At 63.2% G+C, this 138630-nt stretch overlaps 1 protein-coding gene across 7 annotated transcripts; it reads right to left on the bottom strand.

Moving 5' to 3' along the window:
* Positions 1–19011: 19011 nt before the first annotated feature.
* Positions 19012–116872, bottom strand: Shisal1 (shisa like 1). Of its 7 annotated transcripts, none has more exons than XM_076855468.2 (5): positions 116848–116872; positions 53966–54064; positions 51099–51312; positions 42709–43026; positions 19012–20298 (listed from the first exon to the last, which is right to left on the bottom strand). In XM_076855468.2, coding segments are annotated over exons 2-5 (600 nt in total). In that variant the 5' UTR covers positions 54033–54064; positions 116848–116872; the 3' UTR covers positions 19012–20297. The 7 variants fall into 7 exon arrangements, with proteins under 7 accessions (XP_076711583.2, XP_076711585.2, XP_076711579.2 ...); XM_076855470.2 differs by lacking the exon at positions 116848–116872 and adding an exon at positions 75932–76206; XM_076855464.2 differs by lacking the exon at positions 116848–116872 and adding an exon at positions 75652–75782.
* Between the last annotated feature and the right edge of the window lie 21758 nt (positions 116873–138630).

Genomic DNA, 138630 nt, shown 5'->3' with positions numbered 1-138630 from the left:
GGAAGAAATTGTTTTCTTTGTGTTCCAAATGTTGTGGTAACTTGAGTCATTTCTTAGCTTTCTCCACGCCACCCTGAATCGCTGAAATGAGTGATTTAAAGTATCAACTTTCTTTTTTGGTGCTGAGGTCTGAGCCCAGGGACACTTTGTCACTGAGCTACACGCCCACCCCTTTTTATTGAATCAAGGTTCCCTAGACTACTGAGGCTGGCCTCCAACTTGTGATCCTCCTGCCTCAGCCTCCCAAGCTGCAGGGATTACAGGTGTGTGCCACCGCACCAGGCAAGATTAAAGCTCTTTCTGGCCCGAGGTGGCTGAGGATGGTCACCTGAGGCTTGCCTTCCTGCTGAAGTGCTGTGGGCTGGGGGGCATGACCACACACCCAGGTGGAGGCCTTACCGGGCTGGTCCAGCAGAAGCTGACAGTGACTGAGGTACTGTCCCCCTCCTTTCTCTTGAGAGGCCTGTGGTCATGGGATTCAGGGTGGACCTCATCTTGGTCACATTTGCAAACACCCTGTAGCCCAATCAGGTCACATTCATGTCGTGTTCCTTACGACTACAACACTCAGGGCCACTCCAGGGGAACGGGGCTGCACAAAGTGACCCCACAGAGACGGAGAAATACCTTCTTCTTTGGGTCCCGTGCCGGCTGCTCTGACCCTAGGGGTCCATGGGAAGAGAGAGAGCGAGAGAGAGAGAGAGCGAGAGAGCGAGAGCGAGCACTGCTGACCCCTTTTATTGGGGAGAAGCCATTCAAACGAGGCCGGGGGTCAGGTTTCAGGGGGCTGAGTCTAGCTTCGTGATGTCCGCTGTCAGCAGGTGGACTGACATCTAGGAAGGCCACACCCAAGGGCACAGTAAGAGAAGGGGACACACCAGGGGGTTTCCATGGATAACTCTATCCCAGGGCAAGGGGTGGGGTGACAGCAGAACAGGTGACGTGGCTCAGCCCCAGGGCGATACACCTACATCTGAAGACACTCCCTCAACTTCCTGAACCAGGACAATGTCCAGGTCACTGTGAAACGTAGTGACCAGTCGAAGCCTCCTGCTTCAGGATGGAAGGCGTGGGTCATCCAGAGTGGGTCCCCACAGTTCCTAGCTTCTGGAAGTTGGGGCCTGGGCGTATCTTTGGGGACACTGCAGCCCACGGCAGCCTCGGCAGAGGCCAGGGAAGCCCAGGAGTTCCCTTCTGCTGGTCTCCACGGGCTGCCTCGGGGCAGCACAGGGAGGTGCAAGGGGCCTGGGGCAGGACTGGGCCAGGGTGGGGCCAGGAGCTGTCTGGACTTGGTGCAGGAGGAGCCGTGCCCAGAGAAGCAAGCCTGGTGAGCTGGGGACCTTGGAGGCCACAGGCGGGACGGCCAGCCCTGCGTCCCACTCTGGCCCTTCTCTGAGGGTCTCCATGGCCCCAGGAGCCTCCTCGAGGCACCTGCCCAGTGTGAGCAGTGACCCACCTGCTCGGTGGCCTCCGTGAGCACGGCTCCTCTTGTCACCCAGTACCCAGCTGTCGGGCTCCTGGTCCCCGACAGGGGAGCCCTGTCACTCTCCCCACCCCCTGCCTTCTCGGCAGCGGCCTCGGTCTCCCCCCTGCTCTTGGCCTCTGGTGGCTTCCTGCAGCCTCTCCCCGGGGTGAGGCCCTGCGGGTCCCGGCCACGGCCCCCGTGTGCAGCCGGCCCCGGCACAGCGTAGGAGCTCAGGACAGGAGCTGGTCAGGGCCAGCACTTCCCGCCGTTTGGAACCATCCAGCAACGGGAGGGCCTGGCAGCAGCGAGTCCCGTCCCTGCTGGTATTTAAGAGGCCCCTGGGGGCACTCACGGTGGGCATCGAGGGACAAGGGCAGGCAGACGCTCAGGGCAACACAGACCCTTCCCAGGGACTCTGACCGTCCAGCCCACCCTGTCCTGCCATCTCCAGGTGACCCTGGCCCCTCCCTCGGCCCCGTGGCTACAGATCTGGAAAACGGGAGGGGGCCGCATCCATTTGTCTGCGCCGCCCACATGGAACGGCTGCAGGAGGAGAGACCAATATTTATTCATTATCATATTCAGAAATTAGACTGGGGAGCCACAAATAGACACTTCCAACCAGAGCCCGTCTGTCCCTCCTCTCGGGCTCCTGCCGCGGATTCCGTGTGCGTGTCACGTCTTGCCGCCTCCCGCGCTGGGGACCGCTTGAGTATTTGCCAGGCGCTTGGTTATTTTCTGAGTCGATTAACGAAGGCGGGCGGCCTGGCCCTGGCCGCCGCCGGGGTTCTTTTAAAAGCAGGCGCTGTGCCGGCGGCCGTCTGCAAGAGGAGCCCTGCTCTGGGGTGCACCATGGGGGCGGAGGCAGGTGCCAGCAGCCACAGGACACCCCACAGGGCCGGGGCTTCACCTGGGCCTGGGCTGCCCGAGTGCTCCTCCCGTGGCCAGCGGCGTCTGGACAGGACCGGGGCTGGTGACTCCTCGCCATCTACAGGAGGGACCGCGCCCGCGTCCAGCTGTGCTGACCACCTCACTAGGGTCTCGTGCCCACGTCTGTCTCCCCTGCCCTGCGTCCCCTCTGGATGTCTCCTTGCGAGAGCAAAGCAGCCGCTTCTCAGCACACAGATGCCCGGACACTGCGCGCCAAGGGTCAGCAGGTCCCACCCAGCACCGGCCTGCCAGCTGCATCTGCCACCGCTCTTGGGCCCCTCCCTTCCTTGCCGCCCTCTCTGCCAGGCCCCTGCACGTCCTGGTTTCCCCGCTGCCTGTCCCCTGGGCCTTCCCCGCCCTCCTGCCGCTCCTCTGTCTCCTTGACCGTGAACACGCCGGACAGCCCCAGCTCCGTTCCCAGAGTGGCTCCTCGGACTCACAGCCCACGCCTGACCCTTGGCTTTAAATGCCACTGAGGTGCAGGGGACACCCTTGGCGGGCCTCAGCCTGGACCTTGGGCCTCACCTGCAGCACCTTTTCAACCACCTCTGGGACGTTCCACCTGGTGTCCGAGCCACCGCAACTCGTCACAGCGGCCTCCCCCTCGCCTCCGGCCTCTCGTCTTGTGGGGCAGCCCCGACTGTCCAGCTGCTCAGGGGCGTGTTCCCCGGGCACCTCTTCTTCTCACCCCACACCCAGCCTGTCGGGAAATTGGCCCCATCCCCAACCTGCCCCCGGAGCTGACCGCTCTCCCCACCCCTTGCTCCCCGCCTGGTGCCCTGCAGCCTGTCCCCACAGCAGCTGGAGGGACCCACTGCTCTCCTCAAAACCTGGCTGAGGCTCCTGCTCTGCACCTGAAATCGAAGCCAGATCATTTCAGGGGTCTACAGAGCCCCAGGCCAGCGGACGGACTCCCTGTGTCTTCTCTAGAATCACCCCCTGCTGCCCCCCGCCCTCCCACCCCTGCTGAGCCACTGACCTTTCCTCCATTCCTCCCACCCGCGAGGCCCACTCCTGCCCCAGGACCTTGCACTAGCCTCTGCTTCTGTGCCTCCTCCCACACACTCACTGGCTCACACCTTCCCTTTAAACTTTGTGACCCCTCATCAGCACCTTACTGTCTTCTCCTCCGAGTGCCCAGGGCCTGCCGACGTCCTGCTGTGTCCAGTTATACACGAGGTATACTGTTGTCGCCGTCTCCTCCTGTTAGGCTGCAAGCTCCTTCAGGGGTATATATTGGGTGCTCAATAAATACTGTTGACTGAATGCATGCGTGTTAAGAGCACCGTGCCCAGGTGGCATGTGGTAAGTTTCGGCACCTCTAGTTACCATGGGCGTGGGAGCCACCGAGGGGAGACGCCTTCATGCTTCTTGCAGATTGTGGATCTCCCGGAGCCTCAGCATTGGCCCCTGCTGCAGGGGGATGGGGCTAGTCCACCCCTGCGGTCAGTATGAGGGCTGGTGGGGCAGTACCGGTGCCTGCTGGGGAACTGGGCATGGCTGCATTGTGTCACACCCACCTTTGCTGTGGCCCTGGGCATCCCTGACTGGGTGGAAACGCTACCCGGAAATGGCTGATCAGCTGCAGAGCAGAAGGGCTCCCAAGGGCTCCGTGGTTGTGAGCCCCTTCCTCTGCCTGGGGGACGGTCCCCCCTCCTGTCTATCAGCCCCTTTGAGGCTGTGACATTATGTCCCACAGACAGCTCAGTCAGCCTGGGCAAGGTCACAGGTCGGCCTCCTGGGGTTGTCCCTGAAGGTTTGGTTGGGACCTTACCCTGGAAGAAGTAAAGATTGAGGGCAAGGGACTGAGGGGGACCAGGCAATGGACATGGGATGGAGGACAGCCAGTGTCTGGAGTGTGGACGGGTGGATGTGTAGACGGTGGGTGGGTGGATGTGTAGATGGTGGGTGGGTGGGTGGATGCGTAGACGGTGGGTGGGTGGGTGGGTGGATGGATGGACGGATGGAATGATGGAAGGATGGGTGTGTAGATGGGTGGGTGGATGTGTGGGTGGGTGGCTGGACAGATGGATGGACGGATGGATGAACAGATGGCAGGGAGTAGGTGGGGTGTGGGCAAGGGCAGGCAGGCTGCTTTGGCTGATCAAGCGATACAGGAAGTGAGTTACAGGCCGACTGTCTGGGCGGGTCCCTGTGACTGAGGGTTTGGGGACTTCACGCTCTCTCTGGGCCTTCCCACAGGTGGACGAGAGGCTCACTGAGGTCCCCTCCAGCTCTGGGTCTCAAGGGGCCCGGGTCTGTGTGTTGGGGCCAGGTCGGGCCACAATGTTGCCACCGAGTGCAATGTCACAATATGCTCTTGGTACTTCCTCTTCAAAAGCTGAAGTTTATTTCCCTCCCCTTGAATCCAAGCTGGACCTGTGCTGGTTCTGACCAACAGAATGTGGCCAAATGACCCAGCTCCAGCCTTCGCCTCTTGGAATAGACACAGGATGGGGGACAGCCAGTGTCTGGAGTGAGGACGGATGGATGTGTCGACGATGGGTGGGTGGATGGATGGATGGATAGATCGACAGATGGAAGGATGGATGGATGGCTTCATGGTGTGAGGAAGCTCAAGCAGCAATGTGGAGTCCCCCTGGCAGCCCCAGGGGAGCCGGGCTCTCGGAGGGAGGACTGTCAAACCCTCAGTCATCCCAGCGTCCAGGCAAAGCCACGTGAAGCATCAAAACCAGCCACTCACCCCACAGAACGGTCATGGTAAGTGTTACTAACTGTGTCCGTCTGTTTGGTGCTGGTGTAGCAGAGCACTATATGCCACCACGGAATACACCATACTCTGTAATTTATCATGAATAGAGATTTATTTTTCACCCTTCTGGGGACTGGAGGTCCGGTATCCAGACCAGCATCTGGCAGAGCCTTCTTTCTACTTCAGCACATGGTGGGAAGCCGAGGGCAGAGACCAAACTCACTCCCAGGAGCCTTAATCTGTGCCCAAGGGTGCTGTCCTCGTGACCTACACACCTCCCTCTAGGCCCCACCCCCTCAGTGTCCAGCTGGGACTGAGCTTCCGACTTGCGAACGCTGGGGTGCACTCACACCAAAGCAGCCGTCTGAGTCTTAGGTGGTGTGTGACACAGTAATCGACAACCTACACAACTGTCCAACTGAGAACTTGGCTCACAATGCATTCTAATGACATGGACAAATACATACATTACACATAAATGCCCAAATGTGTTAACATATGCACAATTCGTCTCCCTGGCAGACTCCCTGGTTCTGTTTTCCTGTTTTCCTTGGCTCCCTCTTCTCCTTCCCACTCAGCTCACCCTGTGGCCCCCACCAAGCTGATCTGTTCTTCTGAACCCTGCAGGACCGTGTGTTAATGTCCATAGACACACACAGAGGTGTCACTGGGGGCTGCCACTGTGTCACAAAAACGTGACCCGCAGACCACCGGCATCGTGCATCTCTCATTTGGCGATTCTTTGTGAAAATCCCTCTAAATCCCTGCAGAGTCCAATTCATTCCTTTAAATAGTCGCATGAAATTCTGCAGCCGGCTCTTCCTCATCAGCCGACTCTCCCTGGGGGCTGCTGCCGCCAGCGCATAGCTCGTGAGTCGGTGGTTAATTTTTCAGTAATTTTTTGAGTCAGTTGTTAAATACAGGCAGTGAGAAGATTAATTATATGAACTTCCAATTAAATGCATTATATTAAAAACCAAGGTGATGAATGTTGAGAATAGTTTGTTGGCCTCGCTGAGTGTCAACGTGCTGGGGGTGGGGCTGTCACTGCAGAGTCGGGCGCTCTGGTGCCTGACGCGTCTCCTCCCAGGGCTGCGCGGGGCGGGCGCACAGGTAGTTGTGGGTTGGCCACGGTGAAGCGCCCTCGCCAGGGGACGTGGCAAATGCTGTGCGTCAGGCCTTGACCTGCTGCCCTGTTGATTCTCTGGACCTGAGGAGGCTGGGGGAAATGTGAGCGCTGGTGGACCTCGGCCCACGTGGCCTCTGTGGAGACTGCATTGAGACGGTGCTGAGGACGCACCAGAATGTCCCACCAGGATTTGAAAACTCCTCCCACTCAGAAGGAGTCGCTCCTGAGCCGGGAGCAAGAGTGGTGTCCGTCGTCTCCTTGTTTCACTTTTATTTTAGCAACAAAAACTAAAATGTCGGTGGATTTCCTGGTGGGACCTGCGTTCCACGTTAGCGCACGGCCACAGCCGCAGGTTGGCTGTGGGTCTAAGACTCTGGCAAAAAGCAAGCAAAGCCACCTGTGAGAGTGGACGGACCACACGAGTGTCATCGCAAAGAGCATTGCGTCTTATTATTTATAAAGTCACTGCCACTCACCCCTTAATAAATGTTACAGTAAAGTATACACACTCACACTCACACACACACACACACACTCACACACACACACACACCCCTATTTTCTGGGGAGAAAATTGTGTGTTACCTACTGACTCGTCCTGGCGCTGGCCCTGCCCGTGGCTTTCACTCACATATTATTATAACTTTGCTCCCCTCCCAACACGGGACCCCACCATGCTGGCCCAAGGGGACGTGGACCTCTAATTTTAATGGATATTTTCAGATTGCATTCAGCGGGGTGGTGGCAGCACATGGCTGCTGACAGGGGCCCCACAGAGCTGCCCTGGCCATCCTGACAGGTGCTCGGTGGCTGGGTCACTTCCACTTGCTCCCTCCCCGCCTGCTCGGTGGTCTGCTGCCCGCTCACAGGGTCATTGCCTTCAGCTTGGGCCTGTGAGCTGCTCCTCTGCGTCCTCTTTGCCGCCTACTGCGTTGCTTGTCCCTTGTCTGTCCTCCTGTGACTCCACATAGTAACATGCAAGCCCTGCACATGGCCCTGCGTTCCCATCTCTATCTCCTCGTGTCCTTTGTGTCACACAGACATCAGTTCTCGTATAGCCCGAGGGTTGTCATTTCCTCCCAGCTGCAGCGTGTCAGGTCTGGGCTGGGGACATTTCCCTGTGTCCACAGGTCTGGATGCTCTAGCCTTTCTCGTTGGGATTTCTAATTGTTTAATACTTTAAGCTTATTACTTCTATTTGGCAAAAACAGGGGTCAGTTTTATTTTCTCCTGGGTGGACATGCCCTTGCCATCTGTTGGAATGTGTGGTCTGGGGGCCGGGCCGGGGCTCAGAGGTAGAGCGCTCTCCTGGCATGCACAAGGCACTGGGTTCCATCCTCAGCACCACGGAAACGTGAAATAACGACATGGTGTCCACCTAAAACTTAAGAAAAATCTTTTTTAAAAAATGTTGTAGTCTGGTTTAAAAAAACGTGCGTTGGTCAGTAATTTCCCACGGTAGCTGGGTTGGTGGCCCACGCCTGTAACGCCAGTGGCTCAGGAGTGTGAAGCAGCGGGATCGTGGTTCAAGGTCAGCCTCAGCAACTTAGTGAGGCTTAAGGAACTTAGTGAGACCCTGACTCAAAATAAAATAAAATAGAATAAAGGCTGGGGATGTGGCTCAGTGGTTAAGCACTCCTAGGTCCAATTCCTGGTACCAGAATAATAATAACAACAACAAAGGTAATAATAACAACTGTTATTATCATTTACATGTCCCACTGTATTAAAATACGATCTTCACATAGATCCACACTCGTCTCTCTATTCCAGTCCATTCCTATGTAACCGTCTATTGAACTGAGCATACTGTTTTCTAGTGTGTTTGAATTTGGGGTATTTGGGGAAGGTGCTGTGTGCCCCCTTCCTGGGCTAAGCTGATTTAGATATAATTTAGGTGTGAGGCGTCCCCCAAAAGCTCATGCAGGGGACAATGTGAGCGAGTTTCGAGGTGGAGTGATGGGTTCCCAGGGCCTTATCAATAGCGTGCCCAGGCACTCGCGTGGACGGCGGGGGGTGGCTGTGGGCGTGGCATTGGCTGGAGGAGCGGGTCACCAAGGCTGCCCTTGGGGCTCATGCTTTGGCCCTGGTGAGCGCAGCTCTGGTCATTGCCTCCTCCACGCTCTGCCTCACCTGGGCCCAGCCACAGGGTGGGCCGCCTAGGGACCGAGGCCCCTGAACCGTGAGCCAGATGGACTGTCCCCTCTGATTGTTCTGGTCAGGTCCTCCGCTCACAGCGTGACAAGGCTGGACACCTTCTCTCTCTCTGTTCCTGTTTCGAAGTCCTCCCCACAGGGGCTCCATGTTGAGATGGGAACACGACATGGAAGCAGCCCATCCCTGAGTCACCTTGTGGAGGCCACCTTGCTTGGAACATCACCCAATTCTATCATCTTTGCATGAACCACTCCAGGGTTCAAGGGAGCGTCCCGCCTCAGCCTCCCTGGAGCTGGGACTGCAGGCACGCGCCACCGCACCCAGCTAACCCTGGTTCCCACCGGGGCATCGCCAAGCCGCCCTCACTGCGCCGTATCAAGAAGCTGAACCACAGGGCGCGGACTCAGCGGCTGGTGGGGGGCTGAGACGTGGCCACCGAGGCCTGAACTCAGCCCCCTGCATCAGGGGGCCTCTGTGCGGATCTGTAGCCCGGAACCCAGAGCGCCTGGCAGCCTTGGGAAGCCGCTAAGCACCCAAGGCCAGCCCCCCGGCCCTGAAACTCCCTGAGCCCCGGGAGGCGAATGCAAAGGAGCCAGAGCCTGGGCTGAAGTGCGGCTCTGACTCTGCACTTCCCACAGCCTGGGTCCCCCTTCCCAGGGGCCAGCGTGGAGGGTCACGGCCGTGTCCATCAGGGAGGTCGCAGGGGGGGATGGGGAGACAGCCAGGAGCAGGCAGCCCAGTGACCCAGGACTCCTCCCAGGGGAGATCCATCAGTGACCTCCCCACCCGGAACCCAGAGGGTTCTCCTGGCTCCTGAGGCTCCCTCCTGAAGACTGCGTGGACGGAGGCAGACCGTCTGTCCCTCGTCCCTGAGGACTCTCCAAACCAAGAGGAGGCAGGGGCAGCCCTGAGGGGGACTGTGCAGAGGCTCTGAGACCCTAGAACTCTGCTCGTGGGAGTCAGACTGACTCTCAAGGGGAGAGTGTGGAGCAGACGTGGGAATGGTGGCCAGCGGGGCGTGGGGGGAGGCTGTGCCTCTTCTTCCTGAGAGTTAGGTGGGGCCACCTGATTCGTTCTAACAGATGGCATGTGGGCAGATGTGCTGCAGGACTTCCAGCTAGCGCTGAGGAGCGGCTTCCCTTGTACCGTCTCCCCCTGTGGTGACCACGGAGGGTGCTTGGTGATGTGCCAGTGGGTGTTGCTCCCCACGATGCACGGAATAGGCTTCTCACCAACCCACGGTAGACTTTGCAACACAATTTCCTTGAAAACTTAATAAGCTTGTGATTTGTTTCCAGAAAGTTCTGCAGGCCCTCAGTCCACCCACCCTTTTTATTTTGCCATACACATTCGCCTGTTTGCACCCAAGCCTTGTGCCTCCCTTTTCCTTGAGGACACACACACACAGATTTTTTTCTTAGCCACTGGGCTTCATTTGCATCTGACTATTTTGGGTTCCTACCTACACAGGCGTAGACCGGGAGGTGACAGCTCAGTTCTGCCTTTCAGTCCTGCAGCGGCTCCGGGTCTTCGCCGTGCTGCGGTCGGGGTCCTCCTGCCGACGCAGCACAGGTGAAGGTGGTGTCGCGGGCTTGCTTCTGGCGGAGGGAGCCTTGTCAGGTCCGGGCTCCTAAATGAGGCCCTCAAATACCCTCGGCGTTCCTCGGGGTCCCTCTGCCTTGCCCAGCAGCCTACGTCGGGTGGCGGCGTCTCTCCCTCCGTGCTCGCCTGGATCCGGAGACTCGGGATTGTCTTAGTGGGAAATACTTGGTCACAAATTTAACTTATTTCATGTTCATAAGAATCTTCGAAATCCTCTTTTCCCAGGATCAGTTTTGACAATTTGTGGTTTTAAGGAAATTATCTCGTTTTTCAATTTCCACGTTTTAGATACAGTCCCCTGCCTTCCCCGCGCCCCACAGTCCTGTTCCAGCTGCGCTGACCGCCGCCTCGGACTGCGGAGTTCACAGGCCGCAGGGATCCGCTCCTCCCAGTCTGGAGGCTGCGGCCCAAGGTCAAGGTGCAGCAGGCTCAGTGGCCAGCGGCCCGTGGGGGCTGCCTCTGCCTCCAAGGTGGCGCGGGGTGCTGCGTCCTCCGGGGGGACGGTGTTCATGTAGGGAGAGGAGCAGGGGGGCAAAGGACAAGGGCTGAGTCCCCAGGTGACAGAAGAGAGGGAGGGACGGGGCCCGGCTGGCTCACGCCTGCTCTCATGAGGTCGCCGATCCCATTCAGGAGGCCTGCTCCCCCATGACTGGTCCCCTCCTGTGTCCCCTCGGCACACTGTGTACTGGGACTTGGGTTCCAAGGTGGGAGCCCCGAGCCTGGTCTCTCTTGGGTTGGCTGGAGGTGGAGACGCTCTTCTTTTAACTTCTGACACTGGACACTTTTTAAAGTCGGCTTTTAGTTGTAGCTGGACTCAGCACCTCTGTTTTTTTATTTTTACGTGGCACCAAGGACAAGCCTCACACGTGCCCGGGAGCGCTCTGCCGCCGCCGCCCAGCCCCGAGACCAGGGGCTTTGTGTCTCTGTTTCCATCTTCATGAGTTTTGGAGGGTCTATGGGCCGTATTAATCCCCCTCGCTCACCTCCTTGGGTGTGCGTTCGTCATTGTTCTCTCCCGCCCGCGGAGTGCTGTGTGTTCCGCGTCTATTTTTAATCTGCGAGAGGCAGGGCTTGCTCATTAGCTCGCAGTCAGTTCCACTGTGTCACTCTGGGGAGGACCCATGTCCGTACCCACACTCCCCCACCCCGGCGCAGGCCCTGTCCCTCTCCAGGCCTCCGAGTCCCTGGTCACGGCTGTCCCCTCTAGCCCCAGGAACCACATCACGGGAGCCCTCGTCTGCATGGTCTCCTTAGGCTCAAACGTTTCCTCATTTCCATTATGATCCCTTCTTGGACTTCAGCTATTTATATTTCTTATATTCCAAGCCAGCGGGAGTTTTCTTGTGGCATCTATTTTATTCTTCGTAGATTTCTATCTCATGGTCAAATAATGTCCTGTCAAGTTTTGTCTTTCATGAATAACACATAGTTCTTCTTAAAATATGTATTCTTCTCCTTCACCTCCTTCTTCTTTAGTACCAGGGGTAGAACCCAGAGGTGCTGGACCACGGAGCCACATCCCCAGCCCTTTTCATTTTCTATTGTTGCTGAGCCTGGCCTTGAACTTGCGATCCTCCTGCCTCGGCCTCCAGAGTCACTGGGATTACCCCACCCACCCCGCTTACCTTCATTCTTGGAATATGTCTTTGCGGGGTTTAGGATTTCAGGTTGACAGCTACCTCCTCACGACAGATGCGCCACATCCTCCCTGTGTGCGCTGCGTCCAGGGCAGTGGGTGGGCCGTCCAACGGTGCTCCCCTGGAGGCCGTCCACAGCCCCTTCCCCTTTCTGGATGCTTTACTACTTTCTCTTTGCTTCTGCCTCAGCTTGGTGGGACTTGTTGCACCTGTGGCTTGATGTCTTTCATGCGTTGTGGAAACTTCTAGGCCTTTTCAGGTCTTCAGGGTCACGTCCGGTTCCCCTCACCGCTGTCCTGGTACGACGGTCACCCTCAGGTCTGCCTCTCCTCTGCCTGGTGCTCTGTGGTGTTTCCCAACGCTTTCTCTCCCTGTTCTGCATTCGGATCGTGATCTCTTCTTGGACCTTAGGCTATTTATACTTCTCATATTCCAAACCAGTCGTGGTTTAATTGTATTTCAATTACGTTCTTCAGACATGTCTTCAGGTTCATTGATTCCCCCTTCAACTGTTTCTAATCTACTTTTAAAAGTGACACCTCTTCCCTTTGTGGTAATTGAATATCACATGCAGCTGTGAGCAGCAATGCAGCGGCATCTCCTTGTTCTGTTTCCCTGTGAAAACACCCTGCAAAATTACATTGCAAGACAATTAAGGCACAGAATATTTCTCATTACTGAAGAAATCACCCATTTCCCTTTGAATTGTCGACTTGATTGGATTAAGAGACTGTGGATTAAGAGGATTGTGGGTGTGTCTGTGGGGGTGTGTCTAGGAAGGATTGGCATGTGGGACAGCCAACTGGAATGGAGACCCTCCCCAGGCGTGGGCAGCACCACCCAATAGGATGATGCCTTGGGTGGGATAAAGGCTGGAAGAACGGGGAGCGCAGAAGCAAGCTGGAGTCTTCTTGAGCCGGTTCTTGGATGCTGCTGCGATCCTCTGAGGATTTCGGATTCTCCCTTCGTCACTCTTCCAAAGCAGACTGTGACAGTATTCTCCAGAAGACTTCGGTCTCAGACTGGGGTAGCACCACTGATCCCTCTTATCCTGGGGCTTCAGCCTCTTGCACGGTGCAGCTACTGGGTTCTTCCAGCTCTCCACCTGCGGACAGCCATGGTGGACTGTCCAACTTCTGGTCACATGAGCCAACCTAACAAATCCCTTTTATAATTATACTCCTGTGGATTCTGTTCCTCTAGAGAACCTGACTGATACAGAGTCCGATCCACGTTCCTCCTGCTCCACCCCTCCTCAGCCCTGACAGTCATTAATATGCCAGTCGTTTGTAATATTGCATCGTTTCAGGCATGGTATATAAATGAATCACAGTGTGTAATCTTGGGGGTTGACTTTTTCACTGAGCGTGATTCTCAGATGGTTGCATGTACCAATAGTTCATTTTTATTGCTGCATACTATTCCCTTGTGTGGATGTAGCCCCTAGTTTTATTAGTCACTTACCTGTAGAAGGGCATCTGGGTTATTTCCAGTATAGGGTGCTTTTGGAATAAAGCTCCTGTGAGCAGTCATGCAGGTTTTTGTATGATACTAGTTTTAATTTGTCTGTGGTAAATGCCTAGGAGTGTTATTTCTGGGTTAAATGGTAGTTGCACATTCTGTTTCTAAAGAAAATGTGAAATCATTTTCTGTAGTGGCTAGACCATTTTACATTCCCACCAGCAATATATGTGTAATCCAATTTCTCTGAATTCTTAGCATTTATTATCATATCTTAAAATTTCTGCTGCTCCGTTAGGTGGGCTTCGACACTGTGGTTTTAATTTGGACTTGCCCAGTGGGCATGATGTTAAGTAGATTTCAAGTGCTTATCTGTGGTCTGTCTTTACAAAAGAAGTGTCAGGCATCCGCTCTGAAAGACACCGCTGAGAGACATGAAGCAAAGCCCAAATACCTGGAAGGATACCCGTGTTCATGGACGGGAAGGCAGTGGGCAGAGGGAACGTCCTCCCCAGGTTGGTCGGCGATTCAACAGCATCGCTACCCTACCAAAAGCCCCGCTGGTTCTTTGCAGAAATTGACAAGTTAATCCTAAAATCCACGTAGACATGCACGGGGCCCAGAGTACCAAGACCATCTAGAAAAAGAACAAATCTAGAGGATTCATAGGAGATCCTGCCGTGCGCGCCGAGGATGGTCCACCCGTTCACGGTGAAGTCCTGGCCTTTCCTGCCCCTCCTGCTCCCACTGGCTAGCGCTTCTGGCCCTGCCCTGATAAGAGGGCGAGGGTGACGTCCTGGCCTGGCATCTGGTGCTCTCTGTAGTTTTTAAGGACTGTCTCTTGGAGCCGCTGGTGGACAGCCGCGTTGCCGTCGGCGTGTCTCCCCTGAGTTGCCTGCGAGGGTCCTTGGCCCATTTTGAATCCGGTGGTTCAGGTCCTTTCTGTGGAGTTGGGGGTTCTGTGTGTTCTGAGCCGGGTCCCCTCTCCGCTGTGCGCTTTCGCAGTGTGGCTTCCGCTCCGTGCCCGTCTGCCGTTCTGCTGACGGTGTAACGGAGCTCAGCTTATTGAGTTCTCCTTTCAGGGTCACATCCGACCTATCTCTGAGGTCCTCAGCAGCCCACGTCCACCAGGGGTGTGCTGCGTCCCCCGGGAGCCTGGCGGCTTGGTGCTTCTGTTGAGGCCTCTGCCCACCTGGAGATACCTTCGTGCCGGGCGTGGGGTCTGCCTGGGTCCCTGCTCTTTGCTGTGGGCTGTCCCCTGCTGCAGACGCTCTTCCTCTCTGCCCTGTGCCGCCTGCTCCGGGCGCTGGGCTCTGGCCAGCGGATCCCCCGCTCTCGCCCAGGCCCTGCTGGCGGTGCTCTGCTGTGACTCCCATAGAGGAGACTTTGGTTCTTCTCTTTCTTCATTTCCCAGTTTCTAATGGCTTCTTTAAGGACTTCCCACACCTTTGACCGTGGCTCTCTGTTTTCCGACATGGTTTTCTGTACCTTGTGCATCTCGAGCAGGAAGACTTGGTGGCTTGCCCCACGGGGGCCGCAGACCCCTGTCACCCACGTGTCTCCCTCACTGATGCCCTGGCGGCCTGCTGGGCGGACTGTGGTGACAAACTGTGGACATTTCCGGAGGCCTCGATGGTCAGGCCTCTCTGGAGGGGGATAGCGTTTGCGGTGCCCGCTGCCCGGGTGCTGGCAACCTGACGGAGTTCCAGGCCTCTGGTCCCCAGAGGGCTGCCAGGGCCTGTGCGCCCTAACTCTCATGCAGCCTTCGGGGTCCCGCCCACTGGCCGCGCTGGACACCTGCTCCCAGGCTGGAAATCTGTGTACCGTGTCCTCTCCCAGAATCAGCAGAGACCCCGGGAGAAGCAGCCCAGGAGCAGCTCATGTCCCTCTGTCCCTTGCCTTCAGGTAGGGTTAGGGACACTCCGTCCAGTGGCCCCTGCTGCTCTCCTGGGGGGCAGCTGCCCTGTCCAGTCGTGGGTGGATGTTCACTGGTGGGACCCCTCCTGCGGGTGAGTGCTGGAGATGGTTGGCCCCACAGGGGACGGTGAGGGACAGTTCTTCAGGTAGGAAGCACCAGTGCCAGGGAGAGGGGTCCCAGGGAGAGGGGTCCTAGGGAGAGGGGGTCCCAGGGAGAGGGGGTGCCGGGGGTCCCAGGAAGGAGGGGTGCCAGGGAGAGGTGGGTCTCAGGGAAGACGGAGTGTCAGGGGGAGGGGGTGCCAGGGAGGGGGTGCCAGGGAGACGGGGTCCCAGAGAGGGGGTGCTAGGAAGGAGGGGTGCCAAGGAGAGGTGGGTCTCAGGGAAGACGGAGTGTCAGGGAGAGGGGGTGCCAGGGAAAGGGGGGTGTCAGGGAGAGGGGTGCCAGGGAAGGGGTGCCAGGGAAAGGGGGGTGTCAGGGAGAGGGGTGCCAGGGAAGGGATCCCAGGGAGAGGGGGTGCCAGGGAGATGGGGTCCCAGGGAGGGGGTGCCATGGAGGGGGTGCCAGGGAGACGGGGTGCCAGGGAGATGGGGTCCCAGGGAGGGGGTGCCAGGGAGGAGGTGCCAGGGAGACGGGGTCCCAGGGAGAGGGGGTCCCATGGAGGGGGTCCCAGGGAGAGGGGTGCTGCAGAGGGCGGTAGCAGTGGGTCGGCCGGCCATGGACGGGTTGCTTTCCTGGGTGGGTTGAAGAAATGATCGCAGCCGGATCTCTTGGCCTGGTCAGTATGGGGTGGCCCCTGGCCCCTGCTTTCTGCAGGACGGCAGGACACGTGTCCTTGGGGAGCCGTGCGGGGCTGTGCTGCAGGCTGTCTCCCTCACTCGGGGAGCCCCTGTCGGGTCCACTTGCCTCAGCAGTGACAGTGGGGAGGGACAAGGACAGTGACAGGCCACCTTAGGTCCTCAGACCAAGGGGCAGCCAGGGTCTCAGGGAATCCAACGCCACCGTAAGGTCACCAGGTGACCAAGCCTGGCCCCCTTTCCACGCCCGAAGCCCCCTGCGCAGAGACGGGTCCCGTGATGTCTCCCTGCCCCCTGCCCTCCGCCCTCGCGGTCAAGTTCCGTCACTTAGGTGGACACCCAGCCTGAGGCCCCCAAGCCAAGCCCCCTACTAGGTCCTCACTCTTGATAGCAGGGGCCAGAATCGACTCTGTCCCCAGGATGGGGGCCACTGGGGAGGGACCCGACCTGTTTCAGGAGCTCAGTATTCACTGCGGAAGGCGTGTGAGTGTGTGCATGTGTGTGTGTGTGTGTGTATGAGTGTGTGTGCCTGTGCGTGTGTATACGAGTGCACGCATGTGTGAGTGTGTGTGTATACGTGTGCACACGTGTGAGTGTGCGTGTGTATACGTGTGCACATGTGTGTGCGTGTGTGTGCGTGTGTGCACATGTGTGTGCGTGTGTGTGTATGTGTGTGCACATGGGAGTGCCGTGTCCTGGTCTGGGCTCTGCCAGGGGCTGGGCATGAGAAGACCCTCAGGCTCACAGAGGAAGCTTGCTGTGTCCCAGGAAGTGCTCCGGGCAAGACCAGTGCTCCTCCCCCCGCCCTCCTCCCCCCGCCCTCCTCCCCCCGCCCCCCTCCCCCCGCCCTCCTCCCTCTGCCCTCCTTCCCCTGCCCTCCTCCCCCTACCCTCCCCCCCCCCTGCCCTCTCGCCGTCCTTCTCTGCTCTGGCCCTAAAGCTGGGGTCAGGGGGAGGCGGCTGCTGAGGGGCAGGACCCCGAGGTCCCAGAGAGCAGACTCAAGTTCCTTGGGGAGGGTAGGGAGGTCGGGGGGCAGGACCTGGTCCTGCACTTGGGAGCGGCCCTGCCCTGGCCAGAGAGGGTCCAGAGTGACCCATGGGCACCCCTAAGGGAGGCACAAGGCTCCCGGGGCTCCCAGCCCGTGGGACGCCCAGTCAGGTGTAGGTGGCCTCTGTGTGCCAAGGCTGGGGTCAGGGCTGATGGTTCAGAGCCGTCTTCTGGGTCAGGTTCAGGACTGCACCCCGGGAGGGCCTGGCTGGGTCTGTGTTCTGGGAGGCCCAGAGCGGGTGACTCTTCAGGAAAGGGTCTCCTTGGCTGCGATTCTGGAGGCTGGGGCCTCGGGAGCGTGCCACCGGCATCTGGGGGGGACTTGTGGTGACAGAGCAAGTGGCCGGCTGGGGTTCCACTTCCTCTGAAGTCCCTAATGCCAGCCCAGGGCCTGCCCTCCACATGTCCTCCCGTCACCTCCCAAGGGCCCCACCAGCAGATGTCAAATGACCTCACCGTGTGAACCTGGGGTGAAGTGTCTGACGTGGACCTGGGCGTGTGCATTCAGACCACGGCAGAGGTCCCCGCACAGGGCGCCAGCTGCTCATGTGGATTAACCAGGGCCACTGACCACGTGGCCATCCACGGCAATCATCCCTGACCTGCCCTCGCATGCTCCGTCCACTGAAGGCCTGGGCCTGCTGCGGCCTGTGTTCTGCCCTGACCTGAGCCTGGCCGCTCTACCTGCCCTGACCCAGAGACCCCTGAGGTCTGCAGGGTGGATGGACTCGTGTGACTGGTCCCCATTCCTCTCCGTCTCTTGGTGGAGGCCCTGGCCCTAGTCCTCTGACCCGCCCACGGAGGGTGAGTGGCCAGCCACACGGGTGTGGGCTCCGAGAGCACCTGGAAGCCTAACAGCAAAGTTGGGCTCCGGTGCAGCCGGCGCGACTCTGCTGTTCTAGGGCAGCACTGCGGTCAGGGAGAGGAAAGCACAGGGTGCTGGGTGCCCAGCAGGGTCTTGTGGCATCGGGTTGGTGTGACTAGGAATGCCACGGGACTTCGGTTTCTGGGCTCTCAGCTCTTGGAACCCCACTCCTGCTCCATGAGGTCAGAGTTCACAGGACAAAGAGGACCTTCCTGTCCCTCCTGCAGCCACGTGCCCCGGAGTTTCCTGCTGTGTGGAGTGGACCCGGCCCCTCAGCCTCATGCCCCATCCCCCCGACCTCCCACCACCTTGAACGGTTCCCAGGTGGGCACCGTTTAGAGGCCCAGGCACGTGGCCAGCGCTCTGTGGACGTCTGTGGAGTAGGTGGGTGACCGCCCGCCTGAGCTGGGCTTTCCCAGGACGGTCCTGGTCCCTTCGGCTGCTCGACGTGGGCATTCGAGTTTCAGGCCGCCAGCCTGGGTTGTGCGTGTCCACCCGAGCGCCACTGCACACACCCATGTGGCGGGCGGGCTGGGGCCTGGGTGGCGCCTGACTTGCAGGCCTTCAGGTGGGCTTCCTGCGGGGGGACGCCCACTCTCGGCCCCTGACCGTCTGATGGTGCCTGGGGGCCAGGAAGACCCTGGCACTGGGCAGGTGTGTCCACCGCCTCTCCTGGCCTCCCTGGGTGGGGTGCCTGGCGGAGGCCGCTGTCCCTCCCCTTCGACAGGACGAGCCCACACCCACCAAGGGCCGCTCGGCCCCCTTGGGCTTGGGAGCTGCAGATTCGCTCCCACAGGCTCTTCCTTGGTGGGGACCCATCGGCCAGGTTGAAAAATTAAAATGAGCCTCCAAAACGTCTCCGCCTGCCGCTCTGGACGCCTCGTCCCTGCGTATGACGTGAGCGCCGGGGAAGGGTCCGGTGGGCAGGGGGAGGAGGGTCGACGGGGTGGTCACAGGGCCCTCGGGTGCCCGGGGCGGGGGTAGCGTCTGGCTGGGCTGGAGCCGGAGCCGCCTGCTGCCCAGGAGGACCAGCCTCGGCTCCCACGCCCCTTGAACTCCCAGAGGTCTGTCACGGGGTCCAGGCTGAGAGGCCCCAGCTGCCCAGCTCCACAGAGCCCCATCCCTTGTCCCTTGGACGGACGGACTCCTCGGCAGGCCCCCACCACCTCGGCCGCCCTCCTGCTTGCTAGCCCGGCACTGCCAGCCTCCAGCGGGCAGGGGCCTGGGGAGCTGCTCGCTGCTGAGCAGGACGGTGCGGGGCGCCGTGGGGCCGACGAAATGAGGCGGCGGGCGCAGGAGGGACACACGTTTATTGAGCAGGGCCACCGAGCTGAGAGCTGTGGGAGAGTTTGGCCTAACACTGTGGAGGGAGCACGTCTACACTGCAGCCCGCCCTGGGGACCGACGGGATCGTCCCCCGGGTTGTTCTTCCCTGTGTGCCCGGGGCAGCAGCAGGGCAGGGGGTGGTGAGGGTGAGCTCTATGGGCAAATGTTACAGGTTTACATGGAAAGTGGATGGATTTCTAGAACCTTCTAGAACCTTCCGCTCTGGTTTTCCATTGGCCTTGTCACCCTGTCTGGCAAAGATCAACGAGTCTCTCAGACACCAGGCCTGACTCACCTCTCATCCCATCACTGCCCGGCACAGGGTCCAGCACAGGGCAGGCGCTTAACCTGGACGTGCTGAGCAACTGAGACCCTGGGCGGCCGTGGGGGAGCTGAGCGATGGCTCTCCACCGGGGAGGCGCCCGGGGCCCTGGGCTGTGGAGCACTTTGGGTCTCTGCACCCGAGGGCTGACCTCCTGCTGGCCACGTGGCCCCGGTAGCCTGCCCACTCGAGCTGCTCCTGTGTGTGGCAGTGGGTGGCCTCCACACGGCCAGCGGGGGCGTGCTCCTGCCATTCCGTGGTGGGGACGGGTCCCTAAGAACCACCTGCTGGCACTGTCCAGACCCCAGGGCCCCTGAGGCACATGGCCAGCTCCAGCTGGCCCCCTGCTGCTGACTGCAGCCAGAAGCCTGGGCCCTAGGCAAGGACACTAGCAGGACCCCCGCCACGTGGTGACCTGTGCCCATCAGAGGACTTGCGGGGGACCGCAGTAAAAACGAACAGGCACACACACCCTGAATCACACGCGCACACACTCACGCTCACACCCCACTCTGACACCACAGGCCCCGGCCACCACAGGAGGGGGCAGAGGTGAGGGAGGCCTCGCTGCGTGGACCCCGGGTGGGACCCACCGGCTGGAACTCCTCTGGCTCAAGTCGGCCAGGGTCACTCTGTGTTTGTCACCCGAGTCCACAACGAGTCACCCTCGGAAGCCACCAGCCCAAAGGAGAACTATTGCTTGCGGACGGGTGGCTCAGGACCCCTCCCCTGCACCCCCGGCCCCCAGCCCTGAGTTTTCTCCTAATGCTAGAAGTCCGTGGAGGGGGGTTTCGGGCACAGACGGCGTCTCCTCCTCTGCCGCTGCCTCCGCCTGGCCTCCTCTTGGCGTCTCTGTCCGAGTTGTCCTTGGAGGCTGCACCGGGTGCTTCGGGTGTGGCCTCCCCCATCCTGAGGCACGGCGAAAAGGTTTTCTGAGGAAACAGAAGGAAACAAAATATCATCTAGAGTCTCTTCCATGGGAGCTTGCTGGGGTCATTTGTCTGGGGTCTCAGGGACAGAAAAGGCCAGCTTGTGTCCTCTGGACTTGGTGAATCATGTGACTATGATTCTGGGAGCAAGACAAAAACATGTGCTGTCCCTGTGGCTCTGGACGGCGCTTGTGCCCTAGCCCATGCCATAAGAGAAGAAAAATGCAGATACAGGATTGGAACAGAAGCAGGATCGCAGTGAACTGAAGACCAGCCCCTAGAAACTCTAACAGGACTAACAGGACGTCTGTCAGAACGGCGGAGCAGGTGTGAAGGGTGAGTCCCATCTGCGAGACGCCAGGTCGACGTAAGACTCCACAGTGTCATCCACCGCGGCAGTCACCAGGTCACCCTGGGCCGTCTTGTCTGGGCACAGTCTCGATTAACACAGGTTGTGCTTTCAAAATTTTTAATATCGTTCCTCCGCGGCCCTCAAAACTGCTGTGGTTGGGTGACAAATTTCCCAGTCCCCCTTGCCATCACAATCTGGAAATATTAGAAACATACAGATGCCATCTGAAGATGACAAAGCCCATTATGTATCTCAGAGTCACTCCACTGAACATGCCCACGTCATACAAAGTCATGGAGGGGACGCGCAGGTGCCCCTGAAACGCCTGGATGGCTGGAGACCAGCGGGCAGGGGCAGGAGCGTGGAGACCGCCTGCGGGGACACGTTCAGCTTTGACAGGGAGAGTCGTCGCGGGCAACACAACGAGAAGCAGAAGACCACCCACCTGTGGAGGAGCCACGATCCCACCTCTGCCCACGGAAGAGCAGCCGCGGTCGCCCGTCTCTCCTTGGCAGATGAGGTGGTCATGCGGCAGCCCACGCCCTGTAGCGGAAGTCCGCCGGGCTACAGAGGACCACGGTGATTGCAGGCTTCACTTATCGCCATATCGCCAGGGGTTAGCTGGTACGCAGTAGGGACTTAATCCATATTTGTTGAATGAGTGAATGTGCCAAGAATTTAAAGCCCCGATAAACCATCTTGTGATCATGAAATCAACAAAAAACCTGTTGCATATATTTAAGATCATAATTCCCCCGAGCCCTTCTTAAATACCCTACCAGAGGACACTTAGGCAAACCGAGGGGCAATGGGGTCACTCTTGAGAAGAGCCCTGGCAATGAGCACAGAGTCCCTTTAACTTGAGGGCCACGTCTGAAAGAAATCCAGGGGGTTATCACAGAGGAGACGAAAAGAAAGCAAAGAACTGACGTGACACGTGGGACGTGGGACGGACGGAGGTGGGACGGGCCGATACCGACAACTGCGACTCACTCATTCATAGTCTGATCACTCAGAGACCGAGGTGCCGACCGAGGCATCAAGGTGAACAGAAAGAGATCAACTAAAACAAACTGCTGGGAGAAAAAGGGAGGGAAAGCAGAGAATCGTGGATCCTGACCTTCTCCCTAACAGGGATGAGTCCTGCACAAGGAAAACCGGATCTTAAGTCCACGGTGTCACGTTGGGATCACGAAGGTGGCCACGGACTGGAAAACACAGCTTTCCAAATTATCAGAAGGCTTATATACAAAAAGTAAAACAGAGAAAACAGGACATGTGGGGAGATCGGCACCCACACAAGTTATCAAAGCAGGAAGACCCAGCGCGTCCGCCCCGCCAGTGGACGTCAACGAGCCACACACACTGGCTAAAGAGAGGACCCTCAGACTGGACACACAAGGTGCCCGGGACAGAGCGACTCAGAGAGGTCGGGACTCAGGGCCACGGAACCGTGTGGTTAAAAATGACCAAATGCTAAAACTTATGTCACATGAATTGTGTCCCATTTTAAAAGGGAGGACGGGCAGAAACATAACAAACGGATGCAGCCCAGGAAACCAGGGGCTCTGGCTTTGGGATGAGGGAAGCTGAAGGTGGGCAAGAAAGAGCAAAGAGAGAAACCAAGGCTCTGTGAGCGGATCCAGGATGAAGGTCGTCAGGAAGAACTGGCGGCCGTGACGGAGTTCTTGAGTCACAGCCAGGACCGCTGGAGATGGAGGAAGAAAGGGCAGAGTGTGCTGCAGCCTGTGTCTTCACTCACCTCCTCAGCCCACTACAGACGAAGGGGCAGAAACCAGTAAGAATATGGGAAGCCAATGACTGTGTGTGTGTGTGTGTGTGTGTGTCTGGGGGTGGGTGTGTGTAGAAGACAATGTAATATTTATAAAAATGCTTTTGAAAATGCACACACAAAAAGGGACTATCAGGCCCAAATTTTCAAAAGTAAAAACAGAATGACATTCTCTATTACAGTATAATAGAATTTGAGAATACTAACCACAAACACACACACACACACACACACACAAACAAACTTTAGCATCAAGAAGTATGTAAACTCTTTCAAACAGCTGTTGAATCAAAGGGAGCAAAATAAATAAATAAATAAAAATTGCGAAATATTTAGACAATAACAAACTTTTCTTTTTTTTTTAAAGAGAGAGTGTGAGAGAGAGAGGAAGGGAGAGAGAGAGAGAACTTTTTAATATTTATTTTTTTTTAGTCATCAGCGGACACAACATCTTTGTTTGTATGTGGTGCTGAGGATCGAACCTGGGCCACACACATGCCAGGCGAGCGCGCTACCGCTTGAGCCACATCCCCAGCCCCACAATTAAACTTTTCAAAACAAAAATTTAAAAACCGTTTTTAGGAATAAAAAAAAAAAAATTCAGAACCTGATGATGCAGCCAAAGCAATGCTCAGAGGAAAATTCATAGTCTTAAAAAATAATGATTTTTATTAATACACAAGAATGCATGAATTAATCATCCATTTCAAAGAGCCAGAAAAGGAAGACAAAATAAACCCAATATAGATATAAGAAAGCAATAAATAAATTAAAACTGAAATGGAGTTAAAAACAGAAAAGGAAAAAAAGGGAACTAATAAATCCAGCTGCTGGTTCTTTGGCAAACAATGAATCATGTTAACTCTTAATAAATCCAATGATAGAGGCTAGGAGGGGAGACACATGTTGGAAGGACCGTCTGTACCTTCGCTTTCCCGCTCCACTTCCCACTCTACCGTAACCTCTTCAAAAGGCTCCAACTACTCCACAGAATTTGCCCTTGTCAAGGTCACCAACAACCTCCATGCTGCTAAAGCCAGTGGTCAAGTCTCAGTCCGCTCCACCCGTCCTCTCAGACCAGTGACTCCAGTGGTCCATCTCATGTCCTGGAGGCTCAGCCTCTCTCCTGGCCCCTCCCCTATTCCCTGCCTGGTCTGCCAGTCCCTCTGCTGGTCCTGCCCCACCTCCCAGCAGCCTCTTCCCCGTCCATCTCTACTCATCCTGAGATGTCACCTCCTCCCACGGCTGTGAGTGCCATCTGCAGACGCTGTCCGGCCTCCAACTCCACCCAAACTCCATGTCACAGCCGCATCGTCTACACCAGCTGGACATTTAAGAGACCTCTCAAACTCGGTATTCCCCAAATTAAAGTTCCCGTCTTCCTCCCTGTACGAGCCCTCCCCACAGATGTCCCGGCCTCCATAGCACAACGCCACCTGCCATCTGCTCACCTTGTGGTCCCGGGGTCCCCTCTGCCCCCCCCCCCCCATCTAATGATCCACCAGCAAATCCCCCGTGCTGCCTGCGGGTCTGGTCACATGGCGCCCCGTCCCACCCCACCCAGAGGGAGCGAACGGCCTCCCTCCCGCTGCCCTCTCAGCCCTGCTGCCCGCCTCTGCTCCCTCCACTCCAGCTGTGTGGTCCACTTTGTGTGACCCTCGATGGGCTGCCAGGCGCCACGTGTGGGACCAAACGTCCTTCTGGGTGTGTCGGTGAGGCTTTTGAACGGCACTCTGAGGACCGCAAGGGCCTCCCCCTGTGGATGGGCCTCCTCGGGGGAGGCCTGGTCACAACAACCCGGGCGGAGAGTCTGCTCTTGTCCCCAGGCCATGCTGGAGCTGGGACACGGGACATGTGCCTGCAGGCTTGGACGGGGACACACACCCTCAACACCGGGTCCCAGTTCTGGGCTCCAGCTGGAACCAGACCATCGGCCCCTCTGTCCTCTGCTCGCAGCTGGCTGGGCTGGGGCTCTTGGCCCCCGTGACGCTGCGAGCCATTCCCCACAGAATCTCCTGGTGGACACTCCCCACTGCTGCTCCCTGGAGAACCCCGAGCCCCAGACCAGCCCCCTCCTGCCGGCCCCGCCAGGCAAACCGTGGCACCCCTCCGCCTGCTAGCCTGGACCCAGCCCAGCGCCAGCCTCTCCCAGGCGGCCACCCCAGCTCCCCCCACAGGGCAGGGCGCGGACGGCCAAGGTCTCCGTGGAAGGGCGCTTCTCACTGGTTTTGCTGCACCAGTGTCCCCAGGTCGAGGGGGAAGCCACAAAGAGGAGCAGAACAGGGGTCCAGGGAGCTCAGGGGACGACCCTTCACCCTTGAGCTGGATCCAAGGACCTTCGCGAAGTGGACGCATCTCCCAGGAAAGAGAAATCACCCGGGACCCGGGAGGGAGAGTCTGCGACCAAGAAGAGACGCTGGCAGGTGGGCGAGATCCAGAGTCTCAGCAAGAGACGCCATCGGAGCCCGTGAGGGAGGCCTGGGGCAGCAGGGCGCCAGGGCACCAGGACCGGGCGGGGCACACGGTGTCCCCACCCGGGAGCAGATGGCCGCAGCAGCAGAAGCTTCGGGGTGTTCTCTTTGGCAGGAAACCCGTGCGCAGGACTGGGACCGTGCCCACGCCCTCCACCCCAGGATGGCGCCCTCCTCCCGCGGACTGGCTCATGGGCAAGCACCTGGGCAGATGCAGAGACGGGAACGGCCCCAGCAGCTGCCCGTGACCCACCCTGTCCCCTGCCCGGGGCACCGGTGTCCTCTGCTCCCTTCCAGGGCTTGCCGTAGAGATGTGTGGCATCTCTACGCTGAGACCTCTCCTTTGGGTCTTGATTCTCCCACGGCCCCCGGAGGTCCCCTCAGTGGACCCCTGCGCTTCCCCTGAACCCTCCCCTCTCAGCCTCCCCGCCACTCGGCCTCCCAGTCTCCTGGCCCAGGGCGCTGACCGCTGCTCCCCTCCCTTCTTCATGGCCAGGTCCGATCCTTCGCCAATCTCCTCGGCTCTATTTCAAAACAGACCAGAACCTAGCCACTCTGGCCATCGCTCCTGTGGCCAGGCCACCACCCTCCCCTGCCTGGATTGTGCAGAGACTCTCAACCGAGTTCGCCGCTCTCACCTCCCCACAGTTGATCCTCAGCACAGAAACGCAGGAGGAAGCACAGTAGGACAGCTTGATCCCCGGCCACCTAACCTTCAGAACAAATATTTATTGTCTCTTTTGCTCAGAATCCTCTAACGGCCTTGGTGCCTCTCCTGGCTGCGTTCCCACCTGGTCTCCTGTTATGCCCCTCGTCACACCTCTGCAGCCACACGGGCCACCTTGGGGGTCCCCAGCATCTCCGGTGCCTTTGCCACAGGACCTTTGCATCTGCTGGACTGCTGTCTAGATGGCCCCCGGGCCTCCATGCAGGGCTCACTGTCTCAGCACTCAGGTCTTGGTGCAGTTGGATCCTCAGGGCAGGGCTTCTGGGGCTGAGTTTTCTGTGTCATCCAAGCCTTGAGAACTCGCAGTGGGGGCAGGGGGTGCCAGGGAAGCATGTCCCTCCTCCGTCCCCCACCCATGTAATGTAGCCTGAGATTCACACTTTCAAAAGTACTTACTGAGCACCCACTTGGTGCTGGACGCTGCTCTGAGCTCTCCATAGAGATCACTCATTTAATCCTCAGCAGAGCTCACGAGGTAAGTCCTGTTGCACAGAGGAGGAAACCGAGGCCCAGAGAGGCTCAGCACGGTGCTCTAGCTCACACAGCACACGGCTGAGCGCAGGCAGCCTGTCTACCCCAGGCCTGGACTTGGCCTGTCCTGTGTGATCTGAACGCTGCCGGCAGGAGCAGTGGGGGAAGGAGCCCCTCAGGTCCCAGCCGTGGTGTAACCCGTGCCCTGTCACCTTGTCACAGACGAGCCACAGAAACGCAAGATGCTGGTGATCATGGAAACCGCGGGGAGGGGAGGCAGGAAACCCTGCGCTTTCGGCTCCATTTTCCTGAAAACCTAAAGCTGTGCCCAAAGCAGTCGGTCACTAAATGACACGCAGTTCCTAAGACGGTGCACTGTCCCCCAACAGCCATCACATCAGCCCCAGTGAGGACCTGATTCGAAAGGTGGGCACGCAAGTGACGTAGGGGACCCGCCACCCAGACGTGACGCGGGGTGACAGGCAGCCTGAGGCAGCAGGTGGCCCAGCCAGCGTTTGAAAGGAGATGTGCTGGACCTGGCTGTGCCCAGGGGCCCCGAACCCGGGCCGTGCAGCGTGACCACGGTTCAGCCGTGACTCTGCTGAGGGTCAGGAGGACCCGGGGGCCATGCGCGGGTCCCTTTCAACAAGGACGTGGGCTTCCAGGGGTGTCCACGTCCGCGGGGCCCTGGAACCAGGCCCTGGAGGTCACTGCGGCCATGTGACATCAGAGAGCTGCGGAGACCCCGGGAGACCCCACCAGGGAGGGGGCAGGAGGGGGCGTGGAGAGTGGGGTGACCGGTGTGGTGGCTCAGGACCCTGTGACGTCCCATCGTGGCCACTGACGCGGGAGCCGTGGACCAGGAGAGTGGGACCAGCCCAGCCTTCCAGATCTGGGGCGTGAAAAGCCACCAAGCCTGGGGACTGGGCCGCGGTGCGGCAGTCTGCTGGACACAAATCACTCAAGCAGGGACAAACTTTATTTCCCAACTCCCACAGCACTCCACACACGCTCCCCGGGAACTCTCCCCAACGCCACCCACGCGGCTCCTCCAGGAGCACACCACACCAACCGGAACTCCCTCTCCCCGGGCTGCGCCACTCACTCTCGGAACCCGCAAGAACTCAACGGGAACTGGGCGGCCAAGGCAGCGAGAGCAGCCCTGTTACTGGACAGTGAAGGTCTAATACACAATTGAGTCAATCCAGCAGCATCTTATTGGCTCGCCTCTCAACAGGGGCCACTCCGACTGGTTGTGGCTCTCAACACCGCGGGTCTGGAGAACCGCATGACATCCCGCAGGGGGTGGGCGGGGGGACGCCAGGAGGAGGTCAGGGCCCGCCCCCACCCGGCCTGGTTCTCAGGTGGAAGCTGGGAATCAGGTAACCCTGGGGGGATCAGCCAGAGAGGCTCAGGGAAGCCTGGGGACAGCAGGTCCAGCAGGGCATCCTGCTCCGGGGACCTGCCCACGGCATCGTGTGTGGCAGGGAGGGAGGGGGGCCGAGACGGGTCCGTGAACAGAAGCAGAGGTGACAAAACGGAGGAGATGACTCGGGGTTCTGCCGACCTCTGGGGTGGGCCTCCGCGTCAGGATTCTAGCTTAGGCGCCCGACCTGAGAACCCCCACCTCTGCCTCTCAGGCACGTGGGCGGGAAAGGGAAGGGGACGAAGGTGGTGCCCACAGCGCTGGAGAGGGCCTGGCCTGGGAGGGGCAAGGACAGGGAGCCCCAGGGACTGAGGGCGGTGGAAGAGAGAGGCTTGTCAGGGAGCCAGGTCTGTCGGGCCTCAGCCTGGTCCCCCCTGGGGGCTGGGGACGGGGCCTCAGCCTGGACTCCTCGCCCGCCCAGCATGAGCACCTCCCTCCGGCTCAGCTGGCGGCCGTGGTGGAGACGAGGCTCCTCCCGGGGGAGGCCGCGTCCCCCACTCCTCTGAGCCTCTTCCTGGCTGCCCTGCCGCTGGGCCTCAGCCCCCAGCCTTCCTCGGGGACCTCCCGGGAGGGCACCAGCTGCCGCAGTTAGTCATGCCCGAGAGGCACACGCGCTCTGGACCTCGGAGCGCCAGTTGGAGAGGGTGGGGGCTCTGGGCAGCCGGGCCTCGGTGGCTTTGGCCTGGCTCTCGTGCTGCGTGGGGCCCTGGGCTACTTTCTTACCATTTATGCTTTTTATCCACATTTTTACGCATATTATTTTGAACCAAATGAAATATTTCAAAATCAGCAACATTAGAAAAATCTCACTCTACCCAGGTTCCCTCGAGGCGGTTTTAGCACTCGGCGGGGCCTCAGGACCTCTTCCCAGGTACCTCCACTATGACCTCCGCTCCGACGGCCCCTCTGCAGGAAGCCCCAGTTCTCGCCACGCTGCCCGCTTTACCTCCCACACACCCCCAGGACCCACTCGCCAAGCGCCCCCTGGCACAGCCGACTCCCACAGGCCTGGGCACACGGAGTGGTGGTGACACTGGCCTCAAAGTCGGGGTCTGCTCAGATCCCAGTCCTGCGTTTCACAGGCTGGTGACCCTGGGCAAGTGCCTGACTCTCAGGGGCTCGGGCACCCGCCTGATAGGACTTTAGGACCCCCTTCCTGCGGGCAGCGGGACTCATGCCACTGTGGACGGCCCTCTGCTGGGAACAGCTGTGGCTGGCCCACCTGGATGTGGCCTGGCCGTTAGCCCATCCGCTCTGGGGACGCGGTCAGCACACCGCCTTCCGGAGGGAATCCTTGGCTGAGGCCAGTTTTTGTTCTGTTTCCATGGCGACCCGTCCCAGCCGTGCAGCACCCATGGGAGCAGGGAACGTCCCCAAGCGAGAGTGACTGTCGGCTTCTGTGACCGAGAGCCCCCGACCCTGCTGTGGGGCTGCCTGTCCTCTTGGACACGTTGGTGGTCACACGCCCCTCACTGTCAACCAGCCCCGTGGAGACCAGGTGCTGGCCACCGACAGGTCCCCTGCAGAACTGGCTGCTGTGATGTCCTCTCCATCCAGGCCTGGGCTGGGTGCTGGGGTCCTGGAGCCGAGTCACGCCCTGCCCTTGAGAGCTGAGCTGGAGCCACACCAGGACCCCACAGCAGGAGTGGCATGTTCCAGGGTCTGGGCTCCCGAGGGTCCCACAGGTCCTGGCCTGGGAGGAGGTCAGGGGCAGTCTCCAGGGTGCTGACCCCGAGCAGAGTTAGCTAGGAGTGCACCAGGAGGAGGGAGCATCCTGGTCAGGGCCACGTGGAGGGTCACAGTGGTGGCTGTGGGTGGCCCGAGACATTCCTGGCAGGGGGCATCTGGAGAGGGGCTGGGCCCTCAACTGCCGGGCACCTGCTGGACCTGGGGCCTTGGGAGCCGAGGAGGGAGACCGTCGCTGGTTCTAGCAGAGGCTGGGAGTTCGGCCACTGTGCTGGGCCTTTCTTCTGAGCCGGGCACTGTTCTGAGCCTTGTCCCCATGGCACAGCCTGACCTAGTGTCCTCAGCCACCCTGAGAGCTGGGGACCATGATCCGCACAGCTTGGGGACCCTGGGGCTCAGAGAGGCTGCGTAGCTTGTCCAGGGTCACACTTGGAGTGAGTGGCAGAGCCAGGATCCAGTCTGTGCCGCTGAGTACCGGGCCACACGGCCACCTGGCTGGGGACCAGCAGGCCTAGCGGGCAGCAGGCAGGCAGTCCTGTGAGGCGGAGCCTGGCATTGGGAAGAGGAGGCGCGCAGCTGGCAGGCCGTGGGCTGGCGTCTGCAGCATCCCTGGGAGGAGAAGCCAAGCACCTGGCAATTTGAATCATAATGAAAGCTCTGGGTCTGGGGAGCCTGCAACAATGGGCGCTGAGGCAGGGGAGTGCCGCCCAGCATGAGTGACTGCCAGGTGAGCTGCAGACAACCGTCCCTCTTTCCCTCCCTCCCGACACAAGATGACAGCAGCTCCCACACTTAGCCCTGACAGTAGCGGTGCGGGCCAGGCGCTCCCTGCACATGTGCCAGGAACTCTTGAGCAACTCCCAGATGGGGACAGCTGTGTTCTGCAAAGGGAGCAGGCAGCGGGCGCCGGGGCGCTGAGAACTGACGGGAGGCCCGGCAATCCCCAGGGTGCGACCTGTGGGACTGTCCTTGGAGGCGGCGGAGGTGGTGCTGCCTGTGAGGTGGCCCAAGGGCAGAGAGGAGCCTGAGGCCCCCAGAGCCACCCCTGTGCGCCCACGGGAGAGGCCAAGACTACGCTGCCCACAGTGAGCGCCCGGGGGGACGCGGCAGGAGCTCTCCCGTGACTCGAGTGGGACCCAGACGGCTCAGCCTGGGCCTCTTTGTGAAAGTGATTGGCAGGAAGTCCTGAGGCAGAATCCGCGCCTGTCCTGTCACCCTAGGGACATGCCCAGGTGCCATCACAACACCAGTGTTCTCCCTGTCCCCAATCCCCAGAAGCTGTGCCTGTCCCTTTACAGATCAAAATGGGCTCTGCGGCTGGGGTGACACTCAGGGTCTCCAGATGGGGGTTGCTGGGGTCATGTGGCTGGGCCACAGGAGGGAGGCAGGGTCAGAGTCAAGGAGAGGTGGCCGTGGCAGCAGCTGGGCAGAGGGTGGCTGCTGAGGGGGCTGAGGCCTTGGCACCTCCCAGAGCTGGGAAAGGCAGGGCAGAGGGATCCAGCCGGGGTCTCCAGAGGAAGCCCTGGCGCAGGGCAGGAAGCTAACCATGTGCTGCTTTAGGCCACTGGGTTTGTGGCACCTTGTTATGACACACCTGTGCTGTCCCAAGAGCCATGCACCCGGGGCTCTGCTGGCAACCTGAGCAGCTGTTCATGTGGTCCCAGAGAGCAAAGGACCCGCAAGTCGTCAGGGGACAGGATGCACACTCTGTGGAGCGTCCACACAATGGAAGGCCACACTGCAGTCAACAAGGACAAAGCATGGTGTGACTGTCAGGTCGGTTTGCGGTGGCTGAGGGAACAAAGCACCAGGCAACCCGCAGGCGCAAAAGAACAACCAACCAGGCGCCCACAGACAAGCAGTGATGACCACCTGTCAATCAGCGGGGTCTCTCACCAACCTTGGAAGGACATGGAGCTCAGCAAGATCCCCAACCAACCTCAGGAGGACAAGGGACCCTACAACCTCCCTTTCCTGTCCCAAGCCCTCCCTTCCTGCCCTAAGCCTGATGAAAGTCCAAGTCCAGCTGGGCCTGGGTGCAGGGTCTCGCCCGGAGCCAGTCTCAATATAGCCTCCTTCAGCAGCTTTCAATCTGCCTCCTTTTGGTCACCGGTGACGGACCTTATGGTGACAGGCCAGGCCCTGAGGCCATACCATCCCGATCCACTCGGCTAAGCTCAAGAACGGGCCAAAGTAACTCAGGGGCTGGGGGTCAGGAGCGTCGCGGTGCCAGGAAGCCTGGGTGTTGGGAAGTTTGGTAGCTGAAGTTCATCAACTGTGCCAGTGTGACATTCTGTGGGGCCATGACCCTCGAAGCCGCTATGGCCAACGATGCCTTTCACAGCCCAGGTGCCCTCTGCGATGCCCACGGTGACACTGCCTAAGGATGCCATCTCGGAACACCTCCAGCCGCCCAGCTGATAGGGGTGCGGCACCCTCGGGGAGGCAGCCCGGTGTCCCTGCTCTGCACCTTCTGAAGCAGGTGACTGCAGCTCTGGAGGAGGACACTGCGGCGCAGGTGCGCGCTCCTCCCTGGGCACAAAGCAACCCCAGTTGCCGCGCGCAGTTCTGCCCGTTTACGGTCGTGGGCACCGGCACCTCTTATCCGAGTGGCACCGCAGGCCGGGAGCAGGTGCGATGGCCCCTTTCCCAGGTGGGAAGCCCGAGGTCCACTGGGAGCCGCTGGCTGCCCAGCCGGCCCAGGCTCCGGAGCCCCTCCCACCCGGCTCCACCCACCTCAGGGGTGAGCCCTGATTGGAGGAGCCCTTTACTGTGCCCCACCCCCTGGCACAGTGAATGGCCCAGAGATGGGGGCGTGGTCCCTGGGAGCCAATCAGGACCAGCAAGGCATGTCTGGGCCTGCGTTTGAGCCAACCAGGGCTCTGATACCTGTTGTCCCTGGAGCAGGTGGAGGCTGACTGTGGCCCGCCTTGTCGCTCCTTGTGAACTTGGCACACAGCTGACACTCGTTCAGCCTCTGCGCTTACCTAACTAGGTGTCACCTTTCTCCCGCAGCCTCAGTGGACTGTTCTGCTGGGGGCGCGGTGGGGAGGTTACAAAGGACAGTGCATGGAATAGCACCTTGGTTGGTGGCCACGCCTGTAGTCCCAGCTGCTTGGGAGGCTGAGGCGGGAGGATCCCGAGTTCAAAGCCAGCCTCAGCAACTTAGGGACGCCCTAAGTAGCTCAATGAGCCCCTGTCCCTGAATAAAATACAAAGGGGGGAGGTGGGTGGGTCTGGAGATGTGGCTCAGTGGTCAAGGGCCTCTGGGTTCAATCCCTGATACCCCCTGGGGGAAAGGGGAAGGAATTTCAAAAGGGGTTATTTTATTTTGCCTGTAGCCCTACAGGCTGACGGGTCCTGTAGCTGGCTAGAGCGCGAGGGGCAGAGTGAGGGAAGGTGGGGAAAGCCACTGGCTGTTTGACTGGGGCGTGTCACGTGATCCTCCGGAACCTCAGTTTCCACGTCCATAAAAAGGCAAGAAGAACCGGGCGGGGTGGTGCAGCCTGCGATCCCCGCAGCTGGGAGGCTGAGGCCGGAGGATGGCGAGTTCAAAGTCAGCCTCGACAAAAGTGAGGCGCAGAGCAGCTCAGGGAGACCCTGTCTCTAAATAAAATACAAAACAGGGCTGGGACGTGGCTCAGTGACCGAGTGCCCCTGAGCTCAGTCCCTGGTACCAAAAGCAAAAAAAAAAAAAAAGGCAAGAAGAACAGTTGTCCTGAGAGATCTTGTGCAGTGTCCCCAGCTGCCCCTGGTCCCCCAGCCACCCCTGCTGGGTCTCCCGCAGAGCGCGGCTGTGGCATGCTGTCCTGTGGGGCGCACAGCACTCGGGAGAACTTAACGCCAAGCCTCCCCTTCTTTCCCTCAGAAGCCCACTCTGTCCCGGAAAGTGCAGAAGTCAGGCGGAGGGGGAGGGCGCGGGCTGGGACGGTGTCCAGGTACCCGTGGAGCTCGCTGCCGGCTCCGTGCTGTGGGGACATGGGGACTGCAGGCAGGACTGTCAGCAGTCCCTGCCCCTCCCAGAGCACCCGTCTTGAGCCTTCTGGACCTGACACCCTCCTGCTTTGCCTCCCACTGGGGGGGGGCTCCTCCAGGCCCCTCCTGTCCTGCTCTCTCTCCTACAGTCCTGGGGCCTCCAACCCAGGATCCTGTGCTCTGCTGATCCCCAGTGCCATGCCCGCCCCACGTGCCCTCTGGCTCAGTCCTTGGGTGCCCCACTTCTTGCCCATCCCCACCAACCCACCGGTCAGGCCCATGGGCACCCCTTCCTACTTCCTGCCCCTCTGCTACCCCTTCCTCCCAGGCTGCAGACATGGAGCCTATTTGGTGGCCTCCAGCTCCCTTCCCTCCCTCCCTTGTGCTACCTCGACTTCCCTTCTGAGGCACAGGGCCCTGCTCTCTGCCCCAGGGCCTTTGCACCTGCTGCCCTCGGTTCCTGGAATGTCTCCACTTCCACCTTGGCCTCCTCCCATCTGCGAGATTCATTCCTTTCCATCCTGCAAATCTGAGTCCCAGAGAAGAAGGGCCAGGGCTGGGGATGCTGAGCGGAGGGCCTGTCCTTGCCTGCAGGCCACTGGGAGCCCCCGAAGGGCCTACAGCCAGGGCTTGTGCAGACGCAGGGCGGAGGCTGCCGCCGCTCTGGGACTGGGCCACAGGAGCTGGGCTGGCCTGGGAGCGGCCGTTGCTGGTGCCCGGCCAGCAGCCTCCTCCATCTCCTCACCCCTGACTTCTGGGAACAGCCACATCCTGAGGTTAATTTTTAATGCTGTCTGTAAATATTTGATGCCCTTGCTCTGACGGAGGCCTGCACTCCGCATTAAATGCCACGGACTGACGGCTCCGGAGGCCTCCTCCGGCGGCAGCCTCTGTCCACACCCCACCTCCTGCGCTTCCTGCCCTGGAATTCTCAGAGCAGTCTGCATCCATTCTTGTCCCCAGTCAGGGTTCCATTAGCAGATGCAGGGTCAGAGAGCCATCGGCCTCCGCCATCTCACACAGGGAACGAGGCTGGGGGGACAGGGCCCAAGGTGACCAGCGAGCCCAGGGCAGGGAGCCGAGGGAGGGGCCCGGATGCCTGTCCAGGACTCTGCAGGACGCAGCCCCTGTTCCCCCCGGGCCAGCAAGACAGACCCACGGCTCAGCTGGGCAGAGTGGGCGGCAGGGAGGCCAGGAGGAGGTGCCCCTGGCACAGTTCTGAGGGGCTGGCGGGGCGAACTGGTGGAGTGCCGGGCCTGCGGGGCGCGCCCCGGCCATGGGATCTGACCTGGGGTGTGTCCCTGCCCTGGCCCAGAGCCCAGCAGGGCGTGGAGGTGCCCGCCGCTCTGGGCCGCGCCTCGTCCTGTCCTCTCAGCTCTGGCCGCGGCCCTGGCACCTCCAGTCTGTGCTCCTGGGGCTGGCGGCCACCCCCCGCTCCCCCTGCTGCTTGGCACCCGAGCAGGGCAGGGCGCGACCAGGTCAAACCCAAGCCCGTGAGTGAGCCCATGGCACCCAGACCCCACGCGCCCACGCCCACCGCCCGCGCACACGCACCCGCCTCACTTGCTCCTCTCCCCTGGAACCACAGCCAGGGAGAGGCCATCTCCCAGGTAGGGTAGTGTCCCCGCCCTCCTGGGGACACACCTGACCTCCAGGCACCTCTCAGCCCTGCTGGCCTGTGCCCGGTCCTGGCCACTCGGGATGCACCGCTGCCCCTGAACCTCTCTGTGCCCAGAGTCCCAGCACGGTCAGTGCTGTACACCCACCACGCTGTGCCTCAGCCCTGAGCACTGTCCTTCCTGGCCAGTGGTGACTCTGGTCACTGCAGTCACACCCGGAGTCCTTGGCATGTTCTCTCCCCTGCCCCCAGGTCCAGCCCTCCACCATCTCTGTCCACCTCCAGAACAGGGCCTTGTCACCAGGCCTCTCATCTCGGTGGCCTCCCTCAGCCTCCCTGCCTCCACCCACCATGGTCAGCTCTGCCCATGGGCTTGGGGCTCTCCCCAGACCCCCCGCTGCTCCACATTTTCCTTGAACCAGTCTGGACAGCATCACTTAGTGGAGTCCCATGTCCCCCTCCCTGTGCCATTGCTGAGAGGCACCATGATTGACGGATGGCTTGGGAAGACGCAAGCCCCGTACAGCTCTCCACTCCGCGCACACGGATGGGACACATCTGGAGTTGGGCCCTAGCAACTAGGATGAGCCGCGGTGCTGGGAGGACTCAGGTCCTTCCTGGGACGGGGGCGCTGGGCAGACACCCCCTGAGGTCCCTCTGCTCCGGTGGCTATAGGAACTCGGGGGCCACGTTTATGGGAGCAGCCGGTCAGCGCGGGTCCAGAACGGGGCTGGAGGCTCAGAGGCAGCAGCACTGGGCAGCAGGACGGCCCAGCCCACAGGGGACCTGGAAGCCAGGCTGCCCAAGGGGCTGAGGCCGTGGGACGCCCCGCCCCTGAGACCCCAGGGATGCGTCTCCGGGGTCCCTGGCCTGGGGTGGCCGTGGGGAAGGAGAGCTGGAGCAGATGGAAACCCCGGGACCCCTGCGGCTGCCCCTCCTGGCTCTGCCCAGGTGGCCACCAGCGCCCAGCAGTGGCTGCTTCTGTCCTGAATCCCAGACATCTGAGGCCAGCCTCGCCGGGGATACGAAGGTCCCGCAGTAACCAAGCAACAGAACTCTGGGTACCCCCTCGGTTGGACCCAGGCCCTCAGCACCCTTCAACAGAGAGGGCGTGGGGCTGTGCCCGGCAGGCGCCCCATTCCCCAAGGGGTGGAGGGAGACGGGGAGTGGGGTGGGCTCGGGGTCCTGCCTAGAGAGGTGCTGCACCAAGTCCTCTCCGAGTCCCTGGAGCCCCTGCAGGCGGAGAGTGTTTGGTCGCTGCAGAGGTTGCACACTGCAGCTCAGAGTGGTCAACAGCCCGCCCAAGGTCACACAGCTGGGCTCTGCACAACCTGGCGTGCCGTCCCAGGAGACCACGAGCTTTGTCCTCTCACCCCGGCCACAGCACCCAGCGCCCCGCAAGCCCTGGTCTGGAAGCAGCCTGGAGTCAAGTCCCCCAGCACCCTCCAGGGAGCCTTGGAAAGGACCGGAAGACCAGGGTGAGGAGCGGCGCCCTCAGGTCGCGGAGCTGGCTTCCTTGCCCTGCCCGGAGCGAGGGCCCAGGCTGGGAGACGTCTGCTGTGCCAACAGCCTCCGTTCTTGGAAGCAAATATTCTAGCAGCCAGGGCCAGAGTCTCAATGGAGGAGGAGCCGCCCTTCCTGAGCCGCGCTGATGGAGACGCCCCGTGTCCCTCGCCCGCGGCGGATCTGGACGGGGCCTATTAACAGCCCAGGGGCCAAGTTGGTTTTGGGGACGGTCATAGCCGCCCCTCCCGGGCCGCGCTCCTCTCTCTTTAAGGTGATTCCTCGTTCTCTACCTTACGCTCCCCGCAGCCCGCAGCCCGAGCGGGTGACAAGGACTTCCTGTCTAATTGACACAAGGGGACGCCCTCTCTGCTCCTGAGGGCTAGTGACCCGCAGCTTCACGGGACATTTAGGGTCTGCTGATGACTCACCTGCTCACCGCAGTCCCTGGGCGTTTTAATTAAGGTGCCAGCCGGAGGGTGGGGCAGTGGGTCCCCTGCCTGCCCAGGTGCAGGACCTCCGGGGACGGGGCTTGTCGGGCACTGACCCCCTGGGAGCTGAGCTCCTAGGGGCCTGTCCCCACTCTCCTGAGGTCCCCCAAGACGGGCAAGCAGGGACTTCCCCAAGGTCATAAAAAGGGACATGAAGGCTCAGAGATGGCCTTGGGCAGCAGGAAATTGGGGCCATTGAAGGGGCTGAGGCCACAGAAGGCTCCTGTCCCTCTGAGACCCCAGGAAGGTGTCTTTGAGGGTCCTTGTGCCTGAACTGCCCAAAGCTGTGGTCCCCCCACTGAGCTGTGCTGGCCTCAGAGACCTGGGAGCTCTGGGGAAACCAGGGACAGACGGGGCAGGCGCAGGGCCCCTCTGGTGACCCTGGACGCGCGTCCTGCGTGGTCTGCGAGCCTCCCTCGGTCTGTCGGCCCTGGCCACACGCACGGATCCTTCCAGGCAGAGTCCGAGGGGCAGGGCGGCTTCTCCACGCACCCCTGGGCGGGTCCCGGGGCAGGGGCTCTGCGTCCTTCTTCCTGTCCCCAGCACCTGTGGCTCTCTGGTGACCTCCACGACGTGTTGGGACACCCACCCCTCAGCACCGTGTGGGAGACGCGGAAGGGACGGTGCAAGAGAGCTGGCAAAGAGGTGCTCCTGGGACAGGGGGGGACGGACGCCTCCTGTCCCCTGCTCTGTCCAGGAAGGCCCAGGGGCTGGGAGGAGTCAGGGATGGACCCAGAACAGGTGTCCCGCACTTGTCGGTGGGTGTCCCCAGGAACAGGCCGCGGTTCTCTTTCAAGTGCACCCAGGGACGTTGGGTCACCACAGTGAGGCCCACAGACCGCTGGGCAGGCGAGGTGGCGCGGGTGGCCACGTGCCGGCCCGGGACCCTGGCAGCCCGGGGCCGGCTGGCCAGGGCTCCGCAGCCTGTTCTCAGGGTCGACGCGCCCCAGGAAACCGGAGTGCAAAGCGGCCCGCGACCCAGGCCCCTGCTGCCAGTGTCCGCGGGTAAATACGGCCACGGTGCTGCCGCTCAGGAAGGGAGGGACACGCAGCCCTGCAGACGTGACAGAGGCCCACGTCCCCAAGACCACCGAGACCGTGAACCCAGCAGAATAATTAGGAAGCCATGTCCCCAGTGTTGGCCACCCTGGCGTCTGTTAGAGCTGAATTAATCACACGCTTATGTAATTTCACTTTTATCGCGGCCACGTTTGACGACGGCTCCCCAAACCCTGCAATCCAAGGGTCAGCCCTTGCAAGGGACAGCGGGCGGTCGGGTACGTAGGAAGGACCCCGAGTTCTCGGGACGCGGCTAGGGCAGGTCTGCGGTTCCTAAACAGGCGACTTGATTTAAAGTCAATTAAAAATGGATTAAGTAAACAGTTCCGGGGAGGCGCGTCTCCAGGCGCCAGGACGAGGATTTGGGAAATAAACGCTGCTTTATGGAAATGACTGCGATTAGCGACTGTCCTGGGGGCGCCGTAAAATAAATGGGAGGCTCCAGGAGAGGGAGCGGAATTAATTAACCACTGAAGGGAAGGTGCTCACCCACCAGCGTCCCAGGGAGCCGGCCCAGAGGGCGCAGGGACCAGCTGCCACCACGCCACCTCCACGAGGCGGGCACTGGTGGGCAGGGCCATTAAACGGCCACCCCCCACACGTCCTTGCTGGAACTTGATCGCAGGAAACGATTCCAGAGGCACACACCAGGCAAAGCCGTCCTCGCTGGCTCCCGCCCCCCAGGCTGCTGTCCCCGAGCCCCGCCACCGGTACTTGTCATAGCAAAACAGAAGTCAAACAAAACCTCCACCGAGCCTCTTAGCCCCGCTCGGCGGCAGGGAAACCGCTCAATCAATGCTGCCCACGGGCCTCGTCGCTGCTGAAGCGATATTTAGAGAGATTAAGTGAATCCACAGGACCACGGCCGGCGGGACAGACGCTCGCCGAGAAAACCGAGACGCAGAATCGCAGGCGCACGGTGGTCAGCGACCGGGGAGGGCAGGGCACCCGCGGTGGCCGTGGCTGTGGCCACGTGTGGACTCGGGAGCTGGGCTTCTCCTCATTCTGACTCTAAAGAGGGTCAACCCCCGTGGTGAGGATGGTCCGTGTCCTCTGCAGACTGGCCGCACCCTGGACCCTACTCTGAGCCTCAGGATCCTCCTGCAGGTGAACCTGTCGGTGCCTGTTTTACAGACGGGAGCACTGAGGCTCGGGGACGTCCAGCGGGGTGCCCGGGCTCCCCGTGGACCAGGATCTGGGGCAGGAGCTGGCCGCTCTGCTCGAGGGTGGCCAGGAGCAAAACTGGTGTGAAATAAGCCCGGGAGTGGCCCGGCTCACTGCCGTGCCCGGGGGTCCTCGGGCGGGTGCCTTGCCCAGGAAGGAAGCAGGTGACCAGATGGCCATCGGCTGGCGCCTCGGCCAAGGCTCTGAGGGCCAGGAAGGACCTTCCCCGCGGGGCCAGGGAAGGGAGAGGCCCCAAAGGAGCGGAGCCCACCCTGCGGCCGGCCCGGCACCTCCTCCCCCGCCTGGTGGCTGGCGGCCCTCAAGTGGCTGGGCCAGGGGGCGCCAGGCTGTTTCAGTGGCCGTGGACCTGAGCAGAGAGGGCTGGACATGCCAACGCCTGGGAACAGACGTCCTGTCCCCTGGGGACACTTGGGTCCTGCCCCAGGGTGAGTGAGCCCCGGCGGGAATCCAGTCCCCCTGACCCCGCAGGTGGCTAAGCCGTTCGCTTGGCCTCCGTTTCTCCTCCATAAAACGGAGCTCAGGGGTCCAGCCACAGAGCTGCCCGGGCGACTCTTCACCGTCCTGCGCGCCAGGCCGGGCAGAAGGCACTCGCCCACTCTGCACCTGGTTCCTGGGTGTCCACCCTGTGCCAGGTGCTGCCCTGGTGTGGGGGGCTCCACTGACCTGGGACACACCCATCCCCACAGACCAAAGCCAACAGGGAGGCGGCATCAGGCTGCAGCAAACCCAACCAAGGATCAGGGCAGGGTAAGGGATGGCGAGAGGGGGCGGGGGCTGCGGCTCTGCAGACCCAGGACGGGACGCCTCTGGCAGGTGACTCCGAGCAGGCACCAGGTGGGAAGGAGGCAGTGAGTCCTACAGGCATCTGGGAGGGGAGCTGTTCGGGAAGGGGCGGGACAGGTGCAAAGGTCCTGGGGCAGAGCGGAAACCACACAGCAGGGCCTCTGGCTGCAGAGCTGGGGAGAGAGCGTCCGGGGGGCCCCACTGCTCAGGGGAGGCTGGTGGGTCTGCAGGAGGTGGAGGGTCCTGGGGGAAGCCAGGGGACAGAGGTGGCACCAGGCCCCCAAGTCCTGCAGGGCCAGGGCCATGAGCCCACCCTGCAGAGGACCCGGCTCCCGGGGCCCCTCTGTTTCGCCCTTGCTGTCCCCACGACGGGCAGCACTGGCCTGTCCAGGAGCCTGTTCTGGATGCGGGGAGCTGGCCCAGACCCAGTGCATAGGAGACTGCAAACCCAACAGGACCCCGGGACCTGAGCACTCCCTGGAGTTGAGATGCGCAGGCCACCCCCTTCCCGGCCACATGGGGCCTTTCCCCGGGCTCCAAGTGACCCGGGGGCCTGGGGGCTGGCAGCGTCCACTCCTCCAGCCACAGCCGACCTGCGCCTCCCGCCTGGGCTCCTGGGTGACGGGTGCCCGGGGAGGCTTTAGGGTGAATAGGAGCTAAGGCGTGACTGGCCCAGCTCTGATGGGGAGGCGGGACGTGGGGCTGGAGTGGGGGGTGTTTCCGGCTGGGTGAGGTGGGAGGAAGCTCTGGGGGAGTGGGCAGGGGCCGGGGCACAGGGCTCGGGCCAGGCGTGGCCCTGGGAGACCTGGGCTCAAGCCCACGATTTACTGTGTGTCCCTGGGCAAGCCACTCACCCTCTCTGGGCCTGCAGCCTGTGTTGGCTCATCTGTGGAAGCCCCGCTGAGCTCCCTCCCGGGGTGGGTTACCAGGGAAACCTGATGGGTGCCTCGAAGCCAGGCGCTGAGCAGGCATTTAGAGGGGAATGAACGGGAGGGCCAGGGCAGGCGGGCAGGGCAGGCGGGCAGGGCAGGTGGGCAGGGGCCGAGCGGCCAGGCTAGGAGCTCAGGCCCTCTGGCGGGACGTGGAGGCTGGAAGGGGGGTGGGGACCAGCGTTGGGGCCTGGATGCTGCGGGTGCCCACCCTGTGGCTGCAGCTGGTGGTCCTGCCCGGGGGCCAGGCCCAGTCAGCGCCACGCAGCGGGGGCCGGCAGCTGGTGCTATTGAGGGTCCACAGGGCGGTGCCCTCCTCGGGTGAGACTGGACGTGCCCCCTCGGGCACTGCAGGCCTCTCGGGCGGGCAGCCCGGCTCTGATGCCAGATGCCACCTACGTCGGTCACACCTGGCCCTGGCAGGCCCCAGAGGCAGGAGCCGTCCTGACGCACGTGTGCCCAGGGGCTGGGGAGGGCCACTGGCCAACGTCCAGCCCCAGCTGCAGGAAACGCGGCTTCACCCCAGACCGCCCTGCTCTCCAGGCGCCAGGTGCCCCCTGGTCAGGACGTCCCCGTCGCCAGCAGACGCTCACCCTCCTGCTCTGCGGTTGTGTCCCTGCTCCCCTGGGGTGGGGACCTGCCCTCTGTCCTCCATCACCTGGTGCCACAGGAGACCCGCCCAGGGACCCACGGGGTCAGCTCCGCCTGCCTCCTCCAGGAAGGACGGAGGTGCTCCCTCTGTCCCTGAGCACCGCAGCTTAGCGCCTCGTGTTAATCATCTGCGTCATTCACTAGGGACGGTGGCTACCTGGAGTGACCAGTGATCATGGACCAGCTTGGCTGCACCTCCCGGGAGGCACCCCAGAGGTGAGCTGCACACCTACTACGTGCCAGTGTTTAACTCAACCCTCAGGACGACCCTGGGGAGGGCTGGGGCTCTACCCTTGACCCCTTCCCCAGAATTGGGAGGTCAACAAGGGCCAGGCGTCCACCTGGTCACGGGGCTGGGAGTGGCGCTGGGCCCTGGGCTGCCTGCAAGGCCTTCACCCCGAGGGAGCTGCTGGTGGGGGGGGGGCAGCAGGAAGCTCTGGGCGCCGTGGTGGGCGGGGAAGCTGTGCCCCAGCTCTGGTGCCCAGGCTGAGCTCGGCCGCCCTGGCTTGGGCTCCACAGCCAGGCACCCGACTGGGCACTGCCATCCTCACAGTGGGCTCAGGATCCCAGGGCCTGGGACAACCTGTGCACTGCCCAGGGCCAGGCCTAGGTCTGCCCGCCCCACGGCATGGAACCAGGCAGGAACGGGAGCTGGCCTAATGTGGACGGGCCTGTGGGCAGGGCTCTGCTGGGGCAGCTGTCCCGAAGGGCTGACCCCTCCAAGGCCCTTCCCACCCCATCTTCCTCTCTTCCCTGAAGGCACCGTGGGACACCTGCCGAGTCACCTCCCGCCCTGTGTGACTCCAGGCACCGACAGGAACCAGTCGATTCCCTGTTTCCTGACCTCAGGCTGAAAGTCTCCCACACCCTGAAGCCCCTCTGTCCCCACTGACCGGTCACTGACAGTGGGACACCCAGCACCTTTCCTGCTTTGCCTCTGCAGCCAGGAACCTCAGGTAACGTGCAGCGGCAGCGGCTCCCACACCAGCGCCCAGCGCGTCGGCTTGTGGGCTTTGTTCCCAAGCTGCGCTGCCACCTCTCTCTTACCTGTGGTACCAGGATGGGACCCACGGGCACTCGGCCACGGAGCCACCCAGCCCTGTTCCGCGTTTTACGCAGAGACAGGGTCTCCCTCAGCTGCCCAGGGCCTCACTAGATTGCTGAGGCTGGCCTTGAGCTCGCGGTCCTCCTGCCTCAGCCTCCCGAGCTGCAGGGACTACAACCAGAGACCCAGCGCAGCAGTGAGGATCCAGAGAAGGTGCTCAGTCGGCCAGCACTGGCCGCGGTCACTCACCAGGCAGACGAGCTCTGGAAGGACATCAGTGGTGGGCTGTGGGCATCTTCCCGCAGCGTGTGCACAGCCTGGGGGGCCGGCGGCTGAGAGCCTGGGGGAGGCTGGGGCTGCGGGGCCGGTGGCCCTGGCCGGGGGGTGCGGGCAGGGTCCCCCCAGCGCCTGGGGTCCTGTTTCATCCAGCGGCCCTGCAGGCCCCACCGCGCCAGGTAGACCTTGCAGACGTCGTAGTTCATGGCCGAGTAGTAGAGCAGGTCCAGCAGCAGCAGCAGCAGCACGAGGAAGCCGTAGATCCACACCCCCAGCAGGGCCGTGTAGTTGCTGGGGAGAGACAGACGGACGGACGTGAGGCGGACAGCCCTGCCCAGGCGGCTGGCACCGAGGGCACGGGCCAGGGCTGTGCGGGAGCTCCCAGAGGGCACCAGGCTCGGCCCTGCCACCCGCCCCGCTGCCTCCTCCCCCCCCCACCCCCCCTGTCCTGGGCCTGCCCTGGAGGACCCAGGCCCTCACGCAGGCTCCGCCCACCCCGCCGCCTCCCTCGGGCCTCCCTGTAGCTGGGCGGCCATTGCCCGTCCCTCCTGGCCTCACCCTGCACACACCTCCTGACTCATCCCTGGGCAGCTGAGGAGCCTGGGGACACCGGGGGTCACCTCACCCCCAACATGTCATTCAGGGCCTCGGCTCGGGGATCTCCACGATGGCCTGAAGTCACGGTGGCCCCCGTCCCACCGTCCCCTGCCTTTCTGTCCCTTCCTGGGAGCCTTTCACTCTGGCTGTGTGGTGGGGGTCCCCCCACTGCTCCTTATTCATCCACCAACATCCCCCGCCCCCACTGCGCACCCAGGCCTGCACCCTCCTCTGGCAGAGGTGACGGAACTCCCGGAGGGCCTTGTGACCCAGGTGCAGCCCAGCACCCCCCGTGGCCAGCGCTGGTCCCTGAGGAGCGCGGTCTGCCTGCCGCCCACGCAGGGCCTTTGCACAGGCTGCGCTTCTGCTGCTCAGCTCTCCACCTGCCTTCTCCTTCCTCCCGTCAGCCCCTGTGGGAGGCCACTAGCCCCAGGAAGTCTCCAGGTGCGCGTCCTCCTTTGGTCACCGCTCCATTCCCCCCACCCCTCCCTGAGGCTGGGGGCTGGTCCCCAAGGGTCGGCCGTGTCCTGGGCCCTGGTGCCACAGAGCCACGAGCAGTGCTCGAGGGCCTGCAGCTGTTGGAGGAACCGGGTCATTAGTCCCTCAAAGCCACCCACAGCTGCTGCCTGTGTGGCATCTGCTCGGTGGCTGTGCCAGCAGCACCAAGGAGGAGGGCTAACGTGCACCCACGAGTAGAGTCAGGCCCAGCTGTTGCTCCCCAGTCCCCAAACGAGGCCCCTAGGGCACTGGGACCCCGAGACCCCACCTGAGCGGGGCACCTGGTGCTGTAGCCAGGGACCTGGTTCTCACTCCTCCCCTGCCCGGCTTTGCTGTGTTTCCTGAGAGAACCGCCGCCTGTCTCTGGGCCTGGAGGAGAGGCCACAGACTCCAGTCTCAGCTTTCAGGAGCTGGATCTCTCCAGACCTGGAGCGGCCCTAGCTTCGGCGCCTCTGCAGGAAGAGGGGCCGCTCCTCCGGACTCCGGGCCTCCCAGGGCTGGGCCAGCAGTGCTCCCCGCTCTTGGCCACTCAGTCCTTGGACCAAGGACTCCGCTGGGTGCCGGGTGACAGGGAGGCGGCTGTGTGCCGACAGGTGTGTGGACCCCCAGGGCCGACGCTCCAGGCTTGGTGCCCGCTGGGGGGCGGGGGAGGCAGCAGGTCGCGGTGGCCAGGTCCCCACCACGGCCACCACAGAGGGGACACTGGCTTTCTCTGGAGGCCTCTGGTCAGAATTCCTGCTGGGAAGGGCGGAATGTGGGGCAGCGAGGTGGCCAGCAGACGGGGAGGCGGCCTGGCTGTCCCCGACGTCCTCTCTCCCGCAGCCCCAGAGTGGCTTCTCAGGGTTCCCACGGCAGCCGCGGGGCCGAGGGGAGTGGCGGGGAGGGGGCAGCTGTCTGCGGTCGGCCGTGTCCAGCAGAAGGAAGCCCCCGCACCGAGCATCGCCTGAGCCCCGACCACCCAGTCCGGAGCGCAGCACCCGGTTCCGGGAGCAAAGGGCAGCAGGTGCGTGGACTCCTGCCCAGGCTGGGCCTCGCTGCCCGCCTGCCTGGACTGTGCCCACCTCCCGTGCGCCCGGCTCAGCCGCCGCCCCCTCCAGGCAGCCTGCCGTGACGCTCCCAGAGTGCACTGCGGGCTTCGCTGTCCTGCAGAACTGTCCGCCCTGGGACACGGGGAGGCCCTGAGGGCAGCACTGGGTCCCGCGGGTCTCTGCCCAGCGGTGAGCACAGGCTGCTGACAATCTCACTCATGGCCAAGTGGCCTCCACGCCGACGTCCTCCTGGCGCTTGCTGACCCCGAGCAGCCACCTTAGGCGCCGTGAAGGGCCCGGGCCTTGCGCTTCTGAGTCCTTAGACGGCGCCGTGTGCCCACGTGCCAGGAGGGACGACCCCGCTGACCGACGAGGAAAGACGCCAGAGAGACACGGGAGCTGCTCTCCCTGGGCTTGGGCCCTGGGGCTCTCCGGCCTCTGCCCGCTGTGCCCACTGGTCCTGGCCCAGCCTCTGCCAGAAACCGAGGGCTTGTTCCGCTTCTCCCTCCTCCGAGAGCTCCTGGCCGAGGGTCACCATCATCGCACTCCGTGGCCAGTGGCTGGTGTTGGCATCCACCCGCTGCCCACCCGGCCCCTCCCTGCTGGTGCCGCCAGCACCGGGTCCCCTCCGCTGCCTGGGGGTGGCAGGCTGGGCCACCAGGCCACAGACCGGTTCCCGGGCAGCTCCTGCCCCTGTCCTGCCCTGGTGGTCGGTCAGCTGGGAGGAGTCAGGCCTGGTATGATTTTAAAAATTCAATTAAAAATACGTGAGCTGGAGACTAATTCCATCCGGATGTCGGTCTTCGTCGTGTGCGAGGAACGGCCCAGGGTCAGGAGCAGAGGCTGTGCTCGGGGCAGACGCGAGGCCAGCAGAGCCAGGGACAGCGGCAGCTGGGAGCGCTGGGCAGTCACTGAGTCATGGAGGAGTCCCCTGTCTCCTGGGACCAGAGCAGCTGTGCTCAGGCCGCAAGCAAGCCCTGCCCGGCTCCAGGGCACAGGAGAGTCCTGCTGGGCCTGTCTGGGGGACGCGGAGGTCAGGGCACCCGGGTTCAAATCCTGGTTCTGCAAATTCTCCCTGTGGAACTCGGGGAGCTGAGCAGCTGCAGAGCTGAGCAGAGTGAAAGGGGGTCACTCTGCTGCCTGCTCTGTGGTGAAGCCCTGGGGCTCAAGGAATAGCTCAAGGCCTGGAAAGAGAAAGGCCCCACTAAGCGCTGGCTCCTTCAAGGAAGGCCCAGAGGGAGCGCTGGAGAGGCCTAGGCCCAGAGAGGCAAAGGGCTTTGCTCAAAGCCACACAGCAGTCCGTGGCAGGGCCTGGCTTCGGGCCCAGGAAGCCCAGGGAGGCAGGCTGTTCCTGTCACAGTGTCCCTGCCACTCCCTGGGGGGCATCTCAGAGGGGCACCCATGCCCCTCTGAAAACAGGCTTGGTCATGTGACAAGCTGGGCCGGGCACAGTCCTGGTGCCAGAGGGGTGATTTCACAGCTTCCTGTCCAGGACTCAGGCCCACCCAGGGCCACCACCAGGGCTGGGCCGCGGGGTGGCGGGGATCGCGGGGGTCCATGCAGCAGGGCAGGTGCCACGGCCCAGCAGCAGCCCTGAGCCAGCGCCTGGCGTCTCCTCCTGGGATGTCCCTCGGGAGGCCACTTCCTCAGCCAGGGACACAGCAGGAGGCAGAAACAGCATCTGTCCCCAGGCCCCGGGACTCGGGTGCTCATCACCCTTCGCTGAGCCAGGGTCCTGGGACAGAGGACGGGCCCTGCGTGTCCTTTAGTGCTGTGTGGCTCCCGGCCTCTTGTCACTGTCTCTGAGCCTCAGCCCCAGAGAGCGGGGCGAGCAGGGCCTCCTTCCCGTGGACAGCTCTCTGCAGTGGTGGCAGCGAGTCAGGCCCCAAACCAGGGCAGGTCCTTCCCTGGAGGCGGAGGGCACTCGGGTCAGGAAGATGGTTCTAGAAGCTCTCCAGTCCTCCTGCGTGGGGTGAGCAGAAGTTCGACACCCAGCAGGGCTGGGCAGGGGTGAGTGGGGGACAAGACAATTTGGTGACTTCTGACCCCACCCTGGGGGGACGGCGTGGGGAGGCTGGGACCCAGACATCGGGGGGCCCCTGACACGGGGAAGGAGGCCGTCGGGGCGGGGCCCGTGGGAGGTGGGGAGAGCGCCGCGCCCTGTGCCCGCACCCCTGTGCCCGGGCCTTCGGAGACTCCCGGAGCCGCCTCCTCCGAGCTGCTCCCTGCCACGGGGAGGGGCGGCTGCTGCCCTGGTGCCTGCCCACCTGAGCCCTGGGTGGAGGCTCAGGGTTGGGGGCCCGAGTCCTGGGCGGGTGTCCAGTTGCCTGCCCAGGACGGCCTGAGCACCCCTGGCGTGGCCGGAAGGTGACAGCGCTGCGGCGGGTGATGGGAGGCATCTGCCAGGGCCAAGAAACCCCTGTTCCTCCAGAGAATCGCAAATAAAGGAGGCCCAGTGCCCCTCCCCGGTCACCTTCCTCCCACTGACTTAGCCACCGGGGCGGTGGGGGCCGCGCTCCAGCTGCTGTCCCCTGGGCTGACCGCTGGCCGGGGTGTGGCCCTGGCAGGTGCAGGTGTCTGGGCCCTGGGACTCTGGCCTCTGGCTGAGACCTGGTGTGAGCCCGACAGGTCCAGGCTCTCCCGACAAGGCCAGGAGCAGGACGCGGCTCCCACCCGGCTCTAGCTGTCACCTGGGACGGGTGACCTCACCAGCCTCCACCCGACTGGGCTCTCGTCCTCCCAGAGCGGCTACTAGAGGCTGAGGAGAGCCCACCCCAGGGGCCTGCGGCCAAGCGTGCCCAGGGCAGGACGGCCACAGCCCAGGTGGGCTCTGCCTGTTCCTGAGGCACACGCAGGCCCCGTCCCCACCATCTGGTGACAATCTGATGCTGGCTCCCACCCGAGACTCCCCAGCTGCCCCTCTGCCACCCGCCCACCTGGGCTTGGCCCACAGTCCTGGAGCCCAGGCAGCTGGACAGGGGCTCCTGAGGCCCTGATCCGTCCCCAGGTCGTCCCTTGTGGGGCCACAGCCCCAAGCTGTCCTTGGGCCTCTGGTCACCCCAGGTGCTCCAGGGCCCCCTTGTCCCGGGCACCGTCCTGGAGGCACAAGGACAGCTCAGAGCCCTCCTGGCCCCAGGTTCCCTCAGGAGAGGGTCCCAGCACCTCCGCACCCCAGGAGGCCCTGCCACCCCCTGGTCCCCAGTCACCCTTGAACCTCCTGCAGGGATCTCGGTCGGAGGCCCCTGGGCCGGGGGGCTCTCGCCTGCCTGCTCAGCCCACTGGACACCCCGGCCTCCCTCCAGGATGCAGAGTGCGGGTGGGTGGAGTCCAGGTCTGTGGGGGCTCATCACACCAGGCCTCCCACCCCCCAGGGAGGAAGGGGCAGGAAGACGCTGGGGAACACAGGAGCAGGGGTGCGCAGGCCACCGGCACCGCGGGTCGAGGCCAGGACGGTGGGAGGAGCGCTGCTGTCATCTGGTGGGAGAGGCAGACCTGCCCAAGGTCAGGGGGGCCGGCACAGCCCTGTCTGGGCCTCTCCCCCCTCGGATCTGCCTCCATCCGCGAGGCTCCAGGATTCCCAGGCAACTCCAGCCCTCCCGGGCTCCGCCACGCGCCTTCCCCAGGCAGGTGGCTCACCTGCTCTGTGCCCATCTTCCCCAGTGTGACATGGCTAAGGATGGGTGGCCGCTGAGGCAGGCGGGAGAGTGGCGCAGAGCCTGCCCAAGGCGCTCCCTGGGTGCTTCTTAAGGTCGAGGAGTAAAAGCGCAAGTTCAAGTTCCAGTTCCCACGACCCGTCCTCTCCAGCGAGGGCCTTCCTCTGTGGTCCAGCTGCTCGCGAGCAGCCAGCGGCCCTCGAGCAGCCAGCGGCCCCTGGGTTGGAACCGTGGCGTATTCCACGTGCAATCCCGGGAAGTGTGCAGATTATAGAAACCTGTGGGCTCCGGAACAAGGATCCCAGGCGCCAGGCGCCAGCCCCTGCACAGTCTGGTTTGCTGCCAAGCCTCCAAGAGGCTTCCACGGCCCCCGCAGCCCCTCGGGTCCTAACCCCCGTCCTGGCGCCGCTCTGCTCCCTCACGAATTGGCCCTCGTTCTTAGAAAAGGCTGGGGTCAAACTGCAGGCCTGATTCCAGTCCCGCTGTGACGGACGGGGCTCGCTGAGCGACTTCACACACAGAATTATTCCAAGGCCTGAGCAGATGGCAAGATATTCAGGGGAAGCCGTGCATTTGAGGAAGGCAGGCTGGGGAGCTGGCCTGCGGGGAGGAGGGGAGTTTGCATCTCCTGCCCAACCAAAGGGAGGACGCAGCTTCCCCCTGAGTGAGCACAGCATGAGGCAAAGCCCTGGGAGTCCCCGCGACAGACGGAGAGATGGAGGCTCAGCTCCGAGCCCACTGCCCCCAGTGGTCCTGCTGATTCCTTCACAGGCACTCCACAACAACCCCTCTCAAGCCCATGTCTCCTGACCAGGAAAAAATACATCGACCTAAGAGTCAGCCTCATTCTTTCTGGGAAGATATTTGAAGCATCATATTCTTACCTTCCTCCTAAGTGAAAGTTAGGAGGAAGGTAAGAATGCCTGACCAATAAAGAGGAGCCAACACCGTTGTTTTAGAGGTACTCGCCAACACACTTGGACAAGAAAAAAGAAGGGAGGCACACTCATTAGAAAGTAGGAGACAAAATTATCCTAACTGGAAACCCAGGAGAATCAACTGGAAAAGTGTTACAAAGATAAGACATTTTAGTAAGTTGGCTGAGTACGAAATTCACAAAATTCATAAATAGGAATGATTAGCTTTTATCACCTTTATCATCTGAGCAGTCAGAAGACAGGGTGGAAGGAAACACCTTATTTATAATAGCAACATGAAAAGAAATAAGTAGGAATAAATGCAAAGCTTATTGTACAACATCTCTACGAAGAAAACTGTAAAGTGCTACGAGGGAAAATTTGAACCCATAGAAATATACTGTATCCTTGGAGATAAATAGTCCACAAATGAAAAGTCATTTCTTGGCTTCACCTATGAATTCAAAATGATATCAGTTCAAAGTCATGATTAGGTCGGTGGGGTTTTTTATTTCTTTTGTTTGTTTGTTTCTGTGTCTTTGCAGAACTACACAAGCTAATTCAAACGTTCATATAACCAAGAGCCCGGGGAATAAGCCGAGATGTGAAAACATACTAAAGATCACCGTAGTTAGCAGAGTGAGACACTGAGACACCAGCCAAGAGATCACAGAGAGTCTCGCCATCTGCCTGACACTCGGGTTCAGCACATTATGGTACATGATATCTGCATTTTACACCAGCAGAGAGGAGATGGACAGTTCAGTGAATGGTGTTGGAACCAGTGGGCTCCCCATTTGGGAAAAACAAAACAACAGTGATAATAAAACTGAATTCCTAGCTCAAAACTTACATCAATATAAGTCTTTTGATGTAAATGATAGATTTTTTAAAAAGAAAGTAACACATAAAAGAAGTAGAGATGACATGGGGGGATTTTCAATAACCCCATTAGGAAAATCCTTGCTCAGTATGATATAAAACCCAGAAGTCCTAAAAGGAAAACATTGGAAATAATGTGATTGCATAACAATCAAAATGAAGTAAGAGGAAAAAAAATCACCAAATCAAAGGCAAAATACGAAAATGTTTCTTCTTAGATATAAAGAATTCCTATAAATAAATAAAAAGTCCAAAATGCAAAGGGACACATTCCGGCAGCTCACAGTAACAAGCTCAAACGGCCCTCAGCATGTGAAGATGCTCAGTGTGGTCCACAGTAAGAGAAGCAGGCGCTTTTGATCTTCCAGGCCTTGACTTGGCCCATCCCCTGCTTCCCACCTGCAGTCTCTGCTCCCCTACCTTGGTCCCCTCCTTCAGGAGCCTGATCTCAATGTGTTTTCATCACTTTAGGGAAAGGACTGCAGGGTTGACCTCTGAGCCCATGGTGTCCATCCATACCATTGAACAAGGCTGAATGAACGTGGGGACTTGGGCCCAGGGGACTCCGGGCGCCGGCACCTTCTCTACCTGAAACCCATCTAAGCACAGGACCCCAGGGAGCCTCTAGCAGGCCTGAGAGGTGGGCGTGGCACTTGGGTTGCTCAGAGGGCAGACCCTGGAGGCTTTTTTGGGCTGCCTGGGCCCCTTCCCAAGAGGTCACTGCTCCCCAGGGGTCACGCTCCCCAGGGGTCACTGTGGCACCTGCCCTGGGGCTGGCTGGAACTCACTTGTGCATGTAGCCCTCGGAGCTGGCCGTGAGGTTCGCCTGCATCACCGCCTGGAACTCAGACTCGTTGCAGCAGTATTTGAAGACCGTGTTGTTATGGTGACAGCAGAGGATGAAGGTTTTGTTGTCAGAGAGCCGGGGGCAGTGGAAGCCAAAGTGGTAGCGGCCCTTGTGGTCCGTGTACGGCTCGCAGACCCGGAAATGCGCGGAGGAGACTGCAAAACAGGTCACCAGATTCAGTGGGATCCCTGACCACTGTGCCCAGGGGCAGGGATGGGCAGCTGGTCCAGTCCTGCTGGCCCTTCCCTCCCCGGGAAGCCTCCTCTTTTCCCCAGAAGCCCTGGTTGTATACTCTGAGGCCAGGGACTCGGGGCTCCTCCAGGGAAGAGCCATGGCCCCCCTCGCGTGGACCCCTCCAGCAGCTAGGAGGCACTCACAGTAACTGAGCGGCCACTCTGCGCCTCCCAGGCCCATCCCATCTAGTCCAGTGGCCACCCTAGCAGGTGGGCTTGGGAATCCCACTTTACAGACGGGGAAACTGAGGCTTAGAGGCCTGCAGTGACGCGGCTGCCCTGGGAAGCAGGGGGAGCAGGAATGAACCCAGGCCTGCTTGGATTCCACTTGTTCCTGGGTGGGGCCACTGACAGACCAGGCTGGCCCCTGGGGTGAGAGGCATGGAGGAGACTGGGTTCTAGCAGCAGCCTCTCCAGCCAGTGGTCCTGCCCACCTGCTACCCGGCCAGGCCCCAAGGCCTCCCAGGCTCCCTCCCCACTGCGGGGAGCCAGCACTCTGCTCTCCCTCCCCGAGCTCCGGCCCTCCGCAGGCCTGCAGGCCCAGGATGGTATTTATGAGCAGCCGGGTGACACACAGGAGCGCAGGCTGAACAATGGAAACCCTGGAGCCGCTGCCTCAGGCTTAATTAGTATCTTCATAAAAGGGATCCTGTATCTAATTTGTATCGCTGAAAAGGGGCTTCGCGGGCTGAATGCGCCTCTCCAACCACCAGGCACTGGCTCTGCAAAGCCTCCGCCAGCCAGCGAGCTGGGAGCTGTCTGCCGAGGTTACTAGGCTGCACCCACACTCACCCCCAGGCTGTGCCTGGGGGAGGCCAGGAGGGGCTGGGCTGGCAGGTGGGCGGCGCCCCTCAGGCTCCCAGGGAAGAGGCTGGCTGGGGTGCCCCGACTCAAATTCTGTGCCCCTTCCCCAAAGGACAGCACCCTCTTCTGCGGGGTGGGGCAGGAGCCTCTGGGCTCCCTTGACCCCCTGACCCCCTTGACCTTGGGAAACGTTCTCCCAGGAGCAGAGGTGACTGCACATGCCCAGATGGAGCCTCTGCTGACAGATCCTGGGTTCCACTGCAGGGAGGGCAAAGTGAGGCTCAGAGCAGCGGTCCTCAACGCATGGTCCCGGCACTGCACCCCTGGGGACTCGTCCCAAAGCAGCTTCTCGGGCCCTCGTAGTTCTTCCAGATCAGCTCTGGGGCACGGCCCTCAGTCTGTCCAGGAAGCCCACCAGGGATGCTCATGGGCTAGGTGGACCCCAACCTGGCAGAGCCACATGCCATGACCAGAGCTGAGGGTGGCCGTGGCCATCAATCCCGCCTCGGTCCCAGTCCGTTGGGAAGCCCTGCCGTGGCTTACTCACACCTGTTTGTGGGCAGCTGGGAGGGACCAGCTAGCCAGAGGCCACGTGCTAGCCAGAAAGACCTGCCCAGGCTCTGGGACAGGCCCCAGAGCTGCCACAGGACTTGGGGTGGGCAGGGCGGCAGGGAGGAGCTGGCCTTGGGGGGTGTGGACACGGGGGTGGTGGGGGCTGGCCCAGCACACAGAAGGGTCCTGCCCTGCACCTAGCTCACAGTGTCAGCACCACCGGACAGTCAGCGCCACCGGACAGTCAGCGCCACCGGCTTTGGCCACTGGCAGCCACCAGGAAGCCCTGCAGCTCCCTGAACCGAGGGAGCCCTGGGCTAGGAGCCAGGACTGCTGGAGCGTCCCGAGGCTACCTGGCCCCCTCGTCCCCCTCCGCTCCCTGGGGAAGGCAGGTTGGCTCCCCCTGAGGGGCCAGCAGCAGGCTGTACTGGCTCAGGGCAGTGCCCGGCTCCCCTCCTCACACAGCAGGAGTTGATGGGGCAGCTGCTTCCTGCTCAGAGTCCTTTCTTATTTGTAGGAGGAGGGGACAGTGAGGACCAGAGGAGCCCATGCATGGGAAGCCCCTGCCCGGAGACCCCCACTCCCAGCCCCTCGTGGCCTCCCTCTAAGCTGTGCCCAGCAACGTGGTGGGGGCTGGAAACCACCAGGGGACATCAGTGGCTCAGAGAGGAAACAGAGTCGGAGACAGAGACAGTGGACAGAGGAGGAGCAGGAAGGACAGGAAGCCTCCGGCAGAGACCGCACTGGCCCTGCTCAGAGCAGGCGCTGGCTGGTGTGCTGGGCCGCCCCTCTGCTGAGGGCAAGGGAGGCCTCTCTGGTCAGCCCCGGCTTGGAGCAGTGCATGCCCATCTTTGTAACTGGGAGTCTGATAGGGGACATCGTGGGGAGCTGGTGTGGCACCCGTGGGGTGGCCCCCAGTACCCGGGCTCTGCCTGGGCCAGGTTCCCAGCCCCCAGCCTGCTGTATTGGCTCAGGCAAGTGAGCCCTGAGCCTCAGTGTCCCTATCTATACCAGGGCGACCTGAGCTGCCTGGCGGACGGGCAGGGCCGTGTGCAAAGGGCCCTCGGGCTCTCCCTCGAGCACCCGGGCGAGGGAGCAGGGTGCTGTGCACAGTAGGTCCTCACCACCCGCCATGGGCGAGAGCCGGTCGGAGGGCACCAGGGCGGCGCCCGGCTGGGCCACGCTGACCACGCCCCTCCCGCCCGCCTCCAGGGTTTACCTGCGGAGAAGAGCAGGGACAGGAGCAGGGCGAGCCGGTTCCGGGACTGCGGGCCACAACTGGTCATCGTTTGGCTGGCATCGATCCGTGCAGCGCCGCCTGTTTAATGAGACCCGGGGGAGGCTGGGTGTGGGCGGCCGGCTTTGTCGCCGGCGGGGACCTGCGGGCGGGCGCAGGGCGGCTGAGGGTGGAAACCAGCCATCCAATTTCCTCTCGGGAATGAACGGCCTTCCCCACCCGTCACCTGTCACCTCCTTTTCTTTTCACCGCAAAATGAGACTGGATCAGAGGAGGAGGACGGCTCGGGTGGTGGAAATAACCCGCGGGCCGCGTCCCTAACGGGGACTTCCATTAACCCCTGGCCCGAGGGCGAGCACCGGGCAGGGGCTCCCCAGGCCCTGGGGACAGGGCGGGGACTAAAGAGAAGCGGAACAGGACTAGGCAGAGCCGTGTGCCTTCCGCGAGGACAGCGACGAGCCACACAAACAAATGAATATTTAAAATCCACGAGGCTCGGAGCTCGCCCCGCGCTGGAAGCAGGTCCCCGCCACCAGCTCCTCCAGGAGCAGAGCGGGAAGCGGCCAAGGTTCCCAGGACTCACGGGAGGCAGGGCGCGACAATGGAACGCAGCGGGACACACACAGAGTATTGTTCGGCCTTGTGAAAGCAGGGGATTCTGACGTCACCGGGCACATGGACCTGGGGACCTTGTGCTCAGGGAAGCAAGCCGTCACAAAAGGGCACGCACTGGGGGGCCCCACTGGCCTGGGGTCCCTGGGAGAGTCAGACCACAGGACCGGGGAGTGGGGCCCCCAGGGCCTCCCTGTTGCTCACAGAGAAGGCTCCCTCTGGTCAGTCCTGGGTCCACTCGGCAGGCCCTCACCGAGTGTCCCCAGAGACAGTCTGGGATGAACAGTTGCAGAGACACAGCTGACAACCGGCTCTGGAAGAGGAGCGGGGGAAGGGCAGCGGATACCCAGCTCAGACTGTCCCAGAACCCCGCCCTCGGCTCCTGGAGCCTGGTCAGGGAGGGCAGAGAGGCCACCAGGGGGGCCAGAGGCAGCTCTGCATCCTGTGGGCACTCAGGCCTGCAGGACAGGCAACCGGGGAGCCACTCCGACACCCAGAGGTTGGAAACCAGCGCGGGGTGTCAGGTTGGAACCCAGGCTCGCAGCCTTGACCTCGCCCCCGCCACAGAGCGGCACCGGGGGCCTGAGCAACGGGGTGCCCACCCCAGGAGGTTCGGTTTGCCAGGAATGGGTGGCTTGGCTGCAGAACACCCCTGGCTGGCAGCCTTCGCGTCGAGACTCCTGGTGGTGACGTGGGGCTCGCCGGGCCCCTCAGGTCTCAGCACCGCGCGGAGCCTCCCACTCCCACCTGCCCTGCGGCTCCCCAGGCTGAGAGCTGCTTCATTGCCCTGAGCTTGGCCCCCCCTGCCCCCCTCGGCCTCCTGGGAGGGTGAACGGAGTTTAAAGCATCTGAGGGCTTAGGAGAGGTCTCCTTGCAGGGAAACCTCAGGATCCACCCTGGAAATACGCTGAGCCACCGGAGCCCTGGGCCCGACCTGCAGACTGGGAGAAGCTGAGGCTGGGGGGCAGAGTCAAGTCCCCAGGCTCCAGCACCCCTAGGGTGGGGCTGCCCTAATTCTGATCAGGGGCTCAAGTCCAGGAGCTACTGGGCCAGTGGGTGAGTGACACAGGTCCACCTGCACCAGGGCAGGGCTCCCTCCCGCTGCTGCCACTCCCTACAAAGTCCACTGCCTGTTTTTGGGGGGTCACTCACCCTGGGGCGCCTGGCCCTCCTTGCTGAGTCCATCCTGCAGCAGCTCAGTCAGAAGCTGCTCAGATACCACCTCCTCCACGAAGCCCCCCTTGACTGCTGCCCAGAAGCCCGCCCCTCCCCCCAGGCCTGTTGGTTTCCAGTTTCACAAACTGGTGCCCCTTCCTCCTCTCAGCAGCCACCTGCCACCTCCAACTCAGCCAGGCTCCCACCTGGGTTCTAGGGACATGACAGAGGAGGGTCCTTGTCCCCTGGCTGTGCTGTGGGGGGTGCTCACCAGCTGCACCCCCTGACCTCCACAGGCCCTGGCCAGAGCGCAGGGCACGGGCACAGCAGTCAGGCCTGGAGGGAACCCAGCCAGCCCTCAGGCCTCTTTCTGTGGCGCTGAAATCACAGCCACCGCAGAGCCTGATGCGAGGGTCACCCGCGTCCAGGCTGGGCAGGTCCTGCCCACAGCAGGGGCTCCCCACATCTAACTCATCTGCGTCCAGCCCATCCAGCCTGGGCACTGCTCCCAGGCTCTGCAGGCCGACAGGCCCCTGTCCACCTCGTGCCTGGCCTGAGTCAGCAGCAGTCAAAGCCACCACCCGCTTGCTGGACAGTGGTCCAGGGTGGGGCCCTCACTGCCGAGGCTCCCGAGGGGCTGGAGTACCAGGACTGCAGGCAGAGTCCTGGGGAGGCCAGTCATGTCCCGTTCCCTCTGGGCCAGAAGGTGGCTGCAGACACCCCGAGGGCCCCAGGGCCAGCCTGGTCCTAGACGGACACTGCCTCGGGCCACACATCCCCTGCCCAGTCACAAGACCAAAGCCATGGCCTGGGCCCTCTGCAGGGCCACAGAGAGGACCTGGGTTTGGGAACCACGAACACTGGGAATAGGACATGTCACACAGTCAGGCACCCCCACCCGGGACCTGCCATAGGTGACGTCCGCTCTAGCGGGAGCCTCACATCCACTTGCTGCCCAGCCTGCTGGGCCCTGCTTCTGGGTGCCCCTGGGGGCTGCCATCCGCTGCCTGTTTTGTGGCTGAGCTGGACACTGTCCAGTACCTCACTGTTATCTCCGCGAACCCCACGCAGCCCCAGGAGGCAGATCATCTCAGAAAGGGAGAGACTGAGGCTCAGAGATGCAAAGTGACGTGCTGGAGCTCACACGGCACCTGGCTGCAGGCAGGAGGCCAAGCAGGCTCCAAAACCACTCAACCTCCCAGCGCCCAAAAGGCGTCCCAGGCCCCCAGGCCCCCAGCGAGCGCAGTGAGGTCTGTCTTCCCCGGCTCACTTCACTGAAAAAGTTTAAGCCACCAGAGATGGCAGCTCCGAGCCGACCCTTGGAGAGCTGGGGGACATGCTGCCTCGGGGGCTCCCTGGGCGCTCTTGACCTGGAATCACGAGTCCGGCCCACATCTCTGTGGTCCGCCGCCCGGGTCAGCCGGGGACTGCTGTTCTGAGGTTGGAGGGTTATTTTTAAACACCAAATTTGGCAAGGCTGGGGAGCTGGGGGAGGGCGTGTGGACAGCCGCGGAGCTGGGAGATGAATTAGACCCTCGGGGACGGGAGGTCCCTGCACATCAGCCAGGCCACCAGGACGCGGGGAGGAACCCTGGGGCAGGGCCCCACTGACTGGTGGGGGGTGACGGGGACACCATTGGCCGAAGCTCTGGCTTGGGGTCTCCCGCTGGCCCTCCTCAGCCCACCCTGCCTCCTCGGCACCTGGCCGAGTGCATGTCCTCTTGCGGGGACCACCCAGGGCGGCCAGGCCTGGGGCTTGGGCTGCTCTGCCTGAGGCCAAACCCATGTGACCCGGGTGAGCCACCAAGTCCCAGAGTCCTCTGTGCTCGAAGGGGCTTATGGGGTACGTGATCCACAGGCGCATGTGTGACAGCTGAGACGGGGTGCCGGAGCCTCACCCTCATGGAGCCCCACGGGTCCTCCCAGCTGGCCTCTACCTCCGCGGCCCCAGGCCGGCTTTCCAAAGTGCCTGCCTGCTCACCCTGCTTAGGAGGTCCGGCCTCGCCCACCCCAAGGCCTCCGAGCACAGCCTCACCCTCTCTGCTCCTCCAGCTTCAGCCTCCAAGGCCCGTGGCTCCTCTGAGCCTTTGCACGTTCTGTTCCCAGCTGTGCTCGGCGCCTGAGGCTCCACCGGGGAGCCCACCCCAGGCCTCTCCTCCCCACCCTGTGGCTCCTGCAGGGGGCTCCCAAATTGCTGGCCCTCCCCACCCCCCGGGCCAGGGGCTGTGCTGCCTACCTGATCTGTGTCCTCCTTCCAGACTGTGGGAAGGGCACAGGGAGCAGGGGTCAGGACACTGCCCCAGGGACATGGTCCTCTTCTGAGGCACACTGGCCCTGGCCCTGAATTTTCTAGCCCGGGGACAGAGAAGGACACAGGCTGATCACGGTGGAAGCCCCAAGCCACCTGGCCCCCTCCCCAGGGCAGGGCGGGAGGCCAGGGGAGGTGAAGGTCCCCCGGGCTCCCAGCAGCTGGTGGCGCACTCCAGAGCCTGGGCCTTGGCGGGGAGTGGCCCTCTCCCTGGTGCCCTCCCTAGCTGGCTTGGGCAACTGGAACCTGCCCGGAGGCCACTCGAGGCCACTCGTCCCTGAAACGGGAGCCTCTGCTGAGGCCCGTCCCACAGCCCTGCCGCTCTGCCACTGTGGGCCGCGCGCGGCACGTCAAACAGGACGGGAAAGGCCCCGCGGCCTGGGGACCTGCGGCCCGGGCAGGGTGGGGACGGTCATCATGCCAGCTACATGATGCTGAGTGGCCAGACTTGCAGGACTGTCAGTGACAGTCATGTTGGCGTTAACGTGGACGAGCATTCAGCAAGGACAGGGGACAGGCAGCCCTGCGGGTGGCAGGTGCCCATGGGTGTGTAGGAGCCTCACACGGGCAGGGACTGGGACCCGGCTGCTCTCCCCCATTGGCCCCTTGGCCTCGCACACCGTGGACTGCCCTGGCCAGCGCGAGCAGGCCCCGGCCCCCAGGCCGCCCCCTCCCGGCGGCCCCTGGTGACGCGTCTGTTTTCAGGACGACACGTGCGAGGAGGTTATGAAACGTCCCTGGAATGCGAGGTCCAGGAATAAACACTGCTCAGACTCCTGCCTGAAGCAAGATCAAAGCTTGTCCCTGTGACCCTCCTGTGCTGGCAGGAGGAACTGGGACACGTCCCCTCACAGCGCTGGCTGGGGCCAAGGTGGCTCCGCACATCTGAGAAACAGACACTGGTCAGAGCCACCTGTCGGGGTGCTGGGCTGCAGGACCACAGTGTGAGGGACGGGACGGGGCCCTGCACCTAGTGCAGCACCCTGAGCCGAGCCCTGCTGGCCCCCAGCCCGGGTCACTAGCGTGCCCACGGAGCCAGCCCTGCCAAGCCCACTCTGAGCAGCGGGGGCAGGGCACGGTGGGCACTTGGTGAACGTGCTGAGCCGTTGGAGTGACCGTGGGCACAAGCGTCTCTGTTTCGCTGCGCAGAGAGGCGCAGGGATCAGCCCAGAGCTGCAGGGCGGCGGGTGTACTTTGAAGCAGGTCTGCTGCGGTGGCTCTGCGTGACAGCGCCCTCAGTCCCCAACCTCTGTGGAGTGGCAGCACTTGCCTGCCGGGTGACCGGGTGAGTTCGTGCGCTGGCCACGGCCTCCTCACCGGCTCAGGCAACCATGGCCGCCCTGGTCGGGGCAGAAGGTGGACGAACGGAGCAGAGGCTGGCAGGGCACCGTGGACGGCGGGTATCTGGCGTCGCCCACTCCGCTCCTCCCAAGGCCAGCGTCTAGAGGACAGAGCTGGCCCCCAGCCGGCTGTGTCTGACCCCCACGCCCTGGTTCTCCAGGTCCCCTCCCACGTTAGCTTGGCCTTGGGCGGCACAGGTTTCCTTCCCTGCTGGGACAAGCTCCCAGAGGTGGGGACTTCCGTGCCTCCAATCCCCCACCAGGCCTTGCGCACAGTAGGTGCTGGGTACACACTCACTTCACCTCCAAGAGCGGACACCTGGACGGGAACAGCGGCGGCCAGGCGGGGGTGGGGGGAGCCCCGCAGACTGCAGGGGGCTGTGGGCAGGTGAGCAGGGCGGCAGCCTTGGGGACTGCTCCTGACCCCCCTAGCCCCCTCAGGAGGACCGGCCACCTGATGCCCACAGAAGGCCCTCTCCCTGGCCCCTGCCTTCTGAGCCCTGGGTCCAAGTCCTAAACCCTGTCCCTAGTGTCCCCCGTTTCACACCCTCACCCTGAGCCAGCTGTGTCCCCATTAGAGCTCTCTGGCTCTCTGGGGTGTTGGCCTGCCTGTCACTCTGCCCTGCAGGTGTGGACGCCAGAGCCCGGGAGGGAGGGGCTCATGCGGGCAGCTGCTGGCTGCTGGGTTCTCCTGGGGCCTCCCGGCCCCCTCGGCCTCCTCCCTGGTTACGCAGGGGGTGGGCAGGGACAGCCGTGGCCCTTGGCAACTCGACCCTCGGCCTGTGTCCGCGGATTGTTGGGCTGCACGGAGGAGATAAGGCAGCCTGGAGTCCCGCGGCACTTCCCGGTGGAGAGCACAAACATCACATGACAGTGACTCACTCCCAGAGCCAGGCGGGGGAGGGGCAGCGGTGCCTCGGTGGGTGGCCCTGCGGCTCTCCTGGGGCCTCCCCTGGTGCCAGGGGCCCAGACACCCAGGAGAAGAGGAGCCAAAGCCCCGCGTCTCAGCCCCCATCAGGCCCGGGCAACACGCCCACCTTGACGGGCTGGCAGGGCCCAGGACTCCTCCCTCTCGCCATCCCTCCTACGTTGCAGAGCGACCATACGTCCTTGTGCCACAACCTGGGGCATCCCGAGGGCGTAGGGAGGGCCTGGCCTGGTCTGGGTGGGCACAGTGCTGGGAGCTGAGGTGGGACAGGTAGGCTGGCCTGCAGCAGACCAAGGAGGCTGGGCCTGCAGGGGCTCGCACCACTGTCTGGCACGTGCAAAGACCCAGAGGTGGGCTGAGCTGAATGCGGGGTCGAGGAAGGGAACCAGGGATGGTGCCATAGGTGGGCAGGGCTTGGGTGCTCCTGGCACCCCACAACCCACAGGGACCATCATAAAGAGGGCCAGTGAAGAAGGGGTGGGGAACCCAGAAAAAGGACATGGAAGGGCAAGTGGAGAAGGTGCACCATATGAGCACCTACTGTGTGCGGGAAGGAGACTCAGGAGGAATGTGCCCCCCACATATGCAGGGGCCTGAGTGGGCCAGGGGTCTGTCCCCTGGCCTCTGCCTGGCAGCTCTGGGCTGGCCTGCCGAGAACAGGAAGCCGCTCCCGCCCGGGGTGGGAAGGGAGCTGAGGAAGTGCATGTGTCCAAACCAAGGGTCAGAAGGCCAGGCCCGCGGGGAACCTGCAGGGGAGAGCCAGAGAGAGGGTGTGGGGGCTGGGGGAGCTGGCCACTGCTGGCCACGCGCGTCCAGCTGGCCACTCAGCCGAAGCTCTCCAGACACACCGGCTGTGCTCTGAGCCCCGTCCCCAACCCCACACCAGGACCTTGACACAGGGTGCCAGGCAGAGGAGCTCACGGGCACTTTGTCAAGGCCACACAGAGGCCAGTGGAGGAGACGGTCATGACTGGGCAGTCACATGCCAGCGTGGGCACCACACAGGGCTCCTCGCCACCCAGGCCACCTCCCTGGTGACAGACATCATCACTGTGGCCTCTCACAAGGTGCATGTCTGCGGGGGCTTTGCAGCCCTTCTGGCTGCCCTCAGCCTGGGCACTTGTCCAGGGCAGGGACCCCGGCCTCGCTCCTGTGCCCAGCACCAGAGAGACCTGGAAACGTCCACGGTCCTTATCTACCAGGTTTTTGACTCAGGAGCCAGATCCCCAGACAGACCTGGGCCATCCCCTTCTGGGGCCACTAGCCCCTCTCCTGGCTCTTGGTCACCATCAATCAATCCTAAGCCCCAACAAAAGGACAGCAGGGTGCCGGGCCTTGTGTAGTCAGGCCCAGGCCCTGTGCGTCTGGGGGGAGCCCAGCCCTTCTCAGTGGAGCTGCAGTCTGGGGTCAGGGCTGCCGCACCCTGGAGTGACCGTCCTGTGGTCCTTACGCAGTCGTCTCCGGGCTCCCGGCCTTCTGCAGCCCGGCTACAGGCCAGGGCTAGGGTGAAGAGAGGGCCTCTGGCTGGACAGGGCGATCCCAGGCCCCGCCCGCTCATACTCAGCCTGTGAAGCCCCTCTCGGGCCTCAGTCCCTGTGGTCAGGCGGGGCTCGGCGGGTCCTTGCAGGAGCCCCTCTATGCTAGGCACTGGGGACCTCTGCAGGGACAGTCAGCCTCTCGAGGAAGGAGCCCAGAGCCCAGAGGGGTCTGCCCAGAGCGTCGTCAGCAGCCGGCCGACCTCCTGGCTGACCCTCTTCCTGTCCCCTGGCCCATCCCCCAGGCCTCTCCCCAGGGAGGACTGCCCCTCCGGCTCCTGTGCAGAGTGGCCCCAGGGCCTTGGCTGCGCAGCTGCACGGCCCCTGACCCCCAGGCCCAGGCCTCCACGCACCTGGTCCCTCTCTACCTAAGCTGGCATTTCCACTGCGCCCAGTGCCAGCTCTGGGTGGCATTTAAAGCTGGGCCACACAGAAGCCAGCTGCCCTCTCCCTCCCCGGTCCTGGAGCGCGGCCTCTCCTGAGCCAGGCCAGAGCACAGCAGCCCAGAGGCCCTTATCTAGCCCTGGTCCCCAGCCTGGGGTGGGCAGCCATGGGAGACCCGAGGAGCCTCGCGCAGCCCGGGCGGGGGCTTGGCTCTCCTGATCTGGAGAGGAGGACACTGGAGTGCAGAGTTTATGGCGGGCCCCCGGCTGAGCCGGCCCAGACCGGGAGCCTGGCAGCAGAGCCCTGAAGGATGAGAGTAGGCAGGGTGTCCCTGCAGAGGACCAAGAGCCAGGTGGGGTCACAGCTGCCCAGCAAGGAGTGGGGGCTTCCCGTCCCTGCCTCCCGCCCGAGACTCAACGGGGACATGGCAGCTCTCTGCTCGGGTCCAGACATCCGGCTCAAGTTCCCGCACTGCCTCCTCCCAGCTGTGTGACCCTGGGCAAGTCCCTTGGCCTCTCTGAGCCTGGTGATGCATGAAAGGATGGACACAGCGCACAGGCTCGGCTTGCTCTTCACAGCTGTCCTGCACGCAGGAGTCCCCCTTCCCCGGGTCCCAGGGCGGGGCCACAGGAAGACCAGCTGTGAGCAGGCCACAAGGATAAGGTTTTATGTCCCCCTGCACAAGGTGGCTTCTTATCCCAGCCCCTGGCTTTGGGGCCATCACCAGCACCCCCTTTCTACTGGGCAAAGCCCTGGGCCCCGGCACCTCACTAGAACACCCACAGCAGCCCTGTTTCTAGGGGAGGACCTGGAGGGCGCCCGCACCCAATCAGGGGCAGCACCACAGGAACGGAGGCCTCCAGAGCTGTCAGAGAAGCCTCAGCCCCAGGGACCAGTGCAGGGGGGGCACACAGCTGTGACAGGGCACAGAAGCAAGGGCCTGGGGCGCCCAGGAGCAGGTGCTCTGCCGCAGGCTGAGGGGGTGTCGAGGGTGTCCCATCCTGACCCCTGTCATTGACAACAAGCAAACAAAGAGGGCATTGCCTGGAAAGGTGGAGCATCCCAAGGCCCAGGAAGAGGGACGGACCCCATCCCGGGCCTGGAGGGCAGCAGGTGAACCTGGCACCAAGGCTTAAAGAGTGTGTACAGGCCGGGGCGGGCGGCGACCAACATCCAGCCGCTCGGGAGGCTGAGGCAGGAGGATCTCAAGTTGCCAGCCTCAGCAACTTACCAAGGCCCTAAGCAACTCAGGGAGGCCCCGTCTCTAAATAAAACAAAGAAGGGCTGGGGGTGGCTCAGCCGTTAAGTGCGCCCGGGTTCCACCTCAGTATCAAAGTTTGCACATGATCCAAAGTCTGGAAGAGGGCCAGGGCCCACCGCAGCCAGCCGGGCCCACGGGGTTCCACATTCTCCAGAAGGCCGCGTGGCCTGCGCCCAGGACCGGGATTTTCCCATCCCAGGAAGGACTGAGCCTGCTGGATCCCCAGCCTCCTGGTAAGTCCCGGGGACACTGCCCCTCATTTCCAAACGAGGGCCACCAGATGACAAAACGTCCTGGTGATTCAGGGGGATCTGACCGGGAGGACTCAGGTAACCGCAGAATCCCCAGGTGGCCTCTCACTTGGTCCCCCCTGCCTGGGGACCTTAAGTGGGCCGCCCACCCCCACCCCCTCGTGCCTCCACCTCCCAGGTCTTGGGGAAGAGGCTGGGGAAGGCCCTGCAGATGCCAAGTTGCTGCCTGCATTAAACCCTGCGTTGTCACCTGGCCTCGGGTGACTCAGAGACCTGGGGGATGGGCTCTATCCAGTCCTCAAAGAGGTGACAGTGGGTGACTTCTAGACAGATGTAGATCACCGACCTGCCTACAGAGACCGGAGAGAGAAAGGCCCCACCTCCCATTGGTCACACTGCTGCACCCAGGACGCGACAGCAGGCCCCGGGTGGAATCCAGACTCGGAAGAGACCACAGTGGGTACCGGCTGGGCAGCTGCGCTCCTGGGCGAGGTCGGGATGCGCACCAGGCAGGGCAGAGCTCGCCAGCCTTGGACCAGACAGAGCCTCAGGTTCCCCATTTGTCTCGGGGGTGGTGACCAGACGCTAGAATGAGATCAGGAATGTCCCCCAAGGCGCACGTGTTGAAGGACAGAGGCCCGCTGGGCGCTGCTGGGACGTGGTAGAAACAGTAAGAGTGGAACTGATCGGAAGTCTTCCCACCATGGGGTCCACTGGGACCTAGCCCTTCTCTTCCTCCTCCTGGGGTGTCCCCAGCCTGAGGGAGGGGCTCCCTCCACCACACACCCACCACCATGTGCCACCTCGCCAGGCCTGAGGCAACAGGGACAAGTGACTGACACCCCCAAAATGAGCACAGCGACCCTCCCGCTTCTCGGGTCAGTTAGCTCCGATGTTCCTCGACAGTGACGGACACTGGCCAACACACCAGAACAGCCCGGGGGACAGAGAGCTCCTCAGAGGGCTGGCTTGGGCGCCTGGAGCACCGTCCTGTGCCCTGCTCAGGAGCAGCTGACCAGGCAGGACCCCAGTCACCTCTGCCGGCTCCGAGTGTCGGGAGCTGCGGCTCTTCATCTTTCCTGCTTTCCGGGGACTTTGATGCCCGCTCAAATTCAAGAGCCACTGGCTAGGTCAGAGGAGGGGACTGCCACACGTGGCCAGACAGTCGAAGTCCCTGTTCCGGGCCACCAGGCCTCTGTCACCCTGCCATTGTAGGCAAGAAGTGGCCACAGACAACCTTCCCGTGGTGCCGTGATCTAATAAAACCTCATTAACACAAATGGGCAGCCCTAGTTTGAGAAACCCTAGGCCAGGCGCCGCCTCCCAGGACGGCCCACAGACCCTGCCCCTGGGAGCCGCTGCACCCGCAGCTCGTCCTGCTCCGCCCGGGGGTCCAGGGAGCTGGCCTGCAGGTTGGAGAAGTGGCCGGCAGCACCTGCGGGGCACCATGCAGCAGGTTCTTGGGTGGCGGGTAGCGAAGGGAGCAGGCAGGAGCGGGAGCCGGGGAGAAGACGCTGAGGCGGCTATAACAAACCAAGTCACCGAGCGGCTAATTGGCGGCAGCTGCTGCTCCAACCAGAGACTTGTCAGCTGTGATTAAGGGGAGTTGCCTTCAGGCCAATCAACTCCAAAATCATGCAAATGGGGCCGCCCAGGAGGCCAGGGAGACCACAGGGGTGGCGCAGAGCCCCAGGCCCCCAGCGGTGCTCTGAGCCCCTCCCAGGCCTGGGGGCCGGCCACCCCTCCACGGGTCTGTGGCAGCCCGTGCCCGGGGCCACTTCTGGTGTTGACCAGCTCCCGCCCACACTCTGCGTAACTGGCACCAAAGCTGCTGAGGCCACCGCAAGGCAGGCGGGGACCAGCCACTCCTCTCAAAAGGGCCGCTGCCCACTGATGACCGGGGGCTGGTCAGCTGCGCTCACCCTTGTGGGTCACATTCAGGCCCTGGCTGGACATGGAGGTAGACGGGCACCTCCAGAGGTGGCAGGAAGAGGCTCCCGTCCCCCCTCCCGAGCACCCCAGAGCCCTCGCTGCCCACTGCGCGCAGACGTGAAGGGACGGCCTCCTCCCGGACACCTCTCCCGCGGCCCCCAGGCCCGACAGGCCCCAACTTGAGCTTCAGCCATGACACCAGCCCCCTGGCCATCGTGGTCGGCTGGCCCCTCCCCCGCAGGCCACCCTGGAAGATGAGTGTGTGGGGTGCGGGGCGCGGGGCACGGGGATGTCACGGGAGAGAGCGAGTGCTTCTCATCCACGCCCCAAACCAGACACCAGCTTAGGCCCACGCACCCCTGCAGGTGCACAGGGGTCCCTGTAGGGGTCTGTGGAGATGGCCCTAGTGCCCTCTTAGAGTGCCTGGAGGGAGGGTCACCAGGCCCGTGGGGGGCAGGCGGGGGTGGCCTGCAGTCAGGCCTAACTGGTGCAGACACACGGAGGCCGAGGCCAGAGCCCTGGGGTGTTCCTCTGTCTTCCTGGGGCTGGGGCTCCTCTCCGGCCCGGCTGCCCGTGGGGGTAACCCTCCTCGGCAGCCGGACAAGCGGGTCCACTGGTCCCTCCGTGTAACTTTGAATCCCTTCCCCATCCGCCTGGAACTGGAGAGCTGGTCCAGCTGAGCTACACCTTGTTCGTGGGTGCGCTGAGCCTGGGGCCCTGGGTCTTCCCTCCCCCAGGCTCAGCCTCAGCGGTGCTACGGAGCCAGGCTCCAGGGAGCACAGCCCAAGGCCTGCCCGGAGCACGGGGCAGCGCCCGGGGGCTCCAGGGGCTCGGCCTGGCACCTGAGACACCCCTGCCCACACCAGGGGGCTTCCTGCTTGGCAGAAACAACAAATGCTGCTTAGAAATGGGAGAAAAATTGCTGAGTTCTGTAGCCCGCGTTGACATCTGGGCAGACGCATTCGGAGGTCTAATTAGCACGCCGCTCTGGGGGACAGTGGCTCAAAATTTTCCGGGAACTGAGAGGTAACATCAAACAGGTATCTTGAAAGAGCTTCGTCGGCAGAAATCCCAGTGAGAACTGGGGCGGCGGGGGCGGGCCTCGGGGGGAGGCGGCAGCAGGCCTGGGCGGGCAGCGAGTGGCCAGGAAGGACAGGTGGGCTCGCCTGGCGGGGGGTGCACCTGGCCCTGGACAGGTGACTGGGCCTCTGTGACCTCCACTCCCATAGTGGGGTGCACTCCGGCCACACATGGGTGGCAGGAGGATGGAGCATGGGGGTCCCACAGCTCGTCCGTGGCAGATCTGGGAGGACAACCAGGCTCCGGCTCCCCCAGGACACCAGGCGGCCACCCGGCCATCCACGCATCTCAGGGTGCCTCAGGACAGGTGCTCAGATACTCTGGCTCCAAAGGTCCTGGTGCTGTGGCTTTGACCTCTACTGTCGGCTGTGGGGACCTGTGGGGACTGCCACCCCTGGAGGCAGAACCCAGACAAGATATGTAGGTAGCTGCCCCCCACAAGGTGGGCCGGGAGGAAGACTCCTGAGTACCTGCTCCGTCCAGCCCCGGGCTGGATGGTTTTCCAGCCCCGTCTCCTGTAGTTTCCAAAAGTCGAGGGGCTCCTGCCCTCAGTTTGTAGATGAGAAAACTCGGCCTCAGAGAGGCTCGGTCGCCTGCTCACGGTCACACAGCAGCTGAGCTACTGGGATTTGGGTCTAAGCTGGTCTGACTTCAAAGTCAAGGTTCTTTCAGGCTCAGATTCTCGGCCTCAGGTGTTGTGGGGCCGAGGTGGGGGGCAGGGGAGGAGGCCACTGTGAAACCAAGCCCTTCCTCGCTGCTGGACTTCCTCTCCCTCCCAGGGACGGGAAGAGGCCATCTGGGGGCTCCGCTGCTCCCGCTCCCCAGGAACGAACACCTGCAGACCCCTGCTCCCTGCAGCCCGGGGGCCTGTCCCTCTGGGGGCAAGTCCACCACGCGGTGTTGCTGGACTTCACAATCAGCACTTGGCCAGAGGAGGAGGAGGCGCACCCAGAGGCCAGGCTTGGACGCAGATGGCAGATGGGCTCTGACCCCACCTGCCCACCAACAGATGACCCCAGTTAGGCCTCGGTGTCCTGCCCTGCGTCCTCCCTCCTCGTCCTCCTCCCCTCCAGCCTCAGACGGGAAACTCTCAGGGAATCCCCGGTGCCAGCCTGGTTCTGGGCCCCGGGCGCAGCGGGGGCCTCACTGACAGGGCAGGAAGGTGGTTCTCTGCCCAGCGTCCATGGCCACACAGAGGCCCTGTCAGACTGTGATCGGCCCCAGGACCACGTGGGCTCCCCGAGGCTGGCACCTGGGCAGTGCCCCTCTGAGACCCCCTGGCTGCCAGCCAGGCTGCAGGGGAGGCGGCCGCGGGCAGGGGCGGGCCAGAGGGGAGGAGGGGCAGGAGGAGGGGACAGGCCGGCTCAGCCTCCTCCCCACTGAGCCGGGAGAAAATAGCTTTCACACTGAATCTTCTGGTTCTTTTCACTCTGGTGCTGCTAAATCGATCCGGAACAGATTGTCCAGTGGTTTGAATCTCGGGAGCGAAGTCTCCTGATCTCTCGCCAGCCGGAGCGGACTCTGCCAGGCCCTCGCCCGCTGGCCTCCTGGTGCCAGGGTCCAGCTGGAGGTCCAGGGGTGCCCTTGGTGGGAGGGGGGTGCTCCTGCCCAGGGACCCACTGGGACCAGGCTGTCCCTGGAAGGGGCCTGGGATGGCCTGCCTTCTCCCTGTCCCCCACCAGGAGGGCACTGGGTCACACAGAAGCAAGGAGGGCAGTCAGCTGTCACCTCTGGTGTGGGTGGGTGGCACCTGGGTCCTGCCAGGTGGGTGACTGGCAATGTCTGCCTGGGCACAGCGTGGGGCGGGGGTGGCCTTCCAGCCACATAAGTGTCACCTGGTGGCTAGGGTAACTGGCCCGAGCGCTCAGGGGGGGCCCTCCGCAGCCTGGGTTCCTGTTCAGCTTCCCACAGAGGCCAGGACGGCCATGCTGAGGGCCCGGAAGTTTCCAGAACCATCCCCCGAGGCTCCGCTGGTGTCCCTCCACCCGGGCTCATGGCCACCACGCCTCTCTGTGAACGCCCCTTCCCTTTCCTCCTGCATCATACCCCACACCTGGCTCCTCTTAGCAGGAATCAGGACAGGACAGGTGACTGTCCACGTGTCCCCAGAGACAGGCGCCCACCAGGCAAGCCCAGTGTGATCTTGGGAAGGAACAAACTCTCCACAGGCGCTGGGCAGATGGCTCCCACTCCCGCCTGACACCTGTCCCCGTGCGGGAAGCCACAGGGGGCAGGAAACAAGGTTCAGTCTTCAGAATCCACCTCCCGGGACTCTGGGCCCCAGGAGGCCCGCAGCTCTGGCAGGCCGGCCCTCCCTGATCTCCCCCAGGGGACCAGAGGAAGGAGTGGCAGAGTCCTTCCTGGGCACTCTGCATGCCCCGGGCCAGCCTGGCCTGGACACTGTCTGGCAGACCTGCGGGGCCACTTCTGGAGCAGCCCGGTCCCTGGGGCTGTTGTGTGGCTGCAGTGGCCTGGTTCTGCCCGCAGGTTGGAGGGGCCTCCACACCCTGCCCTGGCCCTGTGGCTGGACCCCTCAGGAGGCCTGCCACCCCCTCGCCCGCCATCCAACTCCCCGCTCTGAAGCTGCCCGTGCTCCCTACTGCCCAGGCAGGGCCGGGCCGGGCCTTCCTCCGAGTTCCAGTTCAGCTCCACACATCCCAAGAGACATTCAAAGGCTTGACGGTCCCAGGGAGGCAGCGTCCTCCTGGGGTCGGGGACAAGACGGGTTTCCTTCAGCACAGGGACCTCTGAGCGGAAGGACAGGAAGCCCTGGGCTAGACCCGGCTCTGCCCAGAACTGAACTGCTAGGGACGAGGTCACTTGTGCAGCACAGGGTGGCCCTGCAGCCCCCCACCCCCCAAGCTTCTGCCCAGTCCTCAGGCTCCTGCCCCGCCCCTCCCCTGTGCACAGCTGACCTGGGCTGGGCGCTGGCCGCAGAGCCCTCAGCAACACAAGCCTCCACCCTTCAGCAGAGAGGAGCTCCGACCTGCCCTGCGGCTACAGCCTCCTCCTGTTTCCATTACGTGACACAGAGGCTTGATAACAGCAAGGACAGGAAGATTTACTATCCCTTGCTACATCCGCACCAAGCAGGCTCCTTGGATTGACTCACCTAATTCTTGTAAGAACCCTGAGAAGTGGAGACTGTGCCCATCTGTAGACCAGGAAACCAAGACTCAGAGAGGGCATGTAACCAGTCCAAAGTCACACAGCTAGGTGAAGCACAGAACAGGATTCAAGCTCTCTCCCTCCAGAGCCAGGGGGTAACTGGGAGAGGGTTCCCACTGTTACTGATCTGGGTACCTGAAACATCTCAGCTCCCACCTCCAATCCCCACGACCACCTGTGCAAATTATTATGACGCTCTTATCCACAGGGTTTTGAAAAGGGCAGCACTGAAGCCCGAGGCTGCTCATCAGCAGAGGAGCTGGACTGGCGCCCAGGCCCGGGCTGGCCTCCCCTCCCGCCCCGCAGTTGCCATGGCGCTGGGTGGGCGACTTCACTGCCGGCTCCATCCTGTCCCTGCCATGGAGGTCCCTATCCCAGGGGCCCAGGGTCGCTTGGCTCCTGCCCAGCTGCCCCAGTGGAAGGTCACTGATGCAGCGATATCAATGGTGACGTCTGCAGTGACCCTGGGCGGGCTGGCAGGTGCTGAGCTCACTGAGGCTTTGGGGGAACCACCTGGTTCACCCATTTCCCGGGTGAGGACACTGAGGCTCCAGGGTCACACAATTTGCCCGAGTCCCAGAGTAAGGGGCAGGCAGAGCCCCGCACCCCGCGGGGGATCAGCCCCGGGCTCCCCGTTGCCCTGGCCATGGGCCCAGCTCAGTGGCTCGGCTCATTCCCCGAAGGCCTCTCCTCCTGGGGGCAGACACCGGCAGCTACACAGGGATGCCACGTCCCCACCGTCCCCACCGCTTCCAGAAGCCCGAACCATCAACAGCACAGACGCGGCTGTGGGAGGCCCTGGTCCCGGGTGGGGCTGAGGCCAGGCCTGGGGGCTCCTGAGGACGCAGCCCCTGCAGGTGCAGAGGGCCTCCGCCTCCCCCTCTGTGGCTGCAGAGGCAGGCTCGGAGCCCAGCCCGGGCTGGACATCAGCAGGACCCACGTCCCAAAGCCCAGGCCTATGGCAGCTGAGGAGTGAGGCTGGCCCCGGAGGAAGGGGCTCCCTGGACGCTGGAGTCGGAGTCCAGGGCTTTGGTCTCACTTCCACGGAAGGCCCTGCACTTGTTCCCCTGCCAACACGGAGCCGGAGGGAGATCCTGGGCCAGAGGTCTCAGCCCCCACCCCAGCTGACTCCGGCCCCTCCCTGCTGTCCCGCTGGGCTCTCGGGGAATGGGGCAGCCTGACCTAGGTGGCCAACTAAGGAGAGCCTGAGAAGCCACCAGGAGCCACCCCTGAAATCTGAAGAGCCCCGGAGGCCACGCCCCGGCTAGACGCAGGTCCAGCCTCCCGGCCGCTGCTCCTGGGAGACCACGCCCTACCCACCCCGCCAGGCCGCAGCTGGAGCCGCCTCCTCCAGGAAGCCCTCCCGCCCCTCTCCTGGGTCCCCCTGCCCCTCTCCACTGCCAGACTGTTCCATCCAAAGGGTCCCGCCTGTCCCCCGGGCCTGGCCCCGACCCCACGCGACAGGTGCCGGGGAGCAGGCAAGGAAGAGAAGCCGCCCACGTTTCCTGCTGGTCTATAAACCAGGTCCTCCGCCGGGAAGGAGCCCAAGGGGAAAGCAAAACCCCGGGCGCCCGCCGCGCGGCCAGGCGGCCGCGGAGGTCCCCGCTGGGTGCGGCGGGGCTGCCCCGATCCCTAACCTGTGCCAGTGTCTAAGGAAACGCCACTTGGGTTTGAGCCTGTCGGGCGCGAGCGTCGGAACCTGGCGCAGGAGACGGACTCCGCAGCCGTCCCCAGGCGTGGCCCGGGCGCTGCGCGCGGGGAGGGATAATCCGATTATGGAGCCGGGTTTGGAAGATCAGGGTTTCGCTCATTTTCCAGGGAAGTGTGAACAGAAAAAAAATTTTTTTCCCTCCCAGGGCTCTGTTAAGAGCGTGCAGAGCTTAATTCGGTGTTAAACGGTGTAATTTGGGAAACTCATGCATTATTTCTTAATTTCTCCGGGGCGCGTGCGTGCATCTGCCGAGGGAGCACCGGCGACAGATGGGCGCCCCGCCCCGCGAGGTGCTCCATTCACCAGCCCCGGAACCGGGCGGCACGTGCATCGCAGGGGACTCTCAGGGGACTCTGGGGTGAGCGCCCGGCTGCTTTCCCGGGTCACCAGGAGTGTCTGCCCCCTCCAACCCCAGGCCTGAGGCCTCTGGACAGCGCCCACCGTGTCTGGTGGGGCATCCTCTGCCCTCAAGGACGCCCAGTTTGCTGTGTGACCTTGGCGCATCTCCAGCCTGCTCTGGGCCTCGGTGTCCCCATCTGCACGTGGAGACGTGCAGGAGCTTCAGGCCGCCTCCCAGAGGCCGCAGAAGGCCCAGGAGGCTGGGTTCTGCTCCCTCTGTCCTGCCCCCAGACTGGCCAGGGGGGCAGGGCTCCCAGGCTGAGGACCCCAGACACTGCAGTGCCTTCCTGGTACTTTCAGGGGCCCCATGTCCCCAAGTGACTGGCCCTGGGCTGTGGCGAAGGGCTTCCAGTGAGGGACCCGGGAAGGTCCCCGCACACTTCCAACCTGGCCAGGACCCACAGCAAAGGAGGGAGGGGCTCGTCACAGCAGGTGGGGGTGGCGCAGGGCTGGGAGGGACCTCCAGAGCTCCAGTGGAGCAGGGTCCCTTCCTCAAGCAGGTGCCCCTCTCTGGCTGCGTCTGGGCAGGAAGCTGCCCGGGGGCCAACAGGCAGCAGGCCAAGGAGTGCCCTGCTGCAGGAAGGAGGGCCAGGGGAGGGAGGCAGGAAGAGTGGGCCCCTCCTGCCAGGCCCCAGGCAGCGTCAGCAGCACCTACAGAGCTGGACACCACAGCCCTCTCCCCAGGAGCGCACCTCTCCTCACCCTCTGGCTGCAGGTGTCCAGGACCGTGCCCTACAGAGAATGGTGAGGAAAGGAGCCCCCACTGTTTTAGGAGTTGATGATAGATGGTTTCAGTTACTTCCACAGAGAACAGCTGGGGAGAGCCACAGAGTCCATTCTAAGACCAGTGTACATCTGTTGTGTGAATCAACTGGACAGAAGTGAAAGCCACAGAGGCTGAATTAGCAGAGACAGCGCCTCCCTAAGCAAGGAGGTGAAATCTTTCCTCTAAGGGTAAGACTCTGGGTCAGTTCAGAGGAAGACAAACAGGATGATGACTAGCGGTGAGTGTCCGCAGAGCCTCCACCTCACCACGGGTGCCGGCCCTGGCTCCCAGCAATACAGTGGCGGTGGGGCGGTGAGATCCTGCCTGGTGTTCACACCCACCTCCTGAGCTGGCTTCCCGGCTTCGGCTTCTCTGTGCAACACCATCAGTGACTGCTGGCTGGCCGCAGGGTGGCGCGGGGGTCAGGTGAGGCGCAGGGGTCAGGTGAGGCGCGGGGGCTCTGCCTCTACTCCCCACAGCCCTTGACTCAGTGGCCTTTGGGCTTCCCTGCCCAGGGCAGCCCACTGCAGCGGGGTACAGCTGTGTCGTATAAACAAACTCCTCTGTGGCAACAGGACAGCCAGACCTGGGGTCCCCGGCCCCGCCCCTGGAAGCCCAAGCCTGGGCAGCCCTCTCCCCTCCCCGATGATGTGCTCTGAGGGGCGGGGGGTGGCTGAGGGCTGGGGACTCCCTAGAGAGCGGGACCAGATGCCCTCTGCCGCTGCCAGCACCTGGCCCCTCCTGCCCACCTGCTCTCCAGCCACCCCTCGCCCAGCCTGGGGTCCCTGCTCCATGCTGCCCAGCTGCGCGCCCTCCCCTGGCTCTTGGGCCTGCAGGGCCAGGAGGGCACGGCCTCTGCATATCACTGTGCACGGAGCTCTAGGCCTCACTCCTCCTGTCCCCTGGCTGAAGCTGCCCCTCCTGCTGGTTCCACCCACTCCCCGAGGCCAGCCCTCCCACCCTCCACAGGAAAGGTGCCCCCCAGGGTGCCCCATGCCACGTGGCCGGCCCCAGGCATGCCACCAGCCCTTCCTCACCCGCTAACTCAAGAACCGCCTGCCCCGGGCAGGCCCAGCGCCCTCGGCGGCAGGCAGGGCCGGCTGAAGCAGGCAGCCAGGCAGGGGCAGGGATGGACAGAGCTCCAGGCGGCTCTCCCTCCCAGGGCCACCCACAAAGGTTGGAGCAGCCCCAGCCTCTCCACCTCCACCTCCTGCCCAGTCCAGCTGCCCCAGTGAGCTCCAGACTGGGTGGCCCAGGAGACGGCCACTCATACACACTCGCGCCCCCCCCCCCCAGTCACCTCCCTCACCTGCCCTGTCAGTGCAGGGCCTCACATGCCTGGGACAGACCCCAAACCAGGGAGACAGTGACATCAAAGACACTGGCCAAAGCCCCTGCTCTCAGCTTGAGCCCCACGGGGCCAGAGCAGCCGGGCAGCAGGACTTTCTGGTCACCTCTAGCTCGACACCCCCTGCAGCCAGGAGAGGAGCCGCTCTGGGGAGGCGCGGTGCTGGGAGGAGGGCTCCTGCCTGGGGCCTTCACAGACACAGGGACAGGGACAGGTCCCCATCTGGGCAAGTCCCACAGGCATGGGATTGTCCTGGGTTGACACCAAGGACCCGGGGGTTCAGATCCAGGTTCTGAATGACATTCCCAACTGACCCCTGTGACCCACCCAGAGACTGCCCTTCCCAAAGGCCCACTGGACCTTCCCATTCCCGGGCGCTTGAGACAGTGGGAACCAGGTGACGGAGGAGACCTGGCCATCAGTCTGGGTCTGAAGGGCTGAGTTCAGCCACCACAGCCAGCAAGTCACAGCCCTCGGGTCTGAAGGCCTCTGAGCCCATGCCTGGGGCCAGGCCCGAGGTCCAGAGGAGGCGGGGGCTGTCCGGGGTCACACAGCCATGATGGCTGCCTGGGAACTTCCAGGTCCTGCTGTGACCTCATAGCAACCTTTGGCAGTGGGCATGGCCCTGGATCCAGCTCTCTTTCAGATGAGGAAACCGAGGCTCAGAGGAGTCGAGAGCCTTGTTCAAGGACACAAAGCCAGGACTGCCAGGGCCAGGGCAGGGGCACTCCTGCAATCCTTGCCGTCACTTTTTGCTCTTCCCAACCTCCTCTGGACAGGAGCTGTCACTCAGCCCAAAGACCACAAGGCCCAGAGAGGTAGGGGAGGCACACAGGCACACACAGCTCTCCCCACGGGTTACATAACCCCTTCCCACCCACTGACCCCTGGTTGGGGGGCAGCCTGCACGCCTGGGGCCACCAGGAAGGGAGCGGCCTGGCCTACGAGCTGCTTCGCTCTCTCCCAAGGCAAACAGTTGGAGGCAGCTGGGTGCCCTGGGTTTTTCTCCTCCCTTCTTTTTTCTCCGGCTGAGTAACAAATACTAATACTAATAATGATAATAATAATTAGAATAAATATAACCTGAAGACGCTTGGGGTCTCGTTTCTATAGCAACCGCTGGAGCTAATGAGCTTCCGAGGCGGCTGCGGGGCCACCCAGCCCCGAGCGCGGGATCAATATTGATTCGGCACCAGGAAGCGGCGGTGGCTCCGCAGGGACCACGCGGCGGACTGGGACTGAGGGGCATGCACTTGGGGGGCTTTTCCCGTCCCTCACGCCGCCCAGCCGGGACTCCTGGAACCTGCCTGGTCCCTGCCCGGCGCGCACCGGGCTCCGGCTGGCTGCGCTCCCGGACTCGGTCCTTGGACGCTGGTCCCCACCTCGGACGCGGATTCCGGTCCCGGCTGCCGCGTCCCTGCACGGTGCGTCCCGGACTGTTCCTCCAACCTAGGCCCCTTCCTCTCTCGCGCGGGCTCAACGATCCCCACCTTGGCGAGCCCCGGAGCGGACCCCAACGCCTGGGCACCGGCTGCCCCGCAGGCTCCTGCTCTACACTCCGGCTGGTCGTCCCCGGCCCCTCTCCAGAGCCCTGGACCCAGTGCACCTTACGCGCCTCGCCCGGAGCGCCCGCCCTGGCCCGCGCGGCTAGCGCACCCGGCTCCCCGCCCCGGCCGCAGACCCCGCCCCCCGCGCGGACCCGCCCCCGCCGCCCCGCCCCCCGTCGCGACCCCCGCCCGGCGCCCCCTCCCCCGCGCCGCCCCCGCTCACCTCGTGCTCGTCGCCGGCCCGCTCCTCGCTCCGCAGCCGGAGCCGGCGCCCGCGGGAGCCGCCTGCTGGGGCGCGGGGGCTGCCCACGCCCGGCCGTGCCCCCGCCCCCGCCGCCGCCGCTGCCGCCGCCGCAACAGTTGTCCCGGCTCCGGGGGCCGCGGGGACTCCGGGCTCCGCGGCTCCGGGTCGCTGAATGCACGGCGCCCGCTTCTAGGCGCGCCCGGCGCGGCGCGGCTCCGGGACTCGGGCCGGCGCCGGGGCTCGGGCTGGGGGTCCCGCCGCTCGCCGCATCCCTGCGCGCCCGCCCCGCGCGCCTACTCCGCGGCCCGCGCCGCCCCGCCGCCCGGCAGCCCCGAGCCCCGCGCCGCGCCCGCCGCCGCCGCCGCGCTCATGCCGCCGGCCCGCGCCCGCCGCCGCCGCCGCTGCTGCCCGCTGCGCTCCCGCCGCGCCGCGCGCTCCGCGCCCTCTGCTGCCCCCTCGCCGAGCGCTGCCGGCTGCCCTCGCGCCGCCGCGCCCTCGCCGCCGCCGGCCGTCGCCCTCGCCGCTCCTCGCCGTCCTCCCTTCCCTTCGCGGCGCCCCCCGCTCTTCCCCTCTCCACCCTTGTTTTTCTCCGAATGTTTCTTTTGCGACTGTCCCCTTCCTTCCGCGGCTCGTCCTCTCACTTTCCCTCCCTCCCTCCCTCTTACTCCGTCTTTGTTCCTCCCCGTCCTTCCTTGGCTCCTTCCTCGCTCCTTTGTTCCTCCTCCCTCTTTTCCGCCTTCCCCTTCCTCCCTTCTTCCTCCTGTCTTTCCTTTCTTCTCCCAGCCGCCTCTGACTCTGGCCCTCCCGTCCCCACACACTCACCTGCTTCCTTCCCAGCTGCTCCCCCCTCCACCTCTGCCGGACCCTCCACCTCTGCCCCTCTGCCAGGTGGACAGACCCCCGCGCGCTGCCCCTCTTGCCCTCTGCTCCAGGAGGGCCCCTCCCCGTCACCTCCCTGCTGGTTTTTCCCACCAGCCAGACCCGGAGCCAGATGGTCAATGCCAGGGTTAGCTGGCGACAGGCAAAGAACTCTCCACATCCAATAACACCCTCCGTCCAGGCTGTCCTGACCCTCCTGGGCCAGACGGGTCCTGTCCTGTCTCCACCCCAGCATCCCCCGACTTCTTGTCTGACCCCCATTTCATCTGTCACAGCTGGAAAAGGCAGTGCTTCACTGTCTGGCCTCAAGCCAGTGCCCCTCGACCTCCCCACCTCCCTCCGTCTCTGCCCTGTGGCCTCTGGTCACAAAGGACTTGTGGGGAGGACCTAGCTGCCCCATCCTCCTGCAGGGGGAATGGCCAGGAATGTGGTTCATCCCTAACCATTTTTGGAAAGAGAATAAGTTTAAGCATCTGGAGGGCAGGCCTTGGAGAGCGTCCTACCTAGTGTTGACTGCGCGAGTGGCCCGCAGAGCTGGGTCTGATTCTGTTTTCATGGACAAGGGTCAAACCTCCGGAGAGCTCATCCCTTTATACAGGATATTGTATTTATTCCTAACTACAGCACTGGGTGGTGTCCTTCCCACTTCTTAGACAAGGCAACCTGAGCTCAGAGAGGTTAGGCTCCTACTCTGAGCCACACAGCTGGCAGGGGGCAGAATTGGACTCCCACCTGGATATGCCTGACCTCTGAGCTCCTGCCCTTCACTTTCCCTGGCTCCCAGGTGCCCTCAGCAGCACTGGGGAAGGGCGGGCCTGGGAGGGCTGCCCCCTTGTTTTGTGTGAACCAGTTTCAGCAAGTGCAGGCAACTTGCCGGAGACCCCAGTGCTGATCAGGAGCAGCTGGGGGTCCGTATGGCACTTCTCGAGCTGCATTCAGTGCTCCTTTCAGGGATAACGGGGCTCAGGGAGGCCTGGCTGTGTGCCAGTGTACCCAGCTGGCGGGCAGAGTGGTGCCAGGGCACATCCTCCAAGCCTGCAGCAGCGGGGTGCCTTGGTCTCCCCATCTGTCACACAGGCATCTGTGCCCTCCCCCCTTCAGGGGACATGGCCTGAGCTGCTGAACTTACCTCAAGGACCAGGCAAGGTCCTGACCAATGGCAGAGGGCACCAGAGACACCCCAGCTAGTGAGCTCAGGGCCACCCGGAGGGCGGGGAGGCGGCAGCCAGGCGCACAGGGTTGGAGCAGGGTGTCTCGAGGCCTGGCATAGCACAGAGCAGAGCTCCGCCCTCCAAGTCCAAGGATTGAGACAGGACAGGCGAAGAAGACTTCCCCCAGCCCCTGGCAGGCCATCCCCAGAGGGGACCGTGACCGTCTGCCTAGGACAAGGACCAGAGAGGTGAAGAAGCAGGTGGGGGTCCCAGGGGAGCAGGATTGGGGCTGGGAGGTGCAGCCAGATCCGGGGAACTCAATTCTCAGGCTGTGCTAAGAGGGCCAGTCCCCTCCCTCCCTGCAGGCAGAGCCTGGGATGTTGGCACCCCCAGGGGACAGTGAAAGGGAGGGGAGGGGCCGGAGGCAGTGGGCTGTGGACAGTGTGCGTGGTTGTGTGTGCACGATTGTGTGTATGGAGTGTGTGTGGTGAGCCTTGCAAGGGTGAGCTGTGGGGATGTGATGGAGGCGCAGGCATGCGGGGTGGGGGGCCCAGGCGTGTGTGTGTGTGTGTGTGTGTGTGTTTTCTCCACGCATGTGGTGGTCGTGTGTCTCTCTGTGAGAGAGCTGTGCGTGCGGTGCGTTCAGGGGACCCCTAAAGCTGTGTCACCCGGTGGGCCTCCACGGCCTGAGCAGGGCCCTGTGCCACAGAGGGGAGGGGCCGAGGCCGCTGGTGACAGCAGGAAGTGCCGCCTCTGCCTGCCCCTTCTACAGGGGACACGTGCATCCCTCCCTCCTGTGGTGGCCTCCTGCGCGTCACCCAGAGGTGGCCCTGTGGCCTCCTCACACCCCATGCCCCTCCCTCCACGGTGCCCCCCCCCCCCGCCCTACCTTGCTTCTCCCCAGCAGGGTGTCACCATATCAGGCTGCAGATTTGTGATGGGCCCTAACGGGGGTCCTGCTCTTCCTGGAGGCCAGGGACTTTGGAACTGATGGGTTTGAGTGTGAATCTCCCCCTGGCCACTCACCAGGTGACTGTGGGCAGGTGACCATGGACTGGGTTCCCTTTTCCCAGCCTCTGTACACTGGTGCCCCAGGGCTGGGCGAACTTGACCAGGTGACCAGGTGAACTTGGAGCCTAAACAGACGGGAGTTGACCCCTCACGGTCCTGGAGGCCGGAGGCCATCGCCAGTTCCCCAGGTCCTCTGCAGGGCCGAGCTCCTCGGGGAGTCTAGGGAGGCCCTCCCTGGCCCTCCAGCTCCTGGTGATGGCCCCAGTGTCCTTGGCTGGTGGCTGCATCACTGTAGTCTTCCAGGCCTGCGTGTCCACACGCCCTCTGCTCCTCTTTGTGGGCTTCCTGGGGTCCAAGTCCTCTGCCTCCCTCAGGAGGGTCCAAGTGACCACCTGGGCCACCCAGGGACCCCAGCTGAGCTCCCATCTCTGCGTCCTCAACCCAGTTCCTATGACAAAGGGCATTTTCCCTTCTTGCCATACAGCACCCAGGGGCTCCAGGCTCTCTTTGTGGGCTGGGGGAGCACTTCCCAGCTCCCCCTGCACCTGCGGGAGTGGGGGCGCAGCCCAGGGCGCACACACCCTGCAGCAGGGCGGTGCTGGGTCCAGGGGCTGGGCCTGGAGGCCGAGGGAGTGGCACAGCCACCCGGCTGGCTTCCCCCCACCCCGTCCCCTGCCCCACTTCTGAGCACCTGCCGCCAGCGGTGCGCCCCGCCGGCCGCCCCGGCCTTATTTACTATTCCCCTGCCTTCGGAGGCCCGCTCCCCCGCAGACGCCGCTGCTCACCGGGCGGGCGGCCGATGACTCATGCCGTCTCCCAGGAGCGCAGCCTTTTCAAAGGGCTGGCTGGGGAGGAAGCTAAATTTAAAGCCAGGCTTCCCGAGAAGATCACCTGCCACGTCAAAATCGCTGCCATTTAATTACAAGTTGGGCCCCAGGCGTTCCACCTCGGTCGCCAAGCCCCGCCTCCGGGGGCGGGGCTTGGGGGCTGTGACAGGGTTGGGGGGCAGGGGACGCGCCTCCCCACCTGCGCTCCCTCTGGGGCAGCGTCACCCACCTCCCCGGCCTCCAGGCCTTCCCTCCTGTTCATGGTCTTGGGATGTCACCTCCAGGCCCCTAAGGCAGGGATCCAAGGGCTCTGCTGGAGTGGAGTGAGGCCTGCCCCCTGCTCAGGGTCAGGGGCCGCTGCTGGCTCGTCCTGGACGTTGGACAGAGTGGGGGAGGGGTGCAGCCGGTTCCTTATTGACCAAGGCCCAGGAAGGACCTGGCTGGAGGGAGGAGGAAGGAGGCCCCAGAGGAGAGGGAAGCGAAGCAGGGCCTGCTTGGCCCCTCCGTTCTTGTGCCTTTGTCTGCAGAGGGGACCAGCTGCCCTTCTCCCAAATGATGGAGGAACTGCGCCCCCCCACCCCCTGCCCCGTGTCTGGAGGCAGGGTGGCCAGGGTCAGGACGGCTGTAGTGACAGATGCTGAGCCTGAGCCCGTCCCTGCCCTCCGAGCTCCTCCGCAGGATGTGGGTGGTCCTAAGGTGCAGACAGGGCTCCCTGTGCAGATGCCAACTGTCCCTGAGACCTGGGCATGCAGGTGCAGGGAGCTGGGCATGGGTCCAGGGGCCTCCCCGGGCCAGATGCACACAGAGGCGGAGCCAGAGACCAGCTCTCGGCACAGGGTGCCACTCAGCCTCAGGCCCCTCCTCCCTGCTCCAGAGCCGGCCTCCCTCCTGGCCACGTGTGTCGCCCAGTTCCCTCCTCTGGCCCTGGCAGATGCCCAGGCAGGGCTGCCTCGAGCCCCGCCAGCCGTGCCCAGTGCTACCTCCAGACGCTGCTGCAGGGTGAAAGGGAGCCTGTGGGTTAGTCAAGGGCACTGAGCAGCTGACCTTGGGACAAGGAGGTGACTGGGCGCACCGGCCACCTCACAAGAGCTCTTTAAAAGCAGAGTGTGTGTTGGGGGTGGGTAGCAGCACCCAAGAGACCCCAGGTGAGAGGGGCCGGACTCCAGGTGTCTGGGGCAGGACAAGGAGGGGGCTGCCGTCTGACACGGTCCCCATCAGACCTGGATTCCGTCCACACCAGAGTGACCTGGGGGACAGTTTCTTCCCCAGCCCCCGGGAAGGGGCCCACCTGACAGCACCCTGCCGCCAGCCGGGGAGACCCCAGTGGCGGGGCTGCTGTGTCCCCTGGCCTTCTGGCTGCAGCAGGGACACATTCCGGCCAGCACAGCGCTGACCTGGCCACCCTCTGCTCACTGACGCCCACAGGATGGAGCCTGGGGTCCTGCCAAGCCACCACTACAGGGAAGAAGGGGCACAGCACCCAGCAGCCAGGAGGAGCGGGCAGCAGGGCCCTGCCACCTGCGTGGGCAGCAGAGCCCCGGAGCCGAGCCTGACCCCAGGCTGCCCGCTGGCCTGCTGGCCCCAAGCCCCCAGGTGCCCCCACCAGGCTCACCAGGGGGAGCACGTCTGCCACCAGCACCGCAGGGTGCGGGGGCTGCAGGGGACAGCCACCGGGAGACCCCAGGACTGGACCCTGGCTTGGCCTCCCCAGACTGCGTTTCCTCACGTGCACACGGTGACACCAGGCTCTGCTCCTGGTGACCTGAGCTAAGTCACAGAGAGCCCAAGGGTGTCACATCCTGTCCTTATGTCACCACGAGGAACTGTGGAGAGAGGTGACACCTGAGGTGGCAGCCTGGCTTCCAGGCCACCCCAGCCGCGGAGCAGCTGGTGACGTGGGCTGTGTCCCCTGGTGACTTCCCACAGCCTTGCCACCTCATCTGTCAAGCGCAGCGGGCAGGGAGCACCCGTCCTGTTGGACGTGAGTGTCCACCCGCACCTCGGGAGCCCCCAGCTTGAGGGTGGACGGCAGGATCCTCCCGCCCCGCCCGCCCTCATGTCTAAGCCGTGTTCCCGGGCTGGCAGCTCTCACGGTCACGGCTGACCTCTTACATGAGGGGCCTCAGGCCCGGAGCAGAGATGAGAATTAGTTGATGCAAATTGATGCTTGAGCCAAGTGCGGCATCAGGCCATCCCCACAGAGCCCGGCTCTTCCTGGACAGGCCTCGGGGGAACAGCCATGACAACAGCGATTGTGGTCACCGCTCCTGCAGGAGCCTCTGGTTTACCAGGTGCCCCCACGACCATGACGCCTCACAGAAATGCCCTGAGTGGAGAGGCCACGCCTTCCTCTCCGAGCTGCAGCAAGGGGGCCCAGAGAGGTTGTGTAATGGGCCAAAGGCCGCCCAGCTCCTGAGAGGCTGAACTGGGGCCTCTCTGCCCGGGCTTCTCCCATGGCCACCACAGCGCCTCCTCAGAAGCCTCTCAGGAGACTAAGATAGGGACTGCAGCCAGATCAGGGTCCAAGCGCTGACCCGAGGCAGGTCACTAACTGCCCCAAGGGTGCGCTCGCCCTTTCTCCTTAGGTCGGTCTGGGGACGAATGCGCCTTTTCTCTTCTCTCCCGGCCGGGCACAGAGCATTGGCTCAATAAGCGCCTGTTAGGGATTCTGCTCAGTGGGTGCCTTGTGCCCTGTGGAGCCACCCAGACGCCTCCGAGTCCCCAGTCACCCCAGAAGTCACTGCTACGCCTTCTCATTTACTCATAACCAAATCGGCTCAGAGCATCACGTGACGTGCCCAGGGTCAGAGGTCGAGCTGGGATTGACCTGGGTCTGTCCCCCCCCACCTGGCCCGACTTCAGCCTGGAGCAAGGCCGGCTGGCTCTGCCCCCGGCCTCAGTTTCCCCCTCTCTGTGCCCGCTCTTGCTCGGCCCCTCGGTGGGACGCTGTGTGATCTGGGGCTCGGCCCCGCGCTCCAGCTGGTTGGCTGCAGCGGGTTGTCCAGGGGTCAGCAGCTCTGGTCCCTGAGGCCCAGGCGGAACCCCGGCCTCTTGGGTCTGGCTGGGCGTCCTTGCCTGTTGGTGTGGACTGATTGGCTTGGCCTCGCGGAGCGGCCTCTGCTATTGCAAAACCCTGTGTTTCCACGAAGCCCAGGGAAAGGAGACCCCCTGGGCGGAGGCTCGGCCTTTGGAATTCCATCCTGGGGAGGCTGGGCAGCAGGGCGGGCAGCAGGGCGGAGCCACAGCCCTGGCCGGGTGGCCCCTGCCTGTGTGGCTATGTGCCAGCTGCTGCCAGGCCATCGGGCACCTCTGTGGTGAGTGAGACCCTCTGGCAGCTGCCCCAGGGCCCAACGGGCGTGGCCAGGGTCAGAGGGCTGAGGCAGAGCGTGCCTGTGGCCTAGGACACTCGCACACCCCGTCTGGGCTCCCCTGGATGACCAGGGCCAGCCACGCCCCACTTCCCTTGGCAGAGCCTGGTTTCCAGGCTCAGGGACCTGCCCACAGCTGCCATGAGCAAGGCGTTATTTTTGTACCATTTCAGCTAAGGGCAGGGAGGATCAGAGTGGTTAAGTGACTTGCCAAGGCCACACAGCAGGCAGCTGGAGATTGCACGCCTTAGCCTCCCTCCCTGGGTGCGAATGGGCCTGGGCAGTCAGTAGGCAGAGTCACCATGTGCCCCGGTCTCTCTAGACCCCTGCCCCAGAGCACCTGGGATGGCCTGGGCACCCCCTGCTGAGTTGCAGCCCAGAACTTTCCAAGACCCACGTGGCCCCTGCTGCAGGCCAGGAAACAGGGTCAGAAAGGGCAGGACTCGCCCAGGGTCCCCAGCACGGCAAGGCCACCTTGCCAACTTCCTGTCCCCCTTCAAAGTGACAGGTACAGCCGCCAGACTCCTGGCTCTGCCTCCCGCCCGAGCCTCGATCCCCTCATGTCAGAAAGAGGCCGGGGTCCCCCCTTTCAGGGCCCTGAGATGACTGATCACCTTGGATCAAAGCCCACGCAGAGCAGGCCGTCTGTGCCCTGTCCCCACCCCGCCAGCTAGGAGCCTGGGCCCCAGTGTGGCGCTTGGCGGCGAGCACTGAGGCTCCAGCTGCTGCCTAGGGACAGGGCCTGCGTGGAGAGGTGCTGAGAGGGCTGTGCTGGGCAGCCACGATGCAGGCAGACATCACGACGGACCCGCGGGGCTCCAGGCCCTCTCGTCGCGCCCAGGCCAGGGGGCTCGCGCTGAAGCCCGTGGCTCCAAGGGCCACACCAGGAAGACCTTGAGACCCTCAGTCAGCACAGGAGATGGTGTCAGCGGGACTCAGGCTGGGGGAGACTGCGCCCGTCACAGGGCGGCTCCCGCGGCTGAGCACCGGATGCGGCCTGCTGTCGCTGTCCAGCGTGAGCCCAGCCCTGCGAGGGCAGCACTGGGGCTTGCCAGGCCCCTGGGGTGCGCTGGCCGTGACGTTTGAAGGTTGGAGTCCCCACTCCCCACAGTGCCCTGGACTGGCCTCGGGGTGGCGCAGTGTCCCTGTGGAGCACACGTCTGATTGCGGTTACTGTCCCGAGGCTGGACACGCCTTGACCGTGATGGGACCCTTGTCCCCAGCACACCCACTTGTCAGAAAACGCGGGCTCGTGGGGCCCGCGTTGGCTCCTGCGTCAGTAAAGTGGGGACCCCGACCAGTGTGGGGACCTGGGGCAGCACCTGGGAAGGGCAGGCAGAGGGGTGGGGACCTCACTGGTGGCCACTGGGGCCTCCCTGGGCTCTGGGGCCAGAGAGGGAGCAGGGTGGGTCGGACGGGCCCCCACCCCTCCTGGGTGGGCTTGAACCCCTCACCAGGGGGCTGCTGCGTGCCGGGACCTCCCCCACGGGTACCCCTTGCCCCACACCTGGCTGTCTGCCGCCTGGACTGCACCCCCTGGCCCTCTGGGCCATCCTCAGTGGGACCCAGGGCTGAGCGAACCCCCATCTGACCGCGTCACCCTCCTGCCCAAGGCCCTGCTGGGCTCCCCTCTGCCTTCGGGGCACCTGGTCCACCTCCTGCCCTGGGGCAGCTCACCCTCCCGGCTGCTCTGAAGAGGCCGCTCACGGCCCGCGCCCCAGCACCGTGTGTCTAAGGCCTGGATAGCTCTGCAGCTCTGGCCTGCTGTCCTTGGCCACCCAGCTCCGTCCTGTCCTCTTCTGGGAGCAGCCTGAGCTCCCACTGGGTCTCTGCTCCCCTGGGATCCTGCCCACTCAGCCCTGGCCGCCACGGCCAGGGGACCAGGCTGTTCCCAGCTTGGCCGGGTCACCCCAGTTCCCCCCCACGGGGCCCAGCCCAGAGCTGCACCGTGTGTGGAGCTGCCCGGGTGGTCCTGGGCCGGCCACCCTGGGGTCAGGGACCACTGGCCGCCCCTGCAGGCTCTCCAGGCCCGGTGCAGCCTGGCCTCGTCAGCAGCTGGCACCGATGCGTTATTAACAAGCACATTTGTCACTTGCCTTGCCTGGAGAGCGTCCCCAGCTTTAATTAATTCTCCCCGCACCCCAAGTGCGGCTGCTCTTCCCACGGCCGATAAATGATGTGCGAAGTCGCCTGGTCCAGCGGGAGGGGTCACTGCAGCCGTGACGAGGGCCGTCGCCTGCCAGCCTCCCTCTGCCGGCCTCCCCTCTGCCGGCCTCCCGCTCTGCTGGCCTCCCCTGCACCCACAGGTGGGCCCGAGGCTTCAGCCTGGAGCACTGTGCATCACGGTCCCAGAACCAGACACAGCTCACTGCCCCAGCCGCACGGCCCTGTCCCTGGGGACGATGGCAAGGTGGCTTTGCAGAGGAGCAGAGCGTCTGGCAGAGCGGAGGTGCTGGGACAGCCCTGCAGCCTGGCTCCCGCAGGCGGAGAACTGCGGTGGGGAGAAAGCCGTCCCCAAGCCGGCCTGCCGCCCCCCTCAGATGGCCTGTCCCTCCCCTGCCCTCTGGCTGTTGGAGCAGAGGCCCCGTGTTGACAGGCGGTGGCTCCCGTTGTTGGGGCCTTCACAGCCACACCCTGCGCACGTGTGGAGACGACGGAGGCCGGGCGTCCAGGAGGTGCTGTGCGTGGGCAGGTGAGGGGCGGGCAGGTGGGCATGGACAGCCGCGAGGAGAGGTGGATGAAGGGCTCAGGAGGGGGCGATAGACACTGGAGCGGCTGTGGGCTGTGGCTGGACGGGTTACGGGTGAGTGGTCAGTGCAGGGCTCAGGTAGCATGACGGTCGCTGTGGCTGCTGTGCCTGGAGGCGCCAGGTCCCACAGCCGGTGACGCCAGGAGAGTCCGCCACGGAGCCACGGTGCTCAGGCCCCGGCGTGAAGGGGGCAGCCTCTGTGGAGCCCTCAGCCCGGGGCCTCTGGGCCTCCTGAAGTGCCCGCCTCGGCTCCTGTGAGGGCAGCTCTCGTTTGGTTTGAGGAATGGTGACCAAACACGCCGTGTGTCCCCCAGACTCCAGCTTTTTATCCTAATGTCACCAGCTGCACTTGGTCGGGTCCCCAGGTGTGGAGCCCACAGACATGGACATGGCATGGACACGGCATGGACACGGCATGGACACGGGCATGGACACGGAGAGCCAGCCCCCACCGAGCTGCTGGGCGCTGTTCCGGCGTCTTACGCCTTGATCAGCCCGTTTTGTGCTGGGAACTGGGCTGAGCGGCGGGGACTGGGTCTGTGGGCAGGTGGCAGGCAGACGGGTGGCCAGGCAGACGGGAGGGGAGAGGAAGGGGCAGGCGGTGGGCACGGAGGGCGGGAGGAGTCTGGTACCTGCTTCTCTGTCCCCCCGCGGGAAGGGCCTCCCCACCCATCAGACACCCCCTCGGGAAGCGGGGCTGGCCCCTGGTGGCCTCGGCCCCCTGAGTCTCCACCACCTCTTGCTGGGTTTCGTCCCCAACCCCCCTTCAATCCCCTGACCCCTCACATGCCCACCACCTGGTGCCCACAGTCCTCACCTGTCCCCTCCCGGCCTGAGCCCTTCTCTGGCTGCACAGCCCAGGGACAGCACCCCTGGTCTACTCGATGTCACACATCCGGCAGCCATGTCAGGCCAAGTCCTCGGGGTCCCTCCTGGAAGCTCCTCTCCAGATCCCAGAGAGCCAGCCCGCCACCCTGCCCAGCACCAGCCACCCTGAGGCCTTCCCAGAGCTGCCACCAAACCCCCGAGGACATGTCAGTGCCGCCCCTCCCCCACCCCGGCCAGCCTCACTCCTGTAACGGAGGCTCAGAGGGGACGGGTCCTCACCCGGGGCCACCCCACAGGCTCACGGAGGCCTGCCGGGTGTTTGAGAGTGTCCGGCTGTGCCCACCCTTCCCGCCGGGCAGCGCGACCCCCAGGTACAGAAGGAGCTCCTCGTGGATGAACTGTTTTATTCCTGCGCCAGGCAGCGGCTAGGAGCCAGGGCGCACCAGGGACAGGGGCTCCACCAGGGCCTGCCCCAGGACCTTGGCACCTACCAGAGGACAGTGACCAAACGTCGCATGTCTGTCTAAATGACAGCCAACAGGACAGGCCACAGGGCCTCGGGGACAGCACCGTCCTCTCACCCCGTCCCCTTGCTGGCCCTCGGACTGCAGCCAGGTCCTGTGGGCACGGCCGAAGCCGTTACTTCCCTCTCTGGGACAAGCAGGTGACCTTGCTCCTCCATGCCTGGCCCCTGAGGACCTAAGAACAGCCTGAGAAGCTGAGCTTCCTGCCACCCTGGGCCCGCGGCTGGCGGGAGGGAGCAGGAGCCGGAGAGCGCCAGCCCAGATGGGCAGCGCCACCTCTGCTGCCCCCGAGGTCCCTGGAGGATGGGGAGGGTGACCCTGGCCCAGCCACTTGCCATCAGGGTGACCTTCAGTCTCTGCAAGTTCATCATTTGTGTCTTGACGATGCCACCTCCGTGTCCACTCAGAGCCGCCTGTCCCTGACTCTAACCCTGACCCTGACCCTGACCCTAACCCTGACCCTGACCCTGACCCTAACCCTGACCCTAACCCTGACCCTGACCCTGACCCTAACCCTGACCCTGACCCTGACCCTAACCCTGACCCTAACCCTGACCCTAACCCTGTCCCTAACCCTAACCCTAACCCTAACCCTAACCCTGACCCTAACCCTAACCCTAACCCTAACCCTAACCCTGTCCCTAACCCTAACCCTAACCCTGACCCTAACCCTGACCCTAACCCTGACCCTGACCCTGACCCTGACAGAGCTTGTTGAAAGCCCATCACATGCAGCACATTAGGGCCCTGCTGATCCGACCCTGTGGGCTTCAGGGGCCAGGAGGACACCTGGTCTAGCTCAGAGGAACACCGCGTCTAGCCTAAGGCCACACAGCAGGGCCAGAGGCTTCCTGGTGCAGCAGGGGATTCTCATGTCAGCTCCTGCACCCTCCTGCTGTGTGACCCTGGGTGTGCCCCTTGCCTTCTCTGAGCTTCCTCACACAAAAAACATCCTTGGAGCTCCCAGGCTGCAGAGGCCCATCCTCGAGGAGAGGCTCATGGTTGTCACGCGGACTGGCCTTCAGTGACCCTGGCCCCGCTCTCCAAGCCAGCCAAGGTGAGGACACCTGCAAGGTGCTGGGCAGGACTGGACTATGCCACCTTCAAGGCAGCTCCCAGAGCTAGGAAAAGGGGCCAGAGGGACCCCTGGGCCCCTCCGCCCGCCGTCCAGCGGGAGGAAGCCCTGCAGTGCAGGGACCATCCAGAGCCTCCCGCGTCCACCATTCCTGGCCGCGCTGCTCGGCCACTCAGCCGCCTGCCTATCCTTTGAGCACTGAGTGGAGACCAATGGGGACGTGTCTCAGGCGCTGAGAGCCGCCGCTCCCCCAGGACGTGGTCTTCCCCGGGGTGGGGGGGCGGCCGCTCTGGCCACCGTGGGCCTCCCTGGCCGGCAGGGCAGGGCCTCCAGTGAACAGGCACCAAGGAAGGAGACGGGGCACAGGCCTGGCCGGCGGCTCGGGGCCAGCTCGGGGCTGACACTGTGCCCACCCTCTGCTGACCTTATGGGGGGAGCCACTCTGGGAGAGGACTGTTCTTGGTCCCCAGTGTGGCAATTTGGGGGCACTGGGGTTCCTGAGAGGTGGGGCCCAGTGGGAGGACCTCAGGTCATGGGGCAAGACCTGGAAGGCGTCAGGGGCTTTGGACCCCTGAGTTCTCGTGACTTGGTGTAAGAATGAGGCTGGTGCCCGCCTCTCGGGCTTCCTGGGTTTTGCGGGGGCCCCCCCACTCTGTCTTTGCCAGGGGTTCCTGCCTGAGCCACACGATCTTCTCTGGACTTTCAGTCTCTGCAATTCTGAGCTAAATAAACCTCCTGTCTTTACAAGGTTAGCCTGCCTCAGGTATTTCATTGAAGTAGCAGAAAACAGACTGACTCAGGGAGCCAGGAGGCGACGCGGTGGTGTATAGCTTTCTCTAAACCTAGTCAGGACTAAGATTTCTGGGACATAAGGAGATGTGGGTGGCAGGCTCAGGGGTGATCATTAAGGACAAGCATCGCACTGGACATTTGTAAAAACCGGCCTCCACCCAGAGGTGCCCACACATTTTTCTCAGAGGTAACCACTTCCTGCCGTCACCTGGGGAGCGAAGCTGGGGTTCATCACCACCAGCCGGCATCGGCCACCCCAAGAAAGACCTGGGCAGGCGAGGCTACTGGTGGCATTGTCCTGATGCAGGACACCGCAAGTGCACCAAGGTGGGTCCCTGCAACACGTCCCAAGCAGCTGCTCCTGGTGACCTGAACACTGCCCCCAGGCAAGCAGGGAGGGGACCGGCGTGGGGTGGCTGTCGCAGGGTGCTGGCCCTGAAGAGTGACTTGGAGCCATTGACTCGCTTGTTTCTCTTATCGTCCCGGGAAAGGTGGACCTTGTTATCCCTGCTTCACACACAGGCTGAAGGACGGCCGGGTCCTGCGGCCACTTAGCCGGGAGCTGGGGTCACTGCAGGAAGGGGAGGGCAGACGAGGTCAAGGCACAGGGCAAGTGGAGTGAGCCCCGCGGGGACCAGCAGGGGTCCAGAGGGGCCCTCAAGCCCTGCGCCACGTCCCCCCCACTCGGCACACGGAGGGGACGAAACCTCTTGTTTCCCGACCCCAGTGGTGCCCAGTACGACGTCCCTTGTCCTGCGCTGAAGGACGACCACGGGTCAGGTCCCCGGGCCAGCTTCTCCAGGTCCTCACGTTCCTGCCCCAGCACCCTGCCCCAGCCTCTGCGTGGCACCTGTCCAGCCCCTCCCCAGCCCTGGACGCGTCCTATCTCAGGCCACTCGCCTGCCACTCATGGCAGACCCTGCTCAGGGCCATTTTACGGATCCAGAGACCAAGGGCCAGAGGGGCTCAGAGCCTGGAGGAAGGTAGTACCCGGGACAAGCGCCCTGACCGAGTGGCCACCCCCGAGCCTCCCGCCTCCCGGCACCTGGCTGTCGAGTGCTGAGTGATGGAATGGACAGGCGGCTCTGTGGCTGTCCACCCCGGCATCCAGCAGGCCACTGTCCCCAGCCCAGCTCCTCACTGTGAACGGGCTCCCCTCCCACCAGGCCCTGGGCCCTGTGGTTGGAGACCTGGCTGTGGGGAGGGGACACCGGGGGGCCGTCTGCACCAGGGCCTGGCCCAGCGCCAGGTCAGATGGGAGGTCTCGTCGCCCTCCTCCCCCGTCCCCGTCCCTGTCCCCAGCAGCTGGCCAGCAGCTCCCGCTCAGCAGGCTGCACATTCGCCGGAAAGTGCTCCGAGCAGCGTCCAGGCTCCCGTCCAGGACGTGAGGTCATGCTGACCACCCAGGGTCTCTCTGCTGGGACAGTCCCAGCCTCCCAGAAGGGCTGGGCCCAGCTGGACATGGGACGCTGGCCGGAGGGCGAGAGGGTTCCCTGCGGGACGGGAGCCTTTCCTCCCGCTGGCCACGGCCGCTGGACAGCACGCAGCACCTCCAGGGCCTCCGGGGAATCCCGTCCGTCAGGTGCTGCTTGAGTCAGGGCTGGCCGAGAGGCAAGCGGTCCTGGTCACCAGAGGGGCGCAGCGTGGGAGGAACCTGGAGCCCAGCTGAGGACACGGAGGCCCAAGGGACCAGCCTGGGCCATCCTGATGCTGCCTGTCAATCACCACGGCCTGCGCCTGGGCCACACCCTCATGAGGATCAGGGTGCCCACCTCCTGCTGAGGGACCCCAGGCCTGGAGGAGGAAGGGGCCACCGACTGACCCCTCCTGGTCAGCACAGGGAGGGAGGCAGAGGTGCGGGGGACTTGTCACAGGAGCCACCCTGGGGAAGCACTGGCCCCTGAAGGCTCCCGTCCTGGGGGCTTCCCGGGGCTCTGGCTGGCCCCTGCTGCCTGGGCTAGGTTATGCATGTCCCTGTCTGGGACAGTCTCTCCCTCCAGGCCTGGGTGGAGGGTAGGTCTCCAGGCAGCATGCTGGACGTGGGGCTGGGGACAGCATGGTATGCTGAGCAAGCCTGGGGCTGAGCTGGGCAGCAAGGCCAGCCCGAGAGGCCAGCGCTGGCCGGGGGACTGGCTCTCCCATGCCTTCTCCTCTGGGGTCCAGGCAGGCACGAGCAGGTGGAGGCCACCTTGGTGGTCAGCAGAGGCCTGGCTGCTGTGAGGGTTGGCCTTGGCGTCCCTCCAGCCAGGCCAGAGGTGCAGGGCCCTGCCTGGGCCTTCCTGGATGCTGCCTGCCAAAGCCACAGTTCTGTGCTGGGGCAGCGAACCCCGACCTCGACACCGTCCCCGGGCACCTCCTGGCTCCTGCCCTAGGTCTGGGCTGGGACAGGGTGTAAGGGTCTCATGCTTACAGTCAACGTAGACCCAGAAACTAAGGCAGAGGGAGGCACCGTCCACCAGGGACCCACAGAGGGGTCTCCAGAGATGCCCAGGAAGCAGACCCCAGCTCACAGCCGCATCGGGCCCCAGCCAGGCCCCGGGGGGTCAGGACAACACCCACCCCGGGGAGGGTGAGGGGGGCCAGGGGAACTGACCAGTCCCTGGCCCTGGGCCACGCCTCGCTGGACTGGGGGAGGCGAGGCTCTGGGTTCAGAGCGTCTGAAGGTCAAGGTGAGACTCGCCTGGACTCTGAATTGTCCAGCGGGGCCTGGAGGAAGCCTGGGGGCACACACCAGGGTGGGGGACGGGGGAGGGGGTGCCAGGGAGGTTGGGGGCGGCGGGCATGGTGCCGCCCTAGGAGGTGTTCACGGAGGGGTGAACAGCAGTGGCCAGCGTCGGGTCTGGACGTGGGTCCCCCAGGTTCATCTCTGGGCATCCTGACCACGGTGGGCTGGCATCAGGAGGTGGGGCTTTGAGAGGTGATGAGCTCAAGGGGCCGGGCCCTCCTGGTGGCACTAGTGTCCTGGAAGAAGAGACAGGTCTGTCACCCCCTGTGAGGACATGCCAGGAGTGTGAGCAGGTGAGAGCAGCCGCACCCCAGGGCAGACCTCAGCCCCAGGCTGCAAAGAAATGTCTGCTGCGTAAGCCCTGGCCCCTGCCTGCGGTGGCCCCTGGCCCCTGCCTGCGGTGGCCCCTGGCGCTTTCCGACAGCACTCTGAGCAGACCAAAGCCGACCAGGACTTGGTGTGGAGCGGGAAGCGCCCATCCAGCCCCTCGGGAAGGTGTGGGCGCCCCAGGTTGAGGCCGTGGCCTTGGGACAGACAGGGAAAGAGGGGACGGAAGAGCCGGACCCTCCTCCAGTGGATGCAGAGCAGACGGGCTTCCCGCAGGCCTCCCAGCAGAGGCCAGGCCAGGACCACCCAGGCTGCGGCCCCCCTGCCAGGCCTTGCCCCCTCCGGCCGGGGCAGCCCAAGCTGGGAAAGGGCTCCTTTGTCCTCAAAGACTCACAGGGAAGCCGGCCATGGCTCCCTAGTGCAGGACGTGCCCGGTGCACACGCAGCCATGCACACTCGCACGTGTGCACTCCCATGTGCAAGCACAGCCACGCCCACCCGCTCACACTCACTCACAGGCCCCCAGACCCTCGGCTGGTCCTCTGCGCTGGAGGGGCTGCCCTGGGGCACCCCAAACTCTGCCTGCAGCTGGGCGGCCTGGGGCTGGTCTCAGCTGGACGTTGGAGCAGCCGCCTAGAGCCTTTGGGCTGGCAGCCAGCGGCAGCAGCCTCCCCTGCGGGCACGGGGGCCAGTGTCCCCACAGTCCCCTGTGCGCGTGGGCCTAGGGTCACAGCTCTGCAGGAAGGGAGCCTGGGCACTGCCCCGCCCCAGCCCTGGCTCTGGCCTCCAGAGCACCTGCTGAGGGTCCCAACACCCATCGCCCCTGGGGACTGTGCGCCGGGTGGGCAGGGTCATGTCTGATTCCTGTCCCTGAGTGTCCTGTGCCAGGTGCTGAGCAGCCGGCAGAAGGCCAGGCCGACCCACCCTGCCGCACAGCGGAGAAACGGGCCGGGGAGAGGCGCAGGGCCACCGCCCTCCCCGGGCTCAGCAGCGGCCACTCTGTGCTTCAGAGGCTCCTGCTGCCTCCGGAGGCTCTGCTGTGAAGGCCACCTGTCACCCAGCAAGGGGCACCCATACCCAGTGGAACTGGCTCTTAAGGGCACCATAGCTGGTGCGAGCACGTGTCCCTGTGTCACCAGGCAGCAAACCTGCCCATGCTGTCCCTGACGGCACCTCACCTGCTTCCCCTTCCTGCCACCGTGTCCTCACGCCTCTCTGTGACATGTCTCCACCTGGCCCAGCCTGACCCAGGCGTCCCAGGCAGCCCCAGAGCTGAGGCCGGTGCCCGTGCTGCCGAGTCTGGTGTGGGTGTTTGGGCCGTGGTCGTGCCCTGGTGGAGGGCAGTCCCTCCTTGGTGAGTGGGGCTTCCCTCCCGCAGACTGGATGAGTTCCCGAGGGATCGGCTGGCTCTCGCGGGGCCGCCCCCACGCTGAGCTTCTCTCCCTCGGCTCTGGCTCCCCTTTCTGCCGTGAGTGGAAGCAGCACAAGGCGCTCAGCAGACACAGCCGCCCTGTCTTGGACGGGCTTCCAGCCTCCAGAGCCATGCGTCCAAGTAAACCTTTTTCCTGCACGAATTACCCGGCTCGGGGATTCTATTATAGCAACAGAAAACAGACTGAGATCATCACAGCCTAAAAATGGCCCCATCGTCTTCCCCTTCCTCTTTCCCTGGTCTGGACCTTTCCCTCCCACACTGACAGAGCTCAGCCATGTGACCTGCTCAGTGTGAGGCAAGCAGGGGCTTAGAAAGCCCTAGGTACCTGGGTTCGCACTCAGACTGCATGTGGGACACGGAGGCCACCAGCCAGTTGGAGAGGGACACCAAGTGTTCCTCTCAGCAGACACACGGGCACGGCTATCCTAGGTCGTGCCACCACCACCCAACCTGCCAGCTAGCCACGGGGCATGAGAAAGCCCTGCACAGAGGGGCCACGCCCAGCCAGACCCTGGACGTCCCAGGCAGCCCCAGAATCGCGAGCTAAATACACATCATGACTTGACGCCCCCAAGATTTGGGCTTCTTTGTTACATAGCACAAGCTAACTGTTACAGCCCAGCATGGAACATGAGGACCATCAGGGGCGTGGCATCTCCGGTAAATGTGTTTGGTGAGGGCTGCCCACAGCCCAACCCGACCGAGAGCCCGGACCTGCTCCAGAGGAATAAGCCAGTCCTGACAGGAAGAGGGGGGTCCAGCAGGGACCAGTACAGCCCCCGATTTGACCCAGATCAGGTCTCCCGGGCCCCAGTTTGGTTTCCCTGCTGCGGCATGCAGGTGGCGCAGTGACAGGTTGACACGGACATTTCAGTTAACCCCTGATAAACCACGCACGTGAGTCTGACGCTTAGCAGACTCTGCAACCCGCTTTTTGTCTTTTTCTGGAAGTCCTGAGGAGGTGATACCCGGGCCAGACCGCTCAGCACGGAGCCCACCCGCCCCCTGAAGCCAGGTTTCCGAGTGGTGGGGAGGGTGGGCGTCCACGCGAAAGGTAGAGGCTCAGCCTCGTTTGACTCCCAGGCGACCCGGCCAGGCTGGGGGGGACGAGATGGGCGGCTGGTGTGTGGCAGGGTCGGGACTCCCGCCAGGCCAGCGAATTGACCCCCGCCCAGCGGCCTTCCCAGTGCCACACTCCACATGGGGTGCCACTGGCCCTACCTGCTCTTCTGTCCACTTCTCCGGGGGAGCTGGTGCCCAGGACCCCAGTCAGCAGCGGGAGAGGGGCCGGAGTCTGCTCCGCAGAGCCCGCTGCAGAGGGCCGCCCAGCGCCTGACCTCGATAGGCCCCTGGCGGAGTGCAGAGAGGTAATCAGCCGCTGGACGGGTGCCCTCCCGGGAGGGGCGCGTCCCTGTCCTCCAGGCCCATCTGCGCGGGAAGGGGACTGGTGCCGCAGTGGGTCTTTGCAGCCTGTGGACACAGCTGGCAACAGCTTCCTGCCTGATTAAGTCCCCGCGCCTTGGAGGGACCTGGAGATGGGGCTGCAGCTGAGCCACGTGTTTCTGGGTCTTTCTGGGCAGCCCCTCCCACCCCCTGCCGCGGCAGCAGCCCGGGGCCGCCCGCCGCCCCCTCTCCCAGCACTCGCCGTCCCTGCTGTCGGCTCTCTATTGCCCACAGATGGGGCCTCCAGGAGGACAGGACTGCTGCCCCTGTGTCCACTCTAGAGGAGCGCCTAGGTGAGCCCCCATGAGATGATCCTGAGCCGTAGGACCATCTGGTCGGGGGGGCAGATGGGCAGGGTCCATCGCCCCATTTTGCCAATAGGAGAAAATGAGGCTCAAAAAATGTCATTTGTCTGACGTCACAGATCAAGCCGCCGCCGCCAGGGACCCCTCGCCAGGGCTCACCAGATGTCCAGGGGCCTGGGCTCTGCAGCAGGGGCTGTGCTGGGCAGAGGGGCATGGAGAGGAGCCAGCTCTCCCAGGAGTCTTCGGTCCCTCAGGGGAAGGGCAGATGTCATCATGAACAATGGGACTGGAGACCAGAACCTGGGACCCTGGAGAAGAGCTCACGGTGGCTGAGCCCAGGCTGAGCAGGAACTAACCAGCTGATGGTGGGCTGCAGGCAGCTTGTGCAAAGGCCCTGAGGCCAGCCCTCAGGGTGCATCTGAGGCAGTGGAGGATTCTCAGAGTGGCTGGGTCCAGGAGGGGGAGGGCTGGTCCAGCCCGGAGCAAACTCTGCGGGGTTCTATGGACCCCACCAGGATGCTCGAGTGACAGGGCCCTTGAAGGGTCTGTGTGGAGTGCTGTCCCCAGGCCCCCAAGCCTCCTGCTGGCCACTCCTGTCCTCCTGGCAGGCTGTCGGGCATGGGAGCACTTGGGGCATTTCTCCTCCAACATCCAGACCAGATGCCGAGGGCGGCGGTCACGGCCCGGCGGTGCCTGGAAGGCTGGGAATCCGTTTCCTGTGGCTCTGGCGGGAACTGGCTGCAGATGCCCCGGTGAGGGCAGCAGCACCCCAGGGCCTCACAGGGTGGCCCTGGGGAAGCAGCGGGCTTGGGACACAGCTTGGTTCTCAGGGATCAGCCACGGGCTGGGCGCCCCGTGCAGGACCCCGCGAGGAGGGCACAGCCTCCCCTGGAGATTCTGACGCGTGGCACCTCCTCCATCTCACCGCAGATCCCGCCTAAGCTCCCGAAGGGCGTGGATGTCCTCCCCCAAGTCCGTGTCCACCCTGAAAATCCCATGCGGCCTTATTTTGAAATGGGGTCTTTGCAGATGTAATTTCTTAAGATGAGGATTAGGATCGGCCTTGAATCCAGTGACGGGGTCCTGATACCAGGCCACGTGGGTGACACAGCTGCCAATCCAACAGGGGCTGCAGGCGGGAAGGACGCTGCCCGGAGCCCCGGAGGGCCAGCCCAGCCCACGCCTGGACTCTGTTCTCCAGCACCGGGGAGAGGTGGCTGGCGGCCATCGTCACTTCAACCCTAGAAAGGACTCCAGCTCCCGCTGGGGCTCCTGACCCAGGGAGACCTCGAATTCCGCGACAGGCGCCTAGACATGGGGTTTGCTGCTTCAGGGCCACCAGGTCACTTGATGTGACCTATTGGGATCCCACAACAGCCCTCAGGGGGCATGTCGTCACCCATCTTAGGGGGAGGGTCGGACCTCAGAGAAGTGAGGGGACCCGACAGCGTCACAGCGGGAAGGGAAGGGTAGTGGGGAGGGAGGTTGGCCCCCAGAGCTGCTGGCTGGGACCAGTCTGTCCCCGAGGGAGAGCCTCCCCTTCTCCTTGTGGCCTCCCACCTCTGTCCCCTCCTCCGTCACCTCTGGGGGGATGGCAGCTCTGAGCTGGCCCCACGACCAGGGTTAGGGTCTGGGGGCCTGGGGACAGGTAGGTCAGGCTGGCCGGGAAGGGAGACCCAGGGCCACAGTGTGTGACAGGGTTTTGAGGGGTGGACAGAAGCAGGGCCTGGGTGGTGGGGAGCCGTTAGGGGCTCGACGTGGGGAGAACCTTCTGGAGCTTTAGGGGTGTTGGGGACAGACAGGCGAAGATGGGGACCAAGGTCAAGGGGATGATTCAGTCAAACGGGCCACTGTGCTGACCCCCAAGAGCAATTCACTGCAGCCCTGCTGGCCTAAGTGGACAGGGGACGTCACAGTCCTCGGCAAACCACTGGTCATCCGCAAGGAATCGCGGGCAGCAGGAGCCCTGGGTCGAGGAGCCCGAGGGACACCAGGGAGAGACTTCTGGGACCAGGCTCCGGCAGGTGAGGACGGTCCCTCCCGACCACAAACCTGTAACCCGCCGAAGAATCCAGTTAGGACCAGTGGGCAGGGGCCGGGGGATCTAGAGTGGTCACGGCAGTGGGGACCTCAGCGTTGGACGTCACCCTGCTGTCAGTCAGAAGTCAAGAGGTGGGCCTGGGTGGGACTCTCTGGAACCTTCTCTGGGATCCCCAGTAAACTGGGGTGCAGGAGACGCACCTTGTCCCTCCTCTGTCTGAGAGGACCCCTCTGTCCCCGGAGAGTGCCCCCTTCCCTTTTCCTGCCCCTCATCAGCTCCTGCCTCTTGCTCTGAGCCGTGTCTGACACCCTCCCCACTCGACCTCAGGAACTGGGGCGTGAAGGGGCCTCTGTGCTGCCTCCCCCCGTAACAGGACGAAGCAGGGTCCACATTCTCTAGGCCGCCGGGAACACAGGCCGCCAGTGTCCCCCTCGGCACCCACCGACCCCTGAGCCAGGGGGTGGGGCTGTGAGGACGTGGGGGCCGGTGGGCAAGCGGCTCAGGCAGAGTCGGGGGCGTGGCTCAGGAGGGGCCTGGGCTCCGTCAGTGGCCCAGTGAAAGCTGGGTCTAGGCATGCCAGCTGCCCAGGGACAGATGGGCTGGGGCCTGGGGACACTCAGCCTCACCACTCCAGCCAGCCAGGCGGGGTGTAGCCCGGTGGATCCCAGGTGCCTCTGGGGCCAAGAGATGGCCCAGGACAGCCCAGACCTCCATGGACCCCCGGGTGACCTGGATGTGTCCGAGCTGGGCCCCTCCCTTGGAGCTGAGACCCCGTCCAGGCCTGGGCCGGCTGTGCTGTCCCTCCTAAGTGAACGCCCCCTGGGTTAGAGTCCGCAGGAGGACGGTGGTGCCCTAAAGAGGCTCTGTGAGCTTTGACCCAACGTTCCCCTCATTTAAGAATCATCGGGCAAAGGGAGCAGGAGCCGGAGCGGGAGGCAAAGTTAAGGTCCACCCTGGAGGGGCAGGTGGGAAATGGGATCTGAAACACAAAGGGACTGACCTCAGCAGGTGGAGGGTCAGCCGACTGTCGGCCAGGGAGCAGAGGGTCAGAGCAGCAGGGAGGAGAAAAAGGAATGTTCCGGAAAAGATGGCCCAAAACAGCCCCGAACGGGGAAGAGCATGGGAATCAGGCAGAAGCAACGTCTGAAAAGAGACTCTCCGAGAATTTTTCAGATTTGATGAAGGCATCAGGTCAAGATCCAAGAACATGAGGAGCTCCGACCGCACACAGGTGCGTCCTGGAAACTGCCCCAAACCCAAGACAGAGAGAGGCTCACGCAGCCAGAGAAGGACCTGCCCAGGACCCCAGACCCGGGGCAGGAGCCAGACACCTGCTGGGCGGCAGCTCAGGGTGGCCGCTGGCCCACTTGACCATTCCCCTCTGACCACGCACAGCAACGCGTCCCAGCCGACCCCCCAATACGCACAAGGATTTGTCAATTAAAAACTTTGAAAATAAAACCAGAAAGTAAAATAATCTCCACCTAGAATCATGTACCTTATAAAAAATCCTCCAAAATAAAAGGAAACACAAATATTTTCAGACAAAAAAAAAAAAGGGCTGCTAGTGGAACTTCTGGAAAGATCCTGCTGTAGAAGAAATGGCACAGGTGGAAGGGACCTCCAAGACTTGTCAGCGTGGGGGATGCAGAGCCAGAGGAGGGGCAGAGCAGCCCCCGGGACAAAGGACGCTCCAGGGCATAGAGACTCGGTGCTCCACTGATGTCTGCATTTTCTATAAAGTAGTGAAAGTGTTGGTTCAAACCGGACTTCAGTGGGAAACGCAGGCTGTAATCTCCAGGGCAACCACTAACAGGAAATAAAGGTTGTGGAGCCAACGAGCCGGCAGACGCTGAAACGGTGAAGTAAGAAATGTCTAACGTTCCAAAAATAGTCACAGACCAGGAGGGACAAACAGAAAAGCAACACTTGTACTGGAAGCCAGAAAGCACCTTGCTTACGCTTAATTGGCTTTTAAACCCCAGCTGCACGGGCTTAGGGAGACATCTGACCCGAACCCACTTGAGAGATAAAAAATCACAAACTCCGCCAAGAGAGAGGAGGCTTCGCTGCACCCCCCCCAGGCAAGTGGACTTTAAGGCAGAATCTTAAAGAGAGTTACAGAGGGACTCTTTGCCATGATCAATTTTCCATTACCAAGAAGGCAAACCCACTCTGAATTCAGAGGGAACCAACAGCAACATCTCAAATAAAGCCAAAACAGAACTCAAGGATGAAGAGACAGCAGCAGTCATCCTGGGAGATAAATTGCTTCCCTGACTTAGCGACCATAGAATGAGCAGCGGGAAGGTGGCCAGGGGAGAGCAGACAGGACTAAGAAACCTAACCCCAGTGTGGCACACGCCCCTGATCCAAGAGGCTCCGGAGGCTGAGGCAGGAGGATTGCAGGTTTGAGACCAAACCTCAGCAACTCAGTGAGATCCTGTCTCTAAATAAAATATAAAAAGGGTTGTGGATGTGGCTCAGTGGTGAAGTGTCCCTGGGTTCAATCCCTGGTACAAAAAAAATCAAACCAACCCAAACCCCTAACCTAGCGGGTGCATACAGAACGTTATAAAATAACAAGTGAATCTGTATTCTTACCAAGCACGTAGAAAACAGAGCGCCATCATAGATTATATGTAGACCATAAAGCAGATCTTGACTGATTTTAAATAATGAAAATCAAATCTTCTTTGACCTCAGTGGAATTAAACTGGAAACCAGTAACTACAAGGCGGTCAGAACATTCTCGCTGTTTCTAAATTTATGAACTAAATAACGAGTGAGTTGGACCAGATGTCACATTGGAAATCAGAAAATATTTTGGACTGAGCAATAATAAAAATAAATCATCAAAATATGCAGGAGGCAGCGAAGACAGCTCTTTAAAAAATAGCCTAAAAACCTGTGTTTTAGGTGGGAAAAGAAGTCACCTCAGCATCTATCTCAAGAGGCCCACCCCTGTATCCCCCAAACAACAGAGTGAACCCCCTAAAGTAGAAAGATCTAAAAAGGATAAAATTGGAAAAGAAATACAGAATACTAAAAAAATCAGAAAAGTATGTATGATTTTTTTTTCCAAGTGCAAAAGAATTGATAAATACCTCGTATGATTGGTTGAGAAAACAGGAAGCAATAGCAAGAATGGAAGCGAGACGTGTCTGCAGACCTCACCGTGTGTGTGTGTGTGGGGGGGAGTGGGGCATCCTCATGTCCACAAAATTAAATTTAGTTGAATGAGCAGAGGACAGGCGGTCAGGGTGGAGCAGGGGAAAAACCGACCTAGAAGATAACAAGCTAGACTAGTCCTCTATCTACTAAAGCATTTGATATATAATTCAGAACCTTCCACAAGCTCTCAGGGTCCTGGTGGCCTCGGTGATGGACTCTGCCAAGCACTTAGGGAAGAAATGAGACCCATGCGGATGGTTTCTGCACAGAGTCGGTCAGTGGGAGTACTTTCCTATTTGTTTTAGAGGCAGGACGCAGCCTCATACACAGAGCTGATGGGGACCTGCAAGAGAAGAGGACAGACTGCATTTCCAGGTTGGCTCCCAGACACAGCTGCCCCGTTCCACATGCTCTTCCGGGGAGGACTGACACTCTTCTCCCTGCTGGAGGCCGGGAGGAGTCTGATGACCTCCAGAACCAGCACAAGCTGGCACGAGATGGCGAGTGAGCGGCGGGCTAGACCTAAGAAGGGAGAAAGGGTGCAGGGAGTGCCCTGGCCCTCCTCCTCTCCCCTGCTCTCCTTCCCCCTGGGTGCAGAAGCCCCAGCTGCATGGGGGCTCCCTGTGGGTGTCACCTGAGAGCCCCCCAGGGCCCTAGTCCACTGTCAGCAGCGACCGCCAGGCCCATAAACCAATGGCCTCCTGTGTCTCGAGCTGCAGACTCGAGTCTCCTAGCTGAGGCCGCCGAGAGCTCAGGGCTGGCCCACCCTGCCCAGCCTGGATCCCTGACCCAGAGCCACGCGAGATGAGATTAGCGTGCCTTAAAGCCAGCAGGTGTCAGAGCGATTTTCCATGTAGCAGTAAATATAAAAGGAGATTTAAACCAATTAGAGACCCAAACTGAAATACAGAAATCCTAAATAAAATACTAGCAAACAGAACGGAGCTATGCATGCAAAGAACAATTCGTCTTCATTAAGCTGGATTTGCTCTCGGAAGGCAGGATCGATGAGGCCTGGACAATTAATGTAATTCACCCCATTAGTCTATAATAACTAATCATATGCAGATCTCAGTCGATTTAATAATAGCATTTAATGATATTCAACACAGGCAGGATTTTAAAGACGCTTAGCAGTCTAGGAACAGAGAGATTTTGTAACATGATAAAAGATTCTTATGACGCCTGCAGCAAATACAGTGACAAAAGTGACAACAAAAGACTGGAGTCGTCCCCCGAGCTCAGGAGCCAGCCAGGGACACCCACGCCCACCACACCTGTTCACGGAAGGTCTCAGCCAACAGCAAAAGCAGGAGAAACGAGGAGGCATGAGGATCACAAGTTCGAGGCCGGTCTGTGCAACTTAGTGAGTTCTTGCCCCAAAATAGAATTTTAAAAGGGGCAGGGGCCTTTGTGGCTTAGTGATAAAGCACTTGCCCAGCACACAGGAGGCCCTGGTTGCCATCCCCAGTCCTGCAAGTTGGAAAGACTTTCTACCTGGTCAGGCACAACACTCCTGGAGTGGGAGGCAGGTGGGTGTGAGGGCAGGAGGGCAGCAGCCTCATGGAGGAGGGGCTGGTGGCCACCTGAGGACAGGGGGCTCGGGAGCAGCAGGTGTGGCTAGGTGCAGAGCAGGTGGTGAGGCACCTGCTCTTTGCAGGCACCAACCAACACTGTAAGCGCCGAGTCCTCGGCAGCCCTGACGGGGTGCCTTACCCGCTATTTTACAAGTTGGTCAACTGAAGGTCAGAGACAAGCCACTCACCCGAAGAGCCAACACATGACCTGTGCGCCCAACCGGCAGACCATCCCAGATCGGAGAAGAGACCCAGGAGTGCACAGGGGACAGGCCAGGCACCAGGTCTGCACCCTCCCAAAGCAGGACGCGCCCGGCTGTGCGCCGGCCACTGCAGCTCAGCTGTGGCCCTTCGGGCATCCCACACTGCGCCACACACAGCCCAGGTGACTCGGGCTCCGCGGCTCACGGTTCTGGGGTCCTCTGGGAGGGAAGGGGCGGGGGGCCAGCTGTGGGAGGCAGAGAAGGCGCAGCACTCTGAAGCGCTGGCCAGCGAACCCCCACGGGGGGTGCCAGCCCTGAGCCCCCGAAGCCGTGCTGCGGGCACTGTGTGTGGACCCAGAGGGACCAGGGTGGGGACGGGGCCCAGGGAGGGGGCGGGGCCCAGGGAGGGACCCTGAACCCACCCGCCTCCCAGCCCCTTTGCTGTGGACCCCAGGAGCAGGGCCAGGACCCTGTGGACACTGGAAATCCTTGGGGAACCAAGGGGCCACCGGATGCAGGGGGTGTCGGGGCAGAGGGCTGCGGGGCCCCTGGGCCCTTCATCATAGAGAAGTGACCACAGCAGGAAGGGGGAGGAGGGCCTCACATCTGGAGCTTCTGTCCCCAGATGCTGGCAGCAGAGCCGCTGCTCTCCTCCATCAGAAGTCCCCTCTAGGGGCAGAAGGGCCCATGGCTTCCCCCTGGTGCTCCCACTGACGGAGCTGTGCAGCCCTGGGCAAGGCCTCAGCCTCTCTGGGCCTCAGTGACCTCAGCAGGAAAACGGCAGCAAATGGTGTGTTCCGTGCAGAAGGGCTGAGAGGACTCTGGGGGTTCTCCTGTGGGAGTCGCTGGACGCTGTGCCGGGCACCTGCAGAGACTGCAATGTGTCGGCTGCTATTGTCACTGCGTGTCACCATCAGGGAGGAGCAGCCGAGAAACGGGGGCGAGGACCAGGACCAGACAGGGCCCTGGGGCAGGGGAGTGCCTCTGGGGCCTCAGCATGTCACCCCCGGCCCTCCTTGGGGGCTGGGGACTGGTGCGGAAGGGCCAGGGCTGGGAGAGGCCCGGGGGTGAGGTGTCCTCCACCCACAGGGGGCTGTGCAGAGCGGCTGACCACAGGGCCCTGGAGGATGGGGCACGCCCTGCCAAGGGCACAGGCCTCGGCGGGAACCGGGCACCGGAGCCTGGGCTTCTCCCCGCCTGGGCCTGGCGGTGGGGCACGTGGGATGACTGTCACCCGCTGGGGGGCCCAGGATGGACAGGCCTCAGGCCCCCGAGCTCCCCTGAGTCGCCCGGCACGGCTGGAGGCGGCGGAGCGGAGCTGGCTCAGCGGCATCAGGCTCGGATCTGCATTATCATCCTGGACCCCGGGGCCTCTTGATGGAGTGGAAAAAATCCATTAAGGGTTTAAATCAAAGCTCAGGACACAATCAGCTCCTTGTCAGGGCTCCACGGCGGCTCTGGTGGGGCGGCCTCTGCAGCGAGGCCAGCTGGGCCCTGCCAGCCCCAGGCCATGGCCATCCTAGCAGCTCACGTGCCTTCACGGAAGCCCCTCTGGAACTTTCCGCTGCACATTGACCTGGCCTCTCCATACCCCCCTCCCCTGGGGCCAGTGACTCTCAAAGTCCAGCTCAACGTGGTCAGTCTTCTGCCCGCTCCCCGAGGGCTCTGGGCCCCGACCCCAGGACTGGTGGGGAACCTGGGGCCGGAAGCCAGCTCTGCCCCTCCCAGCAGGTCCCTGGCCCCCTGAGCCTCGGTCTCGTCTGCTGGCCGACACGAAAGGGCTGTGAAGATGGCAGGGCGGTGGCAGAAGTGCCCACTGAGGCCACTCCTTGGCCTCCCCCGGCTTCCCCCGGCCCACCCTGGCCCGTCCTGGTCTCGCCTGGGGCCCTTGCAGGGGGACTTCCCCGTCCCCGTCTGGCTGAGCAACAGGCCTGTCCAGGGCGCCTTTTGGGGAGCCCCCAGCTCCCCGGAGCTTTTCCACGGTGGCTTGGGCCCGCGGGGCTGCCCGTGACACTGACTTCCTGCCTCAGCAGCAGGCGCTGGCCAGGGCAGAACCGTGTCTGGCCCCCAGCGTCTGACACAGCGCCCAGCTGGGAGGGCTGTCCTGAGGGCTGGCTGCTCAGTGGTGGCGGCCACACGCTCCAACCCGGTCGCGGGCGTGTCCTTGAGGCTGGGAATCTCTGCCCGGCCTCGGCTCCCTTGGGCCTCGCCTGCCCCTCCGCCCGCCCCTCCGCCCGGCCTGCCCTCTTGCCCGTCCACATTCCTCCTGGGCTTAAAGAGTCTTTCCAATTCCTCCTCCTCCAGGAGCCCGGTCCCCTGTCACCTCAAACCCTGGCCTCTGACGGCTTCAGCCGCCAACTTGAGCACCCGGCTCTGAGAGTGGCCAGCGGGCCACACAGTCCTGGGGACAGGAGCAGGTGAGAGCCACACTGGGCTCTCCCTGGGTCACTGGGGTCAGCTGGAGGTTCCCGGGGTCGCCCCGAGCTGGGGAGCCAGGATTGGGAGCTGTCTCAGTCCAGCCCTGAAGGCTCCCTGCCCAGGCCCTTCCCCGCCCTGACCCCCGCAGCCCCTCCAGCTGGTGTCAGGGCGTGGAGGGAGAGGCGCCCTGAGGCCCTGACTTCCAGTGTTGACCGTGGCGGGTTCCGGGCCTCAGGCTGGCCTGTGGGCAGAGTGGGAAGCCCTGGCTTCTGCTCTGATCCTGTTGGTGGTGGGTGTGAAGGGTCAGGTGTGAAGCAGGGAGGGGGAAGAGCCATGCAGAAAGCTGAGAGGACCCTGCTGGAGCCTGGGGAGGGCCAGGACCTGGGTTTGAGGACGAGCCAGGAGGTCCTAGTGGCTGGATCCTGGTTGGAGGCAGGGATGAGGAGGGGTGCAGGGAGAGCCATGAGGTGGAGGAGGGGCCCAGGGGGCGCGCTTGGGCCTGACAGGCTTGGTGCATGATGGGACTGTCCCCAGTGCATGGAGGCTACCCAAACATCCCGAGGTGGCATGTGACATACTTGGGATTTCTAATGGCTCTGACTCTCCTGGGATCAGAGGCCCAAGCCACCTGGGCAGGGTTGGGCGACGTAGTGTGCACGCGTGTGGCATGAGGAGCCCTGCGAGCTGCAGCTGTGGGCGGGGCAGTGATACCTGTAGCGAGGGCTCGTGGGGTCGTCCTCCACTGGAGGGGCCTGGCCTGGGGGAGAGGCCTGGGCAGGGTCCCCAGGCAGGGCTCAGCTTCCTGCCCCGTGGACGGTGGGGGACCCTGGTGCTGAGGAGGGGAACCTGCCACGGTGGGTGTGCCCCGTTGTATAAACTGTAGAGTGCAGAGCCCCAGAGGACACAGAGCCTCAACTCTGAGGTGGTGGTCAGCCCGGGGGTCCCCAAGGATCTCCTGTGCCTGTGGCTCTGACCTGGCCTCTGCCAGGGCCCTCCTGCCCTTGGCCTTGGGGATCAGGTGTGGTGGGATTGGGGGCCTGGGCCTCTGCGTGTGCCACAGGCCATCAGTCCCAGGTAAGCCTCTGGTCAAGTGAGGAGGCTGAGGAGGGAGGCTCCGCCAGCTGCCTCCGCGGTCCACAGGATGAGCCTCCCAGGGGACAGTGTGGAACGGAGACGCCTGGGGGCACAGTGCTGAGCCCACCCTGCTGCAGTCCAGCGGCTGGCGTGGGTCTGGGCTGGGCCACCTCATGTCAGGAGGAAGTGGGAGACGGGATGCGTCAGGAGGAGCCCAGGACCTCGCCTCCGCCCCCCGCCACAGCCTCAGCCCCCCTCTCAGGCACCCCCAGGGGCCTGCTGCAGGGATCGGGCTGTCCTGGTGCCCGCAGTGCTGGCCCTGGACGTCCCTGGAGTTGGAGCCCAGCTATGCGGGAGGACGGGGTGGGGTGGCTGCATGGGCCTTGGCTGCCCTGAGCCGGGAACTTCCAGCGGACAGGGCTTCCTCCATGGGAGCAGCCTGCGGTGTGGGTGGCGCCCCAGCCACGGAGGCCTGTGACAATGACGAGTAGCTCCCTGAGGTGCCACTGGGTGCTCAGGTGCAGGTGGCAAGGGCCAGCCAGGGCTGGATCCTGCCAGGGGTGAGCGGGAGGCTGGGCAGGAGCAGCCCAGACAGGACCCAGGGCGTTGGGGTCTCAGTCCTGGACGGTGAGCCGAGGAGGGGGCAGCGAGGGGGACGGGCAGTCGGTACCTGCTGAGGAGCTGCCCAGCCCAGGGGAAGGGAGAGGGGAGGCGGGGGAGGCCAGAGGGCAGGGAGTCCAGCCCACCCCTCCCTCTGCTGCCTGCAGCCCCCAGGGCCAGGCCGCCCTGGACATGGCCATGCCCGGCTGCTCTGCCCACGTCATGGGAAAGGCTCTGGGTTGAAGCAGAGCATTAAGGTGGAATTAAGCAGCCAATCCCTCCCTCAGCGGATTAGCCACCAGGAGCATAATGACCTCCATTAATGCCGGCCTCCCTCCCGCCTGCGCCTCCCTCCAGCGCCCTCCCTCGCAGCACAGGCGGGTGGCAAGGACCTTGATCAAATCAACCATCACATCTGAGTGCTGAGGGCCTGACCTCGGAGCCGCAGCCAATGGGAGAGGCCAGAGGGGATGGCCAGGCGCCCTCTCTCTGGGGACGGACATCCATATGGATGAAGGATGCAGGAATTCCAGCACAGCCGTGCTCAGCCCTCCCTGCAGCTGCCTCCCAGTCACAGGGTCACCTCGGGGCCCACACCACAGCTTCTAGTGGCAGGAATATTATTTACATTTTTAGGTGAGTAGGAGCTATGGCTCAGAGAGGTTGTGTGGCTTCCTGAAGTCACACAGCACATTGGGAGTCAGCTGTAAAGCTGAGTTTTGGTGACCTTTGGCCAACTTCTCCTTCCTCTGTGCACTGATTGTTCTCAGGGGAGCAGGGTAGGTGAGAGTGGGTGCTGGAAGGAAGGAAAGGCCAGAAAAGGGGGCAGGAGGAAGTGGCAGGCATCTCCCTTGGACACCTCTGCCCCAGTAGGGGGCATCCAGCCCCAGGTCTGGCCGTGCAGGAGTCTCAGGTGCTGGCCCCGCCCTCTCCATGCACCATGTCTCACTGGCTTCCTCTCTGGACTCTGGTGGGTCCTCCAGGGGCTGGCGACGGGCGAGAGCCCAGGCAGCGGAGCGAGCAGTGGACAGTAAGATGCGGGGTTAACGACGAGGGTGGAGGGACGGTGAGTGACCACAGAGGCACCTGCAAGATGGAGTGATTCTGTGGCGACGAGAGACCCTGGGGCACAGAGCAGAACGCCCTACGGTCAGAGGTGGGCCAAGGGACCGAGAGCCAGGACACGAAGATCCTGCTGCCATCGGGGAGTGGCCGACTGGAGAGCGCAGAGGCCATGGGGAAGGGCGGCCATGGATAGAAAATAATGACCCGAGGAACCCGAGCTGAGCAAGAGGCACATGCCCAGGTCAAGGCACAGGGAGCGGGCGGGTGAGGGAGGCCCCACGCCCGGTGACATCCAGGACAAGCCCAGCGGGAGGAGGTCCTGAGAGCTCTCGGAGGGTCAAGGGTGGTGGGGACAAGGGACGAGACTCAGGAGAGTCCACGCTCCCAAGGCCTGGGGCAGCCAAGCTCAGAGGAGGAGGTTCTGCACCAGCGGACGGTCCACGGCATGAGGGCCAAACAGGGCTGCTCCAGACAAGGGGAGCCGCGGGTGTGCCCTGCCCCAGCCGAACCCTGGGCCCAGGTGCATGCCCAACCCAGCCCAGCTGAGTGCCCACCTGAGCCCAGGCTGCGTGTGCACCTCGGTCCAGGTGAATGTACACCTGACCCAGGCTACACGACCACCCGAGCCCAGCTGTATGCACACCTGAGCCCAGGTGAATGCACACCTCCGTCCAGGTGAACGCACACCTGAGCCCAGGCTGCACACACACAGTGCTCCTGTAGTTAGGGGCCAGGAGAAGACGTGGATGGACAGGGGCTGGGAGGCCGTGCAGGGCTGCAGCCCACCCACCGAGGGCCAGGCCCTGCCCGGGCACTGTGGTCAGAGCTGTGGGCAAGAACGGGGAGAAAAAGCAGGACTGCGTCTGGGGGGGTGGTGTCAGAACCACAGGGCGGGCCCGGCCTGCGGACGGTGACTTCGAAGCTCAAGGTGAAGGAGCCGACCCTGCTGACCAGGGAATGGCCTGCACCTGGTGGGGGTGGGGCGGCGGCTGGCCTGAGGGATTGAGAGAGGCCGGGAGGCCACTCAGGACACAGGGGCCAGGTGGGGCTTGGGGAGGGAGGTGGTGCCGGGTGGACACCCAGGCCCAGGCCACCTGTGCTCTGGGGGCCAGGCAGACCTGTTCAGAGGTGTCCAGGAGGGCTGTTGGCCTGGGGAAGACACAGCAGAGGGGCAGAGGCCTTGACCTAGGAGTCCAGCCAGGTGCAGGGGTCCCGAGGCCAACCCTTCCTGTCCCGTGCCTGGAGGGAGTCAGAGGTCAGCAGGAAGGCACGGGAGACAGAGCCCCAGGCCCAGCCGAGAGGTGCACACCGCACAGGGAACCCGGGGAGGACAGTCTCCTGTGGGCAGCGCTCGGCGCTCTGAACGCCGGGAAAAGGCGGCTAGACCTGACCACGGGGAAGGGGGCAGCGGGCCAGCTTCTAAAGTGCCCAGAAAGGATGCTGTGTGACGGGTCCTGGTCACCTAGGGGGTGACGGGCAGGGATAGGTGGAGTGCAGCCGGCAGGCCCGCCCCAGGACCCCAGCTCCCAGACGGCAGGTGGTCAGCTCACCCAGCGACGGCCGGCCTGGGACTGGCCCACCTCAGGCTTGTGATGCTGGCAGGGGTCCAGGTTGGCTTGGCTCCCGGCACCCCACCCCGGCACCCCACCCCTGCACCCCTGGGCTGTAGGTCCTGGGAAGCCACCTCCCCACGCAGCTCCAGTTTCCGGGTACAGAAGGGTGGGTCTCATGACATCCCCAACTGGGGCCGCCGAGGAGGCAGTGAATGTGACTGAGCCTGAGTCAGGGCCACGGGGACAGGAAAGGGCCAGAATTGGGTCAGGGCTGCTTGGGAGGGGGCATGGGAGACTGAGCAGCTGGGGAGGGACCGCGGGTGCCACCATGTGGGCGCGGCACTGGAGTCTCCAACCTCACAACAGAGACACAGGCAGCAAAGGGGAGGCGCGTAGGTGCAGCCGCCCCGTCACGGCCGCTCCGCACATTTATTGGCCCCCGTGGACAGCGAGGTGATGGTCTGCACAGCTGTGCTCCAGGGCGATGATCACCTCACGGTGTGACAGATGTGCCAGTTCTGGGGCACAGAGAGGTGAAGCAGCCCACACAAGTCACACAGCCAGGCTGTGCACATCCACAGCCCCCTCGCAGCCCCTGGGCTGCATCTTCTGGGACAGCCTGGGGGCCACTGGGACCAACACAGCTCATCTGCCCCCAGTGCCAGGCTGGGCCGCACCTATTCGCTATTATATGGCTTCTAGCAACTACCTATGACACAGCACAGAATTTCACAGTTTGCAAAGCACCTTGCTGAACCCTACGACCCGTGGACCCTCATCAGAGAGAACTACTAGGCCTGTCTTCCCGGGGAGGCCCAGGGACCTGCCCAGCTCCTACAGCGAGCAGGGGCCACCAGCTGGCCGGGTCGGCTGCCCCACCTGCCCAGTTTGGCAGCTGTCCCCTGAGCCTGTTCCCGGGCCCTCTCCCTCTCGCCTGCTGCCCACCCCATCTACTCCTTGGCGTGGGTGTCCCGGAGCTGCTTACAGAAGGGCCCTTGAGGCCCTGGAGCCTGGTCCTTCCCGGGCCCCATGACTGCCCAGCGCTGTCCTGCAGACGAGTTCCACTCTGCAGCCCCTGCCCTCTGCATCCCGCTGGACGGGCCCCTCCTTGGTGCCTCAGCTCCGCTGGCCTCAGCCCTGCCCACCCATAGGGCTGCCACGGCCCTGGGATCCTTGCTTCGGGGTGGTGGCCCCGCAACATGGAGCGTCCGGAAGGTGCAGAGGGACCCCACTGAGGTGGCTCCATGCTCCGTGCTCCGCTCCCAGGAGCAGCGGTGGCGGGAGGCAGCGGGAGGCACGAGGACCCTAATTGTCCTCCAGTCCTCCTGGCTGGCGAAGCCGCCTCCACACACCAGGGAAGCTAATTGGCGGGCGGCATGGAGCTGGCGAGGAGCCCGCGGCCTGCGGTGACTGATCTTGGAGAGATCAGAGGCTCTGGAGCTCTGCGCGCCCACCGCAGTCCGCGGAGGCAGGAAGGAGTCCCTGACGCCCGTGCTCCTCCGGGGAGGGGACGGGAGCGGGCCCTGAGGGTGCGGTTGCTAGTCCAGCAGTGGCCTGAAGTACGGTGCATAAACACGACGTCACGGAACCAGAAGGACCACAGCCTCTCCCTGGTGGCCCCGTCTCCTCTCACAAGAGGCTCGGTCCACGAGGCCAGGCCGGTGACAAGTGGGGCCACTGTGGTCATGTCCTCCTGCTGACTTTACCAGAGGACGGGGAAGGAGCCCAGCGCTCCTCTTCTCCAAGGCAGAGGACGAGGCTGGTGGGAAAGGGAGAGGGAGGGACAGAGATGCTGAAGGGACCCTCAGGGGCAGGAGGGAAGGGGTCTCCGGCACAGGGAACAGCAAATGCGAAGACCTCAGAGTGGGACAGACCTGGTCTGAGGACCAAGTGACTTGGTCAGCACTGTCCACGCCTGGGCCTGCCTGGGCCCGAGGCCTGAGGGTCTAATGCCTCGGGAAGCCTCTGATACCGACCCCCGGAGAGTCCTGGACTCCGAGGGTCTGTCCACCCCTCCAGGCCACCACACAGGCTCACCCTGGTCACACAGGGCCAGTGCCCATGAGAGGCTGCCCCTCGGGCACTTGTGGGGGTCCTCAGCCACCAGCCGAGTGGCCAGCAAGGCCCTTCCTCCCTCAGGGCCTCAGGCAGAGAGGGGATGGCCACAGCAGCAGCCCAGGAGGAAGTGGCCTGCCAGGGCTGCCACAGCTGGAGAAGGGACCCCTGTGTCCAGGGCCCCACTGGTCATCTGCTCACCACAGGCCTGGACTCGGCCTGGTCAACTAGAGCCCCTGCTGGTCTGTGGGGAGAAGGGACAGCTGGTGCTGCTGGGGACGGAAGGCCACAGGCCTGGAGTCCACTCCTCAAGGACCCGAGGGCCAGTGGGGGGCGGGCCCTGCACGGTCACGGCCCCGGGGAGTCAGGCTACGGCCCTGTGAGTCCTACCTGTGTGGTCAGACAAGGGCCGGGTTGGTGGCCAGGCCAGCAGACGTCCAGGCCCAGCATTGCCACCATCACAGGTGGCTTGGTGCATGGCCCTGGCTCCCTGAGCCTCAGTGTCCTCTAGAGAATAGGTCCTGCTGCCGGGCCCCCCAGGGCCTGAGCCGCGAGGCCTCTGGAGGCGACACAGGGAGGGCCGCGGCCGAGCCCCGAGCCTCGGGGACACCAGGCGAGTGAGGTCAAGAGGTCCTTCCTGCCACCAAGTGGAGGGGATTAGAGGAGGCGACGGGCAGGAGCGGGCCTCTGCAGCCGGGCACTCACTGTGCATTGTGGAGAGAGGAAGAGGAAGCACACACTCACTGGAGCTCAAGTTAAGGCGGAAAACCTCCAACCCTTCTGAACTGTAAGGGGACGCAGCTTCCGTCCCAGCCACCCAGGCTGCGGGGGGAGAGGTGAGGAGGGAGGACAGGCGGAGGGGGGTGCTGGGACGCTCGAGGGAGACGGCCAGGACAGCCCCTGGGGGCTCAGAGGCCCGGGGAGGACCTGGAAGACCCCAGGGAGTTCCCCAAAAGACCCGCCCAACCCCACCGGCTGGTGGCACCTGTCATCTGTCCCATGTCCCTGGTGTGGCCGGGCCAGGGCCGAGCTCAGGGGATGGGAGTTGGGAAGGCAGCCCCGGCCAGCTGCTCCTCTCCAGCTGGGGGCCGGGGTTGGTGGGAGGTCTGATGGCCCCTTCAGGAGGTTCTCCTAGAAGAGACGGGCTTGGCCAGGGTCTGCCCAACTCTCCAGGAGGAGTTCCAGAACAGCCCACAGGAGAGGGGTCACTTCAAACTGCCGAAAGGAGGCTCGAAGCCCACGAGGCCCGGAGTCCGCTCCTCGAGGCCCCAGGTCAAGGGCTTTGTCTGAGTCATTCTGAGCACAGGCCCCAGGTCAGGCCTGCCCTGGGCTGCCGTGAAGTGGGGCGCCAGTGCCCAGGGCTGGGGGCTCAGCAGAGCTCCCGAGCCCCGCCCAGCACTGCTCCGAGAACCTGCTGTCTCTGCAGTGACCCAGTGACAGGTGCTGCTGCCCTCACCCCAAGAAAGGACTGGGGACTGAGGCCCACAGAGGCCAGTGACGGCGGGGACCTCTGACTGAGGGCGGCAGGGCAGGCATCTGCTTGCAGGCCACCTGGTTCCAGGCCCGGCTCCTTGTGGGCAGAGTGGAGCTTAGTGTGGCCCCTCTGCAGAGGCAGGGACAGCGGCAGGAAGCGGCCAGGCCCCTCGCCCTGGGGTGGCAGGACAATCGCGAAGACGGCTCCTCCCCAGCCGGCTTCCTTTCTGAGCTGGAGATGATGTTGGGGGGCCTGGACCTCTGAGTGACTGCAGCTGGGGCAGCTGGGGCCTGGCACCCTGGGCGGCCACCACAGCAGCTCCCACTGTCCCCGGGGCCCTCCTGGCCAAGTGTGCTGGGCCTTCTGTGCGCACAGCCTGCAGGGGGACCCCTGAGGTCACTGAGTCTCTCTAGACCATGTGTGTGTGGCCATGGGGTGGGGGCCACCCTCCCTCTCCTTGCTCCCTCCCCTCTCTGGGCCCCCGGACCCTCCCTTGCTGTCTCCCCCTGGCTGGGGACCCCAGCGCCTAGCCTTACATTGGCCGTCCCGTCCTCTCCCTCCGCATGGCCCAGGCAGGCCTCATCGACCTGTTTCACAGGTGCATAGGCTGAGGCTGAAGGGGGCACCCGGGGCCCAGCTCCGGGACGCAGGCGCCAATCTGCACGTGGATCCCTTCCCTGGGGTGTGCGCTCTGCCCGGTCTCCAGTTCTCTGGAGGCAGGAACATTTAACCAGGAAAAGCCAACCTGTCCCCTGCCGGGTTTGCGACAGCTGGTATTTAAACACTTCCTAGCCCAGGGCGCTGGGGCCGCAGATTCCTCATTTTGCGGATTGACAAGAAGGGGAGTATTTGTGAGTGACCTTTCCAGTGGCGGCCTCTCTGCCGGCTGGGTAATTCTCCAGAGCTGCTGTGGCCAGAGGCTCCAGCTATGAATTATTGAAGAGCAGGACACTGTGACTCACTAATGAGATCAGAGGCTCCTGTTACCACTTCATTTGGAGCTAGTGCCCGGCGAGTGTGTTGGGGCCCGAGGGAGCCGCCCGACAGGATCCCAAGCCACCCACCGCCTTGTCCAGGCCCAGAGAGGGACAGCAGGGGCTTAGCAGGTGACAGCAGGGCAGCCAGCTACCTGGGGCACAGACCTTCTGCCTCCGGCCTGAGCCTGGGCAGTGCCCTTCCGTGCCCTCTGCCCTCTCCTCTGCTCCATGCTCACGGCTCCTCCTGCAGAAGGCACTGCTGCCCCCTCGCCGGGCTCCCACTCTCCGCTCCTCCTCTTGGACCGCTCTGCTGGGAGGCTGGCAGTGACTCAGGTGCTGACATCCCCTCTGGACTCCACTGACACCCATCTGTGACCCCCGGTGTGGCTGCTCATTGCTGAAGAAACCTCTACTCCTGTCCCCCGCCCCCGGGGGAAGCTGGCCCAGGGCTGTCCTCACCTGTCCTGCAGGGGGACAGGCAGGTGACTAAAATCAGCGGGAGGCAGTGGGCATAAAGGGGAGACAGGGTGCCCCTCCTCCACCCTCCCTCCACCCTGGGACTGCGGCACCCCCTGGAGTCGGCTCCACCTGTGGGCCTGGGACTGTGCCTTGCAGGCTGTGGGGACAGGTGACAATAGCCAAGGGACATGAGCAGACAGACCCCCAGCTCACAGGACATGGCCGTTTCTTTCCTGCTGCTAACTGCAGATGGCAGGCCCCACACCTGTCCACAGCCTGGAGCCCACGGTGGTCGCAGCAGCTGGGCTCAGCCAAACCCCAGCCAAACCCAAGAAGGAGCAGGAAACACGCATGTCGGCTGCTGTGAGCCGCGGAGCTTAGGACTCGCTCATCACGCGGCAGTTAGAGCAGGAGCTGGCCAGGGCAGGGACACGCAGGGACAGGAGGAGGCCCCCTTCTCCTCAGTGGGCAGTGGACTTGGTGACCCCCGTCAGGGCTTCCCTGGGGCAGACTCACCCTCAGCACCCACAGCTGGGCAAGCGAGCTGGCAGGACCCAGCACCCACCAGAGGGGCCTCCGCGGCCCTGGGTATCCGGCCGCCTCTGCAGGGGCTGCACACACAGAGGGATTTGGGGACAGGCCGGGGACTCCATGGCGGCCACTCGCTGGCACTAGGGTATTCTGCTTTTGCTCAAGGTCGGGTGTTTGCAGACTGGTTGGATGTGCACAGCCTCTGAGCCGCGCTTGATAAATCTACTGCTATTTCAGGAACTCGCCTCGGTTTCCAGGCCTCTGGGTCCCGTGGCCTCTCCACGGGGTGGGGAAGCCGCCACCACCTCCCACTCCCTCCGCTTTCCTGGTGGCTGCAGCAGCTGTGCCAAGCTGGGGGCTCTGTGGGTCTGGGGGACCTCTCGGGAGCAGATGTCCAAGGCACCCAGGGATGAGGCGGTGTCCACACGTCTACACTGAGTGGGAACCAAACTAGCCAGAGCCGAGCAGGTGTCCCCAGGTGAAGCCAGCACCCGATGACCGCTGGCTATGGCCACCTGCGGCCTGCACTTGGCCCTGGCTCTGCCCTCAGCAGGCTGTCCCCATTGTGAGAGGTGACCCCAGGGCTGTGGACCCAAATCTGCCTGCCTTGGCTTCAGCCAGGAGCAGAGGCTGCTCCCATGGACATTGTCCCCACCACCCCACGTGGATGGGCTCGTGGTGCCCTCGTAGGGATCGCCGCAGGTTGTGTGACCCCGTGTGTGTGTCCAGCAGCATTGCTGTGGGCCTACCAGGCACCAGGCTCCAGGCTGGGATGTAATGGACCTGGAGGCTCCCAGTGTGATCAGGAGAAGACCAGACCTTGATGGACAGTGTCCCCTGCCCCAGACGCCACTCTGTGCTGAGTGGCACTGTGACCCCTCCAGCAGCCAGTGGCAAGGGAGAGAGCCTCACCCCATTTTACAGACGAGAAGACCCAAGTCCAGAGGCCTGAGAGCTGTGCTCGGGTCTGGGGTGCTGGCCTCGGGGGCATGCCCAGCTGGATTCCATGCCAACCTCAGGCCACATGCAAAGGTGGTGCAAGTACTGGGCGGGAGAAGGCCTTGCTTGGGACACCTGGAGGAGTTCTCAAGGACACATGGGGGAGGGAGCAGGGAGAGAGCCCCAGCCCTGGGGTGGGATGTGACTTGGGGTGGACAGCAGGGGTCAAGTGTGGCCCTGCTCAGGGGCCTTGGCTACTCTTTGCAAGTACCATAGTGCACAGTCCCAGGCCCCATGTGGCTGCCCAGGGTTCTTCCACTGGCCACTGTGGGCGCTTTTCCTGGGTCTGTGCTCCCCGCTGGAGCCACACCTCTGGACCAAACTCCCCAGTAGCCCTTCTCACCTACTGCTCTGACCTGGCCAGCCCCCCTGCAGGAGCTGGCGGAGCCACGTGCCAGCTCAGCCTCAGGCGGAGACAAACGTCCCACCTCGTCCCACGCCCCTCGTGACTCCTCTCCCAGGAGCCGGGCAAGGCTGTTCAAACCCCTCCGGCCCACAGCAGCTGACCCTCTCAGGAGGGGACACTCCTTAGTCCACCAGCTCTCATCTCTGATCGCTTGGCCCTGGGTGAGGGTGAGCCCAGGCACCCGGCACAGAAAGCCCCGAGGCAGAAAGCCACACTTGCTGGCCCCCGTGAGCCCCAGGGGTCAGTGGGCCCAGCTCCCAGTTCCCTCATGCCAGCTCCGCTCCGCGGGCCCGAAGCCACCCGGGTAGAAACCAGCCCCTTTATAAACCTCGGCGTCTGAGACGGAATTCGGGACCTGGAGACCCACGGGGAGGCCGAGTCCACCCACCTAAGCCTGTCCCTGGGACGGCCCCTGCCCACTGCCAGCAGGCAGGACTGCTCTGGGTGTCTCTCCTGCCCCCTCCGCGTCCCCAGCGCAGGGAAGGGACACCTTCTCGCGCCGAAGGCCCCAGGCTCCTCTCACACCCAGACGCCTCCTCTGAAACTTTCCACCTGGCTCCTCAGACCCCCTAACGGGGGCCGGCAAATAGGGAGCCGGAGGACGCTGACGTTGGGTGGCAGCTGAGGTTGTGGAGAGACAGAAAGGGCAAGCTGTCCCCACAGCCTGGGGCACGGGGAGAGGCAGTAAGTGGCGCCACCACCCCCTTCCAGAGCAGCTGGATGCCTGAACCCGGACCCCCAGGGTCCAGGGAGGACACAAGCCACCACAGAAAGTTGCTCCTGCCTCCCGGGAGCCCCTTCCCCACCCCCAGGCCACAGCCGCCTCGTCCCCAAGGGAGCAGTCCCTTACCTGTGGGGAGGCTGGTCACTGTCCAGCAGCAGAGGGAGGCTGGCCTGGGGGAGCTGCTCTGGGCGTCCTGGGGCCTGTGCTCGGGAGCAGCCCCTGGCCGCGCTCCGCGCCGCTCGTCCCAGGTTGGAGCTCGTCTGTACGTGAGCCTGTGGGGATGGGGGGCCTCCAAGAGCCGGGGTCAAATATTCCTGGCTGCCACCTGCCACCAGCCCATCCCAGGGGCCAGCTGCCTGGGAGGGGGGCGCCGCGGCCGGGCCGGGGCCGCAGGCATCTGCGGGAGTGTCGGCAGCAGCCCGGGCTCTCAGGCTCCTGCCGGCGGCTCTCAGGCTGAGGCGAGCGGTTTATTTTTAGAGCCCGGCCCTTCCCCAGACGCCAGGATCCCAGCTGAGATTTCCAGCGGCTCAAACTAGCCCATTCCCAGGCTGAGTTGTCCCTTACTGGGAATGTTCGGGGAGAGGGCGAGCCAGGCCCTGCGAGGACGTGGTCCTCGGAGCTACCTGGGAAGTGTGGGGCCTGACGGGGTCTCCAAGACCCCAGCCCTCCTGCAGCAGCCAGGCCCGGGACGGGCCTGGGCACCGTGAGCCCCTCCTTGGCTTGCTCGGTTTCCTCATCTGGGAGGACAGAAGGGCCAGAGCAGGGCTGGGACCCGAGACTGAGCTGGAGGAGGAGGGGCCGCTGTCCACTCTGTGTCCCCCGCAGCCCAGAGCATGGTCCTCGCTCCATGGTCACCCACAGAAGGCTCTTGACAAATGCTCAGCTAGTCAGGGGACAAGTGCTGTCCCCTCAGATACACTAGCTGCAGTCTCCTAATAACCCGCGAGGCCAGGGGAACCCACCATTGACGGGCGGGGAGTCCGAGGTCTGGAAGGGTGACAGGACCGCCGGGACCCCGGGGAGTCAGGACAGTGCAGGGCTCCCAGGGGACACCCACCCCTGTGCTCCTCTCACCCCCACGCCCTGCCTGGGCAGACGGGTCCTCTCCTCCGCTCCCGGCATTGCTCACAGGCCCCTGACACGCAGCCGCGCCGGCCCCGCTCATCCCCTCTGGTCCCCATGGGCTGCCGTCCCTGGGCCAGCCCTCCGCACACCCTCTGCCTCCCAGGGTGCTCTCTGGTGCACCAGGGGCTGCACCCTGGCTCAGGCCTCCCTGCCTGGGGGCCTGCATTTCTCTCAAGCCTCTGTGTCTTGCTGACCCCGTGGGACACCCAGTAGCGACCCCCCCACCCACTGCCAGCCCAGGGCCTGCTGAATGACCAGAGGAGGCCCGGTGCGCGCCAGGCCTCGTGGTCGCTTTGACCCAGCCTTAGGGAAGGCGCTGACCGAGCCTGGGAGCAGGGTGGCCGGGCCGCAGGCTGTCTCAGTGTGGAAGCTGTGGGCCAGGCTGCCCCTGCCGGAAACTGAACCCGAGCCTGGGGTGGACTCTGCCCCGCCCACTGCCCCTCTGGAAAGATGCTCGCCCCAGAGCCTGGGAGGCCACCGTCCTCCCTCCTCTGTCTGGCAAGACACTGGGAACCTCCCAGGCCAAGCCCTCCTCTGCACGGGGGGCGGGGGGCACAGGCTGGCCCAGGGGGCTGGGCTCGGGGACTCGCCCCTCTCCCTCCTCGGGAGCAGGCAGCTGCCTGGGTCTTGTGGTGCGTTATGGGGTCAGCTCCTCCCCTCCCCTGGGTCTCCTCCGGCCTCTGGGTGCTGCCTGGAAGCAGGGGAGCCCACCAGCCCTTACTCCTCTGCAGGACGGACCCCGCAGGCCAGCTGGTGGCCCGTTTGGCCAGTCCTGCAGAAGTGCCTGGTGGGGGGCCCTGTCCCTCTTCACCTCCCTCTGGAGCTGCCAGGCCCCTGCCAAGCCCCTCCTCAGTAGGTCAGCCGCCCGTTGGCTCCACACTGACCCCAGGGCCCTGGGCCAGGAGAACACATGACTCCTGTGCCTTGGCTCAGGGGACGTCCCGGGCACCTAGTGGATGGCGGGTGGTGAGCCGAGCCTCCTTCCAGGTCCAGTGCTGTACGCTGCCCTCCCACAGGTCCCTGCCCAGTGAGCCCGGGGCCAACCTAGGGCTCCCGTGGCCTCTCCCTGCTCCCTGCCCGTGTCCTGCACACTGGAGCCTTCTCCCTGGTCCATCCCCACCCCTCCTCTGCACTGGACACCTCCCAGCCCTCCTAAAACAGGTTGCAAGCCCTTGACCTTGCTGACCACCTACTTCCTGCAGGCCTCCTGCTCTCCCTGTCCGTGGTTGCTGTTCTCAGTATCTACCTAAGGTGGACACTGCTGCTCCAAGGCCCATGAGTGGTCAGCAGCTACCTTGGTGGACCCAGCCTTACGGAGCTTCCTGGGTTGTTCTTTGAGGAGGGACATTCAGACCTACTGTCCTCGATGCCAAGGGGGAAATACAACGCTAACTACAGCCTGGGCAGGAGCCTCCAGGACGGTCATCTTGTGACTGAAACTCCGGATCCTTTGACCCAAGCTCTCCTGGGGGTTCCCACCCCCACCCCTGCCCCCCAAGCCCTCTGCTCTGCTGCAGGTTGTCCCCTCTCATCCCACACCTGAGTGCCATTCCGAGGTAGGTCTTGTTGGCCGACTCCACCTAGTGTGTCCTCAGGGTGACCCAGTGCTGGGACGGCAAGACGGCCTCGTCCCCCAGCAGTGGGAACAGCGGTCAGGTGTGGTGTGAAGTCACGGGCGTCCCACGTTCCTCACCCACTCATCCGCCAGCGGGCACCAGGGATATTTCCAGTCTTGGCCGCAGTGAAGAGGGTGTGGCTCTCTGCTCAAGCCGTGGTCCCCTCAGAACGCAGGGTCCCCGTCCTCGCGCTGGTCAGGCCTCCGAGGACTCCCGTAGCGCTTTTTTTTTTTTTTTTTAAAGAGTGAGAGAGGAGAGAGTGAGAGAGGAGAGAGAGAGAGAGAGAGAGAGAGAGAGAGGGAATTTTAATATTTATTTTTTAGTTTTCGGTGGACACAACATCTTTGTTTGTATTTGGTGCTGAGGATCGAACCCGGGCCGCACGCATGCCAGGCGAGCACGCTACGCTTGAGCCACATCCCCAGCCCTCCCGTAGCGCTTTTTAAAATGCGGATCCCGGGGATCCAGTCTGTCTCCCACTCACGATTTCTCTGGCTCTTGATTTTGGAGACTGCGCTCCCTGGCCGTGGAGTTCCAGGTGACAAATTTCTTTCTTTTGTGAATTTCTGTCCCGTTGCCTGGGCTCCGTGTTCTAGGCATGTGTCTCTGTGTCCCCCAGCTCTGTCTCGGGGCTCCGCCTGTTTCCACCACATTAATGCCCAGCCCGCGCTTCTTCCCCAGGCTGGGTCGGCACGACTCTGGTTAAGGACTCACCGTAATCTGGGGCATCGTCCTGCAGGTTTCTGCTTGTTGTTAAAAATAGTGTTCTCACATTTTTGATAGTTTGAAGGTTTACAGAATCACCCCTGAGGCAGTGTAGTGTTCCATCACCTGACACCCGCTGTCCCTGTCCCGCCGTCTCCCTTCATGTGGGACACGGGCACTTTAACAGCACTGCTACGTGTGAGCCAGACCTTCATGCAGGTTTCCTGGGTCCCTTTCCGTCCCAGGCCCCTCCCGGATCCCAGGTCCTCATAGTTCTCCTGCTCTTAGGTCCTCCCGGCTGTGAATGTTTCTAGACGTCCCTGACTTTGGGGCCTGGAGAGTTTTAAGGATTGCTGCCCCCTGCTTTGCCGAGTGCTCTTACTCGGGATTGTTTAAAGGGTGTTCCACGGTCAGGCTGGGCCGGGCTGGGCCGGAGGAGGAGGGTGCCGAGGAGAAGCGCCTCATCACACCCGCCCAGGGCACGTGCTGTCAACGTGACTCATCCCGGTGGACATTGGCCTCGACCACGCGACCACGGTGGTCTTGCCGGTGCTCTCCGCGTTGCAAGATACATCCAAGAAATCTTGAATTTGGGGTTTTCTGTCCATGTCTTTGTTTATCCAATCAGTTTTTTGTTCCAGTAGGGACTCGTGGGTATTTATTCTTGGATGATGATCAAATCTCAATGCACTTTATTTTATGGTTCACCTGGGCCAGCCCTGGCAGCTGGCTTCAGTGTCCCCTGAACCTCTCTTACCTCCCTGCACTGGGAGATACTGGGCTGATCCTGTGCATTTCCTGCCTCATCCTGGGATGAGGTCTCTCCAAGGAGCCCCGAGACTTGTGTTAGAAACTCAGATTCAGGTGCTCAGAGCACTGAGCCCTGCAGCGGGTCCTGGACTGGCCGTCTGGGGGGCATGGCAAGGAGAGCCTGTGTGTGCCACGCCCACGGAGCCCTGCGCTTCCCTCTCCACCCCCAGCCCCAGCCCCAGCCCCTGTGAACCGCAGTCCCTGAGTGTCTGCAGGTTTGCCCTTCCCGGGATGCCGCGCCTGGCGCCATGGAGTGGGGGCCTTTCCGGGGGCTCTTGTGCCTTTTCCTGACCCCACAGCTCCCGGGTGAGGGCGTGCTGCAGTTTGGACGGTCACCTGCTACCTGCTGCGATGGACAGCTACGGGTCAGGACGCGGTGAGGGCTGGCTCGCGGGCTCCGGTAGAGGCTGAGTTTTCAGGTTGATTGGCTGGCCCTGGGGGGGGGCAGTCGCTGAGGGGGTCCTGAGCCTGTGTCTGGCTTTAAGGACCCGCCAGGCGGCCTTCCACCACAGCCTCGCGAATGCAGACGCCCCAGGCTTGGCATCTCCGCCCGAGCAAGGTGCTGTGTTTAACCCCCCACCCCCGCCCCCCGAGCCCAGGAGCATGATTTTCTTCTGTTTTCTCCAAGAAGTTTTCTATTTTTCTACTTTCTGTTTGGGTCCATGGTACACATTGAGTTAATCATTAGATGAAGCGTAAGGTCCGTGCCTAAGTCCCCTTTTTCATAGGGTCAGGATGCAGACGTAGCTGCTGTTGCAGGGCCCATGTTGGAAAGACTATTTTTGTCTCCTCCTGGTTCATTTTTACTCTCTGTTCTCAAATTTGAGTGATTGTTATTGATTTGGTTTTAAGATCCTGGTCTTTTTTATGCCCTGTCACTTCCCATGTGCTGTGATCTCAACCCAGTGGATTTCTACTGAAGTCCTTGTACATCTTAGTTCTCAAATTTACATTTCTTTTATGCAGTTTTCATTTTTCTTCTGGGATCTCCTCCTTGTTCATTCATCCGTGCAAGACCTTTAACTCCCTCCCTCCCTCCCTCCCTCTCTCTCTCTCTCTCTCTCTCTCTCTCTGGCACCAGGAATTGAACTCAGGGTGCTTAGCCACTGAGCCTTTCTTATTTTTCATCTAGAGACAGGGTTTCACTGAGTTGCGAAGGGCCTTGCTTAGTTTGCTGAGGTTGGCTTTGGGCTCGTGATCCTCCTGCCTCAGCCTCCCGAGTCGCTGAGATCACAGGAGTGGCCACCACGCGGGGTCTCCTTTGGTTCTTTTGCCTGCTCACCCTGGCTGCTCTGAAGGACCACAGGCCTGGGCTGCCTGCTGCCTGGGGCCTGCCAGGAGCTGCCTCGGGTGCTGACTTCAATTCTATCCTTGTGGACTGAGGAGGGTGGATCCAGGGTGTTACTCTGAAGCCCAAGCACTTCCTTCCCCCGCTTGACCTGTCCCTGGCCTCCGAGCTCCCAAGGTCAGGGCCTCTCCGACTCCACCTTCACCTGCATTCATTTCCCTCTGTCCGACAGCTCTCTCTGGTCCTTCAAATGCACCAGGCTCCTTCCTTCAGAGCTCTCCCACCTCAAATCCCTCCTTGCCGGTCCTACCTGTTACTCAGGCCTCAGCAACAAGGCCCCCTCTTCAGGAGCACCCCCGACCTCGTGCTCTGTGAAGCTATTGCCCGTTGGCGGGCCTGGTGGCCCGTTCCGTCTCCCCACACGGACAGCCCCCAGCCCCAGAATGTCATTCAGCACACGCGGCATGCTGCGGTAATGGAGCTGGGAGATTCCTGTCACCTGGCCACACGCAGCCACCAGCGTGTCACAGTACAGGACGTGGCCGAGTGTCTGTGGGAGGCTGGGGGGCCTGCACGCTGTGCGTCGTGGGCAAGCACAGCACCTGCGGCGTGTCCCATGTAACACGTGATAATGATGACAGGCGTGTCCTGGCTGGTGACCTCATGTACCAACCCAGCCCTTCCTCTGGTCATTGCCGGGCTCTCCACCTGTGAAACAGTGTGTGTGTCACCTGTCCTTGGATGGCGTCAGCAGGCCCTGTGGAGTGACCGACCTGCACCACCTGGGTGTGTCCACACAGCCGTGAAACCTCCTCGCACCTCCCAGAACTGACCACACGCGAGCAACGCAGCGCTCTGCTGAGCACCTGGTAGCCATTCCACTTGCCCTGAGAGCCGCTCCAGACATGTCCTGACCCTCTGCCACCCGCGGCGCGGCCTCCCTCCGTGGGCAGTGGAGTCAGCACCCGAGGCAGCTCCTGGCAGGCCCCTCACATTCCCATTCTCCCTCCTCCATGCGGAACCCAGATGGGGCTGTGCCTGTCAAAAGTCTCCACCACGTGTCCCCTCCCTGGGGTCCAGGTCAGAGGAGACGCAGCAGGGGGTCCCAGCAGCAGGCCCTGACATGGACAGGGACTGTGGGGAGCCAGGCCAAGAGATTGAAGCCAAGATGGACGTGGAGTCCCTGCCCATCAGGGTCTGCATCCTGGAGGAGGGGACTCTTCCCTGGAGCTGGGGCACAGGAGGGCCCTGGGCAGGCGTCCAGCACCAGGGGTGGCGGGCAGTTGCTCAGTGCCTCCAGCGCCCCTGGTTGTTGACTCAGCTGGACAGGGAAGCCGCGGGGCTGAGCTGGTGCCCACCCCCAGGCTGACCCAGCACTAGACGGTCACCGGGAGCAGGCTGGCACCTGCATCTTTAAGGGCAACCCAGCGGGTACTAAGGGGATTCCAGGTTTGAGAAGCCGAGTGAGTCCCCGGGCCCTGCTCTGCGGATGCTCCCTCTCCCTGGGGCCCACAGTCCTGAGTCCCTGGAGCCGCTGTGACTCGTGGCTGGTGGAAGGGCTCCCGCCAGCAGGCCGAACACATGTGCGTGAGTCTAAATGGAAAGCGATGGCCTCCTCGGCTGACAGCTGTGCCCAGAATTGTTTTCCTCTGCTCCTGGAGACACCAGGAAATCAGTCTCACTCGCTGTTAAGCCTGATCTTAGTCAAGACCCTCTGGATCCACGGGGAGGCCTGGGGGTGGGGTAGTCCTCCTCCCCGCTGCCTGCTCTCCTCCGCCGTGGCCCACCAAGGGAGGGGGCGTCCAGGATCCCCCACAGGCCCTGGAAACAGCCCGCCCTCCAGAACATACCTGTTCTTCCTGAGGACCACATGTTCCTCGACAGCCGTTCTCTGTACCATTCTAGGGAGCCACTTGCTGCTGTGACGACCACCCTAGGCCCCGCCTACCAGGGGTGAGAGGCAGCGGGGGCCCAGAGTGCAGGCATAGGCGCCAGCTGGCCCTGGCTTCAAACCCCTCCTTCAGAGCCAGGTTCTCTCTGAATTTAAGTCCCCCTGATGATGAGGTCCACATGGGTGATGGTGACGATGGTGGTGTTGATGATGGAGACTGTGATGGAGATAGTGACGATGATGACAGTGGTAATGATGATGATTATGGTGGTGATGGTGATGATGATGATGGTGGTGGTGGGGATGGTGGTGGTGATGGTGGTAGTGATGGTGGTAGGGATGGGGATGGTAGTGATGATGGTGGTGTTGATGATGGTGGTGGAGATGTTGGTGACGATGGTGATGATGATGATGGTGATGATGGTGGTGATAGTGGTGGGGATGGTGGTGGTGATGGTGGTGATGTTGGTAGTGATGGGGATGGTGGTGGTGGAGATGTTGGTGATGATGGTGGTGGGGATGGTGGTGGAGATGTTGGTGATGATGGTGGTGGAGATGTTGGTGATGATGGTGGTGGGGATGGTGGTGGAGATGTTGGTGATGATGGTGGTGGAGATGTTGGTGACGATGGTGATGATGATGATGGTGATGATGGTGGTGATAGTGGTGGGGATGGTGGTGGTGATGTTGGTGATGGTGGTGGTGGGGATGGTGGTGGTGATGTTGGTAGTGATGGTGGTGGTGGTGGGGATGGTGGAGATGTTGGTAGTGATGGTGGTTGGGATGGGGATGGTAGTGATGATGGTGGTGGGGATGGTGGTGGAGATGTTGGTGATGATGGTGGTGGAGATGTTGGTGATGATGGTGGTGGAGATGTTGGTGTTGATGGTGGTGGTGATGATGGTGGTGGGGATGGTGGTGGTGATGTTGGTGATGGTGGTGGTGGTGGTGGTGGGGATGCTCATCTGGTGCGTAGTGGGGAGTACGTGAGAAAGTTGTGTGTAAGTGCTTAAACGCAGCTGAACAGATATGTGTTGTCACTATGACCAAGGAGTCTCCACAGCCATCTGAAGGTGACTTGGAGCTCCTCAGCCACTTTAGATGAGTGGACAGCCCAGGGATGACCAGGAGCTCGTGCCTGTGGTGGGACTGCGGGTGGGAGCCGAGCTTTTCCCCACGAGGCCTCACCCTCCACCCACCTTGTTCTCCTTTGCAGCCAGGAGCTCTGAGCTAATCACAGAGGAGCTGTCCTTAGCAGGGCCCTAAGTGGCACACAGTGTAAGCCGTGGAGAGCGAGCTGGCGTGCCCAGAGCGCCCACCCTCCCTGAGGACCGGAGAACTCTGGGCTGCACCATTTCCAGGCCCTGGCCTCTGGACATCCTCACCTCCTCCCAGCATCTTGTTCAGCTGGTGAAGACTGGGCTTTCCAGGGGCCAAGCTGGGGGAACGCCTGACTTTCCACGAACGTGTAGTGGGCAAAGCTGTTTGTCCTTTTGTAATGAAAGTGGTCTCAGCCTTCCCTCGCCCAGGCTCGGAGAGCAGCAGGCCCTTCCTGCCTCTCGTCTGCTGATGCCCGTGGAGGACTCACCAGCAAGCTTTCCCACTGAGCCCCGGCTGAGCCTCGGCTGAGCCTCAGGATCCTTCTCAACCCAGTCGCAGGCAGCCTCTGTTCAGATGGAAGCGGTTTCCCAGCCCTGGCCTCTCCGAGCCTGAACTAATCCATGGGAAAACCAGCTACGGGGCCGCACCTGCAGCTGGACGCGGGGAACCGCTGTGACGGTTTGGGAGAGCTCTGGGGACTGCTGCTGGCCCGGGCCTCACTCTCTCCTGCCTCCTCCAGCCCCCAGCTCCCCGCTCCACAGTCACGGCCCCTCCAGGGACCAAGCGCAGCAGAGGGACAGGAGTCAGGATGGGCGTCCCCCGGCCACCAGGCTGTCTCTCTCTTCACTTCCCCAAGCCTCAGTGTTCTCCTGCACAGTGGGGGTGACACTCCCCGCCCCCAAGGCCTATGGTGAAGAAGAGTGAGCTGATCAGGTGACATTTGGTGGATTTGAATGACAGCGTTCACAGTGGCATTTTTATTCTCTTCCTGGTGCCCCGCACAGGTGCCTTCCGAGTGTTGGGACAGAGTGATGTCAGGCACCTGGTAAGTGCCAGGACCATTCGCTGTCATTACTTCTAAACGTCTAGATCCTACTTTGTCCCCACCCCCGGCCCCACGCTCTGTTCTTGTGATGAAATGCTGGGACTGGGAGTCTGTGTTGGGGACGTCCCAGGAGTCAGGGCAGGGCTGCCAGGCGGGGCTCCAGCGGGGGTGAGGAGCCCTGCCACCAGGGCGGCCCCGTCTCTCCTGTCTGTCCCTCCCGCCCACCTGGGCACCTGCTGACGTGGGGACCAGACTCCCACCTTCATTCCTTTTCTCATAGCACTTTTGTGTGAGGTGACTCTGATGGGCGGGGCGGGGGTCTGTCACCTACGGGTCAGTCCTAGTGGCCGTTATTACACGGAAGGCTTTGTTCTCCGGGCTCTGCCCACGTGACCAGGGATACTCCAGGACAATGTCTTGGAGAGTTTCCAGAAAGAAGCCGTGAGATGTGTCCAAGCCGAGGGTCAGCCCCACGCTGATCTGTGGTCTAGCAATCACCGCTCCCACTTCACCGGGAAGCCGAGCCTCTCCTGTCCCACCCCCGGCAGAGGCTGGCCCTGCTCCCCCGACCTCGGCCACCTGTCTCAGGCCTCCTGGTGGCTTCAGAAACCTCTGCAAACCTCGAAAGCCCCCTTTTGTCTGCTTTATCTGGGGCTCTGTGCTGATGCGCCAGGGAGGCAGGTCGCCCGCGCCCCCCTCCGCTCCGGGATTTGAACATATTTATTCTGTTCCGTGAGCCGCACGCGGGGCCATCGCTTCTGAGCCACAACTGCGCCTCCCGCTCCTCTCTCCTGCGCGCTCCCAGCCTGAGTGGCCCACCCACGTTCGCCAGGCCGTGAGTTAATAACTCCCTGGCAGCGCGGGCTCTGTCAGAGGACGCAAAAAGCAATTTGAGAAAAGAAACCCCCTTTTTCTCGCTTGGTTGCTTTCCTGGTGGAGGAAGGACATGATGAATTTCATCAGGCCGTGCTGGGGCACTGGGCGGGCGGGAGAGCCCAGCAGGCTCCCTGAGCAGGCACTTCTCTCCGGGTGCCAGGGCGGGCGCAGCCTCTGCCCGCCCCACCCTGCGGGGAGGAGGCCTCCCTCCCCTGAGTGCTGAGTGCTGAGTGCTGAGTGCTGAGTGGCTGCGGACTGTGTGTGTCACCTGGCCACAGGATGCCAGGGACCCCCAAGAAAGGAACCATCTTCTCATTAAAAACCAGGAAGTGGGACCCCCAAGAAAGGAGAGGAGCTTTTCAAGTTCCAGCAAGACAGGGGGCGCCTAGGGCTGAGCCCTCCTGAGACCTCAGTTCTGTCCCCTTCTCCAAGTGTCCTTTGGTCCCCACGGGAGGGGCACTGTCCCAGGTGGGTTTCCCTGGAAGCCGAGGAGGGTCTAGCTCAGAAGGCTGTGGGGGGCTGAGGGCTCACAGCGCTGGTCCTAGTGGGTTGGCTGGTGGCCCCCACGCACCTGTCCACATCTTACCCCTGAAACCTGCAAACAAGACCTCCTTGGGCACGCAGCCTTCACGTGCGCTGAGACCCTCTGTGTCAAGCTGAGGTCACCGTAGGCCTTACAGGGCTGGGGAGGGAACGGCCGGGGGACAGGAGGCGTGAGAGCAGAGAAGAGCGATGCTTCCACAAGCCAAGGAACTCTGGAGCCACCGGCAGCTGGTGGGGCAGGAAGGACTGGCCCCTGGAGCCTTCGGGGCAGCGCAGCCTGCCCACACCTTGCTCTCAGACGTCGGCCTGCAGGACTGTGGGGGACGCCGCTGCTGTTTCTAGCTGCTGGGTTTGTGGCACTGTGCTCCAGCAGCCCCAGGGGGGGCCCCGGCTGCACACGTTGGCGCCCACCTCTGTGGGGAGGCCAGGGGGAGTGGACAGAGGGCAGATCTGGCCTTGGAGGATCTGCGGGGACCTTGGGGCTGGGAGTTCCCAACAGAGGCAAAGGGCTGGGACCCTGTGCTTTGAGTCACCCGCCAGCCACTGGCTGCCCGCAGGGAGGGGGGACAGAGACCCAAGAGGCAGCTCCCTCGCCCAGGTCCAGGGTGACACACTGGGCAGCGAGGCCGAGGCGCTCGCCTCTGCAGGGAGGCTGGCAATGTCACCTGGAAAACTAAACACCTCTGTGACAAAGAAACCAAACAGTCACCGACCAGTGTGAGGAGCGTCGGCAAGGCCCCCCGCAAGGGCTCCACGGGCTCCTCAGCCAAGAGGGCTCTCGGGGGCCACGCGGAAGATGCCGCTCCGCGGGAAGTGGGCAAAGTACTGCAGGAGAAAGGAAGCCGTGAGGGACGTCACTAGTGACCAGGGAGGGAGCCGGGTGAACAGCGCCCGTCACCCTCCACCCGGTGGCAGCCACAGGGAGCCTCGTGCAGCCTTGGTGCTCGTGCCCTTGCAGGGTGCGGATGGCCTTGGGGACCACACAGGCCTGCGGCCCCCAGAGTGGCCGGTCTGCTGCTAGAGAGCCTCCCGGGGCCGATACAATAGGGGCACGGCCGCAAGTGGGCTTTGTCACCCGTCCCTCTTCATAAGGAGACAGGGGACCGGCGCACCAGGGAAGAGGTGGCCCAAGCTGCACCTTGTCCCTGGCAGCACCGTGCAGACCCCCAGAGCTGCTCCTCCAGCCAGGAAAGCGTCACGAGGAGCGCTCGGCACGCAGCGTCCACTGTGAGCCTAGTGTCACAAAGAGGGAGAGCGTCCGCCTGGGGGGGCTGGGGCGGGAAGACGACAGGGAGACCCTCGTCCTCCCCACGAGGCCACCGTCACCTTCCCTCTTCTCCGGCCTCCAGGGGCCAGCCTCACTCTCCACGGGGAAGGAGAAGCCGCTGGGTGAGGCTGAGCTGGGCCTTCCGCAGGCAGGAGCCCCCAGACCGTGCCCTGGCCGACCCGGCCTGCACCCCGCTCTCCCCGGCCTCTCTGTCCCCGTCACCTTGGCAGCTCCTTGCTGGGTGGTCCTCAGGGGCACACGATGTGCTGGGCGTCTCCTCCACCCACAGGAAAGGGGCCCAGTTGGCTGAATGCTTCTTCTGGTGTCCTTCAGAGCAGGGTTCTAGGATGCTGTCCCCAGCATGACCAGCTGGTGGCTGTCCCACTGGATGTCACCTCCAGCACCCCACCCCACAGCCACTTCTCTCCTCTGCCTCGGCCTCTGAGCATGTGCCCGGGCCCCTCCCCACCCCGGGTGCTGGCGGCCCGCTCCCCTGGCCCCACCCCTGCCTGTTCCCCACCAGGCCACCAGCAGCACCTGGGCCGCCCCCACCCCCAGCTCTGAACACTGTGACCCAGGCCTGGAGCCTGGGCTCTCCCTGTCCAGCCCTCCTGGCCGTCTTCTCCGGGCTTTAAATCCAGCCCCCATGCTGTCGGCTGCCGTGTCACCTCCTCACTGCCCCTCAGCCCCGGCACTTGGATCCGTCAAACTCTGAACAAGCGGCCAGAGCTCCTGAGCCCCTGCCCAGCCTGGCCGTCCTCTGCCGTGTCCAAGGCACCTGGTCACCCTCCCCTTCTCAGCTTCACCCACATCTGGAGGGGCACTGAGAAGGGCTCCTCCCCGGTTCACAAGCAAAGGCTTCCTCTGACCGCAGGTGGCCTGTCCCACCTCACCCCTCCCCCTGACCCTGCCCCGTGTCTGCCCTGGGCCTCCAGGCCTGGTCCTGGGACAGGGTGCTGCCGCCCACACCCACGGGCAGGCGTCCTCCTCCGTGGACTGCAGCTCCTCCTCACTAAAGCGCCGTTCTTCGTGGCCGGTGGTGTGCTGGACTCTGCACCCACAGGGGGACGGGAGGAGGGCGCACCCCCACACCCCAGGCTCAGCCGGAAAGGCCCTTCATCCTCTGGGCAGATTCCCCACCGGTGGCCTCCTGGTGCTGGTCCCCATGACCCCGCGAGTGTCCTTGCCAGGCTGAGCTCTGCCACCTCCTCTCACAGACGGCCCAAGCCCAGGTCCAGGCTCAGCCTGAGTGAGCTCCACAGTGTCCTTCCAGGACAGATGTCAATCACGGTGAGCCGTGGGCTGGTAGAGAGCCCACCAGCTTCTGCAGGTGACCAGACCAGCAACGGGACGGCCTCTGGGGAGAAGGGGCTCCCGGGGAAGGAGGGAAACACTCGGATCCCAGACCGAAGGATCATTTGAAAGTCCCGTCCTGCCCCCGAAGTGCCGGGACGGGAAACTCCAAACGGACCCACGGTGGGGCCGCAGGCCGCTGGCAGCTAGGCAAACTGCGGAGCCATTTCCTGGCTGGAAACCCTTGGGCCTCCTCGGAGCTGTCCTGGAGGGAGCGTGTGGGAGCAGCAGGGAGGAGCGGGGTCCCCCCTTCCCAGCACAGCCCTCCCTGGGGGCCCACAGAAAGTCCAGGGGTAAGGGGGGAGCCACAAATATACCCTCCCCCTGGGCAGAGGCAGGGACTCTCCTGAGGGGACCTGGGGTGGCCGGGAGTGGCCTCTTCAGGTGTGCGGTGCAGTGGGAAGAGTCCCCGAGGTGGCTTTGCTGAGGCCAGGCAGAGTGGGGAGGAGGAGGGGCCTGGGGTGTCCCTCACCCAACCCCCATGCCTCCTGGCTGAGCAGGCCGAGCCCTGGCCAGGGCCCATTCCCCCGAGGGGCCAGACATGAGTTTGCAAAGAACCGGCTGATGATTTGGGCTGAGGAGGCTGATGCAGGTCGTGGCCTGCAGAACCAAGGACCAGCCTCGGCCCTGATGGGAGTGACAGTGACCAGAGGTCGCCTCTGCTCGCAGAGCTGGATTTTCCTAACTGGACACTGGCCAGTACTGGTAACCGCGCCGTGGAACAGAGCAGCCTGCAGCCGGCCGCGGGGTGAGGGTCGCCCCTCTTTTAGCACAGCCTTGCTGGGTACGGGAGCCCAGGAGTCCAGGGCTGTGTCCAGTGGCAGCTGTGACACATTGCCCTGAATGGAATGGCTTAGAAATGACCCAAAGTCCCTCTCTTACAGTCTGGAGGTCAGAAGTCCAAAGTCCGTCTCACTGCGCTAAGGTCAGGGGGCAGCGGTGCGGCACCTTCTGGGGACTCACCTCCCGGCCCCTCTCAACATCTTCAGGCTTCTGCTCCTTCCTGCCCTGGGCTTCGGAGTGTCCCCTCTAAAAGCCCAGTCTACCTGGACCTGAGCATGCGACCTTCTTTGGAAACAGGGTTTGGGCAGAGGTCATGGAGCTCACACGGGACCACGCTGCGTCCCCAGGTCCTGAGCTGTAGCTGGTGTCCTCCCGGACACCCTGGAGGGAAGAGCCAAGCTGGAGCAGCAGAGATGGAGCCGCGTGGCTGAGCCTGGGAACGCTGGGGCCACCAGCAGTGGCTACAGGCAGAGGGACCCCCCAGGGGCTCTGGAGGAAGCGCAGCCTGCCCACGTCCTGGCTTTGGGCTTTGGGCCCCCAGCACTGGGAGAGGACGCGGTTTTTTTTAGGTCACCCGGTCGGCAGTGCTTGGCCACCAGCGCTCGGCCCTCGGTCCCCTCGTCCTCCACAAGGACGTCCCTCCCCTCAGCTTCTGTAAGCACAGGGCCTCTCCTGACCCAGCGCCTCCCGGGCCTTTGCAGGGACAGTGGATTGCAGCCTGCCCTGCCTGGGTCCGCCCTCCCCGCCCCTGTCCCTGAGCACCCGGGCTCTGGGCAGGGGCACAGGAGCCCTTCATTCTGTGGTGTGGGCTTCACTCATCTTCCTGTCCCTGCCACCAGGGCCCGGGTGATGGGGACAGCAGTGAGGAGGGGGCCGCTGGCCTCCGTGGAACACGCGTCCAGTCGCGTGCCTGCTTCCTGGCACACAGCTCCCAGGTCCCCTTGGGGCGATGAGTGTTGCCGTGTGCTAATGGAGCGAAGGTGAGCTTCAGGACAGGGAGGGTCCAGGGGACCAAGGCAGGACTCCCTGCCACCCCCACCCTGGGGAGGGAAGGGGCTGAGGGTGGGTTGGCCGGTGTCCAGTCATCCTACCTGGGGGAGCCTCCAGCAGCCCCGAGGACTGGGGCTGGGGCTGGGGCCGGGAGGGACGGGGAAGTGCTGAGGGGACTCCTGGGCCCTGCTCCTTTGTAACACTCTTTACCACAAACCAGCCAGTGTGCAGAGCGCTCCTCTGAGTCCTGTGAGCCACTCCAGCAAATCAGTGGACACAGGCGGGGTCAAGGTGCCCCCCCAAAACTGAAGTCCACCAGAACCTGAGAAGGTGGCCCACATACAGGCCACAACCCGGGGCCTTTTGAGTGGGTCCCAAGTTGGGCAGTTTTGGGGATCAAGCCCCTAGCCTGTGAGATCCCGTGCTACCCCAGGGAAGTAGCTCCGGTGGAACCTGAGGTTGTCAGCTGGGGTCCCCTGGAGCAGAAGGGCTGGGCGTTGGGGGCGCCCCACATGTCTGAGGCCCCCGGAGCATTCTGTGGGGAACAGGGAAGACATAGTTCAGAGAGAGGGAGAGAAACCAGGGACGCGTTCTGTACCCGGAGCTGCTCAGAGGCCGGGCAGCTCCAGGCATCATGGAATTCATGAAAAGCCTAGAAAATTCCAGGAGAGGGGTTTGCAAGAGGGTCTGCAGGGCAAGATGGGGTCGCTGAGGCCCTGTCCTGGCTGGAGAGCCCGGTGGCAGGTTTGCCCCGTCTCGCTGGGAGCCCTGGGGGGAGTTCCCACCCCTGGAGCCAGGGCCTCCTGTCTGGGGGTGCTGGCGCCAGCCCTGGCAAAGCTTGGCCCGGCCATCGGTCTTCCCTGTGATGGAGCCTCCTTTTCAAGTGACATCGCACACGGAGCTTGATCAGGAGCTTGTTAAAGCAATATTTTATGAGGTGGATTCAGTTCAGAATTTCAAATCGATAACGTGTCTTGAAGAGACACCTGCTGCGAGCCAGCGGAGGCTCCGGAGGGACCGGAGCGGGAAGCCAGGCGTGGGCCCCGCCGCCAGCCGGCCGCGCTGCCTCCGTTTTCTGCCTTGGATGAAGAGAACTGAGTGCATCTGGATTCCCAGGGCCGCGCAGCCGCTCCCGTCACCCAGCCCTGCGCGGAGTTGCTGCAGGGGCTTAAAAGAGACGCTGCTGCTGCCCTTCCATGTCCGGTTGGAGTCGCTGACGCAGCTGGACTGGGCACCGCCCTCCCTCACCCGCAGCTTCCAGGCCACAGGGCACTGACCCTGGCCCTGGGCACTGCCCTCACCCAGGACCGGCCTTTCCTTGGCCCTGACCATGGCAGCAGTGACCCTGGGCCCTGCAAGTGTGCCCCACCCAGCCAGTGCCCAGTGCCCAGCAGGTGTTCAAGACGTCCTTGTCCCCTCCCTTTTCCCTGTTCAAATGGGCCGATTTTTTTCCCTAATTTTTTTTAATTGCAAAGGATCTCTGTGAGCATTTTTACTTGCGTCAAGCCATCTCAGGTGACTCCCGCCATCGTCACATCTGCCGCGAGGACTTGGCTCGTCTTGCAAAACAGACTCAAGGCACCCAGGTGGCCCCTGGAAGCCCCCTCCCCTGTCTCTGTGGACCTCCTCCCTGGGACCCCTGCTGTAGAATCGTGGGGTCTTTGTCCCCTGTGACAGCTGCACCCCACCCCGCAGTGTCCTCAAGGCTCACCCCATCGCACCGCGGGTCGGAATTTCCTTCCTTTTCAAGGCTCAATAATGTTTTATGATTTCGTCCACGACAAGGCACGCAGTTGGCGCCTGTCCTGCACTGTGGACGGGGGACCAGTACAGAGGCTTCACCACAGGGCTGCCCCGAGGAAGAATGAGCTAATGCAGGAGGCTCCCAACGAGGGTGCATAAAGCAGGCGCTCCATAAGTGTCTGTGGGCACACAGCAAGCGCCCCATAAGTGTGTGTAGTTATCCTAAGTGCACTCTGGCAGGTCCAGAACCCTGACCCTCCTGCACAGCGCCTGGTGTGAGCAGAGCCGGCTGAGGGAGGGCACATGGGCTCTGTGGAGGATGGCCATGGGGTGGGTGTTCCCTGCGTCCCTCACTAACCCTGGGGGGGCTGTTTTGTGCCCCATTTGACAGAGGAGGACCCCACAGAGGGAGGCGACGTGGGCCGGGTGGGCTGATGTGAGAGCCTGGTGACCGAGTCTCTCCCCCCTCACAGCACAAGGAGCAGGAGGCCCTGCAGGAAGGGAAGGGACTGTCCCTGTGGGAGGCTGGGGCGGGCGGGACTGGCCCCACCTTCGAGGCACGCGTTTTTCTTGCAGAAGTTTCCAGCCCTCCCGGGCTCCCGGCTGGCCCAGGATTGCTCCCAGACGTGGGTCTCAACAGCAAGCTCCCGGGGCCAGGGAGGGCTGTGGGCAGAGCCTGTCCTGGCTTTCCTGGGAGGACAGGCTCCCCTGGGCAGGGGACCAGGGACGGCCCACTTTGCTGTGAAGGGGTGTGGGCCCTGGGGGTCCCTGGCTGGTGTCCTGCAGCACGGGGGGCGGGGGAGCTGGTTCCCAAGGCTGGGGCCTGGGGGAGGGTCCTGGGCTCCTGGTGCAGGCGAGCAGCAGCGTCACCAGGGACTTGCTAACTGGAAGTGACAAGCCCCAGAAAGGGGAGCAGGTGGCACTTTATCTGCTCTGTGAGGGAGGACACAGCTCTGAGCTCCTCTGCAGGACCCCGGGGCCCCAGGGAACAAAAGCAAGGGGTGGGGCTGCAGGGCAGAGGAGCTGGGGGAGACAAGGGCTCGTGCCAGGGCGGGGGCGGGGCAGGGGGCGGGAGGGAGTTCTCTGGGAAGAGCCCGGGCAGCAGAAGGCTGGCCTTGACCCTGGCACAGACGCCTGGCCCCCCGCCAGCATTTCATCCTGCTGCCCACCTGCGTCCCCCTGCCCGCAGCACTAAGGCAGCCTGGGCTGGACGCTGGTGTCAGGGGGCCGCATGGAATGGCTGACGCTGATACGATTGCTAACAGGAAGGGAGTAGGGCTGCTGGCCTCTGTGGTGGGGACTGAGGGCCGTCCACGCTGTATCCGGCCTCCAGGAGGCAGTGATGGAATGTACTGGGGGGACGCACCTGGTGGGCACATCGGGTCAGCCAGGGTGACAAAGGAGTTAAACTCAGACGTGCCAAAGCTGAGCCCCAGGACTCTAGAAAGAAGTCTGACCCTCGACCAGGACTGGCCTCCCTGCCTCCCCTGGATTGGCCAGGCCTGCAGGTGCCCTGGCCTCTGCCCTCTGCCCCTGCCTTCCAGCCCTGCCTGCCCTCGCTGCAGTGCACCCCTCAGAGGGGCCTCGGTGCCCGCCCACCCCATCTCCCTCTCCACGCTCACTCTGGGACCCTCCTTGGGGGTCCAGGCCCCTGTCCATCGACTGATTTACTTCCTCTTGTCCGTCTTCTGCTGACCCTGGCGTGGCACAGGAGTTCCTGAGAGGCAGGAGTTCTGTCCAGGGTGCGGCCACCCTGGCCAGGCTCAGGGCCTGACATGCAGCGGGCACTAGGAGAGCCCAGCTGAGCGAGTGCCGCACGCTCCTTTAGTGTGGGCAGCCCTGGTGGCTGGGAAGGGCTCCTTGTGGATGCTGAAATGCCGGACTCCCTGAGTCAGAGGCTGTGCCAGGACCTGGAACGTGACTGTCCCTGTCCCCTCACTCATGACCTGAGGTCGGCCGTGAAGAGCCGCCTGCCTCAGTTTCTTCGAGGGCTTGGAGTACCCCAAGGCTCCCTGACCAAGTGCAGGAAGGCTCACTCCAGGGGTCAGCCCTGGGTCTTGCTGGCTATCAGTGACATGCTGTGTGGCCTTGGGCAGGAAGGATTCTCTCTCTGGGACGCACCTTCCCAAAGTGCATCAAAGCTGATGCACTGGGAGGCCCTGGTGGAATGTGGGGACCAAACTGATGTTCCCAGTGTTGGCCTGTGGTCACTACCATGGTGACGGAAGGCCCCAGTCAGCGGCAGAAGCAGCAGGGCCAAGGCACTTCCCCTCACCCTCAGCTTCTCGCCCAGGCCCACTAGGAGCGGCTGCCCGCCCCCCTGGGGACAGGAGACCCTCCAGCTTGTACCGTCTAAATCCACACTTCAGCTCAGGAGGACGACCCCCAGGCCCGGGGCAGGTGTCCCCAGGTATCACAGGAGACGTGCCTCAGAAGGAGCACCCTGGGGACGCCTGGGAGTTCACCCTGTGCCCCTCCCAGGGCCCCTGTGTCCCTGGGCATGCCAAGACCACCACCCCTCTCTCTGCAGTGTCCCTCCCTCTTAGGAAACACTCCTGTGGGACACGGACTCGGGTGGCTGAGCCCTGTGCCCTGTGGCCTGGCACACAGAGAGTGTCCAGGAGACCTACCAAAGTCCCAGGAAAAGGCCGCTCCTCCAGATTCAGGGCCTCAGAGCCCTCTGCAATAGCATCTGCTGAAATGCCTAAAAACAGCCTGTTTCCAGGGGGACCTTCCAGCTGTACCCGTCAAAACAGGGCTCCGTGACCCTCGGGACCCAAGACCTGGCACAGGACAGTCCTCACCGCTCACCCAGGGGCCAGGCCGAGCGGCTACTGCAGGCCGAGCGTCTTCCACACATGTGAACCGGAGCCGTCGGGCCTTGGAGACTTGTCCATGGCTCTCCCACCTCAGCCAAGTCAAGACCCCCACGGCCAGCAGGGTGTGACCCCTCCTGCCCTGTCCCAGCCAAACCAAACCACTCGCTCTACTCGTGGCCCCTGGTCAGAGTCCCCGATCTGGGCATTGAAGGTCGAGTAGGAGCATCCCCGGTGGGAGAGGGTCCTGTCCAGGCCCAGGAGGGAGCAGCTCTCCTCCCACTGGCTTGCAGCCAGAGGCGGCAGGAGCTGGCCTTGCCCACGGTGGCCCGAGCCCCACAGGCCTGGCATGGGGCCTGGCACACCCTCGTGGTGTGGCTGTCAGAGTGGAACATGGGCACACACCACCTGCGACAGCCTGCAGCTGCCCAGGGAGAGGAAGCCAGGCCCGTGCCGGGGACGCCCCAGACCTGGCACGAGTCCCGCCCCCGCTCTTAGCAGGCAACATCTGCCAAGGAAGTTGGGCTCCTTCGCTGACACAGTGGGAATGCCATCCTGTCCCGCCTGCCCCCAGGACGTGGGAGGTTGGACAGCGTGAAGGGGAAGCCCTTGGCAAACTGGAGAGTGCTGGGCCAGCCGGGCAGCCCCTCCCGGGCAGCGGCTCTCGGGCTGTGGTTCCAGGTGCTGGCTGCAGAGGGTCTTGGGCTCCGACCCCCGGCAGGCGCAGGCCAGTCGGCTCAGCAGCCTCTGTTCTAGCAGGGTTTCCGGGCCACGCAGGGTCGGCCTGGAGAGTGGACGGCCAGCCGCGGTTGCTGAGCCCACGGATCTGACGGGCTCCTGGCCGGGGCTCATGTCAAGAAGCTCTGGGGTCTTCCTCCGTGCTTCCTGCTACCGGCTCCAGGACCCCTGAGACACGAGGTCAGGGAGGCCAGGCCTGTAGCGGCTGGCAGAGGCCACACTCACAGCATTCAGGGAACCATGGGGTCTGCTTGAGGGGTGGCCTGGAGACTGCAGGAGCCGCCTTCTCAGTCAGCCCACCCTGGCCCCAAGTCCATGCTCCCAGGTGCTTGAGTCCATCTCAGCCCCCAGAGCCCCAGAGCCCCTCCTTCCTGTCCCCCTCCCCGACTGGCCCTGTGGCAGGCAGTTAGATGGCCCAAGTACCCCTGGGTGGCCGCCCTCAGCATCCTGGCCAGTAGCTGCTGGGGTCCTTGTGGCCTCCACTGGGGCTCAGGGACCCCCTCGCAGGTGGCACCCCCACCTCTGCTTGCCCACTTGAGGCCTCAGACCACCCCAAGCCCCCACCTCCTTCTAGCCTTGGTCTTGAAGGCCGGGGTCCTGGTTTCCATAGCAACCCCTGGGCTCAGGAGGGCAGGGCGGCCTCTGGATCAGTGCTGGCTGTGCCACCCCCACCTCTGCCCGGGATTGGGGGGGGTTCATCCCCAGGGAGCCCCCTGCCCCTCCACCACCCCACCAGGCTCCCAGGGGAGGGGGCCCAAGTCCCTGGGACCCACAGGAGAGGGCTCTGAGGAACAGTGTCCAGCGAGAACCACCGCACCCAAGCAGACCTCTGTCCTGTCCTGGGTCCCCGCACGCCTGGCCACAGGCCCGGGGGAGGGAACTGTTGGGCCTCAGGGTCAGCAGGTGCCAGGGACGTTGGTTGGATCCACAAGATGACTCAGTCACTGTGGGCTCAGGGGCCACTAGACGTGTGCCGTCTGGACAAAGGTCTTGTCCCCCACCGGCAGCCTCTGGCCTCTGCACCCTGACGTCAGCACCACCTCCCAGCAGGACCCGTGGGGCAGAGCTGCATGGGTGGCCTGAAGTCCAGGGCCCTGGACAGTCACAGAGTGCGGAGGTCCTGGGGGCCAGGGCGGCCGCTCTTTTCCTCACCTCCTGCACCTCCAAGGCCACCCCTGCCACAGCCTTCCTGGCTCGGCTGCGGGGAGTTAGGCGTCAT

The sequence above is a fragment of the Callospermophilus lateralis genome, chromosome 4 (assembly GCF_048772815.1).
Source record: "Callospermophilus lateralis isolate mCalLat2 chromosome 4, mCalLat2.hap1, whole genome shotgun sequence".
Taxonomy (NCBI): domain Eukaryota; kingdom Metazoa; phylum Chordata; class Mammalia; order Rodentia; family Sciuridae; genus Callospermophilus; species Callospermophilus lateralis.
This window is presented reverse-complemented; position numbering and strand designations above follow the sequence as displayed.

What these genes read in the sequence shown, in the direction of transcription:
- Shisal1 (XM_076855463.2), bottom strand. Translation starts at nt 58,059, where the DNA reads ATGTCCCTGGGGCAGTGTCCTGACCCCTGCTCCCTGTGCCCTTCCCAC. An exon ending in GTCCCTGCTCTTCTCCGCAG is followed by an intron (nt 51,313 to 53,965) that starts GTAAACCCTGGA and finishes CCTGTTTTGCAG; the next exon opens with TCTCCTCCGCGCATTTCCGG. An exon ending in TCCGAGGGCTACATGCACAA is followed by an intron (nt 43,027 to 51,098) that starts GTGAGTTCCAGC and finishes GTCTCTCCCCAG; the next exon opens with CAACTACACGGCCCTGCTGG.